This window comes from Plasmodium malariae, assembly GCF_900090045.1.
Source record: "Plasmodium malariae genome assembly, chromosome: 12".
NCBI lineage: Eukaryota > Apicomplexa > Aconoidasida > Haemosporida > Plasmodiidae > Plasmodium > Plasmodium malariae.
In genome coordinates, this window is record NC_041786.1 from 3179228 (window position 1) to 3323406 (window position 144179).

Genomic DNA, 144179 nt, shown 5'->3' on the forward strand with positions numbered 1-144179 from the left:
AATAAAAAAAAAAAATAAAATACTCGCATAAGTTAGGGTATATATAGGGGCTCATGTAAAGACACTAGAATATGTATAAGAATGCTCGTGGGGGCTTATATATGTGCATATGTTTATCGGCGTACACGATTATGTATGCATAGAATAGGTATATCATGTGAATGCAGTACGCAAAAGTAATACTCATATGAATACTTATACAAGAGAATAATTAGTATGGGGAATGTTCACATAATAAATATGAGAGATAAGTAATTATCACAAACGTAAAATAAGAAACGTTCAATGCAAAATTATTTCCCGCTGTGACAAAGATAAAAAAAAAAAAAAAAAAAGTATGGTGCACTAAAGAATATAAAATAGCACTCATAAATAACTGGTGCACTTTCCACTTGTCTCTAAACACTGTTTTCATGAAGCAATTTTCATATAAATTTTTTATAATTAGAATGAAATTATTTTTACAACGGTGCTGTAATATTTTTAATCTTACAACTTTTTGCTCTTATTATAGACAACATAAAAAAAAATTTAATTAAAATGAACAGATAATTTATTTTGGAATAAATAATAATAAAAAAAAAAATTAATATTAAATTAATATTTATTTTGAAATAATAAAATTAAATTTTAAATTATAAATTTGTAATAAATTTTGTGTAAATTTCAATAAAAAAATGTATGACAGAAAAAAACTCAAGTGTTTATTTCTTGTTTGGTTCATTTATGCAGGTTCTAGCACTATTTGGTGACACAACCACATGTAAATATACTTGATAAATAAGAGTGGTTGTATATAAGTGACATGATGTAAAAATTTATAAAAAAATTTTGCTATTAAATGTAGGATGTATTCAGAATAATTGTACCATTCTAAATATATAAAATGCATTTTTTTACGGCTATTTTAAGTAGATATTTTTTTTAATAGACACACTTTTTTTTAATGAATTTTTTTGTTTTTTGATTAATTACCGTGTTAGGAGTTACAGGAATTTATCTTCTTTTATATTCTCTTAATTTTTATAAAGTTTCGTTCTGTTCACCCTCAGGATCTGATCTACAACATCATAAATCTTCATTTTTTGTAGACATTCATAATGTAGAGTCCGTATGTATACTCTCCGTACATTTAGATCGATCTATAAGGTTTGGTTGCACAGAACTGGAAAGGAAACAAATATAATTTCTGTGAGTAATGCCCTTTATCTAAAGAGATGTATGCACAGCATGTAAACCCACTCATTTTAGAGAAATGATTGGAGAGAAAGGAAAAATGGAAAGGAAGGAAAAGGTGAAGAAGGGAAAAGAGAAGGGAAAAAAGAAAGGAAAAGGGAAAGGAAAAGAGAAGGGAAAAGAGAAGGGTAAAGAGAAGGGAAAAAAGAAGGGAAAAAAGAAGGGAAAAAAGAAGGGTAAAGAGAAGGGTAAAGAGAAGGGAAAAGAGAAGGGAAAAAAGAAGGGTAAAGAGAAGGGTAAAGAGAAGGGTAAAGAGAAGGGAAAATAGAAGGGAAAATAGAAGGGAAAATAGAAGGGAAAAGGGAAGGGAAAATAGAAGGGAAAATAGAAGGGAAAAGAGAAGGGAAAAGAGAAGGGAAAAGAGAAGGGAAAAGGGAAGGGAAAAGAGAAGGGAAAAAAGAAGGGAAAAAAGAAGGGAAAAGGGAAGGGAAAAGAGAAGGGAAAAAAAAATGGAAACAAAGAGGAAAAAATAAAAGAAAAGCAGAAGGAAAAGGAAATGAAAAGAATTATTCTTCTTCTACTAGAAGTGTTCTTCTATGGGAAAAAATAAAGAATTTACATTTATTTTCAGTATCCAGATGTGATGGAAAGGTAAAATCTTCTTAGTACAATGAAAGTATATGTACTACATAAAATTATATCACAGACAAGTATAAAAAAAGGGTCTTCTTTAAAATGTATAAAAGTGGTATAATAGAAATATTAGCATAGACATATATACACATATATTTTTATAAGGTATATAATTCCATAAAAAATAGGAAAATACATGTACGGTGGTTTACGCTTTAATTTTAAACACACTGAGAAATATAAATAAGGAATACAGTTTTTAGCGTCACAACATATACTCCAAGAAATAGTACATTTGAAATTTATTAATAATGAAGAGCATACTACAAATATATATTAGAAAAAATGTAATTAAAAAGATTATATAAAGATAGGAGAAAATTGGGTATTTTATAAATATTATATATTCATGGAGAAAAGGAATTTATGATGGAACTACTGTAGAAATGTTTAAAATAAAATAGACAGTTAAGCAAAAATTTGAATGTGGTACATAGAGATGTAAATTTGTATAATTTGAAAATTTGACATAGATATTAAAAAAAAAAAATGATTGAATGAAAATAAAACTCGAAGAACGGGTGAAAGAAATGGGTAAAGAATCAAAAAAAGGGAAAAAACTTGGAAATGAAAAAATAGAAAAATTGGGGAGTAAAAATAGAAAAATGTGGAAATAAAAATGGAAGAATATATATTTAAAAATGGAATAATATATATGTAGAAATGGAAAAATATATATGTAAAAATGGAAATATATATATGTAAAAATGGAAAACTATGTATGTAAAAATGGAAGAATATATATATTTAAAAATGGAAGAATATATATGTAAAAATGGAAAACTATATATGTAAAAATGGAAGACTATGTAAGTAAAAATGGAAGAATATATATGTAAAAATGGAAAACTATATATGTAAAAATGGAAGACTATGTAAGTAAAAATGGAAGAATATATATATTTAAAAATGGAAGAATATATATTTAAAAATGGAAGAATATATATTTAAAAATGGAAGAATGTATATGTAAAAATGGAAAAATATATATGTAAAATGGAAGACTATTTATGTAAAAATGGAAGAATATATATGTAAAAATGGAAGAATATATATGTAAAAATGGAAGAATTATATATGTAAAAATGGAAGAATATATATGTAAAAATGGAAGAATAAACATGGAAAAAATTAAGAATAAAAAAAGGAAATATTAGACAAATAATGTGGCTAATATATGGATAAAAAAAATAGAGAAACCGAAAAAAGAAAAATATGAAACTTGACAGCGAGAAAATTAAAAAATTAGAAAAAAGGGGTACTTTGCTAAAATTTTAAGAGTTACTTTGGTTATTACGTATATTATCCACATAATAAATAATTATAGTACTTTTTTTATCACTATGTTGTTAGGAATAGATATACACGGTCATGCACAAACACATATAAAGAATACGTAAGTTAACAATCGCTTATTCCAAAGAGTTATATATGAGAGACAAAAAACTACATTTCGCGATATAGAACTGGAACTTTATGCGGGAAATAAAAATATATATACTTTTACGTACTTATAGGAAAGAGGAAGAATAAAATTATATGGGTAATAAGAATTATTACAGATTAATGTAAATACAAATGAATATAATGCATTTAAGTAAATTATCAGCTGTAATTAAAATTTCTTTTTTCTCCTTCACTTTCTCTTTCTCTTTCTCTTTCACTTTCGCTTTCTTTTTCTATTTTCCTTTTTTTTTTTTTATAATTTATGAAAAAATGGGAACGACAGAGATTAAATTTTTACTCTAAAGCATAAACATCTTGAGACATATTATAAGAGGTAGATATTATAAACTTATTTTTCGTTAAAAGTTAGAGGAAAAAAAACATGTGTACTACTTAAAAACGCACTGATAATGTTTAGCATCCTACTATCTTGTAGGCATTTTACATATAGAAATGTAGAAATATTTTTTATTTTAGATGATTCCTTAAAAAATAAGAGTTATTTAGACCTAGGTTTGCGTGTTAAATCCCATATGTATATATATATATAATTCCAAAATGGAAAACAAGTTTTTGTATTTACATTATAATGCTGTTTTGCTTAAATAAAAAAAAATGTTCGAGACTAATAATCCTATGTTTGAGTATGCATGAATTCAAATAAATTTTAAAAAGGTATTATATAATAATTTCCTAGTTTTAGGAAGAAAAAAAAAAAAAAAAAAAAAAAGGGAAAAAAAAAAAAGTGCACGAATTATGCAAAAAAAAAAAAAAGGGAAAAATGAAAAAGTGCACGAATTATGCAAAAAAAAAAAAAAGTATTATATTAAAAAATACACATAATAATGTGCCCTTCAAGTATCTTATAAATTGTTGTAATCGATATACTTCGAACCTTCACTTATTCCTTTGTAAAAAAAATATAAAAATAAAAATAAAAAAGATAGACATACATATATAAAAATACATATATATATTTATATAAATTTTTGTTATTTTTAACGAATTAAGGAATAAGCACATGGTAATTTGATATTTGGCGAGTTTAGTAAAAATACATTATCCTCAAAATGTAGGCTAGAAAATATGGCAAGTTGCATGTATAAATTAGTACATATGTAAACATATGACAGCAAATTTCGTGTATATTTTACTTTTTCTCCTCTCCACGCATGATAAAAGGATGTTCTCAAGAAAGCTCTGTCGAAAGTAGTCTACATAAGGTTTTAAGGATGTTCTGAATTCTGCATCAACTATACAAAACAAAAAAATATAAAAATCGAATTAAGTTATAGTTTAAAAAATTTTTCTTCAAAGTATACTGATAAATTAAGTATAATTAATATAAAATGAAATTTAAATATTCAACTAATTCTAGAAAAAAAGAAAAAATTTTGTTCAAAAATAATACGATATGTTATACAAGTATAATATATATATAATTTTCAAATGCATCGTTTAGTTATATTTTTTTGATACGTACCATTAGCATTTTGAGGGTCATCAAATTGTGATCTCAGTAATTCTGATATGGAATGTTCACGTAAATGTGTTAGCAAACGTAAAAGTGAATTAACAAAAGGAACATACAAACACATGTAAGTACATATACACATACACATATATATATATATATCATAAAAATGACGTGAAAATAAATATTACTTAATGTGGGCACCGTCTGCGGGTTAAAGTTGTTTATATTTTTTATGTTCAAGGGTACACAAACTCGGCCTATTTTTATAAAAAAGTAATAAAAATATATAATGCATAATAGAATAAATTTTCCCAGAACGCATATATTTAATCTGTTTATTAAGGCTGCTAATTTTTTTTTTTCTGATTCCTTAGAAGGATTACCTGTGCCATTGTGAATGCAAAAAGGACTTTTGAGCAAGTGATTAATTTCCTTGCTACAGAAGAAACACATTGTATGTAATAAAAATATAAAATAAAGGACTAGATAATGAGACATTTAATTTAGCTATGTTGCAAATGTTATTATTACCTAACGTTTATATCAAGTCTCGGGTATGTGAAATGAAAAACTATCTCTTTAATGTATGAAGGTATAACAATATTTGGGTTAGTCTCTTTTTTTTTAAAGTAGTTGCTGGGGGTTAAAAAGCCATAAATGTTGCTTAGCTATTAGAACAATTCAAAATTGCATACATGTTTATGTGATTTGAGGCATGCACGCAAAAACATACAGATACACATACACCAATATATATATATATATATATATATATATATATATATACATATCTGCGCATACATATTCAACATATGTTTTTACTTATTCAAAAGATTCTACTTTTCGAACATAAATACTAAATCCACTGACACATTCTTAATTCTTATTATTAATTTTATTACCTTTTCGAAGAGTTCTTTTGAATTAAAATTGTTGTTTTCTATAAATTCTTTGAGTTCATTGATTTTCACACCTTTCAATGGGTCTACGTTCTTCGCGGATGCTGCAAAGACATTCACATTTACATGCATGCTTACATGTATACTTATATACGAAAATATATATCTATGCAAAATTCTAAGTTGCTTTTTTTATTTTGTATTTTTGTTTGCCTAGTATCTGTCAGACTGCATCGTTTTTACAAAATAAATTGACAGAAAAATAAATGACCATGTAAAGAGCTTTATTTATTTTTTTTTTTTACCGTAGGGCAAATAGTCAATTATTTTTTGAACATGAGAGGAGCCTTTTTTGAAAAAGTTCTGCTCTTCCATTAGTACATCAAAATATTTATAACAAATTTCAAATGCTCTCCTAAAAATGTGTAGAAAAAAATAAAATAATTGGACATACTTAGAGTTCACTTGTTCGATTTATATCAGTGCCAGCAGCTATATGCAGTTAAATAGTTATACATATGCACGTATACTTATGCATATTAAAACCTTTTCATTTGATACCATTTTTTTTTTTTTTTGGACTTACTCAATCATTGGGTATTTTTCCTTCCCCCATATGGAAACTTTTTTTTTTTTAGTGTCTGAACCCTGATGAAAAGGTTATAAAAAGAAGACCCAAAAAAAAAAAATAAAAATAAAATAAAATAAACAAATAAATAAATAAATATATATATATATATGTGTATATATGTAAATGCACTGTGTTCCATATTAAATTGCTATGTAAGGTCTTTCAGTTGGGTGCTGTTCGCATAAAAATAATAATGACAAGACAAGAAGTGTTTATTTACAATTTTTTCTTATCTTTTTTTTAATTACTGATAATATGTTTAAATAATCCGCCAGAGCAGCTCTAGCGTCGGTCGTGTAGTATCGGCATGACTCATCGCAAACCTGGAGAATGTATTATATCATATTCGGTAACGTACATACATGTATATATGTATATTTTATGCACGCGCATTTGTATATATACAAAGTAACACAATGAAGTATAAATTACATCTTCGAATACATAAAAAAATATGGATGTAAAATTAAAATGATAATCCACAGAAGGTGAATGAAGAGTAATTCTCAGAATTTTATATATAACTCTTTTGTCATTAATTTGAAAAAAGAAAAAGATCTATACCCAGCAATGTATTCCTCTTCTTCCTGAATAAACCCATAAAATATTTTGAAAAGCGAAGTCTTCTCTTAAGGAAGTGTCCAATAGGACTATTGCTACAGTGAGAAATTTCCTGCTCAGTTTAGTATTTCGAAAGGTAAAGATAAAAAGAATTTAAATCATCAATAAGCATAAGCAGATAATCAAGATAATCAAATGAATAGGGAATTTTCAAAGAAATAAAGAATTCCCAAATAAATAAAAATCTTCTTAATAATAACGGCAAGCACGCTTCAAAAAAATCATAATTTTATTGTTACCAGCACAACTTACAAACTTTCTTATCCATACAACACGTTCTTATATCATCATAGTCGTTCATATCAATATCGAATATTAATTCCTACATTAAAATGATGAGAAAAAATAAGAAAAGAAAAAAAAAAGGGATAACGAAAATAAATAAAGAATAAAGGAACAAACGAATAAAGGAGCACTGAATAAAGAATAATGAAAAAGAGTAGAACTTTTAAAGACTTCTTACTTTTTGAACAGGATGAAATAAATCGCCTTTCTGATCTTTTTGGGATACAGGATAATTATAAATTGCTCCTATATCAAATTTAATTGGCACAAAATTTGATAGAAGTTTGTCCTTAAATTCTTCGGCATTGTTGAAAGACTAAAATATATAGAACATGGAAAGTTAAATATACCGAAAAATAAGCCAAAAATAAAGAAAAAATGAATAAAATAAAATAAAATAAAAAAAAGATAAAATTTGCTATTATGAAACTTCTACAAAGCATCTAACGATCAAGAAGTATATTATGATATTTAAAACAAATATAAAACGAGGGGGAATTTTTTGTGTAACTTATGTTATTTTTAATTTATTTTTATTTTATTGTTTTTTTTCTTTTTACCAGCCATCTCATGTAAATTTCTTCTTTTCCTTGATCGCCTTTTTTACATGTAAAGGAGAATTCTCGTTTCGAAAAAAAGTGAGGATCATTTAATCGTGTGTGTTTTCCCTTATTGTCTATATTTTTATAGAGAAAAGATGAAATGCGTGTAAGAGTATAATGGCTTTGGTGGCTTCACAGTGGTGTTATATAATAACATAAAATATGGAGATATTTAAGGTGCTCAAAAATTTAGAGTATTGCGCTTGCTTTATATTTTTACATCATTCTTGTCAGTTCGTAAGTATACATATATATGAGTATACAAAAATGAGTTTTTTTTTTTTTTTTTTTTTTTGGAATACATTTTATCATTTATATATGTATATCCATATCGTAAAATTGAAAACAGCGGATATAGGAAAATTTAAACAAAATACTATGAAGAATTGCTGAGATTTAATGCACAAATTTGAAAATTTATAAATAATTTATATTTTCCCATGAAATGGGACTTGTTTCCTATTTATTATATTACCATTTTTATAATTTAGCCAGTTATATAAGTCACTTATTGGGCACAAGCTTCCTGTTATAAAGATATATATATGTGTTTGCATACGACTTTATTGTATAATACAAGGAAAAGCCTTGTAATACACATAAATGGGTACACACTGCATATTTATGTAAATAATTCTGTCGTTCCTTTTTTTTTTTTTTTTAAATTTTCGTCAATTTTTCTATCCCATTTTTTATAACATGAGTTCATTATGTCACTAACTATAATAAAAAATTAAATCCGTTTCGTTAACTGTGGAGTCCTTGATTTCATCAACAATTTCCATCTTAAATAATAATCTTCATTCAGTTTTATTGAAAAAAAGAGAAGATCAAAAAGCGAAAAATGAATAGTTAAAAACAAAAAAAAAGAAAAGAAAAAATAAAAAAGAGGCTCTTTTTAACTCTCAAATTTTTAAGTTTCTGTTAAACATTACTCATATAAAAGCATATACAAACAAGAGCATTTATATACATGTGTACGTACATGCACATATATATATAAGTATATATATCCATGCGTGAAGAAGGAATAACAAAATTAATTAGAAGCAAAACAAATGGATAATAAAAATTTTGATTTGAAAAAATTCAAGAGACTAATGTAAATTTTAGGACAAAATTTTTTTTGTTTATAATATTATTATGATTCTATGAGAAAATAGACATTCATAATAAAAAAAAAAAAAAAAGATTACTTGAAATTACTTTTTTTTTTTTTTTTTTTTGTACTCTGTAATTTTATCTGTATTTTTTCCCCTATTGCCTTGTATTTTTTAAGCATTCTTTCATTTAATAAATCATTGAAAAGGAAGTTAAATAATAATATCCTCTTCCCAAATGAACAGCCTTTTGTTGCGCCTACAAGTCATCTGTAAGTGAATATATATATATATATATATATATAAATATACCTATTTAATCATATGTACATATATACACGTTAAACATGAACATAGAGAAATAAGAAGAATCAAGAACAAAAAAGATAAATAACTCGCATATTACTAATTTAGGAATACATTAATAGCACAGTACATCATTTTTATAAAATTTTATTAAACAAGTGCTGAATGAAAAAAAAAAAAAAAAAAGGTGTAAAAAAATGTATTTCTTTGGGTATGCATATATATATATATATATATATATATGTACGTCCAAACGTGTATATTATATAAAACAAATAAAAAGTGTGTTTTAATGTTCAATTAAGAGTAATATGCTATATTTTCAACCTTTGCCCTTTTTATTTATTCACCATAAAAGTGTAAAACACAGTAATTATGTTAAAATACCTTAATTTTTGTTAAGTTCAGAATGACATCAAAAATTGAAACTGTTATATGGCAATAATTTTACAAAAGGGTATGCATTTATTGTAGCAATTTTTAATTTTACACAAAGAAAAAAATAGAAAAAAAAAAAAAAATATATATATTTATATAAATATATACATGTACAAGTATACATATACAAGCATAATAACAAAATTTATCCTTTTGAAAAACATAAAATTAAATTATGATGGTATTAAAATTTTTTTCATATGTTTTTATATGTGAAATAAATATACGTAATGAAAAGGTGCCTGGGCTTCTTGCAGTGCGTAGCAAGTGTTAATCCAAAAGGGTAGCTTACAACGTCAAATAATGTTACTACATGTACATATTTCCCCTTTCTAGGAAAAAAGATAAGATCTTTTTTTTATTAATATGTCATAAATACCACAGAATAATAATAGCAAAGGTGAAAATACCTTATTATATTATTGCCTGTCATCAAAGGGAATTAATAGAGAGTACAAGCAGATAACATTTGAAGCACTTTTTTACTTCATTTAATTTTTATTAACTGTTTACAATTTTGTTTTATTTTTCTAATTTATGGTTATAATAAGTAGTATACACATTTAGCATATATATGTGTTCCCTCAATCCTTACTTTTTGCAGAAAACGTATATATATCTCTGTTATTTGTCTGTTCACGAAAATACGCTTTGTAACATGCTAAAAAGATTGACCCTCTTTTTATTAAAAATAGCAGCATCAATTATGTCCGTATATTTTTTAAATTCAGGATCATAACTTAATATTAGTCTATACCTATATTTAACGTCGTCATATAAAGCTTCACTATTGTATATACATGAACAAGTAATTAAATAAGCTACCTGAACAGGCAAGGGAACATCTTGCCTATTTAGGTTTGTTTCAAATTTATTTATAAGATCTAACGCTTGTCGAAACTTATCTAAAACAATTAAACATAAAGTTGTTCTTAAAACAAAAAAATCAAATTCACTGGGATAACCTTCTTTTCTCCACATAGTAATTACATTATATAAAATTTCATTGTCATCTAGGTAAATATAATGATTATGTGCTAAAGCAAATTTTTTATCATCAACGTAAGAATTACCAATAGCTTTATGGAAACCTGCATATCCAAAAATGTGATCATCATTTGTTGACCAAGTTATTGATTTGTTCATAAATTTATATTTCTCATCAGTTGAATTAGGAGGACACTTCTCAAAAATTTCTATTATTTTATTTGCAAAATCCATATTAAACGGTAGTTCATTTTGTATTAGAATGATACAGCACTGATACATTAAATCGCATAATAAAACATACTGTTCTGCTTTGGCAAATTTAGGACAAAAATAAAATATAACATGTATACAACCAGTAAAGTCTTTTTTAAGCAATTTTTTGTTTATAATTGACTTGATTAATTGATGTGCTTCATAATGTTCTCCCTTTTCTATTTTCTCCTTGGCAAGTTTTTCCCGCATTGATTTTCCCATTTTCATCGTTTTTTGTGTGTGTAGGAGAGGGGAATAATATATAAATTGTATGTACGTGCTTACGTATATGTATTATGTATATATAACTGTGTAGTTATTCAGCGTATATGTGCTTAAACCCTCTGTGCGTTTTTTTTTTTACTATATATTGCTCACTTTTAAAATGCCCTTTTTTTTAAACAGCTGGATAACTACTATAATTCTTAATAAGGGGAGATCTTACAGTTTCCTTAACTTTCTTTTTTTACTTTCTTCTTTTCAGTAATATATATAACTTTATTCTTATTATCCCTATTTTTCTTTCTAATTTATATGTTAGTACAGCATTGGACAAATATATATCGCTCCTTTATATAACTTCAAATATTAAACAATGAATAAGCAAAACGTATATTTTTTTTTCCTTTGCTATCTAAATATTTTCGTTCGCAATAGAAGCTGTATTGTTTCATTCAGAATAAAACACTCGAATGCTATATGCTTGGAAATTAAAATGGTACATGAATGCTAAAACAAATGCCATATATGAATATACGTCCAAATACATGCATATATATATATATATATGTACATATACGCGTAATCATACACTACATTGTGCTCCTTAAACAACTGATGCTCCTCTTTTTTTGTATATTATAACATCAGCTGTATGGCAAAAATTCAACAATGAAACATCCTATGAAATTGGTCAATTATGTTTTAAAAAAAAAAAATATATCAGATATAACAATTTTCCTAATTTTTTCATTTATAATTTATTGCAAACATGTAAAAAAAATTAAAAAAAGCACATATGTAAGAAATGCTCTCTCTTTTTAATCGAGCCTGCATAATTTACTTTGCTCCTTGAACATGTTTTTCAATGTTTTCTAAATAATTTTTAAGAAAAAAATTAATAACTTGCATAATAATATATAAAAACATGTGAAGTTGAATTATTTTAAAAAAAATATATAAATTTAAAAAACAAAAGTGCATTTTTTTTTTTTTTATTTATATATTTTTTTCATTGAAAGATTTGCATTGTGAATTTTAAACTTTTTCATATATATGAAGATTCAATATATGAAAAAAGGCCAAATTTTCGTAGTTGCTATACTGCTACATTAATACATATATATATATATGTATATATGTATGCACCTGTATGTACGTTTGTATAGCGCTTGTAACATATGAAAAAGAAAAGAAATAAAAGTCACCCTTTATATTTATTGAGAAAGACGTTTCCTAAAATTTCATAGGATTAAGTGTTACAGAAGTTGAGATAAATTAATCTAGCCATAAAAGGGAAAAATTACGAATGAAAACAAAATTAAATTGTGCTAAATGAGACATGAGATTTGAATAACGTTACGAACCATCTTTTCATTTTTTTTGGAAAAGCGAAAGTATAGGTAGAAGCAGAAGTAGCAGAGAGGTTAAAAATGGAACATGCTGGATTAGCAAAAAGGAGAAAAAAATATTTGCACAAAGGATTCACATGTTTATATATATATATACATATTTATTATGTGAGAGTTGCACGTACTTTTGTATATTAAAATTGACGGATTACTACAGCAGGATAATGTAACTGTTTCTACATTATTAAGGACAGTTGCATAGTTATAATAATGTATAGGATATTATATATATATATATGTACTTATTTATTTATTTTTTATTTTATTTATATATGTGCATAACTCAATCGTATTTAGGGGAAGACAAACGTGCCTTGTGTACGCAGCTAATTTTAGTTAATCCCTGCATATGTGATACGTAATAAAAAAGGCATGTAACCAATGTTTCTTTTTTTTTTTTTTTCCTCATCATTCTGATCACTCTTTGTGTTGTTTTCTGTTATGTTTAAAAAGAAAAAAGAAAAAGAGTAAGCACAAAACAGAAAGCACGAAAGAGAAAAAGTGCAACATGAACAACATAAACGTCGTATGCTTAGGAGGGGCGAGTGAAGTAGGACGATCATGCGTAATTATCGAAAGTGAGAATACATCAATTATGTTAGACTGCGGAATACACCCTGCCTTTATGGGAATTGGATGTTTACCCATTTATGATGCATATGACATTTCAAAGATAGACTTTTGCCTTATAACACATTTTCATATGGATCATAGTGGGGCCTTGCCATATTTAATTAATAGGACCCGATTTAAAGGAAGGATTTTCATGACTGAGGCAACTAAGAGTATTTGTTATTTACTATGGAAGGATTATTCTCGTATTGAGAAATGCATGAATCTTATTAATAAGAATAAAAGTAGTAAAAATAAAAAAGATCAGGATGATGAAAATACATCTGTTGAATTTGAGAGCGATATAAATATGAACGCGTTATATTCGAGTGATGATAATATAGATGATGAATATTTTAATAAAGTTGATTTATTATATGAAAGTTACAATGGTGATGATAATAGTAACAATGTTTTATATGAGGAAGATGATATAGATAGAACAATGGAATTAATTGAAACAATAAATTTTCATCAAAATTTAGAATTTCCAAATGTGAAATTTACAGCATATAGGGCAGGACATGTTATTGGGGCATGTATGTTTTTAGTTGAGATAAATAATGTGCGTTTTTTATATACAGGTGATTATAGTAGAGAAATAGATAGGCATATACCTATTGCAGAAATCCCCAATATTGATGTTCATGTATTAATATGTGAAGGAACATATGGTATAAAAGTTCATGATAATAGAAAGAAAAGAGAAATTCGTTTTTTAAACATGTTAACAAATATATTAAATAATAAAGGTAAGGTACTTTTACCTGTTTTTGCCTTAGGTAGAGCACAAGAATTATTATTAATATTAGAAGAACATTGGGAGAGTAACAGGTATTTGCAAAAAATTCCTATTTTTTATATCTCTTCTATGGCTACAAAATCGTTGAGTATATATGAAACTTTTATAAATTTATGTGGTGATTTTGTGAAAAATGTAGTTAATGAAGGTAAGAATCCATTCAATTTTAAATATGTCAAATATGCAAAATCTCTTGATTCTATATTAAGCTATTTATATCAAGATAATAATCCTTGCGTTATAATGGCAGCACCTGGTATGTTACAAAATGGGGTATCAAGAAATATTTTCAATATTATAGCATCTGATAATAAAAGTGGAGTGATATTAACAGGATATACAGTTAAAGGAACTTTAGCAGATGAACTAAAAACAGAACCAGAATATGTTACAATTAATGATAAAATTGTTAAAAGGAAATGTCGTTTTGAGCAAATATCTTTTAGTGCTCATTCAGACTTTAATCAAACGAAAACATTTATTGAAAAGTTAAAATGTCCAAATATTATCCTAGTACATGGTTATAGAAATGAACTAAACAGGTTAAGAGATAAATTAATTGAAGAGAAGAAGTATCTATCCGTTTTTACTCCTGAACTATTGCAAAAAGTTTCTTTTCATTTTGAGCATAACGACCATCTCATTTCTTTAGGAAAACTCTCCACGCACATTAAAAAGATCAACAAAAAAATGATAAAATATACTAAATTAAAAAGAGCAAAGGATGGTGAAACTGTGGAGGAGGCAAATGAAGATATAGATGCGGCAGTTGCGCAAGATGCAAAAGCGGAGGGTAATGAAGTAGGAGAAACTGAAAGGTTTCAACAAGTTGGAAATATTACAGAAGAAGAAAACAAAATAAATTCTGTTAAAGTGAGTAGTATTTCAAAAATGGAGGGGAAAAACAATTTAATAACTGCACTTAGTAGCAATGATGCAGAAGGGAAAGGAAAATGTGATAAAGTCAAAGCTTCAAACATAATTTCTGAGGATATAGAAGCAGTTATAATAACAGAACTGAAAACAGTACCAATAATTATTTATCCCAATGATATTAATAAATATACAAATTTAAAAACTGCTTTAATTGATCAGATAATTAATATAAAGTACCCATATAGATTCGATTTGTTATATGATCTTTTGAGTAATGTATATGAAGAAACCCTTATAGATGATAATGTAATATACGTGAAAGATATAAAAATTATTTATTGCAAAGAAGAGAAAATGATAAAAATAAATTGGTTTTCAAGTCCGATTAATGATCTAGTTGCTGATAGTATTAATTTTTTAGTACTTGAATTTTTGGATACGATGGCATCTAATAAAAATTTACCTATTTATGACGATGTGACAGATCAGCATATATATGAAATGATAATCTCGTTTGTTGAGGAAAACTATGCAAACGTTGAAAGGATATCTAAAATAGAAATAAAAAATTTTTTAATGCATAATGGTAACAAGGATGAAATAGAGGGTAAGGAAAGAAAGGACTCATCATTTAATGATAAAAGGAATAATAATAATAATAATAATAGTAATAATGATAATAGTAATAATGATAATAGTAATAATAGTAAAAACAGTAATTATGATAATTCTGAAAGAAGTAAAAATTATGACGAAGAGAGGAGAAATATTGGGCATTGTGAAAATTATGATTGTACTGCTATTAATCAAAGCAAAAGCATGGATAGCTCTTATTTAAGCAACAAGGAACATTTAAAATTTGGAAAAAATTTTAACAGTAGTACTAGAAATTTTCATGCGTATGATAAAGTACTCTTAGATTATATTGCAAAGCATGCTAATTTAGAGCTAAAAAATGATGAAGAAATTGAGGAAATACTGAAATTTGATGTAAAAGATAACTATAACAACGATGTTCAGGTTTTTGTTGATATAGATAATAGGGAAGTCATTTGTAAGGAAGAAAGCATTTTAATAAAAATTAAAGAAATTTTAAGAAACATAGAAGAAGCACTGCTACCCATGTGCTTTTAAATATTCAAAAATCAACATGCGCAAAGATGCAGTTCAGTACGCACATATGTTTATACGTAAACATGTACATATATAGGTATAAATATGCATGTGTGTAGGTACGCTAAAAAAAAAAATTTCATTCTTTCATTTTTTCGTTTTTTCATATATTTTATTTTTCCGTTTTTCTATTTTTCTTTTTTTTTTTTTGTGTTAAAACTTTTTTAAAAACAATACAAAATCGACATGCATAAACTTCTAGGAACTACTATACAACTTTTTTAAAAACATTTCGAAATCGTTTAACACATCTATATAATTTATGGCACAACATTTTGTGGCAATGTACTCATTAAGTAAAGCTTACAAACATATATATATATATATATATATATATCATTATACAAGCATACATAAACATATATTTACATGTATATGTATATGTATATATACAAGTTTATAACACGTAAAAGCATGCAATGTAAATATATATAGCTACATAAACACTTTTTATTTTTCCGCTAGAGAAAAAACAAAAATCGGAAGTATGTAATGTTACATCAACAGAAGTTCTAGTATTTTCAGTTCATAAATAAAAATTATTTTTTCTATTTTTGATAACAAAATGAAGTGGCATCAATTTCCATTTTTGGTTTTTTTTATAATATATTAAATATGTTTAATTCCACCAACATAAAAATTTATTTTCTCAAGATGTAAATGAATTAAAACGAACCTGTAGTAGTAGTTATTCTAATATGCTGCATATACGTGCAAGTGCATCTACATGCAAACATTGCATCGTTTTTTATACGCTCCTTTTACCATTAGCTTAAACATGTGTAAACATTATGGAGAAGAATATGGCATAATTTGTTGTAACTGTTTTTAAAACTTAAAGAATACGTGTAAAAACGAAAACAAAAAAACAAAAAAACAAAAAATCAAAAAAACGAAAAAAGGGTAGTTGTTTAAATTACAAAAATTGATAAGGAATAAATGTCTCAAAAAAAAAAAAAAAAAAAAAAAGCCAAATAAGAATAAGAATAAATGAATAAGTTCGTTGTTAAAAAATTGCAAATAAAGAATATGGGACAGAAAACTAAAAAAACATGATAATTAAAATTTTTGTTTTCTTTTTAATAATCTCTTGCGTGAAATTATTAAGAATATATACAAATATACACATATTTATAAATGTGCGTGTATACATATAAATGTACATACTCATTTAAATCATAATACAAAAAATCGTAAAACGGATGATAATAAAACAAAAGAAAGACTATAACTAATAATGAAAACAAACTTACAAGCAAACTTCTTTTACATAAAAAAGAAAAGGCTTCATGGCGTTAAGAAACGCATTTAATACTCAAATCAATAATACCAATTATATTTTTCTAAAAGGATAAAAAAAAGAAAATATGGTGTGTTTATATTTGTGTGTGTATATATATATGCTTTTATATCTATGAGAATGGGTTAGCTCTTGTGAAAACAATTACAAGGATTTAGTTAAAAACGAAAGAATGATGAATATAATGGGTTGTACAAAATAACGCAACAAAAGTTTAATATTATAATATATAAAAGGTGGTATAATTTGTACTTTTTTTTTTTTTTTTTAATTTTAAATTACTTTTTCATCCATTAAGGAAAACTTTCCATTTGTGTTTCTGCACAAAAATAAAATACATGTACATATATGTAAAATTCAACATTTATTTTGTATTTACGCAGTCATATATATATAGGTACATGCCACATATATAAATGTGCATTTCAAGTTTTGAATTGCAAATGTATACTCTATTCTAAAGACACTTCTTGCAACGAAATAATTTTTCTTCTTTTTTTTAAACAACTCCACGTAAATTTTTGCTTTTTCCTATATATAAAAAAAAATAATTATATTTAAACAAAAGTTACATTTTTTTTTTTATGCATTTATGGTAAGTAATGTGAATTCTTGTTTATTCTTATTTCAATCCTACTACATCGGACAGATTCAATATAACGTATTCTAAAAAAAATATTTTGTCTCTGACAATTTTTTGCATTTTTGTATTGTTTCTCCTAAGGTCAATTAAAAAAAAAAAAAAAAACACACAATCATAATAAGAAGCATGATCAAAGGGACAAAAATATATATATATATATATATATATATATAATTATAAACACAGTTTTGCATATACAAATAAATGAAAATTTCCCTTTAGTTCGAAGAATTACCTAACATAAAGGATATTAATATTCTTGGTTTTAATAAAACAACTTACAAAATATTCAACTGAAAGGTCTATTTTCATAGACGTATAAAATTTTATATCTTTTATGAAAATTAGCAAGCATCTTTTTACGAAATTCTTTTGTATATTTTTTTCTTTAAAATTGTAAATATCTTTCATATATTCATTTAAACTGTTCAATCTTAAAGAAGGTTTCCACAATGGTTCCTCTAGCTTCATTTTTTTATTTAAAAAAAGACTTTCATGCGATAAAAATTTTATATCATCAGGAGAATGTTCATTTAAAAAGGATAGTTTAAATTTAATATACTTTATTTTGTACTCCTTCTTTATATTAACTAGTAATTTGGAAGCAACCACAAATAAGTCATGATAGGAAAAATCTTTTTTTAATAATTCGATTGCCTTACCTACGCAGTATGTTAGTAAACCTGTGAAGAGGGAAGTACGCAAAAAAAAAGGGGAAAATAGCATTGGTTTTCTATTCGCGAAATGGAGATCATGCATATAAATTTGTAAACATACGCACATATATATACCCATACGTACGGGAACATGCAAGCCTGCAGAAATATACATACTTATTTATATATTCCTGTATATGTCCATGAAAAATGTCTTACCTCTGACGTTATTTTTTATTAAAAATTCAAAATCATTTCTATCTCTGGTATCAGGGGAAAAGAAAAAGATTGAGGGGACTAATGTATTCTTCACTCTTTTGCTTCCCTCCTCTGGTTTGTATAATTCGTGAATTGAGGGTCTTTTAACATTCTCCAGATAAACAGGTTCAACATGCCTATCTCTGACCTTTCCAAAAGTTCTCAACGAATACTTATATTTTTTATTTGTAGGTTGTAAATAGTTACTTTTCGATATTTCCGTCGTATTTATATTTTTATTATACGTAATAGATGTACTTGTAGGAACAAAATATGATGTGTACGTAGTATCAAAAACAATGCATAGCTGTTTCCCTCCTTCTAACTTTTTTATTATATTATATATTTCATTAGAATATATATACTTATTTTTTGAATAATCCTGTGGTAGTAAAGCAAAATTATGGTTTTCTGAAAATTTTGAATCGATAATTTTAATGGAATAACCGCAAAAATAGAAAAATAAAATATCTCCATTATTAGACTTGGTAATAAAATCATATAAATTATTTATTATATTTCTCTTATTAGCTTTTCGTGTTACGAAATTTCTGTAACATAAATTACAATCGTTTAATAATGTTAATTCATTAAATTTAAATGTTCCCATTAAATGATCGCACATATGTATAGTATCATTTTTACATCCTTCTAACAACCCATTATAAATTAATGTAACAACTAAGGCTTTTTTTTTTCCTATATATGGAGATTCTGCTTCGTTAGAGGAACATTTACCCTGCATATTTATTTTATGTTCATTTTCTTTTTTGTTCTTCCCGTAGTTTGTATTTGTTCCTGTATGATACATATTCTTATTATCATATAAATTAAAATGGACACTATCTTTTTTTTTCCTGTGTGCTTTTACATTTTCTTCGAAGTATACATAATCTTTTTGAACCATATTAGTGTTTCTACTATCATTACAATAGTCATTATTATATTCTGACGGGTAAATTATGTTTTTACAGCCATCCACATCCGCTTGGTGAATCATATGAACAATATTACTAGTATTTTTTGAGAAGAAATTTTCTGTTGGTATAGTGTTATCATCCTTATTATACAAAATATCAGCAGTTTTATTTTCATTACATTGCATGGAAGAAATGTATGAATTTTTCATTGTATAATACGACTCTGCTTTATCCGAATAGCTTTTTTCTGATACATCTTCTATATCTTCAATGTCTCCCATGTGTTCTAAATCCTCTTTTTCAGCAAGTTTACGTTTATATTTTTTTAACTGTTCAAATAACTCTTTGTTTTTTGTTAAATTGTTTAAACATTTTAGACAGGTGTTTAGTTCTTTAGAAACCTGAGATTTTAATAATAATATTTCATCAACATCATAGTGTACCTTTTGCAATCTTTCTTCTTTTTTATCATTGTTATATGAATTAATACACATATCCTTTTTATTTTCTATTTTGTTTTTCCTTATCTTATCTATCTCTTTATTACCTGAAATTATGTTCCCATTCTGAAATTTACTATTATTCATAAAATTGTTATTCAAAATAATGTTTTCGTTTATATTATTAAGGAAAACATTATTTTCGTTATTATTACAAACTGGAATATCTTGAAAATTTCTTTTTACATTTAATAAATTATCTTTATCTGCAACTGATATGACAGACTGCATATACCCATTTTGGTTGATATTTAAATTATCCATGTTATATGGATTATTTTTCAATTCATTTTTTAGTAAATTACCAAAAGAAAAGGATTTACCATTATTGCTTGTTTTGTTGTTATATAACATTCCTTCTTTCATTTGTTCCTCCACTCCTTCATTCACTCCTTCATTCACTCCTTCATTAACTCCTTCATATTTGCTTATATTACATAAACTATTTAACTTAAGCATAGAGTCCTTGTATTCTGTATGAACATCTTTCATATTATTTTTTGTTATTAATTTAATTATCGGATTATTGTTCGTGCATTTATTTATAATTGTAGAATCACACTCCTTATTCGCATATAACAACTCATGTGTACCATATTTCTGTTCAAGTGGTTCAATATGAGATTTTAATTTTTGTTTTTTTTCATACAAAAATTTATTTAGGGTACAATGTTTCATTAAACTTTTTGTGTTCTCGTTCATTCCATTTACACTACTATGTAGGTATATATTTGTTGGAGAATTTAGTACTCCATGCTCTTTTTCTAATACATGTAAACGCTTTGCATCGTTAATTAAAATATCATCGGTTCGTACCTCGGGAACATTGGAATGATACACACTAACACTACGAAGATGTGGTTTATATATGTTATTCCTATTTTGTATATTGCCATTCGTATTTAATTCCTTATCTATATTGTTATTACTATTATCATTGTGAATATCAATTTTTTCATAGTTATTAATAAATATATCTTCCTTATTGCTATCTTCAGAATTATTGTTTGTTTTAAAAATATTATTTATGTATTTATTTACATTAATAAACGCTAAATTTGCTTCATTTCTGTTTTGCACACTGTTATCACTTTTCGTATTTAATAAAATTTTGGACATTTTTTCTGAATTGTTAATAAAATTATTTTGTATTATTGTGCTATAATTATAAACATTTTGCTTAATATTATTCTTATCGCTGTCATTTAATATATTTATGGAGTTCTTATAAGTGAGTTGTTTCTTGTGCAAATTCGAATCACACTGAAATGTATTTTGTTTTGGTGTTGGATTATTCATTGTATTCAAATATTCGTTGTCAATTTTTTCCGATTCTCTCATATCCTTTAATTTCTTTTGATTCTTTAATGCATTTTCGTCGTTAAAATTGTCCTTGTTGCTGGTGTTATTTGTATGATCGTGTTCAATCAGTCCATTATATTTCGTATTACATCCTTTGTTAAGGTTGATGCCTTTATTTTCACTCATTGCAGGAACGTGCACATTTTGCACATTTTTCTTTTGTGATGCAGAATCTAATTTAATATTTTGACCATTTAGATCGTGAACACCTTTGTTGTTCGACTTGTCATTATATGTAATTTTGTTTTCCACTTTTATACTATTCTCCATTTTTGAATTATTTTTAAGGTTACATTGCTTGTGCGAGGCACCTCCAGTAAACTGATAAACGTTGGTAATAACTTTTTCATGATATTTATGTTTATCGTTAAAAAATAAATTTTTTGACGACACAGCTGTATTTTGAATATTATTATTTTTTGCAGGGGAGACATATTTGCAAAATGGCATATTTGCACTACTCTGTTTTACATTAAAAGTAGCATTACCTCTCACTTGATTCTGGTTCATATAGTCTTTATAACTTTTATGGTAAACATTAGAATGATTCATAGGTTTGTTACAACAACTACCACTACTATTCCTGATGACGTTGTTGAGGTGAAGATAGTTACAATTATTACTGATATCAAAACGTTTTCCTAATTTTATATTACTATCTGTACGATAAATAGCGCTGTTTTTATGAATCGATCTATTGGAATCTTTTTTGAAAATGTATTTGTTTGTTTCGTTTCTTTCTTTGATCTTATTTTGTGCCTTCTTTATATTTTGTGGGAAAATAAAATTATATATTTTATTAAGAGTGTTATTTCCATCACTTTTTGTGTTGGAAGGGTTATAACTATTTATTTTTTTCCCATACGAATTGGAACTTACTATACTTTTATTTATGGATGTATTTCTTATTTCATTTTCAATATTTGGCAAATATTCATATGAATTGAAAGAATTCATCATATTTTTATTTGTTTCTTTTTTTCTATTAAAAAATTTAATTATATTTTTTGTGAATCCTTCCTCCTTATTTTGTACAGATTTTAATAAATGCAACGTGCCATATTTCTGAGTATTGTTTGGTGTAATAAACGATACATTTGGTGAGCCATTCGGATAAGGCAAATGCTTTTTTAATTTAATGTTATCATTACTATAAAAACCGATAGATGGTGTGTTTGCATTAAAATGGAAGGAGTTACTATTACTGTTATTATTATATGAGTAAATGTTATCATACGATGAATTCCTATAATTTTTAAAGTTATTATTATAATTATCTAATGGTATTCGGCTATAATGGTTAAACATGTTATTATTATTATTATTATTATCATTATCAGGAAATATGTTTCTATTCCCATTTGCATCTTGAATGTTGTAGGACGAAAAATTATTTGCATAATTTTTGTTTAGTCCATTTACAATGTAAGAAGAACCTTTATTGTTATTGCAACCGTTTAATAATAATTTCTCCTTAACATTTTCCGTATTGTAATTGTTATGATTTCTATAATTGTTATTATTATAATAATAGGAATTATTTTTATCATTATTATTATTATTATTACTATTATTGCTACATTCTTTTTTGACACAATATTGAGTACTATTTAAATGATTAGTATTTTTTAACCTAAGATAGTTGTTATAACTTATGGCATTAATCGCGTTCAAATACTTCTTCGTAGGTACATTGCTATCATTAATTACATTTCTGCCCTTACAAACATTCCTAATAATAGGTGATTCCTCTTTGATTTCATTGTTAAGAAAAACGTTTTGCCTTTCATATTTACTTCTATTTTTAATTTCAGACTTATTAAACACTTCATTCTTATTTGCTGTGTTTTTTTTATCATTTTCAATATCTACAGAAATGTAAAAGAAATAAACAAAGGTCTTTATTTGTAATAATTGTATTTGTGTGCAGTTGTATATTTACATAATATATGCATCGGGAGGGAGTGTTAAAAAAAAAAAATAGGATACATGTAAAATTGACATATTTCCGTAAGTTAATAGACGTCATAGTATTCGAAATCTTTATATAGTTATAAAAAAGGGTTGTAAATAAAACAGTATGATTGTTCAATATGACGAGCTTTAAATTTTTGGTCAAGAAAAAATGATTATGAAAAAATGTTTAAAAAAAAAAGGAAAATAGATACATATCTTCTGGGAGAATAGTTGTCTTCCCATTTTTAGGAGAATATGTCACTCATAAAATACATATATGTATATATGTTGCATCTGTGCACGATTATATGTTCTTATACAAATATGCATTCATATTTATGTACATATAAATTATTACATTTTATGAATTATTATGCTTCAAAAAAAAAAAAAAAAAATTAAATTAAATTAAATTAAATTAAATTACTGCATTAAACTATTCAAAATGTGGACACATTCATACGAAAACAAAAAGTTCACTAAGAGAAAAAGAAATACAAATTTCATGATATGGAAATACTCTCCAAAAAAAAAAAAAAAAAAGCTTAAGTTTGCATAATCTTATATACAAAACGTACACATTGTTTACACAAAATTTTTAACACATAAGAACAATTTTATAAATAAATGAAAAAAGAAAATCTTTATGGATACATATTCCTTGCAAATTTATTAATCATATTTGCTAATTATGTGTTAAGTTACAAAATAAAAAAAAGGAAACTAATGCTCTCCATGTGTAAATAGATACATGTGCGCGTATACATATACATACATATGAATACTTTTAGTAGCAAGTATGATCAGCAAAGCGCAAAAAATAAATTTACATTTCATGAGAAAATGTAACTAGTGTAAAGAGTAAAAAAAAAGGGTAAAAAAAAGGTAAAAAAAAAAAAAGTAAAAAAAAAGGATAAAAAATGAGTAAAATTTATAAATATTGTAAAAATTGTAAAAAAATGTAAATCATTACACTACCGGATATGTACGTGCATAGAGTAGTGCACTTTAGAAACACAAATCAAAAGTTACACATCCGACAAATTCTCCAATTTCGTTTATATGAGTACATGTACATATACTTACATATGCATATAAAAGCCCACAGATATATTTTACAGAATCATTTTAAAGCTGTACCTTTTATTAATATTCTCCCCTTCGAATCGCACGATATGTTAGCAGTAGATGTTCCACAGTCTTCTTCATTAAATTTTTTGTTTTGGTTGTATATGTTTATATTTTCATAAGATGTGTATAACGGGGAGTACATATTTATATTATTCATTTTAATTTTCATTTTCATTTTTGGAATTTCATACAAACAAATATATGGGTATTTCAATTTTGAAACGGCCAAACATTTTCAACGGTACTATATTTTTACAAAAACAATATGTAAGTACATTTGTTGGAATGCATTTTTCCTCATTTGGTATAAATTTATTTGATACAAATACGTTAATGCAATTTATTTATTTGTTTTTTATTTTATTTTATTTTTTTTAACATATATGAATTTAAATAAGTTCAACAGCGCTTTCGTTTAAATGTAACTGTTTTCTGCAAATTGTTTTAAAAGAGAATATAAATATATAACACAAAAAAAAAAAATAAAAATGAATAAATATATAAAGAAAAAAAATGTGTAGTATGTTTTATTATATGTATAAAAGTGATTTTTTTATATGTAAAAAAATAGTAATAAAAAATTTACTGTTTTGTGACACGTACATAAATACATATATATTCATGAATATATATACACAAAAAATATTTATATATATATTTAAATGGTTAACTCAAATTATCTTACTAAAATTTTATTTTGTTAAAACATGACAAACTTTAAAATTTTTGCACTTTGAAATTTTCCAAAAATACACGATTCTGAAAATAACAACGTAATATGAAAAAGGATAAGAATAAAAGTGAAAAAAAAAAGAAGGAACATAAAAATTAGCATCTATGTGTGCACATAAATGAAGTTATATTTTATAAATTTTTATTTTACATAAAAAATAGTACTTTATGGTTATATTTATGATAAACAGAAAATAATGTAGTAGTGTGCACGGATATTATAAGTTTTAAAAAAAATAAGTTATTACGATAAAGCAAAAATATTTTAACCTTATAATACGAATTTACTGAATTTCAAAAATGCATTATTACACAATCACACAGTTACACAATTACGCAGATACGTTACTTCATTATTAAGTAATTTTACAATTATGTATTTATAGAACTACTTAAATACACAATTACAAAATTTCAAAAATATGTAAATGTTTAATTACGAATTTTTTTTTTTTTTTTTTTTTTTGCACACAAATAATCCTTATTCTTTTAAAATAAAATTTAATATATTTTTTACCGTTACTTTGTTGAATAACTAATTTTAGATGTATGCATGGAATGCATATAATTATGTTAGTATATGATAGTACCTGCACCCCCCCACCTATATATACGTTAAACATAAATATGTCGTCTTTGGACAATATGCTGATATTTTTATTAATCATTCCTTCAGTTATTTTAGGTGTATCAAATCATTTTTTTTTTTACGTTTTTATTTATCAGTAAAGCATTTTATATTTTCAGTAGGAATGATATATTTTATATATCGCTGTTGTTCGGAAAACGTGGAATTAAAATATGGAAATTATTCATGAATTGTTAATTATTTTTTAAAGGTATATTTTTTCAAATTATTGTAAAGCTGCAACAATTAAGAAAATTAAAAATATCATATGAAAGAAAAATTTATAATCTATTATTTTCCACTTACGTTTTAAACTATGCGAGAATAATACACCTATAGTTTATATTTATGAATAAAATACATTACTGAACTGTGAACAGTGTTTTATACAAGTACGACGTCCTATATTAGGTGAAAAAGATGTTAAATTAATCCTTTTTTGCTTGCACACATTTAACAGGACAAGCGTTTACTCTACCAGAAAAAAAAAGTAAAAATGTTTTACAAAATATTTCCATATATAAATAAATACTATTTATACATCATTTTGTGTATTCATAGTTTCATGAAAATAAGAGAGGACCTTTTTCAGCTATCGTGGGTGTTGCTTTCATAAAACAGATATTAGTCAAAAAGCTCGTAATTTTTTGTTTTTTTTTATGTCTTCTTTTTGTTCATTCATTTTTGAATTTTTCCTTAACTAAATGATTTTTTGGAAGTTGTATTTTTTTCTTTTTTTTTGGTATAAAAAAAGAAAGGAGGACATTATTTTTCTAAAAAATACAGGACATTGGGAACATAAAATACCACCAGTTCGAAGATATATTCATTTCACCTTTTTTATTTAACTTTTATCTTTCTACACGCTAATATGAATTAAGAGCAATTATCAAGCAAAATGAAAAAAATAGAATTAACTTTTAATTCCTAAATTTTTGATCGCAGTACTTTTATTACCTTCTGCAAATACGTAAACAGGTACAAATGTGCGTATACATAGTTACCGTTTTTTTTAAGAGGTGTTTAATTTAAATCTGCTTGAAGCGAAAAAAAGTGTAAAAGAATAAAATTTACAGAAAGGCAAAAACTTTTTCATTGTAAGGGTTCATTTTTATCGTTTTTTTGATCGTTCCTTTATCGCTCTCTTGTTGTTCTTATTTTTTTTATATACATGGCGAATCGTTAAACATTAATGAGTACCTCCAACCTTGCCATGGCTAATGTGTAATATAGAAAAAAAAAGAAATAAAAGAAATTAGGAATAAAACAGTTAAATTTTAAAATAATTTTCATTTTCTACTATATACGTAAAAAGTTTATAAAAGCCAACTAATTTATATTAATTACACAATAAACAGGAACGGAAAAAATTGTTCAATATAAAAATGGTGGAGCAATAATTTATTATACTATTTAGCAATACTTAAACAAAAAAAGCTTTTAAAATGTATAAAATAAAATATTATGCAATATTTAGCAATTGTTCTTTTTAATATATAAAAGATATTTATATATCTTTAATGAAAAAAAGAAAAAAAAACAGCCCAATGGTAGAAGACTACCGATGGGCCAGAAGACTTTGTCGGCTAAGCCTGTGGGGTGGCAAGCTTAGCCCTTTTGGGTAATGTGAGGTTCGAACTCACGACCTCGGGATTATGAGACCCGCGCGCTAACCGACTGCGCCAATTACCCTTAAATATATATTTTTTTTTTTTAATTAATATCATAAAATAAAAATGCTTATGTCAGCTTTTAAAATAATTCATATATTACGCATATAATATATTTATATACATTTATTTTTATAAATTTAAGCATATATTAACAGTTTTTTTTAAATAAATTTTTATAAGTCCTAACTAATCCTCTTTCTTATATATGTAAAGTATGTTTTTCCTATTTATAACTATATTTAAATTAGGTATTTATTGTATACATTTATGTACATCATATTTTAAGCTCACTCTTGTAAAATTAAAAAAAAAAGGGCATTTTCATACACATATTTTTTTAATATCAATTATTAAATTATTAAAAAATTTCTAGTATTTTTTATGTGAAAAGAATAAAAAAATTTTCTTTTCAAATTTCTGTTATGCTTAATTAACCAAAATATTTATTTAGAACTTGAAAGAGGGGCTACATATAACTGTTTATTTTCTTCTTTAAATATTGCTTTACAATATTTAAGAAAAAATAAAAAAAAAATAAAAAAAAACTTATATTTTATATATAGTAGATTTATAAAAATGGAAGGAGCCAATAAATATAAAAACACTCAAAGGATAAACGTAATTGAAATATTTCGTTTAAATATCTACATTTTCAAAATTACATTGGATGAGAAAAGAACACACATAAAAAAACAAATTCTTATAAAAAAATCATTAAAGATATTATATTATACATTTATTTTACATTTAATAAAGAAAAAAAATAAAAATAAAAATAAAGAAAATAAAATAAAAGAATATTATTTTTACCTCGTACATATTTTGCCTTTCTAGAAAAAACCCTAAAATATATATACATATTTATGTATGATTCAAAGAATGACATTCTTTTTACGTATACGCTCTACTTTCAATCTGAATAAAGTATAATATATAATTAATATATTCCTTATACAAAATTATGAATGCATTTAATATTTATATTACTTAACCTATTCTCCCTTTTTAAATCTTACCTTTACATTTTTTGTGCCATGTGTACTTTGTAAGCTTACATGTAATTCATTTCTACATAGTATTGAACAATTTATATTTAAGATTTGATAAAAAGCACAGTTATATTTATAAAACTTTTCTCTGCTTCTTTCACTGCACCCATTAATTTTTTTTTTTTTGGGTTAATAACCACTTAAATACTGCTTATTAAGTCACATATAATTTATTCTCTAGAATATCAGTTGTGATTTTTTTTTTTTTTAGTTTTAATTTTTTTTTTATATATGTATCACTTCATATTAGAATTAATAAAATTGCACCGATGAGTTAGCATGGTTGCTAAGTGTGACTTCAAATCATTTGGCGTAAGTTCTTTGCGCAGAGGTTCGATTCCTCCTTCGGTGCGTATTGATATATAAACAATGATTTGTGTAAAAATGTAGTAATACGTGTACATAATTTTGTATGTTTATTTAATAAAAATGCTCTCATTAATCTTTAAATAAATTTAAATAAATATATGTATAACATGGGGAATTATGATTTTCTATCAAATTAGCGTTAATTTATTTGGCACAAGCACAGACATATAAACGTAGAGAAAATAATGCAAAGGATAACGAGTATTGTAGTAAAAAGAAAACATAGGAAAATTACATTTTTAATAAATATTACATACTTCCTAATTACACTACTGTAATAATGGGATAGAGGCCTACATATATTCTTAAAAAAAGGAATTAATAGTGATACAAACGGTACAAGTGTAGTGATTATTATACGCACACACATATATGTTCACATGCAGACGCATCTACACCCCACATTCTTATATTTATGCATATATATATGTATCGTGATAGATAAAAACACCCTTCTTTATTAACATTTTATTCACATTGATATCTTTTTGTTCCTATAGAATTACAATAAATTACAAATATGTGCGGTTTCATTTTACCTATGATTTTTTTTATTTTTTATTTCGAAAAAAATTAGCTTTTATGAAAAGTAACATGAAATTTATTTTTTAAAGAATGTCTAACATCATCATAATTACAGATAATAGAACCGATAGCAAACTTATATGTGTATTTATGCTTTATATTTAAAAAAAAGGCTTTTGAAATTTATTTTTTTTTTGATCCAGGACAAATGTGAAATGTTTTGCATTATGACATGAATGATCCACATTTTAATTTAAATAGATATAGGAATATTATTTTAGTGGAACGAGGAGTAGTCAGTGTGTTACCTATATATATATAGACAGATAGATAAATAGTTACATACATACGGACTAAAAACTTTTTGAAATAATAAAAATATATATGTGCCTTTAAGCCATATATTTTATTAAGAAAAATTGAACAAGTTATACTGGTTAGATAGTTGGGAAAAAAAATGCATAATTTGGAAATCATTCATAAATAGGAATTTTAAAATATTATCCTTTGAATGGCACCAATTATTTTACTAACAAAAAATATAAAAATGTATAAATAATTGGTGAGAACTTAAAAAAGGAGTAACAAAAAAAAAAAAAAAAAAATTTTTTTTTATGATCAAGTTATATCTTCCTATTAGGTTTTATTTCTTAGCAACGGAAAAAGTGGTTTATAATAATAAAAAATCTATAACATTATAAAACTGTTTTTCTCTGAGTTCTAAGTATAGTTCTGCGTAGAGTAGTAATATGTATTTATGTGAAGTATACATACATATATATATATGCATATGAATTTTATTTTATTGTTCTCCTTTTTTTTAGAGGCACCACTAAAGCTACAATTAATATGTCTATGATTTATCAACAATTTTAAAAACTTGCGACTTATGGTCTTTGGTACATTAATATTCTTTTTATTTTTTTTAAAGAAGTATTTATCATATCTGTGCTATATACGGTAGTTCTTTCTTTTTTCTAAAAAATTTTACGTGAATGTTTACACACTAATATTTTTTTTATTTTATTATTATATGTTTTTTGTTTTTTTTAAATAAATTTATTAACTTATATTTCTACATTTTAAATATTTATAATAACCTTTTCAGTTTTATTGTAAGTTTTTCACCTTTACTTTATCAAAGTTTTTTCTTTACACAATATCTAACTTAATGTCGTCCATGAAGAATTATTTTTGCTTATAATGCAAGTATATTATTATTAGTTTCCTTTCTTGTGTACCTATTGCCTCTTATGGTAAAAGAAATCAATTGTACATAACTTTCTTCCATCTATTCATCGTTGAACTGGTATAAACTTCATAAGTATGATATGTATATATATAACATTATTTACGAATTTTTCTAAATATTTATGAATGCGTATTATTAAAAAAAAATAAGTAAATAGTAAAGAACAGATATGACCTAGGCCAAAGGATAAACATAACTTAAATATAGACATGCATATAATCTTCGTACAAGCAGAAATACAACTTAAACAACAGAAATGCAACTTGAAAAAAAAAAACGATCTAAACGGAAGCACCAATATGATCTAATTAAAAAAATGAAATTAGTTGCACAATGTGATAATGACTTTTTCGAGGAAATTTATTATATTATATATATTTTTTCATATTGTTCCACATCTGAATTATTATATTGCATGTTTCTATTTCTCCTAAGTTTTAAAGAACATAAAAAGATAAAAATTGATATGTGCATAAAAAATATATGAAATAAATATAGTACATAAAAATAAATTAAAAATGTTGTAAAAAATAGTAGTATATGGTAAATACAGTAATAAAAATTAAAAAAATTTATTATTTAAAATGTTATTAAATAAAAACATTAAAATACAGATAATAATAAAGAACAAAATGGTAAACAAAACAATAATGAAGCAAAAAGAAATATTATTAATAGTGAACACGCAATAAACACACTTCACTAAAATGAAAAATAAAATAAAAAACAAGAAAAAAAAAAAAATTTAAATTTAAATAAATAAATAAATACATATATATATATATATTTATTTATATATATATAATTTTATATTTACTTACTAATATATATATACATATATATATTTATATATATATATATAATTTTATATTTACTTACTAATATATATATACATATATATATATATATATATATATATATATATATATATATAATTTTATATTTACTTACTAATATATATATACATATATATATTTATATACTTTTATTTATACATATTTTTATTTATACATATTTGTACTTTTATATATATAAATATATATATTTACGAGAGGAAAACAATATAAAGAAAAGGAAATAAAAAAAGGATAAAGTACAATAAATAATTAATAGCATAAAATTAAAAAAAAAATTATCTAAGAAATTTACAAAATAATAATAGAAATAGTAATAATAACACAGAAATAAATAGAAAACTGCTAACGCACAGACTGGAACATACGAGAAAAATATAATGATATTATTGTACAAAAATAGTTTTCTATATTAAAGAAAATATAATTTTTTTTTTCATTAATGTTTTTGTTTTTCTACTAATTTAGGAAAAGATGAGCGGAACAGAGGTAAAAATGCATCTTTTTAATGAATTCAGCATTTCATATTATAAAACATATACTTGTTTATACATAATGGGTTTACACATTTAGATTCCATGAAGTCGATTTAATGTTTTTATATGATTATTATGCAAGTATAGTTATCGGTTATTTTATTTTCCTTTAATTTTTTTTTTTTTTTTTTTTTTTTATGTTTGATATGTATATAATCACTTAACATCTTTGGTTTTCCTTTTTGCTAGTTGTTTAAAAAATTTAAAACATGAATAATAAAGAAGAAACAACAAAATTAATAATTAGGAGAAATATTCGTTGGTGCATACGTATATCTGTGAATATATATGTGTATATGTGTATTTGTGTGCGTGATATATATATATATATATATATATGAATACCTATGTAAGAACACATATGGACGTCTACTCACTTGAATTTGCAGGAATTAAATCCTGATATGCTTGGAGTGTTGAAGTGCGCCTTCGAGGAAGGAGTCAAGGTAAAGAGCGCAGCAGAAGTAGGAAAAAGAGCAGTAGAATATTTTAGAGGAGATGATTTTGTGCATTTTTTAAGCACGAAGAAAGATATGTTAAAGAAAAAGTTTCCAAATTTATTTATTGGGAGAAGTTTAGATGAGATGAAAGATATAGAAGAATTTGCTGAATTATTTATACAACAAGGATATATATATAAAGCTCAATATAAACCAATTAAAGGAATAAATGAAAAGGATGAAAATGGAGTATATAAGAGGCCCAAATGGCCAAAGAGATTAATTATGACTTCAAAACAAAATTTTGATAAAACAAGTTTTTATATTTTAGTGCATGAAAGGAATAAGAAATTACAATATTTTATGTTAGTAATCTTAATATCGATTGTTTTATTATGTTGTATGTTTCCTGTTTGGCCTTTGAAATTAAAATTGGCATTATGGCATTTGTCTGTTGCATTTATAGCTTTAATATCAGTTATAATAGTAGGAAGATTATGTACTTTTATTTTCTTCTGGTTTTTTGGAGTTGATTATTGGATATTTCCAAATTTATTTGATGAAGAATGTAATGTTGTTGAATCGTTTACACCATTTCATTCATGGGTATATAGAAATGATACTTGGATTCTTGTAATTGCTAGAATGTTTACTGCTGTTTTGTTAGCTATAGGTATACATCAACTGGGAAAAACACACTCAATATCAGATATTAGGGATTTTGCAACTCAGTCCTTTATTGATATAATAGAATGGGGAAATAAGAAATTAAGCGATTCTCCTGAAAATGTTTCCATGTATAAATCCATTGGTGCAAAATCAGCATTCGAAAATCAGGCAGAAGATGAGGAAGAAATAGTTTATGATGAGAATGAAGAAAATTATGACTGTCTTAGGAAATGTGGATTTCAAACGTTCGAAGAATTAGTCAGGAAGTGCTTTTTAAAATGTGAATGCATGGAGGTAAGGGCTCATTATATTAATGAAATAATAAATAAAAAAATTGTCGTAATGAATGATGAAATTATGAAAAAGCAACAATATTTATGAAAATATTGCTCCTACTGTTGTAGATTACGAGTTGTCCTATTTTTCAATATGATTATTTTGTTTTACTTTTTAACATTGTTAATTTATTTTTATTATTTTTTTTTTTTTTTAGAAAATTATTAACTCAGATTGTTACAAGAATAAATGTTCCAGAGTAACTAAGGAGGTTTTATATGAGGCATATAAGGAAGTTTGTTTTGGAAAAAAGGAGAATAAAGATTAAGAAAAAATTTTTTGTTTAACTTTTGTGCAATATTTATATTTTGAATACTTCCCATGTTTTCCTAGAAAACTGGGGAAGTAATGTACACACACAAAATAACCGTTTGAATCGATTAAATGTCCATTGATTTTGTTTTTTTCCATTTTTGATTATATATAATCAAATTTATATATTTTCTTTATTAAGAATTAATATGTTATTATATTTGTTTCATTTTATTGTGTTTTGTCATATTTTCTCCATTTTTTTTTTTTTTTTTTATTCCCTTTATCCCTTTATATTCTGTGCATTTCTTTTCTTTTTTTCTTTGCTGCTATTCTACTAAATTCTTTACAAATATATGTAAAGGATTTTTATATACATATGTTAATTTTTTGTATTTTGAAATACAATATGTAAAAATAAACAAGAGTATTTTTTATGGTATTTGTTTTTTTAAATAATTCTTTTAAAGGTTTTTATAACACCGTGATTACTTTGTATCCTTTGAGCATGTTGAAATGCAACTCATTTAATTTTAAAATTATTTCGTCATTGTAAATTTTGTTAATTTTTTCTTATTAAAGGGTGTTACATATATATATATAATATATATATGTACATATGTATTTGCATAAAATATACATGAATTAATGAACAAAATCAACAGAACGAACATGAATTAAAATTATTAAGGGTGTATAAGCCAAGAGAAACAAAAAATATAAGGTAAAAAAAAAAAAAAAAAGCATTTATGAACGCATAAGCGAAGCAATAAATAATAGAATAAACAGTAGAAAAAATGCAACGATAACAATTTTTTTTTGCACATTGAATAAAGCGAGCATATACATATATATATATATATATATGTGTGTAAGATAAAAAACATAAGAAAAAGTAATATTAGAAAACTCCATAACTATTTTTAATAGTTTATGGTACGTAATGTATACTAAAAAAAAAAACGCAGGAGAGGAAAATGAAATTACCAAGAGAAGTAGTTTTTCAAGTAGCAAAAGGTTTTCGAGGGAGAAGCAAAGGATGCTTTAAAATTGCTAGAAGCAGAGCAATGAAGGCATTGCTCTATTCGTATATCATGCGGCGTCAAAGATATAGGCGACTAAGGGTAATTTTAGCTCTTTGTAGGGAAAAATAATAAATATGCATATATATATATATATATATATATATATATATATATACGTGCATACAATTATTTGTATATATGCAGTTGCGTGTGTATATATATAGAGTTACATGTTCATGTATATCGTAATTATGTGCATATATAAAAATTTTTAACTCATGAAGTGTTAAAATTGTTTACTTGTAAGGTTCACTGGATAGCTAGCATAAACAGAGCGTGTAGGGAATGGAAGTTTACCTATTCTCATTTTATGTATAGTTTATTAAATAATAACATTCTTCTAAATAGAAAGAGTTTGTACACCCTATGCTACACAGAACCAGTAAGTTTCAAATGCTTGATAGACGAATCAAAATATATTTTTTTCCAAAGAAAACTCAAGTTTAGAGACATATCACAGCTTTAGCGGGATTTATCAGTTTTTTTTGGGATATTAAATACACATTACCCTATTCAGTCCTTCTGCAGTTATTAATTTTGTACAAAAATATGTATATACATAGATATATATGTATAAGTATTGATATATATCTACACATTTAAGTAAATTCTTAAAATTAGGCAAGTATCTGAAAATGATCCATTAAAATATGAGAAGATAGGTGTTATTACTATTTGAAGAAGGTAAAATTACATGGTATTCGAATTCGTCAAACTTTTTTTAATAAAAATGAATGAATTAATAGAGAGAGTTTTATAAATAATAAAGTTTATCTCCATTTATGCAGAAACATTATATTACACATTTTGAATTTTGCACTTCGCGTTTTTCGTTTTACTTTTTTCAGGAGGCGTTAAAAAAGTTTATTGCATAATTGATGCTGTCAAAAATGTAATCAGTGTAGATTTTAATTTGTTCGCTATTATATTGTGAGTAATTTGTATAATTCCGATTCTGTTCTTGAAAAGATGAAGAAAAAAATTTTCTGAGAGAAAAATGAAATTCATTTTGAAGTATTGAGGAACATAGGTTATTTACTTGATAATTATAATTTTTAGGTGTGTTAAAAAAAAAGTAAAAGCAAAGTTTTTCCTTGTGTAAGTCATCCCACTTTTGTAGCGTAATTTTTTTTTTTTTTCGCTCAAACTCAGAGTGAAGAAAATTTGGATTGTCTTTTTTTTTGTTTTTATTAAGAAACATGTCGGCATTTTTTTCAGTGGAAATGGTTTCTGTGATAGCATCAGTGCTAAAGGAACCACTTGCTTCCTTTTGTTGACTTGTATCAATATTGAGTAGTTTCGCTTTTTTTTTATTTTTAATTAACCGTACATAATTTACAAGAAATACATCATACTTAAAAAATGTTTTATGAAAAAAATAGAATTCCTTTATATAAATGCATAAATAGAATTTATGTAATATGTGTATATTAATCATTAAAGGGTGTAGAAATATGGTGTACTTTATTAATTTTATTAGTTGTTCCAAATGCTTCAACTCGTTTTTTATTTTTTTGTACAAGTTTTTAAATTGTACCGATAAATTATCCTTCTCCTTATTATGGTGAAGTGTTATATATTTATTTACGTCATTCGTATTTAGTATTTTAATAATATCTGTAACTATTACTAACAATTCAGCATACAAGTAGAAATATTTTTTTGTGTGTCTATTTTCGTTTTCATTTTCATTTTTGTTCTTTTCCAATTTATTTAATGTTATATTACTTTTGATACTTTCTTCATTATTGAAACTTTTAAAGTGTTCATATATTTCGTTGAGTACATAAATAAATACGAAATAAATATTTATATCGCTAGATATGCACAATATACACCTTTTAAAGGAATTTTTGTTTTTTAGTAGTAATAAATACAAATGTAAAATAGAGAATTTTATTAGTATTAAAACTTCTTTATTTTTTTTTGTTTTATTACTCGACATAAATATTAAGTTAAACCATATGTTATCATTCTTATCAAAATTAAATAATAAGCTTATTAGTCTTTCATCAAAAAAGGAGTTGAGAAAACAAGAATTAAAAAAAATAATTATATAGTAGATAAGTAAAAGACACGTATCTTTTTTTTTTAGATATTTAATTAGTGTGGTTGCTAATTTTAATATTTCGTTTTTATTATTATCTATAAATATTACTTGATAACTCAGTAATTGTAATATTAATATAATTACGTGATTTTTTCTTTCAATTTCCAATTTTCCTTTATTCACGTTGTTGTCTAAATTATCTATAATATAGTTAATCAGAAAACTTAAAAATTTGCTTTTATTAAATTGTTCACTTAATTTTTTAACACACTCAAAATAGGTAATTCCTTCTTTTTGTTCCTTTTTATTATTACATTTTAAATTACTAATAACATACTGTTTTAAACTTCCCCCGTCTTTTGTAATTTCACCTTCTTCTATCAGATGGAGTGTATTTTGATATAATGAAAAATCAAAGAAGTATGAATTCAAAATGCTTAAATAAAAGTTTAAAATAGTTATACAAATGTATGAGCCTTTTTTATTATTAATTAATTCTTTGAAATATGTGTTAAGTATATCTAAACAATTAAGGGTATTAGAGCAAAATTTATAAAAAGTTAAAACGTCATATAATATAAAACAGCATATGAAATTAAAGAAATAATCTATGTAAATATATGAGAAGTAACCAATTTCTTTACCAAAATTAGTTAAAGATTTTTCATCAAAAAAGTTGATTTTACCTTTAAAATAATTGTTTATGTAAAAATTGAATGCACTGTAAATGCATTCGACAATATTTTTGTTCGTAAAATAGGAAAACTTTTGTAAAAGGACTGAAATATATTTATATTTAAAAATTAATGAAGAAATATTGTTACATGTTTGTATTATTCTGAAGCAATTTATAGTATACAGAAATAGCAATTTCTTATACCGCTTGATTTTTTCAATTAAATTTGTTATTACATATAGGTTCATTTCTGTTATGTCCGTACTTTCCTTATTTATACCGTTCGGTTCGATATTACATGCAGCGGAAATACTGTTTGGATTGAGACTTTGTTCTTCGCCTTCTTCAGCTTCGGAGTTTGCTTTCCCCTTCATTTCAGTCCCCTTTTTTTCTGTATCTTTTTTTTCTACTATTTTTATACATGCCTTTCCAATAGAAGTTTTGTCTGTCCACTTCTTCCCCTTTATCGCTGCTTCACGCTTCCTTTTCCCTTCTTCTCTTATCTTTGATAGAGCTTCTTCTGCACGTGAGTACTTGGAATTTTTGATAGGAGTGAATTTGCTTTTTTTTGTATTAATATTTTCAGTGAGCTCATTTTTATCATTTTGTGGAACAACATACTGTAAAGGATTGTCTCCTGGTAACTTTCGTAAAAATCGATTTAACCCATTTTTCGACCGAACGACTGATAACTTTTTTTTTTTTAAATTATTATTCTTCATGAATTCAGAATATATCATCTGAATGTTTAAAAAATCCGATGTAAATAAGATTGTAAAATGTTCCAGAATATGTCTAACTATTTGCATTAAAATATTTTCTTTTATTTCATAGTTGGATGAGTAATAATCATAAAAAAATAAGAGAAAAAATAATAAAATATTGGTTGTTATTTTGTTTAGAAATAATTTATTATTGTTCTTGTGATCCAAATGAAAATTTTCTATGCTATAATTCGTTTTTATCGCCTCTTCATAATCATTTACTGTATGAGGAAAAGAGCTATTTTTTTTTTTATTTTCCTTTTTAAGATTATATTTATTATTATTTATTATGTATAAAATAAGTAAATAAATATTATTGTTATGAAAAATATTATGAACTACAGTGCTTTTAATATCTTGATCTACATAATATTCTAAATTTTTATTCCAGTTTTGTTTTTTCATATTTATTAGCGTGTCATAATAAACACCTATAGACGTATCATCTATATATAGGGTATTTTCCTCGTAAAACGTATCTTTACTTGTGTTACTAATATATATAATGTTTTGAAAAAAGGATGGAAATGCAAGTACATTTTTTATTTGCGTAAAAAATATATTATAAAGATCATTTAAGTATATATAAATATGGGAAACGAATATATACAACAAATTATGGATCATCATTTCATTTTTTTTTTTCTTTCTGTTTACTTGTTGTTTATTTTTTAAAACATACTTTAAGTATTCCTGTATCATTTCATTAAATTCGTTATAAAATTTTTCATTTTTTGTAAGAATAAGTGATAAGAAGTTTTTGTCTTTAAAACACATGCTAACAATTAGTATGTAATAATAGATCTTATCGTATATACACTCCAAATTTTTTTTTCTTCTTTTTTCTATTAAAAAACAGTTAAGGAAATTGTTCAAATAGAAGTGATTGTCTTGTGTCATATTTTTCATAAAAATGGAATTTTTGTTTGTGCTATATGTTATAGCAAAATTATCATCATCCTTGTTATATCTTCTTCTCATGGAGAGTACTTTTTTTTCTTCTTCTGTCATCATGTAATCATTATTGCATTCTTTTTTTATGATGATGCACTTTTCTTGTCCATCAATAGTTGAATTGTACATGTTGCTATTAAAGCTTTTCGAATGGTTACTTTGGCTATTATCAAAATTATTACAATAGGTCCCATGTTCCTTCCTAACACCTGCATTTTTGCACTCGCTATTTTCAATATACGTTGAATCTGTTTGATGCTTATAAGCATATATTTCATACTTTTGCAAATTATTCATACCTTCACTTTCATTACAAAATAATAATTTTATAAATATTTTTATAAAATACTTTTCTAATAGCTTGGCTTCTTTCAAAATGGAGAAGTTAATGTATATATTTTTTTTACTCAAGAAATAGAAAATACGTTCACATAAAATAATAATATTGTCCTTTTCCTTCCTTTCACAACTTTTTTCTTTTTTAGAGACTCTGTTATCGCAATTATTTAGTGAAAAGAAAAAGGGGAAATTGTCTAAGGTAAAGCTTAAAAATAGTATAATTGATAAAAACAAAATTTTTGTTTCTTCGCAGTTCGGGCAATACAGGTCTATCATATATACGTAATTCGAGTTTAACACACTGTTATTATTGCTGAAGTTGTAGCTGTGGCTGCTTACACTGCTTCGATCGCATTCATGAGGATTTGCACTTTCGTCCTCCTCTGCGCATGTATCTGCCTTGCATCTTTTGAACTTATTTATTGTGTATTCATAAAATAGTTTACAATAATTTTTATAAATATCCTCTTCTTTTAAAATATAGTTGTGTTTATTTATATCATTTTTTATCTCTTTATTTGTACAATCATTTTTTTCAATATTCCCCTGTATATTATTTATATGTACGGTACTAGTATCCTCTTTTGACATTTGTATGTTCTGCATATATATTGTATATTTTAGTATGATAAAATAAATCCTTTTTAAAAATTTGCATATTTCCTTATCCGCCTTGTAGTATTTAAAAAAGTACACTAAAATTGGCTGCTTAGAGTGATACAAATTCCTTATATTTTCTTTCGAATTTTCTTTGGAAATTTCAAATTTTAGAACTTGGAGAATGTATTTGAAAAGAAATAGTAACAGCTGAATATACAAACATTCAACAATTATATCGTTATATATATTACAGAAACTTGTTAATATTTTCATATATCTATTTAAAAAGATGTGTTTAAACATATATAATGTTTTTACATTATTATTATCTGAGATACCCATGATTTGGGTATTTTCTAATTCTATATTTATAACACGACTGTTGCTGTTATCACTGCTTCTACTACTAGTCCTATTCATTTTTTTTTTTTCTTTTTTGACGTTTTTTTCTGCAGATGTATGCTCATCCTTTTCTTGGATCTTCCTCCGTTCATCAGCTTCTTTCTTAATGTTATCAGTGAAAAGTTTATAATCATAATGTGTTAGTATATTAAAATTTATATTTGAAATATGGTTATTTATTGTGTACAAGTTCATAAAGCAGCCTTTTTTCATAATTACATGTAACATGCACATAACATTTTTTAAAAAATATATATCTAATTTAAGATATTCTTTCTCGTGATTTTGAAAAGTAACATTTTCTATATTTATGGTTTTTTCAAATTCATATACATTTACTATGTTAGAATAAATGCCGCTATTTTTGTTTATTTGATTCTTCTTTTTTTTGATTATTCTTTTCGTATATTTAGAAATTATGAAGAAGAGAAAATTAATCAAGGTAGATAAGTTTTTATTTTTGTCTTTTAGTTTTCTATTTTTCTGCTCCTCTTCCTTTAGCATGATAGGGTTTTTGCTTTCTTCCGATTCGTTCAGGTTAAAATTTATATCCTGATCATAATTTACACTTTTATAAAAATTCACATCCTGGTCATAATTGGCACCATTAGAAAAATTCATATCTTTGTTATAATATACACCTTTAGAAAATTGCATGTCCTGGTCATAATTATTATAACAGCTGTACTTCATTTTGAGGTAATAATTATCTAGTTTTATAAAATTATATATGAGGTTCAAGCAAAAGCTAGAAATTTTGTTTTTTAAAGTAGATGTAGCAACTGAAATGTATAGAAGCTTGTAAATAAATAGAGACAAGTCTATATCCTTGTTTAATTCACTAATTTTATACTTAACACATTCGTTTTTTTGCAATATTAAATCAATATATAAACATATATCAATCACGTTTAGAAAATGCTCTAGTAATATTAGGTTTTTGTGAATTTTGGTATGTTCATTATTTGCACTGTTTTCTTGCTTGGAACTTAGCATTAATTGATTGTACGTAAAAAATAGTAACTTATGAACATAGGAAAAAATAGTATTATAAACAAAGTTTATTATATACACTATTTCATTGTAATCATTTTCAAAAAGGCAATAAATTTGCTTGGCTTGATGGTCCTCTCTATTGAAAATAACATTATTGTGTATTCTTTTTTTTTCTTTTCTTCTATCATAATTTTTATCCCTTTTTTGCGAATGTTTTTTCTCAGTACTTATATAATTAGAATGATCTGCATTTTGATCTTCTTCCTTATTGCTTTGAGAACTATTTTCTGTATACAAGAACTGCATATAACAATTATTTAGGAAGGAAAATAGATTATTCAAATTATAGATGTACGTGAAATTCATTTCGTCATCTAGACAATCATTTATAGGTGGTAGCTGTTTTAATTGCAATAACAAATTAGTAATATAGGGGGAATAATCTGTTTGTGATATGCTCTTTCTGTCAACTTTTATATTTAAGAAAAGAAAAGAATATATATTTGTAGTTGTGAAAAAAGGAGTATCTAAATTTTCTTTGCATTTATTTCTTCCTTTTAAAATAATGGGAAGATTAATGTGATAAGATATGCTTCCATTATTTAGTGACGTATAATTCAAATTTTTTGTTAAATAGTAATATTTATTAATGAACAGAAAGAAAGACCTAAATATGTTACTGTTATTATAATTTCCAAAAAAGCACATCTGTTTTTCTTTATTATTCACATTTGAATCATGAAATGTGTGCAAATAAGAATATTTTGTAGAAAAAAAAAAGAAAGATCTTAATTTTTTGATATTTAATAAAAAATTATTTGGTTGCAGTGTTTTATATAACCAAAAAGGAATAAAATATATTATTTTATGTTCTATATGAAATGATATTTTATTTAAATTATCAAACGAATTTTCTGTATCATGTTCTATATATTTATTTTTATTCCTGTGTAAATTAAAAAAATTAGTACTATACTTTTTCAGCGCCCAATGTGTTTTCATATAATTATCATTACTAAAATTATTTGTAGTATTTTCTTCTTTGTTATCTATATAATACTTTTTCATATGTTCTATCTTTATTTCATCAATTATAGAATATTCTAAACTAATTGAACTAGGATTTTGCTCAGAATCCATATTTCGATTTAACAAAAATGAGGTATCTTCTTCTGTGTTTTCTTTTTTCTTTCTCTTTTTTCTACTTATTTTATGTTCTAATAGTAGATATGGTTCTAAAAATATTCTGTATTTATTTAGCAGTAATATGTTCTGGTCAAATATTAGGTAAAAGCTTAAGCTAATAGCTAATGCTTTAACAATTTCATTCTCATAGAAAAAAAAACAATACAAATGCGATAGGAAGAAGTATTTTTCCTTGTATATCCTTTTACATATTTTGCTATTTCTATAATTTGTAATGAGAAGTAGAATAATTATTTTTAACACGTAAGCAAATGAATCGATATTACTTAACTTCGTTTGTTCTTTAATTAGAATCTCTTTTATCAATTTTAAGTATAAATGGAAAATTTTCTCATAAATGGAAAAGATTATACTATTCTTCATTTCTTCCTCTTTTCTTCCTTCTTTCACTTCTTTCACTTCTTTCACTTCTTTTTCTTTTTCTTTTTCTTCTTCTTCGTCTTCGTCTTCGCCTTCGCCTTCCACTTCTTTTCCTTCTGCTTCCTCTCTTTTTTCTTCCCCTTGTGAGGTTCTATATTTGCTGTATTGAACATTTCTTCTTAAAATTACGGATATAATACGATTAAAAAGTTGTGAAGGAAATTCCTCCTTATTAATATCTATATTTGTTAATGACGTTAACAAAACTGTTTCATCGTTCACAACTTGATTAAGCAAAAAGTCGCTTATATAAAGATTTATAATATTTGTGTTAAAGTTCAAGTCACTTGAATATTTAAATGTATTATAAGTTTTACTGTGACTGTCTGTCGTATCCTGTACTTTCCTATTTATATCGCTTTTATAGGTTTGTTCTGGTAGCTTACTACTTATATGTCCTTTATCTCTTAAAAGGTCATGCCCCTTTTTGCAATTATCAATTTCTGTATTCCCGGTAGAACGTAATGTTACAGATTTATTTGATTCATCCTTTAACTTTATTTTGCTGAATTTTATTTTGAATTGGTGATACATTTTCCACATAATTTTAAGCGAAAATGTTCTGCTTTTCTTTTTTCGCTGAAATAGGAAAAAGTATAAATTATGCACATTTAAGAAAACGTTTTGATAAAAATAGATGTTATTAATGACTTGTTCCGTAGTATATTCGTTTTTCTCATTAGTTTGGTTAAAAAATGGGGAAAAATAATTTTCATACAAAAAACTGAAAGAACTGTAAACTGTTTGTTCAAATATTATTATGTATTTCTTCTTGATGAAATGTAAAAGAAGTAACACCTTTGTAAATATTTTAATATTTGATAAGAGGACTTTTTTCTCATTGATATCTTTATGTTTTAATAATTCAAACATGGTAGATATTTTTTTTTTTATATTTTCTAATATAAAAAATGTATAATAATCTCTTAATTCCTTTTTACTATATATACATATTTCATATATCACGTCAACAAATTCGCTTAACTGAAAGGGGGATATGAACTTGTCTGAGGGGTAATTTTTTGTTTCATTAATATTACGATATGATTCGTTGAACATAAGAATGGAATTATTTGAATTAATTCTTTTCCTTGGATGTATTTTATTATTAGAACTATTTAAATCATTGTTTGCGCTATATTCATTATATTTGATAGTTGGGTTGCAATTTGTCCATTTCATCTCATCATGGTTATCAAATTGTACCTCTTCTTCTTTACAATTCTGATGATACTTATTAGTATGTTCTGTTTCTATATTGGTAAAGGCATTTTTCCTAAAATGCTCTTCTCTTCTTTTGATGAAACTTTTTTCATTAAAGAGTAAGGCATCTTGTGTAGTCTCTACATAAGGTGTAAGTAATTCAAGTGGGACCTCACCATCGTGGTCCCCCATTTTACACTTGTAATTATTACCATGACTATATTCTTTTCTTCCATTATTTTCAACAAGCTTTTCATTTATGCCATTGTTATTCATGGTTGTATAAGCATAGCAAGTACTACTATAGTTAATCGTTTTTTCCGTATTTTCTTTTCTCTTTGTATTCATAGAACCGATTGTGTTCTCAGTAATCTTGTCGTAAAGGTGAGTCGGACTTTTCTTTTCTTTGCACAAATTCACTTCGTTATTATATGTGGTCATGTGATTAAAACTTTTTGGATAGCTATTACATAATTTATTATCTTCTTCCTTAAGAAAAATCGTTCTTTCATGATTTATGTTAAAAACAAAATTAAAAAAAAAATATATTATTTCATTATTGTAACTATATATTACGGAAATAATATTATGCAATAGGAGAAGAAAATTTTTAAATAATTCAATAAATTCTGAATTTTTTACTACGTTCTTCTTATTTTCCGAAGGGTAATCAAATGTTAATATGTTCATCTTATTATTGCAATGTTTTAGTTTATCAACAATAAATTGATACATAGAATTGTCTTGCTTATATGGAGTTATATAACTGGAGAAATTATTATATTCAGAAGATATCAAAAGAAAGCTATTAAATAACATATTTAAGTTATTTTCAATTATCACATTTGTTATACTCTGAATAAAGTTGAAGCAAAAATTGACATTCTTCTTTTGCTTCTCATTATGTTTAAAAGATTCATCCATTTGAAAAGTGCTCCATTGTTTGTTGTCGTTTCCTATTTTTTGCAGTAGTACGGGCCAAAATTTTTTTATACTGTCTTCTTTAAAACTTTTATTTCTGTGTTCAACATTTATTGATTGTAATCTATTTAGAGAGTTGTAACATTTAAGAGTCTCATGTGCTTCTGCTTCTTTCAATGATTCAGCAAAGGCAGAACTTGAGTTGTTATTACTGAATGATCCATCACTGTCGTAGGAACAGCTGTTGGCACACATCATGCATGAAGAATAATATTTTTCTAAAAACGTATTTAGTGTTGAATAGCTAGTTGATAAGAAAAAAAAAAAATGGAAAATATTGTTGCTAGTGTTTATGAAGGTGAAAATGTCTAATTGGTTGTTACTGCTTAGTTTGTTGTTGCTTGGAATGTTACTGCTTAGTTTGTTGTTGCTTGGAGTGTTACTGATTAGTTTGTTGTTGCTTGGATTGTTACTGCTTAGTTTGTTGTTGCTTAGCTCGTTACTTCTTAGGTTGTGCTGATTTTCATCTTCATAGTCTGAATTAGTGTTATAAATGAAAAAGAGATTCGACAATGAATAGTAATATAACAGGAAATCATTGTACTCTTTGTAAATTTGATGATCATAAAAAAAAAAGAAAATTTTGAAAAAATACAAAATTTCTATATAGTGCGTATTTAAGTGAATATCAAACAGAAAAAATTTAAACATATTAACTAATTTAATTTTTATTTTTTTCATTAGAATAAATGAAACAGGAGTGTAATTAATATAAAGACAAGTTATTTTTAATATTTCTATTTGTTTTGAGTTGTATTTATAGGTATATCTATGAGAATCACTGAGAAAAATATCAATACTTTCAAATTGATTTTTCTTTAAATCAATGGATAAGAATGAAGAGGAAGAAGAGATATTATTCACATCGTCTATTGCTATGTTTGAAGCAATATAACTACTGCCTGCTTTATCATCTTTTTTTGTTTTTTTATTAAGACAAACATTAAAATTACTCTCTTCAATGAAGTCAATCATAATTTTTAAATGATCATCAATAATTTTTTCTGTTTCATTAAAATAGTGAATTATTATGTTATGCAGAAAATCATATATAACTGTGAAGTTTTCTATGTGAAAATTGAGAGTAGAGCAGTTTTGATTTATTCTATTAATTTTCAAATAGGAAATCTTCAATATTTCTAACATAAAAAGAATTAGGACTTTGAAAAAATATATGCAATTATTTTTCGTTATGAATAAATAATGATACATATCATTTTGGTTTAGTTCTAAAATTGCGTTTTTTCCTGTTGCGTTGAGTAACTTCTTCACATTTTTATTATAATAAAATGAATTTATGTTGTTTATTAATTGAATATTATTTTGTTTTCTTTTACTGGGAAATTCGTGCTTGTCTTGTACATGCATGGGATGATTAATAACCGCAGTTATAGCATTTGATTCATTATTATTTTTATTTTTGCAGAGAAAAAGTAAATAGAAAAGATTTTGATTTAGCTGGAAAAAATAATTATTTATATATATATTGCATATGCTATTACAAAGGCATGCTCCTCTTTTATTTAAATTTATATATAGACTATATATCATGATAAATATAATATACGACAAATTGTTCAGAATATTGTTTATATGATTAAAGTCATTTTCTATTTGTTTATTCTCCATATAAGTTGTATAGATATAATGAATATTATAACTGAGAGTATATAAAAATTTATAATTAAACAACAATATATCTTTATTAAAAATGTATATATACTCATTCAAAATTTTGTTAACCTCTTTATTCATGTATATTAGGTCATCTACACTAATTTTTTTTTTTATTATGTTTATTCCTAGCAATTCAAAATAGTTGAACTTCATCTGCATATAGAAATGTAGTAGTTTCGTTTTGTTAATATAATTGGCGATTTTGTACGATATGTTTTTGTTATATATGTAATTTCTATTTAGATACTCTGAATAACAATCTAACGTATTTGCTTTTTCTTCGTTTTTTTCATCATATTTTTTGGAGGATTTGTGCTCACTTTTGTTTGGTTGTTGCTCTCCAACTTTGAGCTTCGATTTTTCACATAACTCTCCTGTTCCTCTTATATCATTTATATCATTAAAATTTTTTTTGAACACATCAAAACAGTCGAAGAAATTATATAAATAAAAAAATGTGTAATTATTTAATAGTTGTAAATAGTTACTTCCCCTACTATCAGCTTCATCAATAAGAAGAGAAGGTATAGATGATGGTTTATAGTTAAGGCAGTCATATTCTTCTTTTATTTTATTAGCTTTATGTCTTTTATAATTTAATAACAGATAGATGGATTTTTCATTTACTTTATTTTTAACAAAATATAAGGAGTTATAATATGCAAAATCATCGCTTTTTAAATAATTATTTTTCGTAAAAATATTTATATAGTTGTTCTTTTTCATTATTTGATTTATATTTAACAGATCTTTTTCACAAATTTTGTTGTATGTGCTAGTACAAGATGATGTTGTTCTACTGTTACTTAGGTTCTCTTTTTCTTTTTCAGGGAATAAATAGTTTGTGGATTGAAAATTTTGTGCTTCCTCCAACATGGACTCCTTTGTTGAACTAGCATTTTTATTTTCCTCATCTTTTATATTCAAATTGTTTTCACAAATAAGGTTTTTATTTGAATTATTTGTTTTTTTCTTATATTTGTTGTTGTTCTTTTCATTAATTTTACTAAGCACAACTTTTTCATTTGACAAGTTTTTTTTTTTGTTACTTAAATTTTTATAATTTGCACCTGCATCATTTTCGTAAGCAAGTGTATTATTTTCTACATTTATTTTGGATATGTGTCCATTACTATTATATTTTAAAATATCATCATTTTTGTCACAAGAATATAAACGAATTAACTCGTTAAGAATTTTAATAACTTCATTGAATTCGTTGATGTTATTTTCTGCTATAGATTTTTCATAATTTTGGGGGCATAAGTCATCACCTTTTATAACGTTTAACGTTTTTGAACTGCTGCTGGATTTGTATTTTTCTTCATTATTTTTGAAATGAGCTAAAAACTCTTTGAGGAATTTATATATATCTAACTCTTCAAATTTTACTTTTATTTCGTCGTCTTTCTACGTTTTGGCGTTAGCATATATAAGGGGTGGAAATAAAATCACGTGAAGATTGTGTGGCATTAATGCGTGTACAAAGGAGTATGCATTTATATGTATATGCTCATGTATGCATGTATGTATATATGTTTACACGAATTTATGTATGTATGTATGTATGTATGTATGTATGCTTGCATGAATATATGTAGGTATATCTATTTATATGAACATTTTAAATCAGTTAAAAAGTACAAGAATAATGCAGTGAGGTGGTAAACGTTATGCCTACATAAGTTAGATTAAATGAATGGAATAGAGGAGATTGAAATTATAACATAGATATAATATATGGACCTTATATGTGTACCAAAGCATGAAAAATATTGTAAATAAAAGAAATAATTAGTATGAATTTCATAAAAAAAAAAATAAATTATAATAGTCATTAATTAATATAAAACTTCTCAACAATTAGGATTATGCATATATATAAATATATGTCCATATGCACATGTGTATTTTTTTTTATCTATTACTTTTGTAATGTTGAGAACAAATGATAGTACGTCTATTAAATTTTTGAGAGGAATTAACGAATTTCTATCGTTAATATAGTGAAGAATTATATAAAAAAAAAAATTTCTTTTTTTAAAATCTGTTTCATCTATTAAATTTTTTTGGTATTTTTGCATTAACATTATTACTGATCTGTCTCTAATGTCACCTATATGATGCCCTAAAAAAAAAACAATCCAAAAAATTATTGTTATATTTTCGTTTTGTATGGAGTATTATAATTTTTCAATGAAATAGCTTTAAGTAAAGAACTTTAATAATTAGTTTAATCATTTGTTTACTTTTTTTCTTTTTTTTTTTTTTTTTAATTTTAGCATCTTTCCCCACTCTCATTTTTTGTTATTTTACTATGTTCTATTTTTGTCTTAAAATTAAGAAGGTTTTAATATAATACCTATTTTCTGTATGAGGTTGCTTAGGTTCTCATCATTCATTTTTTAAACTTATGCATTATAATCATAAGAGAATAGTATAAATGTAATGAAATAATAGTACGCATGCATATATAAAGTTGTATACGATATGTGCAGTTGCAGTGGTAATGACTAAAATTGTTAGACAAAGAAAAGAAAAAAAGAAAATTGGAAAATTATCATTATTAAGCATGTATCTTTTTTATCGGACAAAAGCTTTAAAAACATGAAATATAATGTTCCTCAAAATATTAGAACTCTTCAGTTAGGAGAAAATTATTTCCCATGTCCATAAATTTATTTCAATTTTGCATTTGCCGGAAAATGTATAATAAATACGAATTAAAAAGTACTATACTGAATTTTGTCATAGAATTACAGAAACATTAAGTCGTCAGTTAAAAAGCATTCAGAATTTTAAATCATAAATGGAAAGAGTGCGATTTTCCCCATCCTATTATTCGCAATTTTCATTATTATTTCATTTCGTTTAATTTCATTTTCTTCTTTTTTTTTTTTTTTTTTTGATGCGTATAAATTTTGCGAAAATAATTTTACATCTTATATGTTATGTAAAAAAAAAAAAAAAAAAAGAATACATTAACTCTTTACTATTATTACAAAAGCCTGAAGCTTAAAAAGTAACTTCAACACTGTTTTCAAAAGTATATGAAAATTAAATAAGTTCGCAAGAAGAAAATTACTTCTTTAATTAATGAGAGTAATTACGTTATTGTCTAAAATATATACAATATGATGATATAAAATAATAACAATGATAATATATGTTCCCATTTTGGATGTAAGACATAATGTTAAAACTATTTAATATATAATTTATTGAAGTCTTCAATAACATTCTCACAAATTTTGACTAAATCTTAATTATTTTTATCAAAAACTAGGTATATTTAATGTGTTCCACATTTTAATAGTAAATGTCCGGTTCGTATATCCTGAACGGGCATTCATATTTGAGATTAACATGGTGTTCATGGGGGTTTCAAGAAATGTGTATAGATGTATACTGGTGTATATGTTTATTTTTATTTATTTATCTCAAAAGGTAGAATAATGGAAATTGTGAAACGTTTGCACTCATGAGATAATTTCAAACGATGCAAATTGTATATCTTAAAAAAAAGAAAATATATATATTAACAAAAGTTGGGTAAAACGAACGTTCATATAATTATAAAACTTTTTTAATAAAACATTTTGGAAAAATAAGCGGTTCGCACTTATGTCGTTACTATGATTTATCGTTTGCTGTATTTTTTCAACCAGCTCAAATAATTGCTCATGCGCTCATATAGATATATATTTTTGTATGTATGTAATTTACATCCTTTACTACGTTACTGCGAATTCTTAAAATGATATTTTTTTTTTTGAACCCTTCTTTTTGAGTTATATAAAATTATATTGATCTATAAGGGAATACATTTATTGTCCAAATCGTCAACAGTATATTTAATGATATTTGGGCAGAAAAACTTCGTAAAAATAAAAGTGCGCCTATTATTATTGGGTAATTGAGGTGCCTTATAAACAGATATATATATATATATATATATATATAATTACATCATTACATTTGATCTACTTTTACAAAATGGTAACAGTAGGAACCATTTTACCCTCAATTACCTAAGGTGAAAAAATTAAATAGGTAAAAATCCAAAAAAAGTAGGATGCTAATAATTTTTTTTCTTCTTATCTATTGATATAAATACATGTCTGAGTAAACGAAAAAACAATAATTTAATTGTACATGCTTAAATGATGTTAGAATATGTTATAAAATATGGATTATAACAAAGATTTAAACATTTTTTTTTTTTTTTTTTGGGGGCTTGTACATTTTTATATAATTAATAACATACCGATTTACAAACATAATAATTTTGTGTTTATGTAATTTTTTGTAATAGCGATATGTTTTAATTTTGTAATATTCTTTTAATAAAAATGGTGTTATACTTAACATGATAATATACATCAATACAAATAATTAATTTAGTTCGACTTCGAGGAAGGATGTAAAATATATAATGCCCTTCAAATTGTGGAATTATATTGGAGCATGGGTTTAGATGTAAAATAAAATAAAAATAAATTAAAAAAAAAAAATAAAGATTGTAAGATAATAAAGTAAAATAGAGAGAATGATTGAAGATGACATACATATAATTCAAAACGATCCTTTAATTATAGTAGATAAATTTCCTTATACCAAAAAAAAGGACGCTGACACAGGTATAGTAAGAAATATACTACAAATGTATATATGTATATATATATGTATGTACATTTTATGTATACTATTTAGAAAAGAAAATGTATAAAAGTGAAATAACTGAATTTAAGTTAATGAATATTAGTATATAAATTCAAAGGTATATTTTAATATTATTTCAACAAATTACGAGGTTTTAATTGTAGTAATGAGGAAGAAATTCCTTTGTTATAGACTTTTTCAACTTTATTTGTGTAAAGAGAGAATATCATAAAATAGGCATGTGCAAATGTACACCTAGATACGTGCATATATGCATGTATATGTACCCAAATTTATAAATATATTCCATATGAAGCAAAATTTTTGAAAAAATATCGTAGCATTTCGTTGTTCCTTTAAGCATACTATGTAACGCATATACTGTTGTATATATCTAAACATTTTTCCTTTTATCTGTTTCCTTTAGACAAAAAAGTAAAGAAGAAAGAAATTACGAAGATATATTTCTTAACTCATTTTCATGCTGATCATTATATGAATATTAATAAATATTTTAATGAGAACGTTTTTTCCTCAACTATAACAAAAAAATTATTAACAAATATAATAGGAGTTAATGAAAAATATGTACACAATTTAAAGATTAATAGGAATTACTATCTATTCAATTTTGAAATTGTTTTCATTGATGCTAATCATTGCCCTGGTTCAGTAATTATTTATTTTGAATTTGCTAATGGCACGAAAATTATACACACAGGTGACTTTCGTTATTCGAATGTTCATAGTTTTTTGATAAAAAAGTTGCTATATTACGATACAGCTAATGGAGGAAATGAAGATGATAATAAAGAAAAACCGAATGATATAAAATTAGCGGAACCTAGGAATCATATGTTGTTAACAGAAAGTGCAAGCAAAGAATGTGTATATTGGAATAATAAAAAATATAGTGTTTGTTACGTGAGTGAAAATTTTAATATTTATAATAGTAATACATATATTGTAGATATTGAAGAATTCAGAATAACATATTTAAAGAGTATTGAAGATTTATTAGTGAAACTTGAAAATATGGAGGAAGCTTTTTATTTATATGATTCTATAGAACAAGAAAATTATTTTAATTATTTCATTTTTATAGAATTGTCATTGTATTTTAATCAAAATGAATTAGATATTTTACTGTTATATGACAATGATATGAAACTAAATGATAGTGTAATTATAAATAAGGAAAACATAAAAAACATTCAATTTGTTTCGGGATATCAGAAAAAAGAAGAGTTGTTAAATAATGAAAATTCTAGGAGTATTACCTTTTTAGTGAAAAAGGAATTGATAAAATGCAAGGATAATAACGAAATGCATGATTCTATGTTCAAGAAAGGGATTAAGATTGATAATATAAACCATGAATACATAGTAATGAAAAGTGAAAAAGATAATAATATAAATGAAACTCAACAGTGTGAAAGTGTGCATACATGTCAACTAGAAAAGATGACAAAAAAGAAGAAAAGAAAATGTATGAATGATACCACTGAAGAGGAAAAAAATGAAATTAGGTCAAATATAGACAAAAAATTTTATCTGAACGAAAAGAAAGAAAATTCTAATTATATAAGGACTATTTACCTTGATACAACATATGCACTGTCTAAAAATAATTTATTTGCTCCACAAATGTATTTGATTAATTTCATTATTTATCTGTGTAGAGACAAAATAAAACGAGATTCTTGTGTTATGGGAACAGAGGAAAACAATAAATCCCGCCTTGCGAGATTAAGAAAAAGGATAAAAGGTACTCAAAAAATTATGGAAGACCTAGAGGGAGAGAATAAGTGCATAATGTACGATGGTGTAGAGAAGAGGGCAGGAAAAGTGGCATCAAAAAATGAAATAGGTCAGAAGAGAGATGAAAAGAAAAATATGTCCTTAAATCATATAAAGTCAAAGGGGAAAAAAACATTATTTTTGTTTGGGACGTATAATTTGGGAAAGGAAAAAATATACTTAAGTGTTTCCGAAGCGTGCAACATGAAAATATATTACAAGAATGAAAAGAAAAGAACGATAATCGAATCCTTCTTAAGTAATAAGAATATTTTAAATAGAATAACAGATAATAAGTTAGAAGCGCAGATTCATATAGTTGATATTAGTTACTCTTTTATATTTCCCAAAATTGAGAATAGTAAATTTAGAAATTTAATAGATGAAGATATTGAAAAAGAATATGACTTTTTTTATTATATCATTCCTACAGGGTGGGTTAAAAAATATTCTTTTTATCGCAAAAATAACATTTCCATCTTTTTAATACCATATAGTGAACATTCAAATTTATCTGAATTAAAAGATTTTGTAAAATCTATTAAACCATGTAATATATTCCCCACTGTGTTTTCTAACCCCAAAGAAAAGATGAAAATATTAAATATCTTTAATCCATATCTTAATTTAAAGAAGGAAGTATACCATTTTTTAAAATTAAATGATGAAAGTTATATAGTCAAAAATAAAAAAATATCAAAAAAAAGTGATAATGGGGAAGAAAAAGAAAAAAAAAATGTAATATGCAAAACGAAGGCTGAAAAAATACTCGTTGATAGAAATCAGCAGAAGTTAACTTTGTATTTTCCCATTACAAAAAGGGAGATAATTAAAAAGGAAAAATAAGTTTTGCATATTTTTTGTTTTTTCGCCTATGGACACATACTTTTTATATTAAACTTATTCTAACAAGGAGCTAAATTTGTGATCAAAATTTCTGTGTTTTGTGCTTTTCAATGTACAAACGTGGATATTTATGTTCATGGATTTATATATATATATATTCATAAACAGGGAAGCGTTTTTTATTTTAAACATTTCGAGTTTTGGTAACCCCCCATTGTATATAAAACCTCTACAAATGAATGCATAACGCGTCATTTTGAATATTATCTTACAGTCGCTTTGGGGGTGACAAGCATTTCTCATTTTTAGTTATCGCAATTTTTTTTTTTTTTGTTTTAATTTGCATTATTTTGATTAACATAATTTTATTTTATTTTTTACTCCTTTTATATTATCTTTTTTATTTTTGTGCAATAATTTTCCTGTGCTAAGAATAGTTTTAAATACGAGCAAATTTTTTGAAAATAAAGCCTAAAAATAAGAAAAAAAACCATGCTTAATATAAAATTGGTATATAAGAAGCACATCTTTGAGTATTTAAATTATGTACCTAATACTTGAGAACTTATGAATTTATTTGTATATGTGTATATATTTAGATATTATAAAAGGGAAAATTTTCAATTTTCAGCTTCAGGAACATAAAAAAGACATCGATATATAAAACATGGAAAAGAAGAAAAAGATAAAAAAAGATAAGTCATCAAAGAAAGATTCAGGAAAAATTAATAAAGTTAATGAAGAATTAAACAAGGAATTTATAAAGACGCCAGAATCAAATGCCAGTAGTAGAACTACATATTTCCAGAATAATGGAGATAACAGTATAACTGACAAAACGACATTAACAGTTATAGATTTTGAAGGCGAAAAAAATGTTACGAAGGATACAAAATGTAAAATAAGTAAATTTCAAAGCGTTAAAAATAAAACAAATAATGCAATTATTTAAATAGCGCTTTGAGAGGATAATCATAAAACGCTAGAAAAAAAATATACGCATATATATGCATATGTATATATATATGGATATGCTTATGCGCATAATATATACCCATATGCATGAATTTATACATGTTATTCTTAATTAAATGTAGATAACTTAAGTAACAAAGTAATGTGCCACGATGGTGAACAGGAAGAGTGCGCAGATTGGAACATAGATGATAGAGATGCCTTGTTTCCTTCTAGTGTATATAATTTAACAAATGTAAAAAATAGTGAAATATTTGAGAGGAATATGCCATTTACGAAGGATGAAAAATCTTGTGAAAAAAGTACATCTTCTACATATCAACATGATAAAGATTACAGTCTAAAAGAGTTCAATAAAAGTAAGCAATTTATAGAAGATATGGAAACATTTAAAAAGAAGAAGAAGAAAATGGATGAAATTATTATGAATATAGGAAATAAAAATGAAAAACATTCAAAAGAAGTAGATACCAACTTAAATATTGAAAAAAAACAAGAAATGAAATCTCCCCTTAGTATAGAAGTAATAGGATATTTATACATTTATAAGCAAGAATTATGTACTATTAGTAATTTTCATAGTATAGGATGTTACATTAAAAAACGTATGTATTACATTCTGTATCAATATGAGACTGCAATTTCCACTTGTGAAATAAGTTGCAAAAAAAGTACTTTGCAAATTTAGTTCTACTCGTTCGTTTTATTTTATTTCTTGTATATTTTTAGTATGCATAATTTTATTTTGTTATATTTTATTTCATTTGCCATATTTAACTAACTTTTTTTTTTTTTTTTTATTATTTTCAATTTTCCCATTTCTGAATTATCATGTTTTAGGAAAAAGAAACATTTTCGTATATATTAAAGAAGCAAAAAAAAATTGAAAAATAGTAATTTTAAAAAGCACATTTAAGCATTAAAGAATAAATATATAAGCTTGTAGTGATATGGGGTGATTTTTATAATTCCTTAATTTTTTTTTTTTTTTTTTTTTTTTGGAAAATCAGCAATTTAAGTAATGAAGAAAAAGATAAGTACATGAAGAAGTATATGCTTAAGCTGGAAGAAAAATATAAAAAAAAGAAAGAAGAAGATTTAAGAAAAGAAATAGATGAGAATAAGGAAGAGATAAAAAAGTTTCATGAGAAGGAAAATATGTTCCTTAATTATTTAAAAAACCCAAGATTGAATTTATCAAGAAATGAAGATTTAAATGATTATTTGTCTATTTCTCCGACAACCATAGTAAACTAAAATAAAACCATATTTATGTGTAGCTGGAGTTATACAATAACAGAGAAAAAGGATTGAACAAAGATATTATAATTTGTGCATATGTATATATATGTACACAAGTATACATGCACACTCAAAGACATGCACATACATATAATACCTATGTTGAATTCCATTAAGCATTTTACAGATATAACAAAAGACGAAACACTAACGAAAGATTTATTAATTACCAACAAGAGCAGTACTCTACTGCACATTATTATAATACCCCCAGCATCAAAACATTTTTACATAAAAGATATAATTAATGTGTTTAATAAGAATGAGGAGAATTCTAAAAATAATTTAAATAATCTAATAGCTCCTGGACATTCCTTAAAGGTAAAAGGGGGAGAATTACATATCAACTAAGTAAATTGCATCACTGAACAAATTAAATACATAACTTTTATTATTTTTATTTTTTTTTTGTTAATTTGTTTTATTTTACGTATTATTTATTTTGAACTTCTAAGATTAAAGTATGCTTTAATGTTTTCACCCTCAACCAACAAGAAGATCAAATAAAATTACTATCGGAAGCAGGATATAAAACAGTAGATGTACAGATAATGAAAAAAGATAAAATAAAAAAAATAATAAAATAATAAAAATAATAATTAAAATAAACTAATTAAAATGAGCAATTTTAATATTATATAATTATAATGCAGTCATATAGGAACTGTGTCTTGCGTGCAGTATGAATATATAGCTCTTACATTTATAAAGGGACACGTACTCACGCGCATCATCGAACAACTTTTTTATAGATAAAAGCGTTTCAATCAATGCCAAAAATTAAATTTGATAAAGTTTTAAATTTTGGCCCTACTCGACCCAATGAGAGGAAAAAAAAATCGTAACAAACTTATTTTAATAAAAGAAAAAAAAAACAATAGAAAGAAGCTTTTCGGGTTGTTCTTCCGTTTTTTATTTGTCCACGTGTCTAATAGTTCAATTGTTCTTTGGTTTAATTGTTCATACTCCTATTTTTTCATACGCATATTTGTTCTGTTATTTTTATCTTTCCCCTCTTCGAAGACTTTTAATTAAAAATGAAGGCAAGGAAGTCAACATTTTAATATTACCTAAGAAGCTATTTAGATTTTATGAAGAAAAGGAAAAAATAGAGAAAGAAGAAAATATTATAAATTTGCTGATAAAGAAAACAGAAGATTCACAAGAAATAAAGGAAATAAAAGAAAATGAAGACACTTACCATACATATAATAATGTAAAAAGCTACTCATATAATTTCCTCTTCATATACAAAAAAATAGTTAACAATTTTGAGAACTTATATTTCGAAAATGTACTACAAGATTCTTATTATTTTAAATTGAAAAATTCAGAAGAACAAAATGTCTCTTTTGCGTTCAAGTAAAAATGAGAATATACAATGCATGCATTCTTCGTATCTTTGTTGTCGTAGCGCATATATATATGTGTATATACTCATACCATGTTCACGTATTTTCGTTCACCATAGAAGCAACAAAATAGGTATATATGAGAAAGACTACATTATCGTAACAGACATCGAATGCAATTTCGACGAATTAGAAGATAAAGGAAAATACGATTTCATTAACTGTGGAAAACTAAACGTTTTTCAATTTTGTATTAAAGCTATGGTTGAGCCTCTATTGTTAAATTTACTACACATAAATAAAGATATAGCAGGTATTTTTGCATAAAATTTTTTTATTTGATTTTTTTAGAAAAAAAAAAATAGTAAATTAGTAAAATAATAAAATACATGCTTTTACTTCAATTTATTTAGAGAACCTTTATGAGTATAAATTATTAGAATATATAAAGAATAAAAAAAAGGACAAACTAAGTTATTTTTTTTATAGCAATTCGTTGAATTCTTTTAAATATCCTGATATTCAAGTATGAATTTGTTCTTTTTTTTATACTCTGAATGTAGAAATTTCTTTTATCTTCTTGATTTTGTTATTGTTTGTTCAATGGAATGTCTTCTCAATTGATTTTTTTTTTTTTTAATTATACCCTTTTCCCTTTATATTATTTTTGTTTTCTCCCCCCTATTCCTTTTTAAGGTTAACAGTGGATACAGCTTCGCCGAAATAGAGATTATAAACAATGGACTAATTGAGGTAGAAATATCCTGTGACATATACATAAAAGAAAATGATGTTAAGGAGGGAAAGCAATTTGTTTTAGATAAAGAAAATAAAGGATCATACAACTACGATGAATTGTTTGATGTGACTTTTCCATGTTGTTTATATGATAATATGTCCAAAGGAACTTGCGAGGTGAAAGAATCAAGGAATGACGAAGGAAAGAACAAGGGAAACAAGGGAAACAAGAAAAAGATGAAGAAGAAAGGAAAATATACATGTCCAATATATGTATATCCTCGAAGTTTTGTATTATCCTATAAAAAGAGAAAAAGAATATATGTTATTTTTAAGCCACAAGAAAAACATGAAAATTATAAAAATTATTATTTTATTTTAATTCTAAAAAATTTAACCAAGGGATCAGATGTAGATATAGAAGATTTGTTAGAAATACATAAAAACAGGAAAGAAATAAATGGTGGCTTTCCTCTAGTTTGTATTAATGAGAATAAATTGATAAAAAATAAAAAATGGAACAAATTATTTGGAAATAATATTTCTAATTATGAAAATACATCTTCATCATATAGTGATGCCTATTCAAGTTATTCTGAACTAAGTGAAGAAAGTCTAAAAAAAAAACAAAAAAAAAAAAAAAGTTATTTTAACAAGAAAAATAAGAAAAGAAAATTTATAAGTCTATACATGAATTTATACGCTAATATAATTAAACCAAGTATTTATTTAAAGATGAAAAAGTTATCAGAATGTTTTTTGTTGAACCCCCTTCATTTGTATAAAACTAGTTTTACTATAAAAAATCAGAATAACTTTTATGTTAATTACTACTTTGAGAATTTAATTAATTTGAATGATTCATCAAACTGCGATAAAGACATTTTACTATATCAAAATGAGACAAAAAATTTTAAAGAAGAGAATAAGAAAAGGATGTTGAAAAATATGGAAGAAAAAACTTCTCTTCCTGCAAATGAAATAGATCAGAATGATGAAAATAATGATAATGACATAACAAGTAAAAAAAAAAAGCTTAACGACCTTTCGAATGACATAAAAGAGGATTGTATATGTTATTATGATTATTTTAGTTTATTAAATGATATAAAATTAATGAAAAATGAAAGAAAAAGTAATAACAACAAAGGAAAAGAAAACGTTAACGAAGGTGGACCGAATAGTAGTACATATAACACTGAAGTAGAAAAAAACAAGGTAAATTATAAAAAAAGTATGGTAGCTATAGGAGTAGACCCAGTAGTAGATAAGAAGAACTTGAAATTTGGGAGAAATAAAGAAGAAATAAATGTACCTGTGGAAAATGAATGTTATTATAATTTAAACAAAAAACTCATAAAATATTTTTATGAAAAAGGAAATAGTGATAGTGTTAGAGTATATGTGATGGTGAAAAACTCTGTCAATAAGGAGCTAAAAAAAGGGACATTGAAAAATGTGAAAAATGAAAGAAATGAAAAAAATTTAGAAATTGCAGCAAATTTGCAAAATGCACAAAATGAACGAAGAGAAAAGGACCAAAATAGGAATGAAAAGGTTGATGGAAGACATAAGGGAATTCTCAAAATTGAAAAAGGGGAATACTGCTTGAAACCACAGGAGAAAAAAAAAATTACTTTGTATTTTTTAGTAAACAAATATGGCTATCACGAAATAAAAATGAACATAATTTTTTATATGGGTAATTATAAAATAAAAAAGAAAGTAAAAGGAAGCATATTAACTAAATGCAAAGGGGTGAATATTGATAAAGAAAGTCTTGTCTTCAAAAATAGTTATTCGCATTATTGTTTTTATAATGTAATAAAGATAAACAATTTAGATAAAGATTTAAAATTAATAAACATTAGTGATTTTGGTAATAACAAATATGGTTTTATATCTTTATATATTCTTTATTTGTATGCCTTTAAGTATAAGGGGAAAAAACAGAATAACATAATAAAGTGTACAGACCTACTAAATAACTTCAAAACAAATTTTTACAACTTTTTGGAAAATGAATTAGATAAGAACCACATTAAAAAAAAGAATAATTTGTATAATTGTATTATTTGTAAATGTTTTTTTAAATACGATAGTTGCATTGATTGTTTTAAAAGTATGTTTTCGAATTGCAATGATAGGAAACCTCATTTCTATTATTTCAACAAAGAAAAATATATAGTACAAGATTTGGAAAAATTTAATAATATAGAACAAGAATCATTTAATGAAGTTCATTTTAATAAATATTTTAAAAACATTTATAAATATCACAGAAATAAAAATGTGTATATACATAATAGCGATATAGAATATAAGACTCATTTTGTTGTATACCCTTCGAGCCTACTATTGCTCCCATTGAGAGAAACCTTTTTCCTCTTTTTTTTCTTTTTCTCTCATGTAGGAAGTATAAGCCTACATCTTAACGTAATGACATACGAAATAGGCAATATGTAATATGCAACATGTAGCACTAAGCACGTATCGCGTATCATATATAGCGCTATAAATAATAAAATAATAGGAATAAGAATTTAACATATAGCAAAATGCACAAATGAATAAAAAGGAAACACAGTCAAAAATGAAGCTGTAAAATGTTAAGGCAATACTAGTACATCATTTTGACAAAATCCAACTAATTCTTAATCGTGTTGGTGTGGATGCAATTTTTATTGTTATTTTATTTTTTTTTTTTCTATTTTTAATTTCCTTTTAGGTGAACTGGAATGCATTTAAGAAAAATATTTTAATAGAAGGAGAAAGCAAAAACCAGAATATAATAATAAAGTGTGAAAAGAAAGGTCATGGTGAAAAGTCTGATATGAAAAAAGAGAAGAAGAGAAAGAAAGAAATTGACGAAAAGGGGGAAGAATATTATATCGGAATATGTAGTGATGTTTTATACTTAAATGTGGAGAATTTAAATGAACTTGAAATTTCTTATCACTTTTGTGAAGAGGAAAACAATACATTTGAGTACAATTATCATAAAAAGAAATATGTATTAATTAATAATTGTGACCCGGAATTGACATACTACTACAAAGATTTTGATTCCTTTATGAAAATTAATAGTATAAAAAATGTTTCATTAGAGTATTGTTCAGGAGGTAAAAGAAGAACATATGATAAAAAATGTTATCAGACTAATCAAAAGAGTAAAGCAGAAGTTGTTCAGAATGATAGTTATGTAAACGAAGAAGGTAGTAAAAAAAATGTAATTCATGGATGCATTATCATGTCTGATCCTAATATAAATAAAATAAAGGGAAAAGAAAGTAAAAAACACGAATTTAGGTTATTGATATTTCATGACGATGATGTTACTAAAAACAAAAATTTCATAAAATTAAAGTTCTCCATAAATTTAAAATATTTTGAATATCGTGAAATTATAAAAGTGAATTCACGCTTTTATGTACATACATTTGACTTTATTTTAATAAATGAAAACAATTTATTGTTATCTTTATTTAACTATATGAAAAAGGCTATGTGCGACTCGAAATCTAGGGAAATGGGAAACACATGTGCTGATGATGAAAAAAACATATATTTAAGAGAAATAGCGGAAAAAGTGGGAGAAGTAGAAAGTAAAGACATTTCTGAATCATTTGTGAATGAAATGATGGAAGAATTAAATTTTATAAAAGTGGTAGATGATAAGAATATATCTAGTAGTAGTAATAAAACGATAACAGAAAATTTTAAAGAAATAAACAAATTTTTTAACATTAATTTGGATGAAAATATTTTAAAAAAATTTGGAAGTTTTATTAACCAAATGAGGTCAGAATTCGCTGAAAATATGGAATTCTGTAAAAAAATAAAAACAAATAGGGAACGCAACTTAAGTAATGAAATTGAAAACTTTGGAGGAGATACAAATGACAGAGTAACGGAATATAAAAGTTATGGTTGCGAAGTGACTATTGATGAGTCAGCTTTTATTGTTAATGACAATAGTGGTGGTAATAATAATGAGAGTGATACAGAAAAATTGATAAATCAAAAGATATCAAAACTTATATGGGTACACACCCTCCTACAGCGCTTAAGCAATAACATAGGTTGTGATTTTATCGATTTCGTAAAGAGGAATAAATGCGAACTGCACTACAACTATGAAAAAGGGGACGCTATAATCGAAGAAGCAGAAGCAGAAGTGGAAGTGGAAGTGGAAGAAGAAGAAGAAGAAGAAGTGAAAGATATAGATGCAGTTAAAAATGAAAAGGGAAAAAAAAAAGTAAAGGAAAAGGGGAAGAAAAAGAAAAAAGAAAAAGAGAAGGAAAAGGAAAAGGTAGCGGGAAAAGGTACACACAGTGGTACCATAAATTTGTATAAAAACTACTATTACGACGTAAAAAACGAAAGTGACATCATATATATAATTATAAGTAACAAAAATAAATATAATTTAAACTTGAGTTTGAGTTCTAATAATTACATAAACGATACTATAAACGAAATATTTCATTACAGCATAAACAGTTTAATTACAAATAAGGAATGGAATGGAATTTCTGATTTTATCAATGATTATAAGTTAAATAAAAAAGAGTGTATAAGTTGTAAGAACATAAACTTGGAGAAATTAAATTATGAGAATTACAATAAACTAAAGCACATAATTGCTAAATATAAAGACAAAAACGAAGACTATTATTATAATTACTTGAACAAAATATTAAATGAAAAGAATGAATATTGTTTAAACTTAAAAAATAATTTCTCCTTAGATTTTTTCCCCTTTGATAGTATTGTAAATTCTATGAAAAGTTCATTTATAAAACTTTATATACACACGGACAACATTAATTTATACACGGATAAAATAACATTGAACTTAAGCAAACGTGAAAGCATTTGTAAAATATCCATTATTTCACAGATAAAATCATTACATTTATTAAGTCATCATAAAATTACAAAAAGAGGTGATGCATGTATATTTATTAACTCTATTTTCGTAAATAAGGAAATTTTAAAAAAATATGAGGAATTAAGCAAACATGAAAGAAGTGAAGAAGTAGAAAAAATATGTAAATGTTTTTATGAAATATTAAAACCATTTGAAATTACAATATTTAATTCGTGCAATTTGAGGAAAAGCATTACATGGAACTTTAATAAAATTTCCTACTTTTGCAATAAAAAGAATAGAAGCGTAAAACAGGACACAGGAGTTGCGGAAGTTGAAGAATTTGAAGGAGCTGAAGAAGTTAATCAGGTTAAACTAGGAAAAGTCGCACGAAAAGAATACAAGAAAGGAGGGGGAAGCAACATAAGTCCTAATGGAAAATACACAAATATAAATAGTGATGTAACTAGGGAAAACATGTCCTGTTCTTCTGAAAGCACGGATATTACTGATGAGAATTGTGAAATAAGAATTGAGAATTCGAGTAACTATATGAATAAAAAGGAGAAAAAAAAAGTGAAAATACATTTGGAAAATATATTACATAAAGAAGGGAATCATTTGTATAGAGTCATCTGTAGTTACAATTATCTTCATCATATTGACACAAATAATGAAATTAAAAATAAGTCATCTTGTAATATTTTAAATGAAGGTTTAAGAGGGCAATTATCTCTTCATTTTTATTTATCTATAAATATTGAGAAACCTAGAATAATGCTATTATGCAACAGTAAAATGTAATGAAAAAAGAAAAATTTAATAAATATAGGAACGTATAAGTGAAGGATGTACATATAAAAAGGGCAAATAAATAAATAAATTAATATATATATATATATATATGTATGTATGTACATGTACATGTAGATAGGAGAATAAACCAACAGACAAAGAATAAGCAGCGATAAGCTCAAAAGAATAATTAGCAGTTTTACAAAATAGTTATGCAAAGAAAGTAATCCTTACAAGTGAATTGTATATATTATCGTTATTTCATATTTTTTTTCTCTTTACTATTTTTTTGTTTCTGCGCAGTTCTCATGATAAAAGAGTAAAATTTGATTTCAATTATTTCAACAAAAAGGCTTACAAAAGAATTGACAAAATGTATAAAAATCAGGCTATTAATGACATATTATATGAAGATGTTAACAAAATAAATGCATATTTTGATCAAACATTTTTGAAAAACAAAAAATTGAGTTTATATTTTATAAATCAACAAGATATACATCTTTATACGTACATATACATGAAAAAATTTTTTGAGATAAAAAATATTTATATAGATTTTGAAGAATTTGATCATTCAAATACTAGAATAGTAAGATATATACTTGTAATTATGAATGACTATTTGCTTTATATATAGCATATACGATTTTATCTGACATAGCTAGCGGTTCTTATTTTACATTTATAATTTTTTTTGTTTATCTAGGGGTTTAGAATGTCGTAACGTGCATACACACATACGTAAACATGAACATATATATATATATATATATATATATTTGTATATATGTATACACATCTGCAGAATTCAGCAAGTGATTGCACTTTATCATTATTATTATATATATTTTTTTTCCAGTATCACATAAAAAGTAAAAGCCGAGTGTGCATAAACTTAGAAATAAATGAATTGAAGTTTAAAAATGAGATAAAAAATAACACTAATCATAATATGTCCTTGACAAATAAATTAGATAAGAAATACATATACGAGGATTTTTTAACATTTCAGTATTTAACAAGTAAAAATCAGCAAATGTTTTGTATTGAGTGTCATTACAATGTATCCTTTTTAATTATGAAGGAGAATATGCACATATTTCAAGAATTTAATTACTTAAATAGAAAAAACCAAAAAATGGAACACTGTAAAGAGCTAAATGAGATTGAGAATAATATTTGCGATAAAATAAAAAGGGGAAGAATGATATATAATGAAATTGAAATGAGAAACAATGTATACTTTGTTTATTTTAGATTTCATGAATTAAAAATGTATAAATTTTGTCTGTTTTTATTTAACACGACAAAAATTCCTGCCATCTGGGCTGTAAAAGAGGAGGATTCTTCGAGTGATGTATTATTTAGAAAAAAGAAAAAAAGAAAGGAAAATTAAACAAAAACAAAAAGAAAAATACAACAAAAAAAGAAACATTTTCTTTTTTCAAATCACCATGAAAAATCATTATGAACAAATCTGTTCTAACTATGAATTACTGCACTAGCATTTTTATAAAGGAAATAAAGAACAATGAACTTTTTTTTCTTTTTTTTTTCCCCTGCAATACAGAGTTCTTGCGTACTCAAAAAAGAAGATGACAACATATTTCGTTTCAGCAAAACGAAAGATATTTTATTTGGAAAAACATATGACGTCGATAATACTAGCTCTGGAAAAGACGAAGAAAGAAAAAATCCCTTCCTATTTCCTGATTATATAATAGTAACGTTTACGTAAGTCAGCTTTTCTTTTTTCCTTTTTTTTTTTGCATCATGCACTTATTTTATGCCTACATTTCTAAATTTTTGAATACAGGCCAATAAATAAAGGCGATGTAACTAAAAAATACAGCATTCACGTTGCAGATAGTGAAAAGATAGATTTTTATTTAAAAGGAGTTTATATAAAAAAAAATGATGAACAAATTGAAAATTGTTAAAGTTTCATAGGACAAAAAAATTAATGTATATAAATAATGTAATTAAAACTGGAATAAAAAAAAGAATAATAAATAACAAAATAAAACGTCAGGCAAAAATTAAAGGGTAAGTGTTTATTTAAAATGGAAAATAAACAGGTAATATACGCAGAATGAACAAGATTAATCAAAAATATTAAATAAACCAAATGAACAAAACAGTTTTTTTATTATTTCACGAAATTTCAAAAAACTTCGCATGCAATAAAAAAAAATAAAAGAGCGCATGTATAACATGAATATGGATATTTTTTTTTTTCTGTTTCCCTTCACATACAAATATTATAAAAATTACCTTTTTTTTATTCAAATTTTGCAGAAAAGAGATTATTTCATTAATGACTATTAACTTTTAGTTATAATAATTTTTTGGTGGTCAATTTATCTGTTAAGCTACGTGATATATTAATTCTTAATTTCTTCTTTGCTTTTTATTTTTTTGAATATTCCCTTCTTTTTTTCCTTTATCATCATTTTGAGGATAATGCGCCATGGATGGTCCTGGCAAAATTTTGTTGTAAATATTATGAATATAGCTGTAGACATCTTCATTTTTATTACTGTTTGCATTTTTAGTGTTTTTTTTATTTTCATTTGATGTATGTTCATTAATTTCTTCGTCAATAGATCCAAAAAGATCTGGTCTGTTAATAACAAAAAGAGATAAATTTCCTTCAATATCCTCAAGAGGTGTGAAAGACGCTTCCTTCTTTGCCCTCTCATATAATTTGTCTTTTTGTTCTTTCCACTGTGGGTCCAATAATAATGTTTTCAGATGTTTCGTCATATCATTTATATCAATTGGTTGATTTGTTATTGGGCATAAATGCATATTTTCATTATTTATTCTATGTTTCTTGGATTTTTCGTAATTCTTTACGACAATAATTTTTTCTTCATTTTCATCATCATCATCAACAACTTGAATATTATCATCTTTAATTTCTTCCTTATTCAGTGATTCATTATCATTATCTTCTTTATTTTTGTCCAATTTATCAAGTTTGTGTCCTTTTTGTTGTTCTTTGATATCCTTTTTACTAGTAATAATATTATCATCCTTTTCTGAGGAACTTTCTTTCGATTCTTCTGCTGCATCATGCGTATATTTATTTCTTAGTTTAGTTATCTCTGTATCTTCTTCTTCCTCTACTTCCCCTTTATCTGTATCGTGTTTATCTTCTTCTTCCACTCCTTCCATATCTTCTCCTTCATCTATTACTTTACTTACATTATTCGCGTGATAATAAATATTATCTATTTTTTCCAAATTAGTATATTTTTTATCCGTATCGAATAATTGATTTAATACATAATTTTCGACATTATTAAAATCGATTGACTGTGGCAAATATTCAATATTTTCGTCAAAGTTAATTGTTTCTACAACGGAGAAACTTACCCAATCATAAAATGTGTCACATTTTGTTTTTTCTTCAATTTTTCTTTCTTCTTCTTCTTTTTTTTTCATATTATGGTTATAAATACTATAAGAATAATTTAGAATATCACTTTTGTTGTTTGAATATTTTTTTATTTTATCTATTATATCTGTATTTGGAAGTAAGCACTTTACATAGATGTCAATAAGTTTAGAAAAGAAATTAAAGTACAAATTATTTGCTCTTAAAAAATCATACTGATTATTATTTTTTTCTCTTTCTATAAGTTCATTTAGGAATTTATTTCCGTTTCTTGCAACAAACAATGCTGTTGTTTTAATTAAATCAACATCTACTGAACTGATAAATGGAGATATAATTGTATATATGTCTTCCTTTATTTCTATTTTTTCTTCTTGGTTTTGTATTCCTTCTTCTTCTGCTTGATCATCTATTGAGTAGATAATTTTATTTTTCTCTTTTTTATTGTCTTCTTTTACAAAATCACATATCTTTAAAATGTGTTCATTATTAGTAGATTTATTTAAGTCTTCTCTTTTTTTTATCTCCATAATAGCCTTAGGAATTATCTTCCTTTCTTCTGCACCTAGAAATAACTCATGTAACTTATATTGATAATAAAAAAAATAAGGATGCGTAGGGTTTATAAAGCCAAACTGTTTTTCTTTTTCTTTATATATTTTCTGTTCGAATATTCTTCCATTTTTTTTAACAAAAGCAGCTGTTTTATCAATAACACCTTTCATACTACTTGGTGGCAGAATCATTTCGCTCTCTAAAAATTCTAGCCTTTTGGTCATAATTTCTTGATCCTTAACATTTACATTTTCATCAAATATGCTTCCCTTAACTATAACTTTAGCCATTTCTCCTTGTATTACTATGCAGTAAGAGTATTTCTTGCTTTACTTTGATTTGCGTTTAATTTTCATTTATTCTATTCTCTATACTCTTTTTTAAATTATTTATATGATTTCACAATATAAGTAATATTTATTACTACATAATATTAAAAAAAATTATCAATTTTTCTACTTTTCTAAGTTCAATTAATTTTTTTCTACACAATTTGTTAATTAATCCTTCTCTGTTACTTTTGTATTTTTAAATAGAAAATACATTCATCAAATTCTATTTTTAAAGCAAGATCATTCTGATTAATATTTGCATATATATATATGTGCAAATTATATATTATATGTTTTTTATACGATTATTCTTTTTTTTTCTTTTTGAAGGTTTTCCCAATTTGCTTTTCATTTAATTACACAGTAATTTTTCTACATTTAAATTAGTTTAAATTCTTTTTTTCTATTTATATATACTAAGAGATCGCCTCGGGATATTGATAAAATTTCACTAAATGAAATCTATGATTTTACTAATTTTAAAAGGAGCACGTCGGTAACTAACATACTGCTTAAACATAATACATATAAAATAATTTTAAAGGTATTCTTATGTAAAGGAGATTTTAGGTAAAAATAAAAATAAAAAAAAATTAAGTATAAATTCACATTTTGGACATGTACGTAACTTAATTTTAATAATTCCAAATGTTCATATGATTTTATTTTTTATCCATTAACAAAACACGTCAATAGTTAAATACATGTACGAAGTATTTTATTACTGGTATAATACATATACTTAATATACATATGCTCCTAAATTAAACAGAAAAATATGAATTACCAAAAATTGTAAATTTTATTTTTATTGACCATTTAAAAAATAGATGATCAGAAAAAAACTTTTTCATTAAAATGTATAGTAAAATACGAAAAAATTAAATGATATTAATATATACCCCCATAATACATTTAATGCGAAAAGAACAAAACAAGGAGAAAATGGAATACGCATATAACTTAATTTATGTACATTTATGAATACATAATATTATTGTATGCATATATTTGTGTTTAATGTTTTTCTTTTTTTCTTTTTTTGCGGAGTTTTTTTAAGAATTTAAAAAAAAAGAGAAAGCAATAATATATTTTTATTCCATGAGAATATTCATTTTGCAAAATTTTTTGTAAAATATTTACGTTATTGTTTTATAGTCATTTTTAATTTTATGACATTAACATATATATTTATTAAGGATAATTGATTGTTCACATATATATATAAATATATATGTATGTATGTATATATGCATGTATATATGTATATATGTATGTATATATGTATGTATATATGTATGTATATATATATTTATAAATATATATATATTACATTTTAGGAGGAAGTATGTAAGAATAATAAGTGAATATTTTTTATGTTCATCTCTTTTTCCATTCATCTGTAAACATTTATTTCCGATGTAAATAAGTATATATATATATAATTATGTACTAAATTTTTCAATATAGATATTTTTTTTAATTACGCAGTTTTTGCTAACAAATATAATTGTATCCACACATTTGTTATGGTATTACATTGTGTTGATTTTTTAATTTATCAAAAGAAATAGTAATAAAAATAATATATTTTACACGCAGCATAAGGAACATAAAAGCACAAGTTTACATAATGTGACATTTTTTTTTATTTTTTTTAGCAACATATTTTTAAAAAGGAAAAGTATTTTAAAAATAAATAAAAGAAAGATATATATATATTTATTTATTTTTGTTTTAGTAAATGAATTTTTTTTATTTCCTTATTTAATTTTTTTTTTAATATTAATACATGTATATATAAGATTTATAAATAAGGATGGATTTGTATGAAGCTAAAAAAAGGGAGTTGTATTTAAAGAGGAAAGATATAAATTTATATTACCACCCTATCAAGACTATTACTCTTTTTTTTTTAGAATTGAAAAATATAATTTTGAATATATACCAAAAACATAAAAAATACAATAAAATAATACTGTTGATTATAATAGTTATATTGCTTTTATTTAAAATAAGACATAAATATGAGTACTTAAATGATTTTATAATATATGTAGAAGTTGTAATATGGTGGCTTGCTTTAGGAATATTAAGTAGCGTAGGTTTAGGATGCGGTATGCATTCAGGGGTATTGTTTTTGTTTCCACACATTTATTTTATTTGTTCAACGTCTGAATATTGCAATTCATTGGATTTTGACTCAAGGGTAAATATGTGGAGATCGTTGCTAACTTCCGGAAATCATTTTGAAGTGAAATTAAAAAAAAAAACAAAATAACAAAATAAAATATTTCATTAAAAGTAGTTTGAATTGTTATATACGTTTGAAAAGATGTATATGTACATTTGCTTAAGTAACACATTCGCATAAATAAATAAATATATATATATATACATACATAAATTTATATCTGCTTGCACGTACCGTAGTAGATATTACCAGGAATGTAAATTATTATTTCATTTTTGATATTCGTAGTATGTTATTAAAGTTAGTTGTTACAAAGACTATATAATTAGTAATGCATTATGTAAATAGAAGTTAAATATATATATTTTTTTTCACCTAAAGTGCAAAAGTAGAAACGACGGGAACATAACTTTATCAAGATTATTTTTTAAAGTATATCCATATTGTTTTATATGGGGAATGGGAACGGCATTTGGTGAACTACCTCCTTATCTGACGTCATATTATGCGTCAAAGGTAATATGAAAAAGATTAGGAAATGACAATTAACGGAAGAATGGAAAAAATGGAAAAGTTTTTACCAAAGTGCACATATTTTATAGAAATGGCATTATTTTATGAAAAATAAAAATAATAAAATGAAATAAATTTGAAAGTGTCTTTTTATTTATAAATTATTTTTAAATGTATGTATGTTTTTTTTTTTTTTTTATAATAGTCCAAGTTATATGATGATGATTATGAAAATTTTGAAAAAGATATAATAGAAGGAAAACAGAATATGATTACGTCTATGAAAATATGGATGATAAATTTTATTAAAAAACATGGATCCCTTTCTGTTTTTCTTTTGTCATGTTGGCCTAATGGTAATATACATATCCATGGACTTAAGTTTATATTATGCTTTCAGTATGCTTGTGTTCTATGTGTATTTATTATACGTATATTATTCTACTACTTTTTATTCACCCCTTTATTTTAGTTATTTATTTTATTTTTTCTATCTCTGCAGTAATGTTTGATTTGTGTGGAATTTGTTGTGGGCATTTTCTTATGCCATTTAGAACATTTTTTATTCCACTTATTTTGGGAAAAGGTATTGTAAAAACCCTTGCTCAGTCCTTGTTCTTAATCTTTGTATTTTCAAACAAGTATAGAGGAATGCAAATAAAAATTCTACAGAAAGTAATATCGCTTTTCCCTTTACTCGGACTTTCTAATAATTTCGATCCGTCATATATTGAAAATTTTCTGGACGAAAAAATCTCAATTTTAAAATATGGGAAAAAATCTAACTCCAAAATGAATTTTATGTTTTTATTTAATATATTTTTTTTTGTAGTAATTATTTATTTTTTTATTTCCTGTATAAATCAGATAGCCCAAAAATATCAAAAGGTTATATATTTAAAAATATAAAGAAATAATATAGAAGATTGTTATGCTTATAATAATTTAACAAAATAATTCAAAAGTGTGTTCTACTTTCAAAAAGGGTTTAATTGCGATATATGTTTAATTTTATTATTATTATTATTATTATTATTATTATTATTATTATTATTATTATTATTATTATTATTATTATTATTATTATTATTATTATTATTATTATTATTATTATTATTATTATTTTTATTTTTTTTTGTAGAATATTGACGAAGATGAATTAAAAAGATATAAAAATGGGAAAGATGAAGTAATAACGAAGAAAATTAAGGAATGATGATATGTAATTTAGAATAAATGGAATATTTATAAATACATTTTAATAATACCTTTAGTTATTTGTAATAAGTTAGAAGTTAAAATACATATGTATGTATGCATATAGTGTATATATGTATTTTATGAAGTACATACTATTTAAAAAGAAAGGAAAAAAGTAATTTATTTGGTCAAATATGAGATTATGCAAATGTGGATTACCTTAAGTCCTTTTTTTTTCACATATATTTATATATACGAATTTGTGTTCATATGTCTGCATAAGTATGCATATATAGGAATTGTTCACTCAAACTTTGAAAACCATATATGTCTTTTTATTTTTTTGAATTGCATTCTTTTGTCAGGATTGTTATTTAGCAGATTTCTATAAAATATAAAAACTTAAAACAATTTTAAAGTTAAAAATATATTAATTTAATACATTTTTATTTTATATTTTATTTAAAAGTTGTATGTATACCTTAATAAGTGTTTTAAATTTATGTCAATTTTTCGGTATTTTGGAAAAACCAACTTTCCGTTTTTCATGTTCCTATAAATTTCAAATATATTATCCCCACTAAAGAATTAAGAAAATATGAAAATGAAAATATTTTATAACATAATGTTAGGAAGAATATGTTAAAATTTTCGATGTTATATTTATAAGCAAGAATGAAAGGGTTCTGATTACCAAATATTATGTAAGGGATGTGCATGTGTGCATATAAGGGTGGGCACATGTGAGTATGCATGTATTTGTATGTATATATATGCATGGGTATGCATGAATAATAGTGAATAATTACTAGTAAGGAGTTTTTCCGAACAGAAATGTATACAGAACAGATCCAAAGTTATATGACAACTTTTTCGAAAGCTGGGCAACTTTATTATTAACATTGAATAAATATTCAAAGGAATTAAAAATATCCGTTGCTTGAATATGTGTACTAAAATTTTTTAGAATGAAAGAACATGTGTCAAAATCTATTAACTTCATCAAATTCATATTATTAATTTCACTTTCTGAAAAACAGAATTGTTTATTGTCTTGTTTCTGTAATTCCCCCTTTTCACTGTTTTCGCTGTTTATTATATTTGAATTTTCAGTATTTTCACTATTGTGTTGCTTCTTCGATTCTTGGTTTTTATTCATTTTGCTCTTATTATGTCTTTTAAGTTCTTGTTTTCCAAATAGGTCTAGTATATTATTATTTGTGTTTATACCTTCATAAAAATATTTATTTATAAAATGTATATCCAGATAAATTAAAAAATCCTTATTCACGTTTTCTATTTTATCTTGGTTAAAATATAACCAATAAAATTTTAAAAAACTAACAGAATTGTTCTCCATGTATTTAAAAATAGATAAGTTTTTTATTTTGTTTATTTGACATCTCTTAGTAGGTGGTTTAATTGAATTAATTGTGGTGTTTTTATACTTTTTACAAACAATACCCTTTTTCGGTTCTAAAAAATTTGATTCTTCTGTTTTCTTTCTTTGAATAAATGTTTGTATATATACAGCAGCTTCATCTGCTGAAAAAAATATATTGCTTAACTTGTTTTCTATAAAGAAAATCCTTTTTACATTATTATTATATTCGAAACATTGTGACAAATTAATATTATATAAGTATTTTATTTTTTTATTTTTCAGTTTTTCTGTGTTTAATTTTTTATAAAGACAATAAGAATGACCCCCTTTTATTTCATTCGTCCGTTTTTTTTTTCTGCTTAAGAATATTTTCTTATTAAAGGAGCTTGCATCACCGTCGTCTTTTTTATATTCTATTTTTGATGATTTAATTAATTTTTTCTTAATATTTGTTTCTATACTTGCCAAATCTAAACACTTTGTTAAAGCACAAGTTTTTGTAATTTTTTTTTTTTTAACATGAACAATGTAAGAAGCAATTTCCTCTTTATTTCTCTTTGTTAGGAGTATATTATCAGGTTTTAGGTCTACGTATGCTACACTTTTTTGTAACAAATAAATGAGGGTATTGTAAATGTTTAAAAATAGGTGTCCAAGGAAATTTTCTGAATATAAATTTATTTGTACATGTTTCTTGTCAATACAAACAGTTTTATTATATATTGAATATATCCCATATTTTTTTTTATAATACATTGATTGATATTTTACGTATGGAAAAATAGCAAATAGGATTTTTTTCTTTTCATCAAAAAATATCTTTTCAATATGAATTATGTTTTTATTCTCCAAATAATTTAAGAAAAAAATTTCATTTAAAATTTTGCAAAAGTGGTTAGTTAAATACACTTGGTCGTTAATATAATAGGGACAATTTTCTTTTAAACATAATCCCAAATAAAAAATTTTTAAACAATAATTTTTGTTTTCTATAACGTCTCTACAATAGTATACATTTCCAAATTCTCCTGTGTATATGCATTTTATTATAAGGTATTGATTCATAAAATAAGAAGTATTTTTTCTTTTTATTTTATATACATTATTCATAATTTGTTCGTACTTCTTTTCAACACCAATACTATTGTTTTTTCTGCATCTTTTTAGTAAAACACTATAAATAATATGGTATTTTACATCATAACATAATTTCAATTTTTTATTAATTTTTAAAATATCTAAAAGTAATTTCTCATTACAATTCTCAATAAATTCGTTACTCAGTTTTATGCGGCTATTTCTATAACCTTGTTTTGTACCTGAAAACTTTTCATTTGCGATTATGATACCGCTTTTTATATGCTCATTTAATTTTTCGTCTAATTTTTTTCTAAACTCTAGGTGGATTTTTGTTTTTTCAAATATATTGTTTAAAAAATGCATGTCTTTTGTTGTATTCTTTTCTTTTCATTAAATAAAATAAATTATTCTTAAGCTCTCTTGTGAAATGTATAAGATATTTTTTGAAGTATATTAGTATGAGGGAAAATGGGATTAACAATCAGTTAAAGACAAAAAAAAAAAAAAAAAAAAGGAAGCGAATCTTATAAAGTGCCATATACAAACGCTTATACGAATGTGCAACCACGTGAACATGTATAAGTATACGAACACATGTATCTATGCATATAAATATATGAATGATGAGCAAATCTTTTAACCTATATTTGACAAGAATTGCAAATTGAAGAACAGACGAAAAAAAATAATGCTTACCTTTACTGTGCAATGTATTCAACAATACACATCTGTAACACTAAAAAAATATAAACCAAGGGAGCATTGAACTATATACAAATTCTAATACATTCCCATATGTATATTTAATTATTTACACATGTGCTTTTTTAATTTCATAAAAGACTTGTTTGAAAATATCTTCGCGTAAATAAAAGCAGCTTGCATGAAAAAACATTTTTAAAAAATTTATGTACGAACATATATGCGTAAACGTGAAAATACCCAGAATTATATGAAGCGTTAACCTTTTTTTTTTTTAAGTAAATTAATCTATTTATAAGACTGAATGATATCAAACTATTAAAAATATTATTTCTTTTTCTTTTTTTTTTTTTTTAAAAAAGTCATTTAAAATTGGATATATACTGAAACAAATTTTGCCACACTATTATTTTTAAGTGTCAAAATGAGGAAATAGCTTAATATGCAAAATGAAATGAAAAAAAATTAAAAAAAAAAATTTTAACATATGTGTCAAAGTGAATATATTGTTCGGGCTGTAAAGATTATAATAAAAAGTGCAATAATTTTTGAATTATATACATATATATATATAGCGAGTTTTAAAAAATTTTAAATTTCTCTACAAATTGCATCGCTATATGAGTTTATAGTATAGTAGTATATTCTTCCTTAAATACCTAATATTTAATGCACATATTTGTACTTATACGTGTGAAACCTTACTGAAATGAGCCTAGTAACTTGAATATCTGCGGGGTTTTATAAAACAGTTCTTATTGTAAAAAAAAAATAAAAAAAAATGACAATATAAAAAGAAAAAAAACATAAAATTTATGATGTATAACAAACAAATAACAGTATGGCAATTTTATGCACAGGGAGAACAAATAATATGTTACAATAAAACATGAACCATCTTTTAATAAATAAATTTACATTTCTTAGGGGATAGAAAGTTTTATGAAAAAATTGTAATTTGTTTTGTTAAATGTTATGAAAACTATTTATAAGTAAATCATTTTCTTTTTCCATTTTTTACGTTGACCTTTTAATTTACATACGTATATTTTAAAAAGCATTTTTCCATAAAAAATTAGTATATAACAAAAATATAATAACACAAAAAAGAAAAAGAAAACGAAAAAGAAAAGCAGGGGAAAATCATTAGGGAAAAGGAACATACGTAAAGAGAACCACAATCCAATAAATCAATAAAATGTACCGAAACTTATATGACACAGACAATATTATTTATTCTCCTGAAGGTATTATATCAAATTAGTTGGCATGAGAAAAGATAAAGTAGTGCATATTTTAATATACCATACATAGATATATATGTATTTATGTATGTGAATAATTATACATATATGTACGTACAAATGTATGTAAACCTTTTTAGGGAGGCTATATCAAATAGAATATGCAAATGAAGCAATAAAACAGGGAACTTGTGCTGTGGCAGTGAAGTCCAAGGATTTTGTGGTTAAAAAGGAAAAAATAAATATATATATATTTTTTTTTTTTTTTTTTTTGAAATTTATAATATGTTTTCCAATTTGAGGGGTTACATCGTTAATGAAAATTTGGAAATATAGGAAGAGGAAGAAATAGAAATGAAAAACAAAGAAGTGCATTCTTTTAAATATGTTCCTACCCTTTTGAGAAAATTTTTTACTTTTGCAATGTATATATATATATAATTAATTATTTATTTTTTATTTCTTTTTTTTGGTTCCTTTTTTTTCCCATTCGTAGGTAGTGTGTGGCTTAAAAAAATCTATTAGCAAATTATCATTTCATCAGGAAAAATTATTCAAAATCGATGATCATATAGGTGCCACAATGAGTGGTATAACATCCGATGCTAAGGTATTAACAAAATTTATGAGAAATGAATGTTTGACGCATAAGTTTTTGTTTGATGAAAATATAAATATAGAAAAATTAGTTAGAAAAGTAGCAGATAAATATCAAAAAAACACTCAAAAAAGTAGTAGAAGGGCTTTTGGCGTAGGTTTAATAATAGCGGGGTATTTTAAGGAACCTTATATTTTTGAAACTAAACCAAATGGTTCATATTTTGAATATATTGCCTTATCATTCGGTGCAAGATCTCACGCATCAAAAACTTATTTAGAAAAAAATGCTCATCTATTTGAAGAATCATCGTTAGAGGATTTAACTATACATTGTTTAAAAGCATTGAGATGCTCCCTCTCAAATGAAAATGAATTAACTGTTGATAATACATCGCTAGCTGTTGTTGGTAAAGATAAACCCTGGGAAGAAATATCTTCCTTAGAATTAGTTGAATATTTAGCTAAGGTAAATATAGAACAGAGAAATGAACCAAATCAGGAAGAAGGAATAAATGAAAAACATCAAACAAATACTCAACATGAAGAAAATGAACCAAGTGTGCAAAACGAATAATATAGCACAAAATATAGTTTGTACCATGTATATAATAAATAATACATATGAATTTCACCCATCCGTGCAAGCAAAATATATGTAATACCTATTACATAATGAGCAAAGAATATATAGTGATTTTTTATATATAAAAGTTAAAATGATATATAGAATTTTTTAAGGAATTTTTTTTTTTTTTTCGATACCTTTTCAATATATATAAGAAAAAAATTGAAAAAAAAAACTTTTCTTCAATTATAACAAGTTTTTAATAAAAGTGCATGTTTATTTCTATTTTTATTTTCATTTTTACATAGTTTATCTTAAAAAATATTTTAAAAAAGAATAGCTCCTTAGGTAAAAAGCAATTTTTTTTTAAATATTTTTTAATTTACTTATAATATTGTCTTTTTAACTCCTCAAAAATTTGAGTATGTGTCTATACAACAAGATTTAACGCATTCGAGAAGATAATACTGAAATAGTAACCCCCTTGACATTTGTTTAGCAATATGTGTGTTCCATTCGTACATATATGTATAATATGGCATATACATCATTAATTTCCCTCCACACTTATAAAATTAGTAGTTGTCTACTTCTTTGAGTTAATTAGTCCATATTCTTCATAACGAATATGAAAAAGTTCACAAGAAAATCTTTACGTCAGGCACATTAAAAAATGAAATGTAGTAAACGAAAGATAAAAAATATTAACGTAACGTATATTTAAGGGTTTATATAAAACACCAGAAATGGTAAATGTGAATATTTATTGTTTATTCAAAATGAGTTGCTTGGTGACACATTTTTCACAAGTGGAACAATTTTTTAGTTTTTGTTAATACAAACGAAACTAATTTACATGTAGCATTTTTAAGAGTTATAATTTACACTTATAAAATAGCTACAAAAATGAAATTTACATACTCTTATGAGCAAATTGTATATATTTGTGTGTACATATATATATATATATATGTACACACAAATATATACAATTTGCTCATGAAATGTGCATAATATAATGCCCACTGAAAAAACATATAAACAACGCGTTTTTAAAAAATAGTGTAATATGAAAGAATTAACAGTAAAAGTGTTCACTAACAATTAAAATCATTTCTGAGTTATAAAAAAAAAAATTAAGGGATCAGAATGATATTTCAGTTAAAATATTTTTTTTTGTTTTTATTTTTTTAAAAATTTACGAAAACTTTAAAAACAAATCTTATAAACATAATAAGATATATTTTCATACATGGTTCTTCTTTTATACAAGTGAATAGGGTGAATTTTTTTTTGTATGTACATTAATTATTTTTTTTTTTTTTTAGTAGGTATACATTATCTGTAAGCGTAAAATTATATTTTTTTTTTGCATTTTAATTTGAATATTTGAAAGATGATAAAAGCTACTAGTGCATTTATATATTTATATATAAGTACACCTATTCTTTCTTTTTTTTTTTGTTTTAATTTTAAAAATAATTTAAATTTGTATAATTTTTATTTTTCATGAATGTGTGCATATATAAATTTAGTCGCTCATTTAAAATTAGTCGTCTAAAAAAATGTGAAATTACATAAATCCCATTTGCATTTTGTTTATTTAGACTTGAAATACTAGCAAGAACTGTGTGGATAAATTATGTACATGTAAAAAATACATTTCCTACATTTATGTATGTAGCCGTATATTTTGTTCCTACGTATTCAAACTCTTATGTGTTTATATGTATATACTAATAATTGGATGTGTGGGTGTATGCTTCTGTTGATATGTACAATAAATTTAAGGAAGAATTTTATACAGAGAAGGTAGACATACTGCTTATAATACGAATGTGTAGTTTATATCATTTTTCAGTTGTTTTTTCATTATTTCATTTTATTATTTATTTTAATCAGAGATAAACTAGAAGCGAGATTTTTCTTTATTATCTAAAACTTACATATAAATGTTTATGTATATTAATATGTAAATATATACTAATGTTTTAGATTCACTACAAGATTGTAATATACATGTAATAGAACTTATAAAACATAAAATTATATTTATTTTTTTTTTTAACTAATTGCATATGAAGACGTATATGGATCAGAATTTTTATTTATATAAACGTATTAATTTTTGCACGGGTTTTTGATAAATACAATTCATTATTTACCATAATTTTATATTAAAACAAAAAACATATATTGGGCTATATATAAGAAAAAGATAGATGTAAAAACATAATTTAAAGTATATATGTATCTCGGAGTTTGTTGTGTTGTTTCTTTTAAAGTCAAAGTTTGATATTTTTAAATTGTCTTTAATTTTTTTTTTTTTTTTTTTTTCATGTTAAAAGATGTTTTTGCATGTATTTTTGTGATAATAATTTCAATTTCTATTTCAATTTAATGCTTGAGCAAAATAACATTAAATATTTCTTTATTTGTATATATATATATATATATATTTGAAACTTCTACAAAATTTATGAAACAATAGATATTATACTGTTATGTCGGTTCATATTAAATGACATAAGCAAATACATTTATATATAATTAACCTTTTAATATAATAATTAAATTAATATTTTTTTTATTATTTAATTTTTTTTTTTTTTATTATTCATATTTCAAATCATATACTACAAAAAATTAGCAATTTAGGAGTATCATGAAAAAATAATATGAGCATTTCATCCCCTTCAACGTAAATCAATTGCTATGTATGTGTACTCTTTTGTTTGTATATATATATATAAATGCATGTGTATGTATTTGCATATACATATACTTATAGATGTATGTGTACTTCTTCATATACATGTTTTTTCAAAATTATAACATAAAAATATTTTTTATGTTTATAGAAAAAATTTTAAGTAATATATCATTTTATTATTTTTTATAATTTCTATTTTTTTTTTTTAATTTTAATTACATTAAAGATTTTAAAATATATTTCAAGTAGAAGAATAATAAATGGGATTTAAATTTAAATTACTTTTAGAATACGTCTATAAAGAACTTTTTACAGCTAACATAAAAAGAAAGTGTTAATATTTCATTTTTACTTATTAATTTTTCAAAAGATAAAATCAAAGGTAGTTTATTCTTGCGCTTATAAAATCACTGTAGGGTAAAATTAAAGATTTTATCATCATACACTTTTTTTATCTTATATTAATAAACAGTAAATCATTTATTATTTATTCTATTTCATTTTCCTTCATATATATTTTTTCTCTTCTTTGTTTTTCATCTTATTTCTTTTTTTTTCTGATGTAATTTTGGTGTTTTAGATCATTACATATATTATTTAAGCTGGGCCATCGTCAAATCCATAGTGTAATTTTTCTCCTTCCTTTTTTTATTATGTAATGCGACATATTATATTTATTTAATTTCTTTGGATTATATATTTTACTCTTTATATTATATTTTTTTTATATAACATTTTAATTTTTTCCATTTTTTCACTTACATGTTCTTTTTACACTTCTATATCTTTCGTAAAGTAAAAAAATACATTTTTAGTAGATGATATAGAACTTCAATTTAAAGATTTTCCCTTTTTCATTTTATGGGGTTTTTTATTGTACTTACAAATGCACATATGTACTTCTATGTACTCACATACATTTGCCTATTCTTGTAGATGTGCTAAAACATATATATTAAACGTATACGTATTTATAATTTTATATATACAGTATTTATGTAAATGCTTTTATACTGTAGCACATATATATACAGGCATATATATTAAAGCATGCATATTAAAGCTTGAACGTAAAAGAATATGTACTAAAGCATACTTATTAATACATATTGAAACGTATATATTAAAACATACACATTAAGGAGTATATATTAAAGCATATATATTAAAGAGAATATATTAAAGTCAATATATTAATGGAAATATATTAAAACGATATATTAATGAGAATATATTAAAGCGTGTATATTAAGGAGAATATATTAAAGTTGTATATATTAAAGAGAATTTATTTAAGTGTATATATTAAAAAGAATATATTAAAGTGTTTATATTGAGGAATTCATTTAATGTGCGTACTTTTTCATTATACTAGCATATAGGTATTTATATGTAAAAATACATATTACCACCTTTATATATATACATGTGTATTAACACATATACTATTACGTATTGATTTAAAGAGAGAGAAAAAAAAAAAATGTCTTCCGTATCAACTTTGCCATATATAGGAAGTAAAATTTCGTTAATTTCCAATTCTGAGATAAGGTATGAGGGTATTCTGTACACGATAAATACGCATGAATCGACTGTTGCATTACAAAATGTTAGATCATTTGGAACAGAAGGAAGAAGACAACCAGATATCCCTCCATCAAACGAAGTTTATGACTTTATAATATTCCGAGGGAAGGATATAAAAGATGTAACAGTTAGTGAAGCTGCTAAAACTATACCGGATGACCCAGCAATAGTGTCAATGAACGTAGCACCATCGACTAAAAATAGTTTAACGGAAAATATAAATTATAACAATAACATGAATATGAATAAGACATTAAAAATCCCTAATAATATGGTGCAGTCAAATGATAGAAATATGAACGTAAATAATAGAAGATACTTTAATAGACCGAATTATTATACCCATTATAATAGTAATAATAATGGTAGTAGAAATTTTAATAGTTATAGATTTAAAAATTTTAGAAAATATGAAAGACCTAGTTATGTTATCGGAGAGTTGGAATCACAGCCAAACCCTGCACTAAAAAGTAAGTTCAGCCCAGATTTTGATTTTAGTACAAATAATTTAAAATTCGACAAATGCAATGTATTAGATGAAAAGAGTAAGGACACTTTGTCAATGAACAATAGTCTTCAAGTAGGTGGTTATGACAAAAATTCCAGTTTCTTTGATAACATTAGTTGTGAAACATTAGACAAACAACAAGGAAAAGATGAAAAGGTTGACAGAGAAAGGTTACGAATGTTAGACGTTGACACCTTTGGAATAGCAGCAGCACACTATAGAGCAAATGTGCATAACAGAAATAAATTAAGAAATAACAGAAATAATAAAATGATGGGGAACTTTAATTACATTAATTATAATAAAAATCAAAATCCATTTAATAGATATTCAGCCTTTTAATTTATATATATATATATATATATATATATAATATTTATATATTTATATTTATATTACATACTATATTTTATTATTATTCCCACATTTTAATTAATGTACGTGCTTTTACAAGAGTAACAAGTCACTTAATTCATTTTAAAATTATTTCAATGGGAAATTATGTATATTTATGCATGTTTCCGTACATAATAATTTATCGGGAAAACGTTCTTAAAACCAGGTTAAACGCGCAGAGTGGCAAAAATGTAGGCACATATTTATACATATTAGCTTGCTCATATTATTTACAAATGAAAAAGAAGTAAAAAAAAAAAAAAAAAATATATATATATATATACAAAAAAGAAATTTTTAAGTATTCAATGTAGTCTTTTTTTTTTTTGAAGTTAAACTTATATTTTGTTCCACATTAATGTTTACATATATATATAAATGTATATGTATATGTCTTCTTTTTTTTTTTTTTTCCTTAAGAATTTTTCATATAAATTTAAAAATTGCAACAAAAAGTGCAAACATAACTTAATATAAAAAAATATTAAGGAGTGAATAAGAATAAGAATAGCATAAAACCCAACTAATATTTCGTTCCCTTTTGGAATGATCTTTGCGATTCCCGTGTTACATTTTTAATTTGTGCTGTATTTATATCAATTTATACAAGCGAATAAATAAATATATATATGTATATATAATACAAATATGTTCAATTTATTTATAAAGTTCCTATAATTAAACAATAAACAGCTGAAAATAATCTTTTCGAAGAAATCAAAATGTTTTTTGGAATAATCTACGGGGAAAATGTTATGAAGCATCTGTTGATACATAGTTCCTATGTATTTTTACTTGTACAATTCGTTCTGTAAGAATAATACTGTTCTGGAAAGTAAGAAAAAAGTTTATGTTTATGCGTATATACACAAAAGTATAAATTTATTATGTATTTCCGAATTGTTTTGAGAGATAAAAACAAAACGGTAAATATCGTACAGCTAGTTTTTTCTTCCTGTACAATTTAAGTTGCTTAAAAGGCATTTTTTCAGAATTTGATTTCACCAAATATATTATTTATATATATGTACATATTTTACGAAATAAACGAAAAAGAACATATAATCAATTTAATAAAACGGACATATGCTAAAAAGTATCTTTGGAACATGCCTTTTCATGATTCCAAACCTAATGAAATTTTAGGTGGAAAAACGGCAATAAATATATATATGATGGCGTAGCAATTGTATTAGTAGGGATAAATAATTTTTAGGATTATATATACCAATACATATATATATATATTTGTTTACGCATAAGGGTATGTAAACATTGCATGTTAAATCACACAATTTAGTATTTTTTCTGATTTAGGGTGAATGCGTTAAACATAGAAAAAAGAGAACGATATAATAGAACCTATGATAAGAATAAATACTCTATGGTTAATCTTCAATCTAGTATTTGTATTATTTTAAAATATGGAGTTAATTTTATCCGTCTGTTTCTTCCCCATTATGCTTCTTATATTTTGCTACATGAACAAAGGTTCTGCTAAATATAACTTCAGCTGTTCACATAATAAAAAATTTATTTTTAAAATTCAAAAACAAAAAAAAAAAAAATATTCAGTTTTATTCATTTGTAAAGGTGAACATAGTGAAATATTAATTAATATATAACTTTTCTTTTTTATATTTCTAAAAATATAAAGGGCCTGCTTTGTGGGAAGAAATTCATTTATATTTCACAAATGGTTAGTGAGGTTTTATGAATATATATATATGTGTAAGCTCAAAAATTACAAATAAAAACAGATTAAAGTCATATTTTAAAGCTTAATTAATTCCTTTTTGGTGCACATATATGTTTGAATATGTAATGGCACTTGCATATGTGGTATGTTGATTCTTTTGCATATATATATAATTCCATTTATGTATTTTCTTTGTTGTAATTCCTTTGCTGTAGTTCCTATGTTGTAATTCTCTTGTTGTAATTCCCTTTTCGTAAAATGGAAAACGATAAGCTAAAAGAAATAAACGAAGAAGATAATAAAAGAGTATTAATTTTACACAGAAATTATAGAGAGGGTTTATTTGAAAATAGGTTAAGATTTGAGTGTGAATTGGAGTTTGTACAATCGTTGAGTAATATGGACTACATAAAACATCTGTATGATAATAAATACTTTAATGATAAAAATTTTTTGAATTATTTAAAATATTTAAATTATTGGAGAAGTAAGCCATATATTTTTTATATTCGTTTTCCCATTTGTTTATACGTTTTAGAAATATTAAATGACAGTAAAATAAATGAATATCTCAAGAACTCAAATTCATTTAGCAATTTTATATATTATTTAAAATTACACTGGTTATTTTTCAACTACCAAACTTAGGACACATAATAGGAAATGAAGAATCCATCTGTACTTCTTCCTCTTCATCTATTTTTTTTTTCAGTTTTTGTTTAAGATATTTAAAAATGTAAAAAGAATTCACTTAAATTTCAACTTCAAATTTATTTAGTAGTGTAAAATTAAAAAATAGAAAAGAAAAATAGGAAAAAGAAAAAAAGATGGAAAGGCTCTTTGGAATGGGCAATCATACGTAATATTCTTTTTTTTTTTTCTTCCACTTCCACTTTTTCTACTTCGTCCATTCATTTTTTGATATCCCGTTTAAATGTAGAAATGAAAATAAGAAAGAACATTTTTTCAAAAGCGTGTTACAGTTCTTGTATTCATAATAAGAATCAAAAAAATCTTAAGTTAAAAAAAGTTGGTTCACCTAAGGATAAATTGTTAGAAAACCTAAATTATTACTCAAGAAATGAAAAAAAAGACATATTAAAAAAAATTTTTGAAAATATTACTTTGAAAAGATGTAAGGTGAAAGAAGAACTCTTAAGATTTTATTTAAAAGATAAAGATATAAAAGGAATTTTAGAAGAAGAAAAGATTTTTGAGGAAAGTAGTAAATTATTTAGAATTGTTCAAGTGCAAAGTAATGAAGAGATGTTAATTAATAAATTTAATAGTTTCTATGATTTATTACTTTTTTCTATAGAAAATTTAAAGAGAAAAAGTATTTTATCAATGAACCAAAAGGTATTTAAATTTAGTGACTGTTCAAAGTGTCCGAGTAATAATAACACACTTGAAAAATATGAATTTGATGTTAACAATTTAGATATAATAAAAAAATTTATGGTTATTATTGACAAAAATTTAACTACATATGATAATACTTCCTCTACTTTTAAAAGATTTTTCTGTCTTCATAAATTTATAATTTATTTTTTTAATTATTCCTTTCCTTTTATTGAAATATTTGATTATAAGTTTTTGCTGAAATATACCTATTTATATATAAAGTTAAGCCTTTTAGAAAGTACTCAGTTTTTTTATGAGCAAAAAAAAAAGTCAGAAAATTTTTTTTCAGTAAATATATCAGATGAGGATCTCTCATATTTGTCAAAGAATAATAATAAAAATACTTTAAATTTATTGCTGCTGTTAAATAATCAAGTAGATCATTGTGATTTACTGAAATTGTCTGAGTTGTATTCGCTTTATTTTAAGAAAATAAAAATAGACGAGTTGATAAAAAATGTTAACAACGATAGTTTTGAATATGTAAAGAATATTAATGAAGAAAAAAAAGATAAAAGCGCATTTGAAAAACAGCATAATAATTATGGTTCCATTTTAGCTGTAGAGCACATTCCTTATGAAGTAACTGCAAATGAAAAGAATTACAAAGTAAATGATATGCCACATTATCATTATGGTTATTTCATTTGTGTCTACTTTAATTTTTTATTTTTACTGAATAAAATAGTTAGTAATTGTATTATATTCTTACCAAATATAGACAAAAATATATTTCACGTATTAGATTGCATAGGAATACTGTGTGAGCGCATTTTTGAAGAACATAATAATGTAGGTGAGAGAAAAATTAAAAATTTAAATTTATTTTTAAATAACAATGATATAGAAAACTACATAATAAAAGAAATAATTAAAGGACGGACAATGGGTAACCATTTTATAGGGAACAAAATCGAAGAGAAAAAAAAAAACAACTTATTGGCTAGTAGGAGAGTAGATGAAGAGAATTATTTATTAAAAGAGGGAACCGACTATGTAGAAAATACTGAAAATGTATTAGAACAGAGTGAGAATACATATACCAACAATTTTTCACATGATCTTAAAAGGGATATCCTTTTTAGAAGTAATAATGACGCACGAAATGGCAGAGAAAAGTTTAAGTATATATATGAAGGTGATGAAATTAATTTCTGCAATGGTTTAAGAATATATAATGGGAAATCGGTGAACGATGATGTAAGCTTCAATAGTGAAGAAGAGCAACTTCTAAAACTGGACCTTTTTTATGAAGAATGTTTTTTAAACTTATACAGGAGTACCAAAAATTATGTGAAGTTACTCTTTGAAAGTATGACGGATTACTTCATTTTATACGATTGTGATAGTATTCTTAAATTCCTTCAAATAATATATATAACTAGATATATGAATATGCATAACATTAATGTTTTGTTCTACAGCATAAGGTTGAATTCAGAATTTTTAAAGATATATCAAATTAAAAACATTTTGTTTTTTCTCGCATTATTTAAAAGTAGCTTCATAATTAAGGGTATAAATTTGCAGAAATCAATTTACAGTTGGTACAATAAACGATTAATATTTTTTTTAAGAAAAAAGTTAGAATTATACTTTGAAAGTAGTTCGTTAGAAAGTAGTATTAAAAGTATATTTCTTTTGTGTGACTTATTAAACTACAATAAAGTTATAAAAAAAATTTTACTAAAGAAATTAGTTTTATTAAATTTCAATAACATATATCCAGAGCTTTTCTGTCAGATATTTTTTTTATTAAATAAATTAAGATTTGATGCGAGTAACAAATTATTTTCTGAATTGTTCTTAAAACATTATAAAAGGATAATTCCATCTCTAACATGTGCAGAAACTCTCGATTTAATTAAAAACACCGAATATTTAATAAATAAGAAGAAAAGAAAAATATTTGTTATTCAGATTTTATACTTTTTTAGAAAGTTAGAGCAAAGTAGCATTCTACGTGATGATAATACCCCAGTTAGTTTATATTGTATATTTAAATTAATTAATATTATAAATAAATTTAAATTATATGAATATTGTAGGAAAGACTATTTTTACCCAATTTATCAATTTATTTTTACCGCAAATGGAGTGCAAAATGGTTTAAACAAAGAAAGGAAGCATCATTTGTTGAGTGATAACAATAGAGACATTTCAAAGTGTAACAATAATCCCTCAATTTTAGTAAAAAATAACGAGATATTATTATTAGATGAAAATGAAATAGATAGAGAAGATAAAAGGAGTGATGTTCTTTTCTCAGAAAAAAACGAAAGCAGCATATCCCCTCGTACAGTTTATGGAAATGGGACATTTGTTAGGAAGGAGTGTGAGGGAAGTATAAAAATAAAATTGGAATTATTAACAATTAATCAAATATTAGATTTAATTTACTTTTGCATTAATACGAATAGAAATATATACTCTATAAGTGAACTATATACAGATCTATTTTATAGATTAATTCGAAGCACTTATTTTTCAAAAAATCAACTGAATCTCACTTTTAGAAGTATATGGATGTCGAGAGTTTTTCACGCACATTTTTTTAAAGCTTTAGTAGATATTATAATAAATAATAAAAAAATTGTTGATAGTTCCATTTTTTCATTAGATATATTACTATGTTTATGCTCCTATAAACATGATAAAATATATGAATCTTTAATTATTTCCATGTTTGATATATGTTTTAATGATATAGATAAAATTTTAAAAAATATAAATACGCAGATACTTTTTTACTATTGTTTTATTTTTTTGGAAGTATATTATCCATTGCTATATTTAAAAGTTACGAAAAAAAGGAGAAATTCTTTCGTGAAAAGTGAAATTATCAAAGGCAAATTACAAAATGATGGGACAGATAAAAATAAAAAATTAATTAGAAAGAAGGATAATTTTGAAACGAATGAAGAAAAGGAAGCAAGTAGCAACATTATTGATTACAACTTGGAACAATATAGAATTAATATGAACTTCAAAATGATTGGAAAAACTAAAAAAATGTCTAATAATCTTCGTGAAAGTAATCAGAAGAATCGTATAAATGAAGATAAAATAGTAACAAGCAGAATAAATGCTATATATGTGGAAGATAGTATAGATACTGCTACCACTGTTGATATATTAAAATATTTAAAACAACTTTTTTTTCTCCAGCAAAAAAAGCATGCTTATGGTTATGACTTAATTAAGTTTTACGAAATACTCCATAAATTAAATATAACAAAAATGAAGCTTAATAATGCACCGAATATTTTTTTTAAAAATCAAGAAATTAATGATTTATTTGTTCTGAATGCATATTTTCCTCTTCTAAAATTTTCCATATTATTTATAAAAAAGGAGAGAGTCTCGAAAAATGTGATAAAAATATCAGATATATGGAGGATGGATAAAGGTACCAAAAAGTGTGGCACAATTACTATTGATGATGCAAGTTTATTGGAAGTAAAAAATGAATCTTCGGAACGAAATATGGGGAAGAAAAATATCTGCGGAAGTGCAAATGTTTGGAGCAATGTAAATTGTGAGTACTACCTAAATAATGAAAATAAAGACTCTGAAATAGTGTCTAACTCCCTTTTTAATGATTACTGTGAGAACCAAATTGACATATTGGCACAAAAACTTTATTTGTATAAAAATTATAGAATAAATGTTATGGTTATACCTATTGAAAAGGTTTATATGTTTTTTAAAATACACGATAGGGAAGAACAGAATTCTATTATAAATGAATCAAATATTATATTTGACAGGGTGTATAAAGAAATTATGAATAGTAATAAAGGTCAAATTTTTGCAGATGTTGATATCTTATCATCGCTTATGAAGAAGCAATTACAATATATTTTTCGTTTAAATTAGTACTAAATGGAATAGATAAAATTGATTAATATTAAAGGTAAAATGATAGCACATGATAATATGCATATCTTTGAAGTGTCCTAAAAAGGTGTTTATGTTTTTAATGATTTGCATATTTCGCACTTTAAGTGTTATGGAAATTGTGCAGTAAAAAATAAGGATTTTTTTTTTTTTTGATTTTTTTATATCTACAAATAGTAATACTCAAGGGAAAAGGAAAAAGAAAAAAAATAACGTAATTTGTTCCTATAGTTAATTATACTATATACATAATAAAATTGAATTAATTCTTAATGTTTCTGGGAAATTTTTTTCACAAGATCTCAGTACATTCTTAATGGAACATCCTCACCCCTACCTTTTGTGAAATGTTATATTTTGTTCATTTGCATGAATGTTAAAATTAGTTAATTTGTAATTTATCAATTTGTTAATATGTCAACTTGTTAATATGTTAACTTGTTAATATGTTAAATTGTTAATATGTTAAATTGTTAATATGTTAAATTGCTAATATGTTAATTTAATGTTTTATAATTTTTTATTGCAGAAATGATGAATCCATCATTTGAAATCTTCAAAAATGAAAAGATGTATTTGGCATAAAAATGCACAGTAAAAAAGCTAATTAAAATATGCTTAAATCGTGCCTGTGAACTCAGGTGTTCATATTCATAATATCTGGGAATTACCAATCATCTTTTTCAAATGCTAAGAAAAGATATTGAAAAAAGAATGCTTTAGGCATATAAAAAAATGATGAAATAAAATGTGATAATGTAAAATGACTAACAAAAAGTATTAAACGCATTATACTAAAAGAGTTGTATATTTTGCATTATATAGCATATATATATGTATATATATATTTTCCATATACATATATTTTTTCTCCTTTAAACATGAGAAACTACGTGATATTCAATAGAGATGAAAAGAAATTACTGTTTGAAAAGTTTGAAAGTGAAATTTTAAATTTATTAAAAATACATAATGTTTTCCTCATCGCTGGTAGACTGGGTTTTGACGAATTAATAAAACTAGTTCTAATTTTATATGAAAAGAAATTTCATGCATTAAATGAAACTAGCAAATTATGCTTAGTATTTTCTGAAAAAATTTTTACCAATTGTTATCACCTAATTGAAGATGACTCAAGAGATTTTTTTTCCTTTTTAAATGATTATGACAACAGAAATGTAGATACCAAAGGAAGTAACAAAATTTTAGTTCTTGATGAATCAAAGCTACTTCAAAAAATATTATTTGACCCGCTACTAATTGAGTTTAATATAGTAATTTTAACAAACATTCACAAAAGACTAACAAAAACAGATTTAATTCTATCACTGTTAAAGAAGATTCTTGTAAAAAGAAACGACTTATTCATTTTTATCTTTTCTGATTTTTTTGTTGAAAATGTTCTTAACTTTTTTGATTCATATAATAGTAAACTCAATTTTAACCTAACAGCGTCGTCAACAAGTAGAAGTATAGAACATGAACGAATAGATCTGCAAGATGCTGCTGAAAATAATGCTCCGATATTGGAAGAAGGAGAAAAAAGTGAAAATGCACATAAGAAAAGTGAAGATAGTATAATATTATTCCATCATTTAAAAAAGGAAAACCGGGATGACATTGCAAGAAGGGAAAAATATAGAGAAATCAAACGAGAAAAAAAAGAACGCAAAAAATATAAAAAAGGTAGTAAAAGTAGTAGTAGTTATGAACGCATGAAAATCCTTAATTATGAAAAAAAACATAATATTTTAAAGAATGAAAAAGAAAAAATCATAGGGAAATTAAAAAGACAATGGGGTACACCTTTAGAAGATCACATTTATATAAAGAAGCATGCTCGTAAAAACAGCGATGGAGATAATGAACAACAGGGAAATAAAAAAAGTTCGTCCATAAAAAGTAAGAAATTGAAGGATTTATTAAATAATAAAAAAAAATACTTTTCAAGGAGTAGAAGTAACAGCCTACTAAAAGATAAAGAGATAGATAAAGTTTTATTCTTAAATAATTGTGAAAATTCTATTTTTTCCGATTCCGATATGGAAGATCAGAAAAAATTGAAATTCAAAGGAGAGAAAGGCAAAGGAGACACACTTAAAAAAAAAAAAAATGCGTTAAATTGCTTCTTTGTAAACTCAGCTAAGCACTCTTTAGTTCCTGATGATTATAAAGATGAAATCGATGATTTTCAGATCATAGACAGAAAACATGTAAATAATGCAAACTACGAAATTAATAAAAAATTAGAAGAATGGAAAGATGTTGTAGAAAAGTTAGAAAAAATTAATAACGTCATTAGCATATTCATTTTTAATATTTTGAATTATAGTAGTTTCAATAATTATGAGGCGAAACAAAGGCGGACAAAGGAGTTTCAGCATAACCAAATTTATTACCTGAAAGAAAGATGTTCCAATTACTTAGAAATGAGCATCACGCTGATTAAAAAATTATATGAGGATAAGAAAAGAACTGATCAGAATATTCTTATTTATTTAAATAATGAATATGAAATAGATGTAGTTAAAAAGGGTTTGCGAAATAAAAATATTGAAAGCACGCATATAGAAATAATATATGATGCGTATAGAGATGATATAGATTTATATGAATTAAAGAACAAAATTATAATTGTAAAAGATATAGTGTTTTACTTTTATAACAAGTTCAAAAATGTGAAATACATGATAGATACATGCTTTATGAAAGACAAAATTTATGATTATGATTTAAATGTAACAAATGAATTTACTGTATTATGTAGTAAAAGCATATGTGAAGAAAGAAGACTTGCTTGCAACAGTTCTATTTGTTTTCGACTAATAACCTTGAATGATTATATGGATTTATTGGATGAATTTCCCATTCCTGAAATATTAAAAAAGGATATTTTTTATAATATATATTTTTTAAAAACTATAGGAATAAAAAATATTTGTTCTTTTGACTTTGTTACAGCTCCGATGTTAAAATCATTAAAAAGATGTTTTGAGCTATTTTATATATTAAAATTGATGGATATTGATGGAAATTTAATTGATAAAAAGCTAAGTTTATTAATTTGTTATTTACCCTTAAAATTTAAATATAGCATATTTTTATTAAATAGTATAAGGTACAAATGTGTTGGAGAAGTCTCCATAATAATTAGTATGTTAATTAATGAACCTATATTTTTATATAACAATAAGAATGTGAACAGATTAAAAACAATGAGGTTATCCTTAATGGCAGAAGAAAGTGATATTTTAAGTTATTATAATATATTTCAAAATTTTGAAATGGCAAAGAATAAAAAGAGCTTTTGTAATGATAACTTTTTAGTTTATAGATCCATTAAAAAGGCTACGAAATTTTTTATTAAATTAAAAAGGATACTACATGATTTTGGAATAGATATGGAGAGGTCAAATAATATAGAATTCATTTTTAAAGCAAAAATATCTGCTTTCTTTTACAATGTTTCAAAAGTAGTGAAAGATAATAAATATGAATTATTAAATAAGAGAAGTGGACCTAGGCTATTTCACCTTGATTCTTTATCTGTTTTAAACGAAAGGGAAGAGGTTAAGAGAAAATTTATTGTATACACAGATGCATATTCAAATAATGAATCTAGAATTTTTATTAGACATGCATCTATTATTGACCCATCTTGGCTGACTAATGTATGTCCTTCCTATTTCTCCAACCAACACGAACAAAAATTTGAGGAAGTACAAACATGAAGTGATGTACCCATATGCGTGCTTGTATGTGTATTTATTTAGGTATGTATATATATTTACACGAATAAACAACTTATTGAAATTCGTTTTCCTGTTTTACATAATGTGAAAAAATTGAAAAAAGTTTAAATAATTTTACAGTATTTTATTTTTTTTTTTTTAATCCATAAATTAATATCCACATGTGACTATTAAAAGTTTTTCCTATGTACCCCTAACAGTCCCCTTACATAAAAATTTTTATATGTTGTTCAAGGGGTTTCAATAAATCGAATTAGCATTGAATTATATTAAGTTAATGTTTTTAAAGCACATCCATTAATTCGGGAGCTCTATAAATTTAACGTGCCATTACTAATTATTTTATAAAAAAAGTTTTTTTTTGTTAATTATATTTTCCTGTTTGCTTGTTTGTTTTTGTAAAATTTGGCTTGTTTATTGTTTCATTTTTAACGAGTCCCATATTTGCTTATACTACATTTTTCTAATTCGTGAGCCGTCAAAGTTAAATTATTAACTTCAGCATTTTGATATATGTATATATATGTATGTACGTATACATGTATGCATACACATATATTCATATAAACACATAGATAATAATATGAGGTTCCCCCAGTTGTGTGACTACTTCAGAATCATATTCAATTCAAAAAGGGAAATAAGAAAAAAATTGATAATTTTTACTTATGAGATTTTATTTTTTTCTATAGAAAAGTTTATATAATTTTCAGAATTTGAAAAAACGTTTTTCGATTTTTAGTATTCTTTTAAAATATAACTTTTATAATATTTTTTGTGCAAGAAAATGGTTAAAGGTTTAAGTAATTTTCTTGTAAATGAAATACAAAGTTCATAGTTACATACGGAATATGTGATATTTTTTTTTTTTTTTTTTATGCTGTTATTAATTGAAGAAAAAGTTAATTTTATAACGTTATGTAAAGAAATATTTAAGTTAATTTTTCCTTTTTAAAGAGTTGAAAAATTTTGCAAAAATGAAATGTAACGGTGTATTAACAAAAAAAGTACATTTTCCCTTTTTTCCCCTGCTTTCATTTCAACTATTTATTAGTGAATAATGAAGATTATGGAAAAATGAGTGTAATCAAAATTTTTTTTAGTATATTAAGCAGTAGAAGAAGAAATAAGTTGAAGAATAATATGTTAGTAATAGAAAAGAAAGAAAAAATAGAAACTCCTTATATATATTTATCCATATCTGCATTTATGTTTGGTTTATCCTTTGCTTTTGTTCCATTGTATCAACTTATTTGCCAGTCAACTGGATATGGAGGAGAAATACGAAAAAAATTAGATATTAGTAGTTTAATGAATAAAAAAGTAAATAATAAGAATAGATTAATTGAAGTTAACTTTACAAGCCAGTCTAATATGCCATGGGTATTCGAACCAGAGCAAAAAAGTATTATTGTGAAACCTGGTGAAACAGTATTAGCATTTTATAAAGCTAAAAATCTGCTAAACAAACCTATAATAGGAATAGCACTATATCATGTACTGCCGGACGAAGCAGGCTTATATTTTAATAAAATTCAATGCTTTTGTTTTGAAGAACAAATGTTAAATGCAAATGAAGAAATTGATTTACCTGTTCTATTTTTTATTGATCCTGATATTTTAAATGATTCTAGATTAAAAAATTTAGAAAAAATTACGTTATCATATATATTTTTTGAGTCTGATTCAGAAATTCCAGAGGAATATCAACATCTTTCAAGAGTAATTGCAACAAAGAAAAAAGCAGATTTTCAAGTTATGTGAAGTTTCTATAATTTGAATGATGAAATATAAATAATAGAAAATATGGTGAATTACAAAAGAGAAAATATTTCCAAAGGAAAAGTGAGATACATCTTTTTTATAAAATCGAATATTCACATTTTTTAAGGAACAAAAGAAAATTAGACGTACTTTAGAAAAAATGGTTTAATTTTTATATTATATTTGTTAATGTTTCTTTAAAATGAATTTATTCGCAATTTATAAATAATACAAAAAAAAAAATTTAACATAAAAAAGAATACCTTTTAAGTGTTTGATATTAAACATTTATTATTGTACCCTTAAGTGTGTAGGTGTACAAGTGAAGGCGATCCATTGTCACAACATGGAAACCAAAAAAAAAAAGATATATGTTGTACATAAATATATATATATATATATATATATATATAACAAAAATTATTAAGAAATGTTAAGTTACATAGAAAAATATTAGAATAGAAGTACATATATATAGGAGGAAAATAGAGTAGGTAAAGAATGCTGGATTATACAAAGGTCGGCGAAATAAGTACACTAAACAAAATATGTACAGTGAACAAAATATGCATACTAAACAAAATACGTATATTGAACAAAATATATGTAATGCCCAAAATATGTACAATGAACAAAATATGAACACTGAACAAAATGGATTTTTCGCAATGGCAAATTATTACATTTAGTTTATAAGCAAAAACTAGTGCAATCATTTTTGTGCTACTCCTTTTTTGAATGATTCAATTTATATGTACCTTCATTTTGTAAAAGAGAGAATATGTAATTAATATCATCGTCCACATTTCCCCCACTTCCATTTTTTCCCCTCGAAGCTGCTAACATGTTTCTTATATATTGTGACCTATTGTTTGCTTCAATACATTCTTCTAAACTACTAATTTTGCATAATAACTCTTCTTCCAGTTTTCTTCTTTTATTTAATTCTTCTTTATAGTAATAATATTTTTGAACTCTCATTTTTTCAGTAGTATCTCCCTTATTTATTTCATTATCAATTTCTTCTATTTCTAACTTTATTTCGTCTCTTAATTTATTAATATAAAAGATAAGACTTTTTTCAAATTTTATATATTTTTCATGGTAAAGCTCATATAATTTAAAAAACACACTCAAATCCATTGCTCTTAAAGTCTTCATAGCTATGTACAATTCAAATAGTGAAATTAGGATATTAAAAGAATCTTGATTAAACATTTCTGACGTAAAAACATCCAATGAATAATTAAAAATGCTTTCCAAATTGTCAAAACACTCTTTTTCCTTAACTTGATGAGAATTTTCTTTCCCAATATTTTCATATTTTTTTTTTTCCTTTTTTTTAACCTTTTTTTTTTTTTTTCCTTTTTTTTTAAATAGTTTAAAACGTCCATTTCTACATTTTCGGCACTATTTTTCTTAGTATTATTTACTTCACATTTAGGAAAATTGGATGAGTTACTATCATTTCCAGAAGATATGTCTCTTCTTAGGTCTTCATTCTTAACTACTTTTTTTTCATCTGCGTGTATTCTATTTTTTAAACTCCCCATATTTTTATATGATCCATAGCTACGGCTAATTTTTATTTCTGTATTTTCAAAACTATTTTTTTTTTCAAGCATTTCAATAGATCCTTCATTTGTGTAATTATTCTGGTTGTGTTCTTTGGAAAGATCACGTTTCCTCTTTGCCTGAACGAATTGATCACATTTGTAAAATAACGGAATAAATATAAATTCGTCTACATTCATATATATTTGATCTATGCTATTTGGTAGAATTATATTTGTTCTATTAATTTTTTTAATCCATGATATATAAACGAAAGCAAACCTTATAGAAAAATCAAACCAGTTTTCATATATGGAGCATGAATTTGATGCGTCCAAAAATTTATCAATAATTTCTATTATTGCCAATACAAAATATTTAATATTTTTTTTTATTCGTTTATCTCTTACATAACTTGGAATTATATGACAAAAGTTTCTTTTTTGGTTTTTTGATTTATTACCATCAAAGTCAAAACAAAATTTATTTTCATAAGGCATTTGAAATAGCAAATCTTCATTTTGTTCATCATACCATATAAGTGCTCCCATTTGGGTATTTATGGGCAAATTGTTTTTTTTAATAAAGAACACTTCCTTTTTCTTATTTTCCTCCATTTCATTCTTTTGTTTTCTATCCTTCATTGTAGTTGTGTTTAAGTTAAGATTATACCTTTTTATAATATTCTCTATTGGCTCAAATTTCATATTTTCTTTAGACATATATTTTGAATTATTTTGAAAATCTCTATTACCTGTAAATTCTGATATTTTTTTTTTTTGATTTTTATTTAAAAAAAATTTTATTTTATTCATAATTTTGTAGTAAATTTTATAATTTTTATTTTTAATATTATTTGAGTCGTAACCAACAGTCTTTATATCAATTATTGTAATTGTACGTATAAAATGCCTAGACATTATTATTTCCCTTACTATATTGTAAAGCATATACAGGTGATAAGAAAGAATTATTAAAATAGGAAACAGAAAAAATTTTTCATAATTCCAATAAAAGCTACCCCAAATAATCAGTGATATGAAAATATTTAATACACTACCTACATGTAAGGATTTATTAAGAATATTGAAAGATCTTCCATCAAATGGATTTGAATGTATTTCTAAAATTGCAAATATAGTTAAAATTAAAGTAACTAGGACAATATAATAAATGTTGTAGTGAATATTAAAGGCTATAACACAAACTAAAATTATATTTTTCAGTAAGAATATGAACTCAAATATTTCCTTACCTTGTCTATAACCTGATAATAAATTTCTTAGTAAAATATTGAATATGTTAACATTCTTCCTATTAGAATATAAAAATAATAAAACTAACCATGTACTAATATAAAAAAATAAGACCAGGAAAAGTACAATATTACCTACAAGAAATGAATTAGAAGATATCTTGCATTCTTGAGTAGTCAAATAAGCTAAGTATGATTCTGTTTTTTGTGATTTGTATTTTATTGGTTTGCAATAAAAAAGTTGAATTGTTTCCAAGAGAACATAAGGTAAAGATAGTGCAACCATTAAGACATAACAAGGTAGTGTGTCCTTCAAAAATATTAAAAACTTTTTTCTTAACTTTTCATTTTTTCTATGAAAAAAATGCCATGGACCAAAAATTCTTTTATCATAAATATAATCAATAGTTTCATTTAAAAATATATTGTACATCTTATTATCTCTTTTTACGTACTTTAATTCATATTTAAAATCTTTCTCATTTTTTTCGCATCTATATAAAGAATTTTCATGAATTTCATCTCGGGCATATTTGAGTTCATTTTCCCCTGTAATATTGACGTTTTTTCTTTTCAAAAGATTCATATAATTTATATTCCTTTCCACAAAATTGTCATTTTGTTCTATGTTTTTTTCCTTATTATGATCACAATTTTTTTCTATATCATGGATTTGTGCTGCTTCATTAGAGAGCTGCTCCTCTTTATTTTTTTTTTGTATACTAAATATATATATTTTTTTTTTTTTTTTTTTTTTGGAATCTTTTTTTTATTTTGTTGATCATTTAGATGGTTTGCGTTGTATTTTCCTTTTAATTCTGGAATTTCAGGTAACAGTTGCTCGAACAGCTGTATTTTGTTTTTGTAGAAAAGTTTAAGTATTTGAATAATAACATATAGTAGAACAGTTATTAATAATGCATCAAAAAAAGGAGCAAAAATATTCATATATTTCTGAATGTACCATATTTTATTATAAGATATATCAATATTATAATAATCAAGAAAGCAACCGACCCTCACATAATACGAAAAAAACTTCAAATGACAAAGAAATACGGTCTTATATATATACCAATATTTTGTAATAAATGAACTTATATTTGGAGAAAAAAATCCATAGGCAATAAAGGTAAAAGAACAGTTAAACCAAATCTTCATTAAAGTTCCGCTAACATATAATTTATTAAAATGACAACTATAATTTAATGAAACTATAAGGATAACAATGATATAATATATAAGTTTTAATAGTATAATATGTATTATCTCATAAAATAAATTTCTACACCTGTAACAATTTGATTTAAAATAGTTCATGTCAAAATTTTTTGCACAATTATTACATTGATATCCAGTAGAACCTTCAGCGCATAAATTCGTTATGGTTCCTAGGCACCTATCCGGTATAGTACATGCGTGAATGTCAGGTAATCTTTCAAATTTATTGTTTTTTTTCTTTAATTCATTTGCCTCTTCTACATATTTATTAAACATTTCTTCTAATAAGTATTGAGTGTCGTTACTTAGATGGTTTCTAAGAATTTTACTGCTTTCTAAGAACGATGACGCTACATTTTGTGTAGTTTGTAAGGTAGATGAAAATTTGTTTTGTATATCTGAATGAATAATCTTTTTGAAATAATTTGTGGTTATTTCACCATTGCTCTTTTTTAAAATTTTATATGTATTTTCATTCTGAATAAAAGATAAGGCATCCCCTGGATTAAATAAAGTATTATGTGTTCCTTTTTTATTATTTATATTCGATTTCTTCTTAAGCGCATTTTTTTCGGTTATCTGTTCAATGAATTCTTTATTTAAATATAGTTTCTGACTCTTTTCGAAGAAAAAATAATTCTTGCTTTCAATATTTTTTTGAATAAATAAGAGTAAATTATAATATGGATATGTGTATTTGAAATCATTATTATCATCTAAAGGATTCCATTTTTTATTAGTATTTTTCTCCTTATAAACAGCGTAATATCCATGAATAGGATAAGGGTTTTCATGATCTAAAACATTTATATTATTATATGCTCTATCTTTTAATAGTTTCAAAAATAAGTAAACATTAAAACCTCTATTGCATATAGCTCCTTTGGGGCAAATTTTACAACTTTTTTTATATGCATTACTTCTGGTTTCTTCGTCTTCTGGAGTTACAAAATAATAATTATTTTTACAGAAACACTGATTTTCATATGATGAACCTACAAACGTTGTGGAAAAATGTGGGCATACTCCTGAACAACTATTATCATATTCATTTTCTTTAAAGGTATTAGGTGGACAAGGAAAACATTCTACTGTATTTTCCTTTGAAGTTCTTAAAATTTTTCCATGAATACATAAACAATTGCTTAATGAACTTCTCTGCTTAATTCCTTGGGGTATAACTAGCTCTTTGGGGCATTTTTTCGGTAACGTATGAAATTTACCCTCTAAAATAGTGTTGTTAAAAAGGATGTTCGATTCCAACCCCCCTTCACAATAATGATTATCGAGAGAGCATGGTCTACAAACTGCTATATCGCGATTTAATATTTTGTTAACAATGTTATCATCTTTTCCATTCACATTATTCAAACTAATTTTTGCTATTTCGGTAGTGTAATATATATTAGTATCTTTCTTTTTTGGAACAATAAAATATTGATCTTTAATATTTTTATAATTAATTTTCTCTGAATTAATAAAATTTTGTAAGGAATCAAAAGTAAGATAACTTCCTGGAGTACAAGAACAATCATTAATATTAGTAGAGCCCATATGAGTTGTTGAAAAGCTTAAGGGGCAATTTTCGCACTTAAAATTTCCTATTAAGTTTTTGAATGTACCTCTTTCACAAACTGAACATCTATGAGATACAATTCCTATATATGAATAGCCTTGTAAGCATAAGCATTTATCTACATTTGAAGCTAAACTTACTACTGTTGTAGAATTAGTTGGACAGGATATCAAATATGGGGTATTAATTCCTGGACAAAATTTTCCTATAAAACATCCAATTACTTGGTAGTATTTATAAAGTAAATACTTTCTGTCTCTATTGATTGAACATGTAAAAATAATGTTTTTTCCGTTTCTTAATATATAGTCTGTGTATGTTATGATATTTCTTATAATTATACTATTTTCCACATTTTCATTTAAAAATTTGTCTAAATTCGAAGATGTATAATCATATATATTTTGGTAATAAAACAGTTTGCACTTAAAATATCCAACAATTTTCTTCTGGTTGTTTTTTAAAAATACCTGTGTATATTCTACATTTTTCCTTGAAAATTCTACCCCGGTACAATATACATTTGTTTTGCAGTTATTTATACAGGATTCTAAATTGGGTTTATATGTAACTGTAAAGTTGGGATTTTTTTTTAAATGCATATTTATATGACAGGTAACGTTCAACATTCTATCAGATTCCCACTTATAGTTTTCTTCTATATTTTTAAGAAGTACAGTATACATATAAAATAAAGATGTTCGTTCTAAGAACCCAAGATTTCTTAGATTTTTCAATGTGTACTTATTATTCTGAGCATTTTGTTGATTGTTTCTAGTTTTATTATGCAAATTTCTATTTGATTTATTACCTACATTATCAGAAAATTTTTTAAAATTATGGTTTAAAAATAGATCATAAACGTCGTCATCAAAAGTCCCTTCATTATTCTCAAAATAACTATAAATTCTATTTTCAGAATTTACATCAAATTTATACCTTAAATATGCTATATCTATGTTTCTGAACATAAGGAGAAAATATCCTTCTTTTGGTAAACAATTAATTATCGACTGAGAACCTTCTGACAATGTATAGGTATCATTTGGACATGGTAAACAAAACTCATCCGATATGTTATGTTTAAAAAAATTCTTTGGGCAAACTTTGCAGATCAATTTTTTATGATACTCATTTCTTCTTTCGTTCAGAGATCCATATCCTCTCTTACACTGACAATCAAAAATAGAAGAAGCATTTTTTATATTTACAACAGAATTTTTTGGACAACCTTTTGGACCCTTTGAAAATCCTTCACAATATCTACTATTGCAGGGTATACATTTGTTCTTTTTAATATCAATAAAATACCCGCTTTCACAAAATAAACAATTAGTTGGATTGGGTGTATCAACTTCAATTGAAAAAATGTGTGTATTTTGACCATAATTATTATTTTTTAATACGTTTAAACTATCATTGTTAAGAGGTATAAAATTAATATAATTTCCTTCTGCGTTATTTTTATCATAATACGCATATTGCAATAATTTATCTTGTAAAACAAAGTCTTCATGATAACTATACATAGTGTTCGTTAAACCATAATTATGTTCATTTGCAATTGAAAAAATATTTTTATCCAAGTACTTCGGATTACATAAGGAGCAGTAAATAACATCGCCAGTAACCTTAGCAATAGATGCGCAATAAGAACAATTTCCATTATTATTATTGTATATAAAATTTTCTTTACACTTACAATCTATGGCAGATTTAGATCCTTCTGGCGATGTTTTATTTTTATCACACATTGTTGTTATTTCATTACCAGGACAATAATGATTTTTTAAGCATAAGATACATTTATCTTTTTTTCTATAATATCCTTCAATACATTTGCAAAGCATTTCTTCATAACTCTTAGCTCCATATGTAATACTTTCCTCATTGATAAGACATCCTTTGATACATACAAAATTTCCTGTAGATGTCTTGTAATATCCTGGCTTACATTGTTCACAACTTGAAGATTTTTCTGAATACTCATATCCAGGTGAACATAAACAGTCTGTTATTAATTTTGATCCACTCTTCAATGTAGATGTATTTTTTCTATATTTATCACATTTCTCACATTTTAGTTTCTCTCCATCCCAAAAGGTACCTATTGGACAGCTTTCACAAATACGTTTTTTTATATTAAACTCTTTACCTATATCACAGTAAGAATATAAATTTTTATATGTATTAATTTTATACTGAAAATGACTTTTTGCAAAAATTTTCAATTGGAAAATTCCAAAATAATTCAATTTTCCTGTTATGATTCCTGTATCATGTGAAATGTTTAAGTTAGTTAATTCATCTATATTTGTACATTTTCCTTTTGAATTAAGAAAACAAAAAAATATTATAGAATCACTGTATTTGTCAATTTCTGGTACGACATTTAAATTATCATTAGAATTGTAATTCTTCTGAAAGGTATAATTAAAAGACATATAAAAATATTGATCAAATGAATTAAAATGATAATGATAAAAGAGATTATTATCGTACACCTGCGATGTAATTATTATTAAATTTTGTTCAATGGCTTCTACCTTATTAATATTATTGTGTTTATATCCTTTCCTTAATTTTAATGCTTTAACTATTTTGTATTTCTTTTGATTTAAATCAATAATTTTGATTTCGTTACTTCTCATTTGTGTTACAAATGCTAAATAGTTCCTGTGTGTTGTATATTCAGTTCGTTGTTCATGATATAATGAGAAATTTAGCGGATTATTTAACATAAATTTATGAGAAGAAAAGTTATATTCTTCTAATTCTATAATTTCTTTATTTCGCAAGTTATAACTAAAAAAATTATGTTTTGTAGAATCCAAAATGTAAAGCAGATTCTCATGTAGATTCATATGCAACGGATATATTATATTTTTTATATCAAGAAAGTCTAGATTATTAGATAAATAATTCGGAGTTTGTACAACATTTATAAAATTTCTAATATTTGTTTGTATTATGTTATCGTAAATTGACTGATCCATAATTCCAGTAACACTTCTCTTTTTTCTCATATTTTTATCACTACTTTCTATAAGCATTACGTTGCTATCAATTAAACGTTCCGCCTGCTCATTTGTATTTTTAACGTTGCATGGAGATACTCTTTTTTGATAATTTTCTTCTTCATTCTTGTTATTTTTTCTGTTTTTGAAAAATTCTAGAAAGTTGTACAAAAATTTTCTTTTTTTTGATACTTTTCCTCCGTTTAATAGCTTACGCAGATATTGAGTTAGGCTGTTATTATATATATATTTTTGTAGATAATAATATAATTCTCTAAGGTTATTACTTATAAGGTTTTTCTTTTTGTTTATTAACGTACCAAGATTTTCTTTTAGTACATTATCATCTGATTGCATTTGTTCCTCTTGTGAATTACCATTCACTATTGTTTTTGTTCCTTTATTATGTTGTAAAGGAATTATATCAATTTTTTGGTTCTTTGTGTGACTGTTTAATGTGGATAAATTCAAGAAATTTGGATGGACATATTCATTATGATTGTTCTTATTTCCTTTATTGGTATTATTTAACATAACGGCTTCATTTTTAGGTGCGCTCTTATTAGGGAGTAATATTTTCTTAAGTTTTTCCGGCACTTCTGAATAATAATCACCATGAAATTTTGAGTTGACTGCTATATCTCTAATTCTGATATTATAATTATTATTTGTATGACCAGGTAGGGTATCCTTGATAATTGTTTTTTTTTTAAATATACCCATGTTACGCTGGTTTACATTTAATTCTTTATTGTTGATACTCCTCCTTGTTCTTGCTTTAATTATTATATTAACTGGAATACCATTAGACAAAATTTGTAATCGTGCTATTTTTTTTAAATATAAATCATTTATATATACAAAATTTTCATCAAAATCCACATCAACTGGAAAAAACAAATTGTGTTTCGTTGAAAATGAAAACTTATTATTTTGTGAGTAAAAGAATATATGACTTTTCGTTAAAATTATAGTTCCTTTCGACTTACTCTTACAAGATATGAGATGATGATTTTGTAATTCTGGAAATTTCTGATTTAATTTTTCACTTTTTTTTAAAAATATCATTTTTTCCATGTCTAATGTGAAACTAAAACTATCATTTCTTTTTATAATATATGCACTGTGTAATTTTGCATTTACACAGACATTTAGTATAATATTCATTTTTTCAATATTAGAAGGCAAATAGTTATCATCAAAGAATGAATCATTTACTACATAATAATTTGTAATATTTAAAATTCCTACTCCGTAATGCATATTTTGTGTCTTGTCCAATATACATATTTTATAATTATTCATTGTACTTATCTGAATTTTATTAAAAACGATGTAGTTGATTTTTTTATCGAAATGACTATTTTCTATATAGAATAAATTTTTATCTATGTTATAACAGCTGTTATTAAATTTTATTATGTATAAAGTATAATGATTATATGGTATGTCTTTTCCGTATATTTTTATTTCAAAAAAAGTATCTTTCAAATGTATGAGTACATGATTTTTATAAAAGCCTATTTCTTTACGGAATTCTATCATTAAATAATCGTTTCTATTAATTTTGTTCTGAATATTGCTGAACTGTTCCATTATTATATTTTGGCCTTTATTATCTTTTTCAAAATTAGGATGATAATTATTTAAAGATTCCAGTAATATTTTTACCTTAGGAACCCAATTGATATAATATTCATTATTATCATTATTTTGTACTTCGATATAATCCCCATTATGACAACATAAAACAATTTTCTTTTCATCGAAAAATATTATATTTTCTAAATTAAAGTTATTAAATATACCACCTTTACTTTTATAATATACTACTTCGTTTAGATTAATCCTTGGATCTTCACTAATTTTATCTAGAGAAGTTTTTAATTTTTCTATTATAGCTTTATTATAATTGGATTCAATATATTTATCATTTACTTTTGCATTGGGATTATCTTCATATTTGATATATAATTGTGAAAAAAAATAGTTATAGAAAATATTTTTTTCGAATTTAAAATTTTCTAGGGATAATAATAAATTCCTTTTCCTTCGCATGTTCAGATTCTTTGCATCTATATTCTTTATCTCTGAATCAAGTATAAACCCTGATTGACTTAATTCATAATTATAATTAATAGAATTTGAAATTTCAGGTATTTCATTAATTTCTATTCCTTTTAATAAGAACATGCTTTTACTTCCATAGTAAAATGATCTATAACATACAACGAAATTGAGCTCATTTTTGTAATGCTTCTTAAAAATATTTAATACTTTTGATATGAAAATGGAGTTATCAAAAACATTACTTTTGAAAAAAGGTACAATAATGGCACTTTGGTTATTCCTATCATTACAAATATTTCTATTGTAATCATTAAAAGAATTAAGTGCAACGAACTTTAAAGAATCTTTATTAAAATAATTCAAATTAGTTACTTGATCATTTTGATAGTTATTTTGTATAATTTTTTGATTTACGATATTGTTATACACTAAACCTATATATACATAATTTTTTGTATCTTTGCAATTTTCATTATTAAAATAAAAACAATAACATATTTTGATGTATTTTTCCTTATCATTGGTTATTTTGTAATTTTTAGAAACCCAAATAAAATTTTCATTTAGGTATTTTACTATTTTACGAGGTTTTCCATATATTTCTATACTTTGTTCCCAATTTATTTGATACTTATTATTATCTAAATGAATGGTATCGTCAAATAAATTTGTATTATTGTCATAGGTACATATGGAATTAGCATCAACAAATGTAACTCTATCATTTATATTTATTAACTCATTTAAAAACTCGAAGGAAAAGTATCCATTAATATCTGTGTGAACTTCTAAAAAGTGTGGACTATTTATTTTAAAGAAACCAACCTTGGTTAAATAATCACTATCCTCACATTTATCTTTTGAGCACCAGCATACTACAATTCCTTGAGATAAAAAATTAATAATTATGTTATACTTTTGGTCAAAATCGTCTACCTCTGCTTGGTATGTTAAAAAAAATTTCCTCTGATTTAATTCAATACATAATTTACTTAAATCTTCCATTATATCAACTGGAAAAATTCTTATTGATCCATTTAACACCTTAGTAGTTTCTAATTTAAGAGAGAAAGGCTTGAGAAATTTTAAGGTAGAATTAATTTTGGGTTCTCTTAATATAGCTGTGTGTACACGATATTTCTTAGTTTTAGCAGAATAGGAAATATCAGAATCACAGTATCCTTTCGATAGTTCATAACAAGAACACACAAATAAATTATGTGAGCCATCATTATTTTGATAAGAGGTCAAATAAGAATTACTGTCAGCATCTAGAATGACCATTAAATTTTTCCATTTATAACTTGTGATATCATCCTCTAATTGATCTTCTTCATGATGTTCTAATAATTTTTTAACTGAGTCAACAAGAAAAATCTTTTCACTGTAGCTATTGCTTTTACTGCATGTATCTGTATCTCCAAATTTTTCGTAAACGAAACGGATGAATAAATTATATTTTGAATAAAACTGCTTAATTTCAAAACTAAATGGCACACCAGAAATTATTTCGTTTTGCATATTTTCATTATATATTCCGTAGAATACAACATTGCCAACATTATAATAATATTTATCGTTATTCTTAAAGGATACACATATTTCATAACTTTTTGTTATGTCAGTAGGTACAACATTAACTCCCAAATTATAAACTGCGTCTATTAATTGATATTCTATAAATTCTATTTCTTGAGCAACAAGAATACTTCCTTTTTCACTTTCAAAAATTTTTTCATACTCATTCTTACACTCCTTAGTATCACTTAATGTAAAATAAACAGAGTTCGTATTTATTTTTGATATACTTTTGGTAGTGTTATGTGCTTCTTTACTTTGACCATTGCTTGTAGGCATTTGATTATTTTTATTATTATCAATCATTTCTTTTCTTTTAGCATTACTAGTAGATATATGTGACATATCAATTATACTTTTCATTTTTATTATTGTTCTACAAGATATTCCAGAAACGCAGATATATTCATTGTATTCTGTAGGGCCCGGGAAAAAAACAATAGCTGGAATGTTACCTTTTTTTAATTCATCTACAAAATCTAAACTAAAATTGAAATCTAATACTGGATTAATTCCTTTATTAAAATTATCTAAATTATAGCTTCCCACTACGTAATATTGTGTTTCATTCATTTTAATATTTAACCTTTTAAAATCTTCCTTTTTATCGCATGAAATATTTTCTTCTAACGTACATACACATAAATCATATTTTTTGGGAAATTTCAGTTTTTTATAAAAATCTATAATATGTTTTTCTTCATTTAATTTGGACTTTAAATTAAAATTTTTAATATCTGTACAGTCATCTTCTATTATAAAAACAAAATTATCAACATTATAATTTATAAGGTTAGAATATGATGATTTAGAAATTTGTATTAATGGATTTATAAAAGATTCAACAGGAGAAATTTTCGTTATTTCTTGTTTGAAGTTTTTTAAAGAATTACAAAATTCATCATGTATTTCATAGCACCAACATAGGTGAAATCTATTATTTACTGATTTTACATATTTACATACAAGTTTGTAATCATTATGGTACGTACATATTTGGATATCCTTTGAAACTTCATTCATTATAACATCATGGTTATTTGACTCTGATTTATCCTCTAAAAGTTGTTGGAAATTACATGTTTTATACCTTACTATTTTTATTTTATTATTTTCAATATTTTTAAAATACCCATCAAGAAAAAAATTGATTTCCTTTTCCCTAACAACATGGTGCTGTTGTATTAATGGTCCAATAAAATGAAATGTCCCAATATAATTTTCGTTAATTAAGTCGTTAATTTTTCTAGAGTAAATTATTTTGTACGGTCCTGGTTTTAGTTCTTTAGTGCTGATAGCAAAAACATTAAGAATAATTTCCGAAATTCTTATAGAATCATACGTGTTTGACTCCCCAGGCTTATCTTTCAGTATTTCTTGAAAGAATATCCGAATTCTTTTTGTTTCGCTAACTTCTATAAATAAAAAATAATGATACCATAATAAATAGAATTTTTCTTTATGTGAGCAATTAACATCCATAGAACAATAAAAATCTATTTCTTGAAATGGACCATCAAAAAATAGCACACTTGTAAGTGTATGATTATCTATTAATTTGTCTGAGCAGTTATATATATTTATATTTTTATTTGTAAATTTGTAATTCATTTTCCCTAATTTACGTTTCCCCCAGTATAATTGTGGGTTTTTAATAGTATTCTGAAAGATATATGTATCTTCCTCATAATTATAAGTTAAAATATCGTGACAATAATGACACTCCCTTATAAAGTATATTTCATTATTTTTTAACTTTTCATATTCTATTTTTAATTTAACTTTATTAATATTTGTTTTCTCATCAATTTCTATTTTTTTAGATAACTTTGTTTCACCATTATAATAGGAATATATAAAAAGAATTTTTCTATTATTGCATAAATTTAAATGTCCTATATTAATAATATCAAGTTCTCCATTAGGAACATTATTATATACCAAGAAAAAATCATTTTCTATAGAAAAATTAAAACTTTGTTCTCCGTAATTTCCACAAATAACTATATCTTTATTTAACAAACTAATATTCATCTGCTTAGCATGGTAGTATATATTAAAGTCAACAACCCTTTTATTTGATGTATAATCATTTAGTTCTTCATTAAGTTTGGAATTAACTTCGATATTTACTAATTCACTTGTATTACAAGACCTCCCATATTTGGGTACCCATCTGTCAGATACATACGTTGAATGGAAAGTTATCGTAAATGAACACTTAGAAAATAATTTACATACCATTTTTTTTTTTTCCAAAGGTGTTATATCATTATTTATGGAAATGTTAGTGTATGAATAATAATCCCTAAAGTTATTATTTTCTTTGCAATTTTCTTCTATAGAACACATGCATACATAATACCTAAATTTATCTAAATTTTCTATATGTGTTGCTTTATAGGTTGTTGCTTGATCTACAAGTATGTTTTTGTAAGAAATTTTCTTTGATAAATCATCCTTGGATTCGATAAAAAAACCATTATCTGAGTAACAATTTTCATTTTCTTTTATTGCAAATTTTAAAATTTTAGTATTATTATCTTCATTATATAATGACACAGAAGCAGTAAAATTTAAGGATTGCAGAGAAATTGTCTCAAAGTTTAGTAATCGCTCAATTTTCACAGAACCAATGTCATAATAGTTGAATTGTTTCAAACATAATCTCATAGTAATTGCATAATAATCCAGAACAAAATTTAATTCTTCATTTTTATATATAAATTTGTTATCATTATTGTCTTTTAAATTGCCGTTTTCATCTTTCACACTGTTGTTGTGAGAGCATTCATATTTTAAGTATGGCCCCAAGTAATTGTTATATTCAAAAAAGTGTAATTTATAGTTAATAATTTTATTGTTAATAATAGTATAATATATATTATATTCTGGTTTTTTCACCAAATCTACAGTGAATAAGGGGAGATATTTCCTCCCATAAATCTTTGAACACAAATTATTTTCATTTGTTAGAGGCTCATCACTAATAATGTATATATGTTCATCCTGTTCTTTTGTGTGTATATTTATTTCTTTATCGGCTTGGATTTTTTTGTCACAGATATTATCAGACCAAGAAAAAGTTGTACTTTCAATATCATTTATAATATAACTAATTTTTTCTTTTAAGGTATATAGTTTAATTACACATGGTGTACCTAAGAAACAGGTAATGGGTTTATATGCCTGTAGAAAAAAGATATGACCCACTTTTTTATATAGAATATTATCTATTATGCATACCTCCAGATAATAAGTATTATTATTATTAAAATTGAATGTGTAATATTCACCATCTAATTTATGATCATTTTTGATAGTGGAAACAACTGTGTTGTCATTACACCTCGGTTTAAGCAGTACAGTTTCGTCCGTAATATTTGGTATGTTATTAAATAAAGTGGTACTTATTCGGATTGAACAATTTGGGTTTTCAAAATCACAGTAAAATGTATTATGTATAATTGTTTTATCAATGGTGATTCTATTAAGTACTAATGATAAATTATTATTTATGAAACATATATAATAGGTGCCATTATTTAATTCATGAATATTTGTTATGCGTCCAATATTTCCGGTGCAATTGAATACTTCTGCGTTTTTAACAAACGCTGATTTTACTATTTTATCACATTTTTCGTTCTCTGAAATGACAATATTTTCTAAAAGATTAAAATAAAAGGTAAATTTATCAATATTCTTATCGTTACAATTTAGTATATCTCCTATTTTAATGAGTTCATTTTTTTGTTCAATTTTTTGAATGGAATACACAGATTTGTCAATGGGGGATATAAGCGAACTGAAAAAATAATCATTGTAAAAAAGAATTTTGTTTATTTTAAATTACTAAATGATGATAAATGTCATAGAAAAGCATCAAAAAAAAAAAAAAAAAAAAATGAATAAATTTTGGAAAAATCAAATGTATATATACGTGCGTATTTATGCATAAATATACGTATATAAGCTAAGAGATAAGAGTTTTAACTTTTATAGCAATGAATCAGTAATTGTAGCATATGAGAAAAAGCACGAAAAAATAGTAAATTCCGAAATTGAAAAAAATAATATTTATATGTGCAAACTTAAGAATTTTCGATGGGAACGAATAAATAATTTTATCCTTGGATATAAAACATAAATGAAAAAGGAAAATTTTTTGTAAAGTTTCACCGAAATGTATGAAGGTACATATATATATAGATATAAATATGCGTATACATATTAATGCTGCTGACTACATTTGTGTAAAATATATAAGCTTTATATATAATGAAATTACCATGAATTCTTTTTATCCTTAATATATATTTTTGCATCTCGCTTTTGAACGAATAGGAACGTATTCTGATATTTTTCTTTTGATATTACTTCCCCTAAATTATTATTAATTACATTACAATTATTTGTTTCGCTGATATCAGATATTAAATAGTCTTCATTAATTTCAAAGTCACTCTCACTTATACCATCACCTCGTGTATCTAATATAGATATGTACTCAGTTTCAAATAACTCTACATTAACGTTAGCACTCCCATTGTTATAAGTGAAGTTTGATATGCGTATACTAGCTTTTATATTTTTTAGGAATATTACAAAGAATATAATAAAAAAAGAGAGACTAAAAATTTTGAGGCTTTTTTTATATTTCATTTTTTATTAACATTCAACTGTACTCCTTTTTTTTAGTTACATTGGTGTAAGTATATATATCTATGTATCTATCTATATCTATCTATATCTATCTATATATCTATCTATCTATATATATATATATATATACATATATATATATATACATGTACAAATGAATATACCCATATATGTGCCCATTTACGCATGTTATTACGTGTGTTTAATCAATTGAGGATATAACATATAATATGATTTAATATTTTTACTGATGAAATAAATATATTCTAGACACGCTGTACACATCAATTATTTTTATTTTTTTTATTTTATATAAATAAAAAACAACATTTCCGTGCAAAAACTTGTTAGGTGGTGTGTACTTGTAAAACGAATTTTCATGCTTAAGAAAAAGTTGTGCAAATGGAGTAACATATTTTTATGTAATCGATACTATTAAGAGGCACAAGTAAATGAAAAAATAAATATATAAATATATATATACATACAACCTTAAAAATTAAGCAAAAATTTTTTAATTATAAAATAAGATTAATTTTTTTTGTTACAACAAAATTCAACAAGATAAAAAAATTCCTTGAACACTTGTTTTTTATCTTGTCTAAAATTATTTATGCCCATGCTTCATTCTGCTTAAAATAAAATTATCCTTTTTTATTTTACGTTATTGTACCCTATTGTACTTTATTTTACCCTACTTTATTTTAATTTATTTCATTTATTTATTTTTTTACAACTTTGATATGAATATTTGCTACCAGAAAATATTTGTTGCTTGAGTTTCTTCAAGCTACTGTTTTAAGATCACTCAAGTGCATGCGCACAGGAAGCTCAATTTTTTTTGCACGTTATTAGGAATAATTAACCTACGTTGTTATAAAAATATTCTATATATTTTTTATAATAACGAAAAAACGTAAAATTAATAAAAAACTTTAATTATCTCTTTTTTTAAGAAGGCGTTAATTTTTTTATTTAAATATTTCAAGAAATACAAAAGTGATATCAATAAGTACAAATGAGTTATTACAGATTCTGTATATGGTATATTTAATCTAAAAATGAAGGGTGAATATATATATCATGAAAAATAGACATCTTATATTTGTTCGAGTTCTATAGATTTTTCTATTCTTCCTTAGAAAACCTTTAAAAATGATAAGTTATTTTCTTTATTATTCCTTTTAAAATATTTGAAGATTTATTTTTATTATTTTTGTTTTGTTATAATATATACATATAGGATTATAATATTTATTTATTTATTTTTTTTTTCTTAAATATTGGATAACTCAATGTAGCTATAAAAATTTAATTTATGTATATTTATTTTTTATTTTTATTGTTCTTTGCGTTATATCAGAAGTTTGCGCTTCTTCAATGTAGTAAATTCTTTAGAAAAAATACAAATTAATTCTTACTTTTTTTCTGCATCGTGATTCGTTGTACATATTTTATATGTAACAAATATATATATATATATATATATATATATATATACACTGTAAATGTACTGAATGATAAGGCTGTCTAAAAACAAATATTTAAGAACTTGTTCACAATAATAGAGTTTTAATTTATTTTTTCCTTTTCATAATTCGAAAATATAGTATTTATTTATAATACTTTTTTTGAAAATTTTTTTTTGGACTTGAGTTTTTTTTTTTTTTTTTCATGTTCTGAAACCTATATATATTATACTAAATGTTTATTTGTTTTGTATAAATTTTTTTCACACTTTTTTGAGAGCTACCTTGAATTTACGGCTTCAGTTATTTTAGGTAGAATGATTATGAAATTCTTGTATGAATAAAAATTTCAGTTGATTTCACTTAATTTTCTATAAAATATGGGAAACTTTCACTATATTCCTTTTTTTTAAAAAGGTTAATTTTTTGAAACTAAATTGAATTAACACAAAAAGAATTTTTTTTTTTCCCCTGTGCCTAATTTTAAGGTGTACATACACAAAGGGACGAAAAAAAAAGAGGTCTTAAAAGGTGGACTAGATCATGTTCATAGTTATGCGCTTATTCATTAATATTCATTAATTTAATCTTATTTTATTGTCCATAACTTAAAAAAATAACGTTAAAATGTTTAATATTATTATTATGAAGTGTCATAATTATTATTCTGTGAACATATGTTATTTAACTGTCTGGGGAAAAATATCACAATATATTCTTTCATTTAAATAGAACAAATAATATTCATACATGTAAAAATAAAAATAATTAAATAAATTAAAAAGTAAGAAATGTATAATTAAGGGGAAATTAAATATTTTTAAAAAGTAATATATATATATATATATATATATATATATATATATATGTATGCGTGTTGTCGCCAACGGTTTTATCAATTTAAAAAGCAAGAAAAATTACCAAGTAGTTAGAACAAGGAATTGTGTTGTGTAATGATAAATGTTTTTAATTGGTATATAATTTATAGTTAACTTATACTTCTTTTTGTTCTCTCGCAAGTTGTAAAATTTTTCCATTTTTCTATTTTTTAGTAATAGTACTGATAAGTGATGTTTTTTTTTTTTGAAAAATAATATTTTCATTTGATATTAAATTACATATATGTATATGCGCTCACTTTCTAACTCACACATATATACATCTTTCGCAGGATTTGTCAGATTCATCAAAGTTTTAATTTTTTTTTTTTAGTCATTCTTTTTTTAGAGGAACGTGTCTATGTTATAGTATATGTCAGGTACATTTTTTTAATTGCCTTTTTTAATTTTAAAATTCCTTTCTAATAAAATTATAATTATTCATTTATTTTGTTTTTTTATTTTTTTCTATGTTGAACAAATTAGTAACTTCCGTGAACTATATTTTACCCTACCAATAACTGAGTAAATTTTCAGGTTTTCCATGATTCGATAAAAAAGTTGGATTAAATTATTTATAATACTTTTGTGTTTAATTTGTATTATTCCTTTTTTTTTTTTTTTTGCTGGTAACTTTTCGTGTAAATAGAAATGCATTATTTATTTCTCTTATTATGGTGCATTATTTTAAAATGTTATGTAAGAAGTCAAGAGTCTGCCACAAATTTCTATAAATTTATTGATTCCTTTGCATCGTCTACATATATATCGGAGGAATCTGGAAGTTCACTTTATGATGCTAAAAGGGCTATACAGAAAAACCCTAGTTATTGGTGCAGTTCTGGAAATCATTCAAAGGATGAAGAAATTACTTGGACTGGTTATTTAAATACAAAAGGGTTTATTAAAGGTGTGAAAATATCATGGGAATACAGCCCAGAATTAGTAAGCTTGTCTGTGTCTGCTGATGGAGAAAATTATAAGAACGTTATTCCTTATAGAAGAATTTCGGGAAATGAAGCATCTTTTGATGAGATATACTTTTTTAAAAAATTAGAAGAAGCTACATCAATAAAAATTGGACTAAAAAATGCTATTCACAAATATTTTGGAATAAGAGAAGTTAAGATTATTGGTGGAGGAAATCCACACTTTTTATTATTGTCAGGAATTACAAGTGAACATGAAATGTGTCTACAGGTAGAGGAAGGACTAATAAATAATGATAACACTTCAGTTATTTTAGATTCTTGTATTAACGCTTTAGCAGCCGGAGATGGTAGGGAATTATGGAAAACTAACTCCAATAATCAAATAATTAGCGCTTTTAGTGATCCTCCTAAGTGTTTATCTGTAATTAATTTAGATAATTTAGAAACTAATAAAATCGTTTTATATGACTGTTTAAGAGCTTTGGAAGATGGTGATGGAAAATCTAATTGGATATTTGAATCTAATTCACAGATTCGATTACAGAAAAGTGGTGAACCTTTGTGTATTTCTCAAAAAAATATTTACGGAAATGTACCTGGAATTCATGACATTCTTCTTAATATGGACGTGTCTGTTGATTCTAATTCCACCTTAGATGATGATCATAATCCTGATAATACTGTAGATGGAAACTTGAATAGTTATTGGGCTTCGGCAACTTTTGCAGATAATTATGAGCATTTGGTTTACTTTATCATAGACTTAAATAAATTTGCAGAGATATCCAGGATAAAAATTTATTGGGAATATCCACCTTTGCATTACAGTATTGCAGTTAGCACCGACAATCAAAATTATAAAATAGTTGTTGAAACTTTAGCTAATCCTAGTTTTGTAACAATAGATACTTTAAAAAATATAGAAACAAGGTATATTAAAATATCAATGATTAAACCTCATCCGAAACATGGAGAAATGGGTGATCAATTCTTATATGGAATAAGGTCTATAGAAGTACAGGCTAACAATTTAGAAACAATTTTAAGCTATTGCAGAGATTCCGCTAATTCAGACGACGCCAGAGATAAATATTTCGTTGAATATATTACTGAATTTGATCAAGATTTAACGAGGAAATTAATTAATCTTGAAGAAGATGTATCAAAAAATGTAAATTCTATCAGTGATAATTTGTCTAAGCTAGAAGAATTATTACCTAATATTGAAACATGCTTACAAGAAAAAAAAGGGTATGATGAAGAATTAAAAGAATCTAACGAGAAAGTAAATGAGTTAAATGACAAGCTTTCATCATTAACATCCGTAAATTTAATTCACGATAACGATATACTTAGATTAGGGTTACTTCCTGGTGACGCTTCATCCTATCCAGCTAACGATTGTTCAGTGATTAAAAATCTTCAAGAAACTCCACAGTCAGGATTTTATTGGATTAAACCAAAGTGTGCACCTGAGCCATTGAAAGTTTATTGTGACATGACTTCAAGTACTTCTATATATGTGTGGAATGGAAATCCTCCCAAGTCTCCTGATCATTTAATAACAAATATTATAAATTCAGTTGATGATATTAGACAACATTGCGCTGAAGTTGGTTTGGAGCCATTAATATTAAGATCTAAAGGTCAGTTGAACGCTTTAATTTTATCATTAAAAAAAATGGGATTCGCGCTAAATGGAAAAATTAATATTCCATTAGCTTATGATTATTCCTGTGATCATGGTAGTTGTAGTGGAAAGTTTCATGACTTGTTGAATGGTAATATCGATTTAACAACATTAATTTATTTAAAAGCATCTGAATCACCTGATAGCACAAAAATTAGACAAACTGCTGGGATATCCTATGATGATGGATCTTTCAAATTTTTTAATTTAGAGACATCAGATATATCTGCAATAGTTTGCTCTACTAATTCAACGGAAAATGATGCTGTATTACAATATCTGAGCATAACATGTGGTACAACAGCACTTGAAGATCATTTCAATTCAATTGTAAATACTAATATAGTTGTTCTATGTCCAATAGGATGTGATAATAAACAATTTCAAAAATCTGCAGTATATGGAAGCAAAGGAATATATTCAGACAATAGCTCTATTTGTAGGGCAGCAATTCATTCGGGTGTAATAGATAATAAAGGAGGCTTAGTTAACATTACCATTGAATCTGGGTTAGACCGATATGAAGGTTCAATAAATAATAATATAGAATCTATTTCATTAAATAAAGAACCCGATGGATTGTTTGATATAATTACTGATGAAAAAGAAGAAAAGGTTAAACAAGAAAGTAGTCCTTTTCATCATAGAACCATAAGAGTAAGTAGTATGTCTGATGATTGTCCTATGGATTTATTTCAGTACAAACAAACATCTTTTGTTCAGAAGGAAAATATGATAAGAGAACAAAATGAGGTGAAATACAATGAAGAAGAAAATACAGAAATTGTAAAATTTCATGAATTAATAGGTGAATTATTAAATAATATTGATGCTATTCATGGAGTTGACTCTTCTGTAATTTCAATCGTTCAAGATGAAACAACAAGAGTTATAGAAAAGTCTAAAAAGGAATTAAAACCAGCTGATATGTTATCAAAAAAGCAGATTGAAGATGCTATAAATTTGTACAATCTGACAGAAAATTTAGCATTATATTTATACGATTTATCGGAAAAATATATATATGATTTGGAAAAATTGAAAGAACACTTAGATGAATTAAAAAAAGACCAAAAAGTTGCTCATAATTTTGGTACATTCAAGTTGAATTATGAAACTATGAATTTTTCTTCTCATTTCCATGTTTTTGATTCAAAATTAATAAAAAATAAGCCTAGTACATGGGGATATGCTGATACAGATATTCTGGGACATAAAAATAGTATTGGTCAAATGAGTAGCATATCAAACACAGAAATAGGTGAAGGATATTATGCTAAATTAAAGGGGTTAAATTTTTATGACTTTGAAATAAAAGTAAGTATGTTGGGTAGAGGAAATGGGTGTTTGGGTATAGTATTTAGAGCTAAAGATGATTTTAATTTTTATTTATTTGATGTATGCGATAAAGAGGGAGTAAAAAGATTGTCAAAGGTAGAAAATGGTCAAGTAGACATTTTAAAGGAGAACCATGGAGATGTTTCCATAAATAATCAATGGAATAAATACAGAATTGTGGCAAGGCATGCAAATATTGATATTTATGAAGTAGACCATAATTCAAATGAAATTAAGATATTAAACTCTTTAGATGAAAGGTTTTTATCTGGTACTGTTGGCTTATATTCTCAGTTAGTTGGTCAGGGAACCTTTTTTGATGATCTTGAAATTATAGCCCTCCCATGCACAGAATTATCAAAAATGAAATGGAATAACAAGAATACAACATCTAATTGTCCTTATTATAAGGAAACTTATATAAATGAAACATTACCATATATTGTAATTAACGATATGTATTATAATTGGAACTTTGAAAAGGATGATGATAATAATTACTTATTATGTTCAAAAAATATAAAGGATGATAGTGCTTCGAACGTAGAAATGCATACTACTATAGCACTTTTAAAACAAAGAATGTGCTCTGATGGGAACTTTACTTTTGATATAAATTTCTCTGACGATAATAAAATTACGGATAATAGTAAATCATATGTATATGTACTTTTTCACTTTGAAGATGAACATAATTTTAATGCACTTGAAATTACAAAAGACAACCTTAGATTTATAAATTATAGGAACAATGAACCAACAGTATTATCTGAGTTCAAAGATAAAGAAAAATCAAAATATATAATAACAGAAAATGAATGGATTAAAGTCAGTTTACACTTTGATAAATTAAAGTTCAAGGCGATTATAAGTAATAACGACGATGAATTAGTACTAGATACAAATAAGGTTGATTTAGGTATGATTCGTCCAGGACAAGTTGGCTTCAAGATTCACAATTTTATTAAGGTAAAATTTGATTCCATACTTCTTTCATCTGCTGCATCAAACTTATATGAAAATTTTGTTCAAACTAAATCTAAAGCATGGGGCACATGTGAAGAAGCCATACATGTGTTAAATAGGAGGTCTTCATGCGAGACTGATATATATCCAAATGAGACAAAAGAAAAACATATTAAATGCATTACAAATTTCTGTGAAGAATGTTGTTTACATCATACACAACTATTAGACATCAATGAGAAAAAACAGTGTGAGAAACACTGTAAAAAGAATGACCATTTGGCAGCTAAAATGCAAACACTTTTTGAAAAGTTCTTAAATAAATGTGTTTCAATGGAAGAAAATAAAGATTATGAAAAGTGTGATAATAATGATACAGAGTGTAAGAATAAAATATGTGTACTTTGTTGCAAAAAAAATGATCCTACAACTTCTAAGGAATTAAAGGGTTTATCTTTACGTAAATCAAAAGATGTGCAACAAAAAGAGATAATTGAGTGCCAGTTTCAGTGTAACCAGGTTCATCCAACAAATGAATAAATGGTAAAAAAAACGAGTGTCAAAAAAAGTAAGGTAAAAAAAAAAAAAAATATGATAAAATAAAGCAAAATTTTTATTTTTACATTTAGATATAAGTCATCCTTTTCTTCATTTCTCCCCCCATCTCGTACATGAAATATATTTTATACTTAATGTTTTTTTCTTCTAATGAGGGCTTATCGTTGAGAGAAGAATAAATAAAAAAGAAACATTTACACCATGTTTAAATTAATCATTTCCTTATTTTTTATGCTGACTATTTACTAAACTGCAGTGTTTATATTTTATCTTGAATAATTTGAAATTATACAATTTAACAATTGCATGTTTATGTTTGTTGATAAATTAAATGGAAAAAAAAAAAAAAAAAATTGTTACATCATTTTACTTTTTGAACAGTTTATTCGCTATATATAGTGAACATTTTATTTTTTTACAGAAACATGTGAATTAGTTTTTGTAGTTTACACTTTTCTTCAATTTTAATTTCACCATTTTCTTTATGTTATGAAAACATTAAGAAATATATAGAAACACACTATGAAAGAAAATATTCACAGATAATAATACGGAGCGCTACGAACTATTTTTTGTAATCAAAAAATAATACAATTTCTTAATATTCAAATGTAGAAAAAGAAAACATAGGGTAAAAATTATAATAATTTATTTGAAGAAAAATTGGAAACCTGAAATTACATTGTTCCTCCAAATAATTTACAATTTATTTATTCATTATTATTTTTTCCTTTTTTTTTTTTGTATGTGCAACTTAAGAAATGAAGGGAAACACATAAAAATAAAATACGAATAAAAAAACCATTTTATATTAAAATTTTTTCAAATATATAAAAAAAAGTTGCATACACAGATGTATATTAATATATGAATGTATCATTTTTTAATAGTTATTTAAATTTTCCTTCTCTTATTTTCGGTTATTGAGAAAAGATGTATTTTTAAAAATTGTTGTCTATTTCATTAAATTTACGAACAGTTCTAAAATAAAGGTTTTGAAACATATAAAAAAAAAGTATAAAAAAAATATTTGTAATTACAAAAACAAGGTAACAAAATAGTTTCCTTAATAGTTAAATAATATGTTAATTGTTATTAGAATTGAAAATATTATTTTGTTATATGATAAAGTATATTATATTCATTTAAGAAATAACTATTTTATTCATTTTAAGGTAAACAAACACAATTGTATATAAATATATTTAGATTAATATAATATAAATATATCGGATATATATGTATTAAAAAATTGTCCAACTAAAATTAAAAAAAAATAAAATAAATAATTTACATATTTGACCTAGTACGCCCATTAAATATTTGTGTATGTTTCATTTGGCTTATTATTCACTATCTTCTGAATCTTTTTATTCTTTAAAAATTCTTTATGAAAAAAATTATATGTATTTAAAAATTTTCTTAGGTTCAAATTCTCCATATCAGATGATGATTCACTCGAAATATCTTCACCTATGGAGTTTGGTACATATATAGAATTTAATTCATTATGATGAAAATACAGATGATCACATGGCTTGCTTAATTTTTCATTAATTCTGCCTTTAGTATTATGTCCGAATGAATTATAATTCATTGAGATATTATTACTGTTATTAACGGATAATTCGGAGTTATTGATGAATCTAAAGTTTTGGTTATTCAGATCTTCATGTTTACTTTGCGTTTCAAATATAGAATTATTACCTATTTTATTCTGTTTATTTAAAAAGTAATTTTGCGTGTTTATATTTGCATGTTTATTTCTATCATTGCAATGGAAGCTATTTTCTCCGTATTTTTTATTTCCTAATAAATATGATTTTAACTTATCAGAAAATTGGGATTCGTTTTGATCATTATACATTATATTGGACAAATTCTTATCTAATGTTAGTATGTTTTTAATATGATGTCTTCCAACACCTAGTAAACAATTTTTGTCATAAGAAATATTTTTGTTAAAATCATCAAAATCTGCTACATCTAAACCGAACATCCTTAAATCATTAAAAGCAGAATAGTATAAATTACTTGAATCTGCGTTATCTAAAATGTTATAAATATTTGGAAATATGCTAATGAATGTGGGAAGATTTTCTTCTCCAATAAAATTTTTCACGCTCTCTTTATAATTTAAGAGTTTCATCGTTAATTCCTCCTTTTCAATGTTGCATGTTGTAACTTCTTTTGATTGTTTTTTTTTTTTTTTCAAGAATATCTTCATTTTCAGTTAAATCCCTATTTAATGAACCACCAGAATGATTTTCAAAAAATTGGCTTTTTTTTAGGATTTCATTATTAATATTTTTATTATATTTATTATAATGGTTGTTATTTGTTCTAAAAATATTGTCATTATTAATAAATGAAAAGGAATTAATGCAACCTCCAGCATTATCTTTATTACAGTTTTTATGTATTTTTCCACAATTATCATGTTGAATAGTATTCCCCGAATTATTAAAACAGTAATTATTACGTTTCTCTCGACTTAATAATTTACATTTTTCATTATATAAGTCTAAATTTTCATTTGCATCACATCTCTTTCTTTTTCTAATATATTCATATAACTTCTTGTAACTATCATTAATGTCTGTTAAGCAATCTTCATTAATTTTTTTTTGGGGCAAAAGAGATTTTTGAAAAAAAATATTATACAATGATTTACTAATATTTACATAGTTATATAAGTTGGGATGGTTATCTTTTTTATAAGATAACACTTTAATTAATGAATTAAAAATATCCTTTGATTTGTCATTACTATTCAATATAGTATCTATGATTGCGCTAAAGTTTTCCTGCTCTATCAAATTTTCTAGACTAGAACTTGTGTTATCATTTCCATTATTATTATTATTATTATTATTATTATTATTATTATTATTATTATTATTATTATTATTATTATTATTATAATTATTATAATTATTATTATTATTATTATTATTATTATTATTATTATTATTATTATTATTATTATTATTATTTATTATTATTATTATTATTATTATTATTATTATAATTATTATTATTTATAAGGTTGTTAAAAGATCCAAATTCATTGCAACGAGAAATATTAGGCACTTTTACATTTGATTTTTCTAATATTTTATTGTTACTTTTTTTTTTTTTCTTATTAAGAGAATTAATAGATATATCTGTGTTATCATTGAAGTTGTTTTTAACATCTACATTTACTTTACATGGTCTTCCTACCTTTCCATGTTTCTTTATCTTTACATTTCTTTTATTTTCTTTTATGGTACCCTTTTTTCCATCACTTATATCAGTGTTAAGTATAGCATTATTTACAATATTTTTATCCTCGTTATGATATAGGAGATGTATATTTAAATATTTCCTATGCATTTTAATGCTAATTTTATTGTAGTAGTTTTCTACATTTTCTGCTATTTTGTGGTATATTGTACTTCTATCATTATAAGTATAACAATTGTTGATAATTAAAAAAAAATCATTTTCGAACTGTTGAAAGCTGTTATATTTAAAATTTTGAATTTTTTGTTTCATCGTGGTAAAATCCATTGGTTCCTTTATTATGTTCAAATAATCAGGAACATACTGTACGTTCACGGGGTATAAAAATATCCTTTTTTTGTCAAAAGCTATTAGTTTATTTAACAAATTTGTTAATACTTCATTTTTCCTTCTTAGTTCCTCTAGTTCGTCATATTTAATTTTGTTTATACTCATTTTGAACTTATAACACACAAAAAAAATTCAAAAAAAAAAATAACAAAATGAAAATAAAAAATAAAATAAGTAACGATGTGCACTCATATACGTATATTACATATATATATGCGTTTGTAATATCTTTTATAAATGAAACATTTTTTTTTATAGCAAGAACGTTTTTCTATAATTTAAACTTCATAACTAAAAGCATGTTATTGTTAATTACATGTCAAAATATATATTATTCAAAATGTTAAAATATATTTCCTTCTTTAGGATCATATTTTATATTTAACCATCTCAGTAAATCTTGACAATATATTTATTTCAATATTTATTATGTTCATTATTATGAAGCCTTAATCAAGTCAGAAGAATTGTGAGAACAAATCATCATAAAATTATATGGAAAAAATAAAAATTATTTATATTTTAAAAAATTTTAACAAATAAGTTGTTTTTTTATTATTTTTATAAATTAACTTACAATATTTCTTATAAATATCTGTTCATATTGTTTTGTTTTGTAATTTATTCATGAATATATATAATACATGTATATATGTACATCCTTTTAATTTAAAGGAATTATAATATTTCACTTCGATAAACCTGTACTTGAAGTTTTGTTCAATATTAAGTTACATAAGAAAAAACAATTCTTTTTAATTTTTAAAGAAGTCACGTATGGTTCCTTAAATTCAGTAAAAGTGCAAAAACGATATAAAATGTATTAAAAGGAAAAACACTTATTTTAAAGAAAAAAAAAAAAATATATATATAAATATATATATATATATATATTTATATGTATATATAGTTTAATTATAAAAGTTGCAAAATAAAGTGCAGGATTTTTTATTACATATAATATAAAAAAATAAAATAAAACGAAATAAAACAGTTCTGTATATAAAAGAGTTTTGTTAGGATTTTTCTGTTTTTCATTTAAAATTTTTATTTACTCTATTTACATACTTCGTCGGGGATTAAAACATAATATTTATTATATGTAAATTAATAAAGAACAACCTTTATTTATTATAACATTTATAAAAAGTTACGTGCGACGTTTTTTTATAGAAGTTAAGAATTGAATACATAATACATAAAATTTTCGTGATATAATACATTTCCCAATAAATAATAAAAGTTTTGGTTATCCCTCAATATGTATAAGCTTCTTCGTTTTTATTGTAAAATAGGATTATAAATATTCTTTTAACAATGTAAAACATAATTTTTTGTAGTCCATAAATATATTTTATAATTTTTTTTTTTATTTATTTAAAATGTGGAATTATATTATATAATTGTAATAATTTAAGTAAAAACAAAGATAACTACCTTTAAAATTATTTAAATGAGAATAAATCCTGTCAGTTTCATTTTCCATGATGTTTTTCAATTCTTATGCCAATTTTTTTTAATATTTTCTTTGTAACATCTATATTTTGTTTGCTCTACTTTGCGTAAAATGAGAACCATTATTTGATGAGAAAATAAAAATTTGTAATTTGTTTTTTTTATATATTTTAGCAAATGTTGTTAAATGTTCATAAGAACACTCTAATTTAATAGATTTACATGCGTTTAAAACATTGTATGCATAATATATTCAACATAATTCAAGTTGTAAACTGTTCAAAAAAAAACATAAGTAGAATGTGAAGGTAAACTTTTTTGTTCTAAATGAAATTTTCATTAGAACATAAAAGTGTGCAATGAATAATAATACTAAAATATTATGTAATTTTACAATATTATGAATTTTTTTTTATTTTGATAGTTATATAATATGATTAATCTTCGATTAATTATGTTTTACAAAATAGAGGGAAATGATTCTTTATTGGTAATTAATTTTTAACTATTTTTTTCTGAGTCATGTAATTTACAAAAAAAAAAAAAAAAGTAGCGGAGTAATTCAAATAATAATGATAATGAATATTATAAATTGTTGAATATAAAAATTTGCTGTAATATATAATGCTGATAAAAGTTAAATATGTTTATTTTTTTTTTCTGGGACAGTGTAGGAATTATAACATATCAGCTAAAATACAATAAGTTCATATTTTAGAGTTTCGAAAAGTAGTCGGATGCATATTTTTTAACATAATTTTACTTTGAACTTTTTCAAGAAACTTTAATAAGAACAAAGAAAAATTATTTTCCATATATTATATTTTTTATGATTATACACTTTATAATCTCAAACTTAAGGAGTTATTAAATGCATTATCATTAGGAACGTCCTTTTTGCTTAATTAATTTAATGTGCCACTGCATATTCTAGCAGATACCACTTTCCACATAAGATGGAATTCTTCAGTATTCGCATATTACCTTATTTACATAATAATTTTTTATATTTATTTTATAAAACTTATAATATCTAGTTAATTATTTATTTTGTTTATTCTATTTATGTAATAAATACTTATAAATATTAAAAATATGATTTTTTACATAAAATTTCTTTTCCTATTAGAATTAGAAAAAAAGAAAAGATAAGTAAAATGTGAAGACATCATCTGATTTAAAGTAGTCCATAAATTTTTTTACTTTTTTCTATTTGAAGTATTTTGCGTGTAACCATGTTTAAGAGACTTACTAATTTTTTAAGGTATGTGTATTTGTTCTCTATAATATTTTTTAATTTTACTTAATTTTCAAAAGGCGAATTTCACAAAAAGTGGTATCATTTTTAGTTCCATTAATATTGTTATGTGTTTGAATCAAGGAATTTTTTTTAATTTTGTTGTCTTTTTGTCGTAATAATACATTTAAATTTTAAATCTTAAAAATTATTTAATGTTAACCTTATACTATATATTGATTACAGCATATAAATGTAAGCCACTTTCTTTTGTAAATAAGCTTCTCTTTTTTAAGGTAAAAAAAGTAGAGTAAAATGAGAATAAAAATTTCTTTTATATAAAAATTTTATGTATTTTCATATTTTTGAATTTAAAGAATGTTTGAATTCTTAAAAAAAGTTTTTTTTTTATACAAATAAAAGAAGTTTAATTATGTTTCTTATTACTAATTTTAAACAGTCCTTGGTAGACACGAAATTACGTCATTATATTTTCTATATTGTTTTTGTTAAATTTTTTTTATGTTGGAAAAGAAGTAATTTAAGTAATTATTAATTATATGCTACAAAATTATATTAATTTCTTAAATAAATATTTATGTTTAAGCTTTTATGGAGATATGTGAACTTTCGAAAAAGATGAAAATAAAAATGGGTGAATGTGCAAACATTTTTGTCTTCATGTATAGATGCGTTATGGGAAATTTTAATTTTGATTAAACAGTATAAGCATTTAAATGCTACTAACAAAATAAATAACACACCATATTATTCTCAAGAGATAAGGGGGAGGTTAATTGGGACATGAAAAGTGGAAAACAATTATATTTTCATGTATGACACATGAATAAAAGCAAACATACATAATTACATGAGAATACGAATGAATAAATAACGCATATGTAAAAAGGGTAAGGTAGTTGACTGGGTAAAAAAAAAAACAAAACGAATCAAACATGCGTATACGAGATATAAAATAGTTTATAAGAGTAAAAAAATAAAGAAAATAAGAAATCACTTTTAAACACAGATCCGCTAAAAGAAGATAAATTTATAAATAAAAATTTGATGAAAAAGAAGGGGAAAAAGTAATTATATCAATATAAGAGTCCATGGTACGCGAAATCATATTTTTACATGTTGGACAATGTGGCAATCAATTAGGTCATGAGTTTTGGTCTGTAGCAATTAAGGAACATTTGAATAAAAAAATTAACGAGAAAAGAGAATTGGTAGGAAAGCACAGTTTTATGAACGATTCTGCATCCTCCTTTTTTGAAAATGTGTATAAAAATTTTAATTTAAATCAAAAAGAAAGTTTAAAAGCCCGAGCCATATTAATAGATACAGAAACTGGAGTAGCAAATGAAATTATGAAAAGTTCCATTTCTCCATATTTTGATGAAAATAACATTTTTACGCAACATTCAGGGGCAGGAAATAATTGGTCACAAGGATACATGTACTATGGAAAGATGTACGAAACATTAATAGATAACATAATTAGAAAAAATGTAGAAAAATGTGATTCTTTACAATCTTTTTATATTACATCATCATTAGGAGGTGGAACTGGATCCGGCTTAGGTTCCTATATTTTAGAAATGTTATCTGATAATTATAAACAAATAAAATTTAGTAACTGTGTATTTCCATCAGCTTGTGACGATGTAATTACATCTCCGTATAACAGTTTTTTTGCCTTAACAAAAATTCATGAATTTTCAAATTGCGTTTTACCTGTTTCAAATGATGCATTACTAGACATTTTAAATAGTAAAAAATTGAAAGAAAAAAAAAATGATAAAAATGATTATTCAAAGATGAATAATATAGTAGCTAATGTAATTTTAAACTTAACTAGTTCTATGAGATTTGAGGGTTCATTAAATGTGGATATAAATGAAATATGTACGAATTTAATTCCATACCCCTTTTTTAACTTTATGTTGTCCTCTCTAAGCCCTTGCGTAGAAACGGAAAATATTAGAACTTTTGATCACTTGTTCAAAAATGTTTTAAATCGTAATAATCAAATGCTCATAGCCAACCCAAAGGATGGTCTTAGTTTATCCATGGCATTTTTAGTTCGGGGTAATATCAATATTTCAGATGTTACTAAGAATGTATTGTTAATAAAAAATAATTTGAATATCCTCCGTTACAACAAGGATGCTACAAAAATAGGGTTATGTAATGTATCCCCATTAAATCAGCCGTATAGTTTATTATGTTTGATTAACTCGTGTGAAATAAGAAACAGTTTTCTGCAAATATTAGAAAGATTTAATAAATTGTTCAAAAGAAAGGCACACTTGCATCATTACTTGGAATATTTAACTATGGATGATATTTTAGAATTTAAAGAAAAAATACAAAATTTAATTTTTGAGTATAGTTATATTCAAAAAAATTCATTCTGCTCACCAAAGTTTTTAAATAGAAATACTATAAATATATTAGGATACGATATATGCGAAGAAAATGATACACATGATAATAATTATATCAACTTAGAGAGTAGTAATCCGTATTATTTGAAGTCCAAAATAAAAAAGTGCGATAAAAGTATTAGCTGGTTTGATTTTAAAACAAAACCAATTATTTAATTTAATAATGCATTTTATCCTATCCCAGATGCTATATTTAGGTATGCATGTTTGTGATCGTGCCTTATGTATTTGTTTTATCTACAATAATGCTTTAAGTATTTTTATTATTTTTTATGTAAACTTTTTTTTAAAGTTATGTTTTTTAAGTAAGTTATTTTATATTATCTTATTACAGTTAACTTCTATTTTTGTAGTAATTTCGCTTTTTTAAAGAATAACACATAAGGAATTAATATGTAAAAATTTCACTTTACTGGAAATACCATATTCTCCTAATATATTAAGGATCACATGCTATATTTTATTAATTTATATTGTATTAATTTTTCAGCATCATAGTGTTAATATTAGTAAACTTTTTACCCTGTTCTGTAGCAATGTAACATAATAGAGCCATTGAAACGTGAAGTGACATTTAAACATTTAGAAGTTGATAATTATTCTGGTTGAATGTTAAGAAACAGATGAAAAATACATGCTAATGAATAAATATTATTTTCTTTTCCTTTCCTTTTTTTGTATTTTTAAATACCTCTGGAAGTTTTTACTATAAAGGGGTTACACTTACATGATTGAAGGGACAAAAATAGCATTAATTAAATGAACTTTAGAGAAATAACATATTCGTTGGAATAGTGTTAAATAATTTGTCATTAAACTTCATATCTTATCAAAGTTGACAATATGCAGAAGTATAGAGATATTACTCATTATAAAATAAACGTAGATGATCTGTAATTGTTAATAAAAAGGGTTACATTTTTGAATAGGCTATTCCATTACGATAAAAACCACAAAAATGTGAAAAATAATCAAATTTTGAATTATATAATGGTTAAGCAACTATATGGTTAAAAGGTGATTTTCATAAGAAAAATGTAAAAAAATAATAATGTTTATTAATTTTTTTTAGCTAAAATAGAAGAAGGGACATGTTTTTATGCATATATTCATACAAATGAATTATTTATCTTTGAAAATTATGCCATGAATTAACTTTTTTCAGTAAAAATTTGTTTATGAAAATGCGCTTTTATTATAATATATACATTATTATAAAAAAATATATTATGGATATGGTTAATATTAAATTTGGCGAAATTTTTTTTTTTTTTTTGATTAAAAATCTTAAGATGTTGCATGTAAAATTTTAATTTTTATGTATTACACTGTTGTATAAGAAGAAATAAATTTTATAAAAAAGCATAATTATCGAAAAATTTGTACTTTTCCACATAACATGAAGTGTTTATTTTATCTTAACACTGCATGTTAAGGGGTGCATAAAGGTTACAAAATAAATTCAGAAAAAAAACTAAAAAACATTAATAATTCATTAGATAATATGTGGAAGTTAATTTTGCATACTAATAGAAAACACCTTAATTTTATATATGTATGTATTATGTATAGGAAATGGAGTTAATTATAATTAATTAAAAGACCCTAGATGTTAATGAGTAAATTACTAAAAAAAAAATAGGCTATGCCCACAAAATAATCCACTTAAAAGAGTTAATTTATGCGTTAAATTATATCTAAAAACGAACTATTCTATTATATTGAAGAAAAATGAGCAAACATTAAAGAATACAACAATTATATAATAATAAATTAAGTATATATGTACATACTAAATATTACAATTTAAATGCTACAGATTAAAAATAATATTAAAGTAAAAAAATGAATATAATGAAGGAGAAAATTAATTTTTTCAGTTATATTATTCTTTGATAATTTTATATTTGTCTAAATCACATTATCAATATATATATTAATATATATTGAGCTAATTATATGAAACATTTAGCTTCTATGATTTCTTTATTTTTAAATGACCATTATTTTACGAAATATATATTGATATTCACGTATTTGTGGATTTTAGCTTAGTATGAATATTTTTTAGAGTAAAAATGCAAAATATTAAAGGAAAAAAAATGTATGCAAACGCTATATTCATATATTCTATTTTTTTTTTTTTTTTTTTGTCCTCATATTATTATATAAAAAAAGAAAATTTTTTATGTTTCTTTCATTTTAAAAATTAAAAGACTAAACATTATTTATATATATTTATCTTAAATGTTAATAGAGTTTACAAATGTTAATGCACATTAATCAAATAAAATTATAGGTTAGGAAGCACTGTGATTGTTAATAACATTTTTCAATAATTATAAGGATAGAACAGCGAAAGGGAAAGATCAATTTGTTTATGTATATAAATATTACAAACTAGGTAACACTGTTTTAATGCTTTTGTACTATCATTATTATAATATTTTTATAAATAAAAATTACAATCTTATTTAAGACTTCAAGAAGATAAATTCTAAGGGGTGCATAAATAAGTGGTGTAATATATATTGTTTCCTGCCCTTTTTTTTTTTTTTTTTTTTTTTATTATTATGTTCATACTAGGATATTTTGAACACTTAAAATTTATATTAAATGCATTATGCTTGTAACATTTAATAGAAGGCAATTATTTTAGTTTCGTTTTATAAATATATTAATAGAGCCTACTCAGAGGCACTTTTCTAACGTATATATATGATTCGAAAATTAAGTAATATAAAATATTTAACATTAATATGTTTCTTTAAAGAATTTTATGTTTTTTTATACGATTTTTATTTATATATTGCATTTTCTTTTTAATCAATGTGGTAATTTTATAGAAAAATAAACAATAAAGTCTCCTGGGTATAACACTTAACAACCTGTTCTGTGTATTTTGAAAATACACACTCAGATTTACTCTTTCTTGAGTAGTTCGATAAATACTACTTAAAGATATCAAGATAAAAGTATTTTAAGCAAATTTATTCCGAAGATATAGTTTTTATTTTATATAATAAAGGTCTTTATTAAATAATTTACCACGAGGATTAATGCCTCATTGTGTTTGTTAAAATAGTTTCGTATATTTAAATTGCCCATAATTTATTATAGTATTATAAAACATACTAAAAAAACGACTTAACAGATATCCGCCATTAAACCTTTTTTTTTATTTTATTTTTTTAAATATAAATTTAAGAATAAAACTGAAGAATATGGCTGAACCCAATTCAACTGTATCTTCACTTTTAAGTGGGAACTTAACTACCTTGATGCGAGATTTATCAAGTGCAACGGATAATAATACAGCTGTACCTACCCTTCTTAGCGAAGGTACAACTAATTTTAGCAGTTCATTATTATCTTCACAATTACATAATATTACAACTTCAGGAGGAGTAACTGATATTACAAATGTTACCACAGGGGCAATTACAAATTCGTTAGAAAGAGTAGTAAATACGACTGTGAGTACCATAAGAGATATAATTACTAATAATACTTCTAATACAACTTTAGGCCTAGACACTTCATATGGAACTAATACAAATACAACAGTTTCCTCGAGTTTTCAGAATAACGCTGTCGCAATTACGATACTTACCTTATTCCTTTTTGTGGTAGTGGCTTTATTGATATACATATATAATTTAGTAAGAAATTTTCCATATTTTAAAGAATTTATATTCCTTATATTCATATTTAATAATTTACCAATAATTTTATTCATATAAATATTCATTATTCCAAAATTTAATCCGTTATTTAGGAAAGAGAATATTTCATGGCATGGTTTTGTCCCAAATTAAAGAAGAAAAGGGATTTAAAAGAATTAGAAAACGCAATAAACGAACTAATGGAACTTGCACATCATACAGAAGACGATGAAGAAAAAGAGAGACTTAAAAAGAAAAGTAAAACAAGAAAAATGCTTTATTTAACTAGTGATGATGATGGTTATAATAATGATCAAACAAAACATAGAAGTAAAGATAATAGTGGTAGGGGTCCCGATATTTTGAGAGAAATACATTTAGATTAATGTAAAATGTGTTATAAATTATTCTATGTAATTCTTTTTTATTAATGGGGAACAATTATTTTTTATATTCGAAGATTATTAATATGGACAATTATTACTATTCAATATTTTAATTTTAATAATGTAACATGAACAAAAATAAAAAATAAAATGAGAATGAAATATTTTTTATATTAGTATTATATAATCTCCAATATATAAAAATTTTTTTATATTAGCCTTGTATAGTGATAATATTCATTCTTAACGTAAGTGTTTTAATTATAATTTTACATAAAGATTTCTCTATTTTGAATTGTCCTTAAGTATTACAAATTTCTTTTATTTTAGATTATACGTTAATACATTTTAAAAAAATAATTTTTCAATATTTAAATATTAATTCGTTTTTACAAAATAAAAAATAAATTAATTTTTTCATTAAAAGAATCTCTTAAAGGACTTTTTACAAAACGGGATTAATTCAAAATATTTAGCATAAAATAGAAAAGGAAATATATTATTTCTTTCTTTTCTATTTCTTAAGGAACAATTTTACCCTAATAATAGACATATATATAATAAAATTATTTTACATAACATTTTTTTATGGACATTTGTAAAGAATAAAAAGAAAAAACAAATAATATATGTTATGCATTTACTTAAATGAAAATATAAAATATTTTCTTATCGTAAAAACTTATTTATTATATAAAAAAATGAGTATATCTATTAGTATATTTTAAATATCTCATAAAATTTATAATGAGAGGAAATGTATTAATATGTGTGTAATTATGTTTACTTGATTTTTAATGGTATCATTCATATGAACTCCATTAAAAAAAATGTATGCATAAATATAATATTATTGAATGGATAGAATCTAGTCAATAAAATAGTCATATAAGGAAAACTTGATTCATATTTCTTTTAATAATTTTTTTTTAGGAATATAACATATATTTAGATAGAACGAAGAGAAAATATATCTAAGCTGTGTAATCTGTCTAAGCAGCACCAGAATTTTATAGAAATATCATATTAGTGATTTATTCTGTGACAGATAAATATATACATATAATTTTAAAAAATGCAAAAATAATAAGTTATTAGACTATTAAGTTATGCAAAATTATTCATTTCTTTGAATGAATAAATAATTTAACGAACCACTAGTTCAATTTATTCTGTCAATTCATTATAACACTAAAGAACTCACAAATTTTTCACGGATGAAAAACAAAACTGTGATCGATGAACTTATTTATGTAATACTGTTTTTATTTTTCCTTTTATGAATAAAATTTTTTATGCTTTACAATTGTGTAACATTAATACCTTTGTTTTTTTAATTCAGTTTTTGCAAAAGAGTGACAATACTTGTTCTTGAGAATTAAATAGTTGGAATTTTTAGTTACTTTGAGTAATATTTTCGAAAATATGTTTTCATTTATTTACTTTTATTTTTTATATTTTATTATTTGATCTTAGCATTAGTTATAAAATGATTATGAATATTTAAAAATAATAGATTAAAATTTTATATAATTAGTATATATTATCAAGTGTCTTGTTTCTCCCTCTCACATATTGCTGCACATACTGAAAATAATATGCACATCTAAAATAATAGTTTCTACAAATAAATAATTATTATTAAGGAAAATATATATTACAAGGCGCATTTATTTTTATAACAATATAAATATTGATAAGATGAAACATTATTTTATCTCTATATTTAGTAGTTAACTTTTTTTCTAGTAAAATATAGTCAAATATTTTTCATCTGGCATTTTATGTGAAGGAATATACATATATTTTCTCTTTGTTTCTTGTAAAAAAAAAAAAAAAAAAATATCACATTTTATTCGGAATCTAATAAAATAAATAAACATTATAATTTCATATATCATAAAAAAGTATAATATTAATAATTTTTTTTCTTCAATTTTAGTTCATATTAAAATTAGAAAAATTGAAATTGTATGGGAACATAAATTAGGTATTAAAAAAAACGTTAATATTTATAAATTATAAAATTAAAAATATTTTTGTTGATGGTTCATATCATACAAATTATTTAATTTTTAGTTGGAGAATAATCTTCTATTGTATAGTGGAAAAAATTATATGTAGATTAAATAGTGTTTTTTTTTTTTTTTTTTTTTTTCTATATAAGAACTATTCTGGAGGAAATACAAAGATATATTTACTGCATTATTGTTTATTTAAAAACATTGTAAATAACAGAAATGAATACATTAATACAAGTTCCACTAAAAAAAGAAAATGATTTTTACGTATTATTTAAATTTTTTTCTTAATGAAAAATATTATAAATTAGGCATAGATGTCTATTTAATGCCACATTTGTGAAGGCCTGCGAAAATTAATTCTTCTATGTGTAGAACAATTGAATTTAATTTTTGAATATATGGATGCATATGTTAATATAATTTAAATGTATATTTAATTTATGTATAGTTTAATGATACATATTCTACCGTATTATATATATAATTTTTTTTTTTTTTTTTTTTTCAAACTTAAGTCACTATGTAATTATAACTTTAATAGAAGTATTAACATAATTATGTTATAGAAAAATAAAATAAATAAAAAAGCATAACATGTTTTAAATGATGTATATTATACACATCGTCCTTAAGGTTATTTTATTCTTACATGCTTCAAGAAATCTATTTAGTTGCGCATAATTTAAAGGACTTCATATTGCTGAGTGTATTTTTTAAAATGACCTACAAATAATAACCACATAGAAAAACACTTATCAGACGTATTTAATTTGATACAGTATTAAAGAACTTAAATAAATGATATATATATATATATATATAAATATATATTTTTTTTTTTTTTTGTAATATATTTTAACTTTTTGTGACAGTTTAAATCAATTACTAGCAAACAACTACAAAATATAACAATTTATTAAAATGAGTAGTTTATTTTTAAAAAAAATTAAAAATTTTTAAAATTATAAAAAAAAAAAGGTTAAATTACAGATAAAAAGAATTAAATAGGGTTATATTGTGTATATCAAAAAATATTGAAGCCTCCAATGTGCAAAAGGAAAGTTATATATATATATATAATTATGACACATTAAAACGTTCTGTTAGAATAGTTCTACAAAAAAAAAAAAAAAAAAAAAGTACATATATATGGTGTAATTTTATTAAAGATCTTATATATTTACCATAAATTATACCCATTTTTTTAACCTATTATTTTTTTCTGGAAAATTATTGACTTTCATTTTTTATGTACTAATTATTCGCTTCCGCTTCTACTAATCTTATTTCACTGCTAAGAACTAAATATTTATTTAGATATATAACATATATAATACTTAGAAAAATTACCTAATTGTAATATTTAAGTTGTTATTAATATTAAAATATTATTTAATTTTCCTATAATTTTAAAAAATGAGATATTTATACAAGCTAACAATAGCCTTATTATGTATTTATAAATATTGCAAAATAAACAAAAGTATAAAAAAGATATTTTTAGCGGAAAAACAATTAGAACCTGAGTTAAAATCAGATGATGAGGAAAATGATTATAATGAAGAAACACTTACAAATGTTTTAAGGGTTTTGTCTATAGATGTTGAACAAGGAAAAGTGGAATATGAAGGGATGGAAAAAGATGATGAACTTAAGGAAACTGAAGCAGTGGAGGAATATACAGGAAGAGATGAAGAAGTAGAATTGGAGGAATTAGGAACATCGAAGGGATATATAGAAGGTTATGAGGATGAAGAAATGGAGAATTTGGGGGCAGTAGGTGGATACGTAGAAAGTGATACATACGTAGAATTTGAGGACTTAGAAGAAGTTGAAGAAATTGATAAAAATGATTCTGATTGTTTACCATATAGCACACGCAGAAAAATCAGAGAAAAAGAAATAGAAGTAAAAAGTAAAAGAAGACATCAGAAAAAGCTTCAAGAAAGCATAGGGAGGAAAGAAGAAATAAAAACACCTGAGAGTGAAGCTTATGGTATTACAATGATGACAAAATATTTGTCATATGTACAAGATATCAAAATAAATGATGAAGATGGAGAAGAGTTTCAACGAATAATTACAGAAAGTACCGCAATGAATTATGATTTGGACTTTACATTAATAGTTCGATATTTTAACGTAGGTATAAGTGGTGAAGAAAATATTTCTAAATTGAACAGGGAATATCCAATATACAAGGGTAAAAAAATTGATTTTGAAAATATTGATAAACCTTTTGGAGTTAGTCTGAAAAATTTAAAAAATGTGAGCAAAGAAGAATTATGTGGCACTTTATTCTTTGATGATTTCATCCATATTCCATTAAGTAATATTTTAAAAGAAGTAAAAGTGGGTAATTTAACTATTGAAAAAATTCTCTTTTTTTATAAAGTTCGAAATATTAATTTTATTGTATGCAATAGTAATATTTTGAGCTTTCTTAAATCACAATTTTCAGATTTAAATTTAGAAACGGTTGCTTCCTATAGTTATGGATTATATTCAAATAATGAAGAAAATGATATTTTCAATTTTTATGAATCAAAATTTTTTTCAATAAAAGAAAATAATAATAAACTTAAATCTATTTTAGATGATTTTAAAAAGAGTAAAGAACTTATGGAAGTTACAGAGGAACAACTAAATTGTTTAAGAAAAATTATTTTTAACTTAAATATGGACATTACATATATGAATATAATTATATTCTCTTTAAATATTAAAAAATCTCATATTGTGGATGATTTAAAACAAATTCATTCTTTGTTTCCTTTAAACAAAGAAAAATTAGAAAGGGATGAAATTATCTTTACAACTATGCATTATTCCCTAAGTTATTGTTTACACTTAATTAAACCATTATTTAGTAAATATAAGAATAATGAGATATTAAATTATGTTGAATTTTTTGGTGTTTCAAGTATCTTGAATGAAAATGTTGTTTTCATAGAATTTTTGCAGCATAACTCAGAGTTTTATAAAATATTCTGTAAACTTTATAACAGTGTTGATCAATATTTACCACGTATGAAATCGTATGATGATATAGAACCAATTTTAAATTTTATACTTATAAGACTTCACATTATTACTGTTATCTTTAATATGGTTAAACTCCTTTTAAATAGAGATCTATGCCATGGAATTTTAGGTAATTACGAAGAAGTCCAATTACCTATATATAAGGGTATATTACTAGACTCTGAAAATATATTAAAGACTGCCGAAGAAATGCTTGAATAAAAGTACTATACAGACATATTTCAGGATTTATACAAAAAATAAGAATAGAAGAAGTATATACTGTGTATATCATTTATATTATGTTTATTTTAAATTATGTTTTGTAATTTTTTTTAATCGCAATCCGTAGAAATATAATGAAATTATTTTTTATCTTTTTTTATATTTGTAAAGACAATTAAAGTAACATTTTTTTATTTTTTCCCTTTTTTATAATTTGTTCCTTTACCGATTTCTTAGCTTTTTAAAAATTTTCCCTGTTAGAATTTTCCGTCTTTAATTGTATAATTTAAATTTTACATCTTTTGTTGGATCTTTAAGTAGTTCACAAATATATCATAATATAACAATAAGCATTTATATAATTCTTTTAAGGAATAAAATACATGTGATAAGAGTATTCTGTTATAGTTAGAATAAAATGTAATATAATAAAAAGTTATTTAAAAGTTTTTTCCAAGAATGTCATTTCGAATGTGGGGAATGTATGTTTTCTGTATTTAGTATTTATAAAGTTTTATTTTTATATATTTTTGTGAGTATTTTAGAAGTAATACTTTATTTTTACGTGTATAATAAAGATGATATATTAATTCACATATGTATGTGATTTAATTAATCATAATATATGAATACCTTCATTGAAAAAGTAACATTTTACAAACAGAAGTTCAAACTAAAATTTATTTTTTACCTATATTTATGAAATCTAAATAGTGCATTAATACAATGTAACATTATTATATAGTATGATAAATAAAATTCTGTAGTTTCTATTATTAAAAAATATATATATATATATATATAAATTTTAGAGGTACGTTAATGAGCTATACTGTCTACATTTTTATTGTATATATTCCGCAGGTTTAAGAAGCTACAAAAAAATAAAAGAAAAATTGTAATATTGAGTAAATTTTTTAAGGTTAACGTAAATTGTATGATTATTGTGTTATCATAGTCCCGTTTATGCACATGTAAACATATATATATATATATAAAGCAAACGATATATCATGAAAAAAAAAATTTGGATGTAAACATTTTAAAGATTGCGATAAAAATTTATATTTATTTTTTATATATATTTTTAAAAAACATATAAAAAAAATATTTTTAACAATTTTTTTACTTATTATAAAGCAAAATGATGATTTTTTAAAGCAAATTTTTAAGTAGACTTAGAAAAGAACTACAAAAGATTTTATGAGCAACGAAGACCGTTTCATTAAAAAATTTAAAATACGCAAGATAAATAGTGTATAAGGTGAGTGAAATAAATTGTTTAACCAATGAAAACCTTCAAAAAAATTGAGGGTAAAAATTTTCACTATGTTTGTAATAAAAATATATAAATGAAAAAAGAATGGAAACATTTTTATTCGGTAGAGAAATAAATAAAAAAGGATATAATAAAAGCGGAAAATGAAATAACATATTATGAAGGATTTCAAAAATAACATAAATTGAAAGAAATAAACATACACTCCTTTGTTATGCTTATCTTTACACATAAGAGCAAGGCGATAATGCAATTCTTAAAAAGAATTTTTCTCATGAATATGGTGATATATTTAATACATTCACGAAAATTAATATTATTTTAACTACAGAAGAATGAATAATAAAAACTGGACGTTATTATGTGAAATATATAACGTGAACTGTTTCCTTTTTAAGGGTTAAAATTATACTAGTGTTGTATTAAAATATTTAATATCAGAGGGGCAGGTATAACATTTTTGAAACATTAAAAATTTTTGAATAGCTCTTTTTTCATTTAAGTAAAATTAATGGAAAACATTATGTATGGGTAAAAATTTTGACTTCAACATTTCGATAATTTTATATATAACAAAATTACAGTTAATGTAAGAAAAGTCATAAAAAAATATAAGTTAATTGGAAACTGGAAAATTTCATGGTGTAAGTTATATAATGTTTTGTTAAATGAATGAATTTTAAAATAAAGTTTTTAAAAAAAGCAGCTTTGTTATAAGAAATAACGTTCCCGGAAAATAAAAAAATAAGCAAATTATTTAGAAGTTTTCTTGCAAATGTAATGGAATTATAACTGAACACCTGGGATACACAATAATTAAAGAATTAGTGTTTACAAGTTCAAATATTTATTAATAATATTAAGCTTGTTTCATATAAAAAAGGGGGAAATGTAAAGGATTTATGTAAACGAAATTGTTAAAAATATTTTTTGAAAAAAATTAAGAATATATCATAAAATTTAAACCATTTAAATGAATATCACAAAACAAGGATTCGTTTTTTCTAACATTAAATATTAAATTATGTAAAATATAAAAAGGCGTCAATATTTTACCTTGCATTCCGAATATTTTTCATGAATATATTGTTTATGTGTTAATAATTTAAAAAAATGTATAACAATAATTACACTTATGGAATATAATAAGCATGTTAATTGACTTGGGGTAAGATTTATAATTTATTCGCAACTTTTTCAATTAGGATATAATCATTAACACTGAGAACTGTACACAAGTTTTACAAATAAGTTTATTTTAATGGATAATTAAATAAACAAAATAGCAACAATCACTTTTATATATTACCATTTGAAAGGGTTTGCGTAAAAACTGATACTCGTGGGTTAATATATATTTCATCAAATTAAACAGCCTTATCTTCACCATTTACGGATAGGAGACCCTCATTAATAACTATCTTCATTTTCCTCTGCATTTTCTTCTTGACATTTTACTGGTACTTTTTCTAATTCCTCATCATTGTTCTGTGAGGGTCCATTATATTCTTCATCTTTCTGTAATATAGAATTCTCTTCTTTTTTTTTTGATTCTTCTTCTTGTTTAACAGGAAGCTAAAATAAAAATAAAAATATACACATATTTTTTTTTAATTAATAAGTTATTTAGAGAAATTAAAATATCAAAATATTATTTAATTCTATGTATGGAAAATCTTATATCTTACCACAACAGAGATCATTAAACCTATGTAAATAACCAGAAGAGTTGTTGCCAGGACAAATAAAAGCTTAGAGTTTGCTTGTGCATTTTCAGTTGATACTAAATTATTTATTTGATTAGTAAATTCGGGTAAAGTGTTAGATTGCAAAGAATTAGGGTCAGACATTTTGTATATGTATACTTTTTATAAAACCCTCCAAAAAAATATATTAATAATTTTAGTAAGGTATTATTATTTTTATTACGTTAATTATATAAAAATTGTTGATAGTATGTAGATATATATATATATATTATTTGTGCAGTTTTTAGTTAAATATTTTGTTTCATAGGAGGAAAAAAACGTGTACTAAAAAGATTGTAATAACAGTTTTAGCTTAGTATTATAGAAGAAATATTTTTATCAGAAATTAAATTCAAATTTGTTTTGCGTAATGAACACAATTAACTGTTTTTTTAGAATTTTTGAGAATAAATGGTAAAATGGGTATTTAGAAAGAACAGTTTAAGATATATATAACAAATACTTTTTATATATTATATATATATAGTACTTAGGTGAAACGTGGTCCTGTGCTATTAAAATGGTATTAATTAAATTTTTTTCTATTAAAAGATTATTTTTATTTTTTTTTTTGTTTTATGATTATTCAGAGTATAAAGTTATCAAATGCTAAAACATATTACAACTGCTTAATATTAAAAAAATTAAATTTAGATATAATTATTTTTACTTGTAAGTTAAAATCATCTAAAATCATATATTAAAATGCTGACATAGATATATTATACGTAATATTTTATAACAAATAATTATTACATAAATTTTGAAGTTTTGTTATTGGTATTTTTTGCTTTCTTTATTTATGGTAAATATAAAGTTTTATTATTAATAAAATTTTTTTTAAAACAAAAATATGTATATATGCTGTAACAGCAAATAGATATTCTTAATTTATAATTTCAATTATAATCCTTGAAAACGGTGTGAGTTTTGGCAGTGTTTTTATTATCATATTGTTTCAAAAGTAAAATTTAGAATAAAAGAAATACTTAATAGAAGCATTAATTCTGAAGGTAGTAATAATAATAATTATTGTAATATTAAAAAAAATAAAAAATTTGATGCATGTATAAAAGACATGTTTAATTATAAATTAAGCGTTATTCACGCACAGCTATTTCTTCTTTTTTTTGTTTTAATTTCGATGAATCTTACTATGCTAAAAAAGCTAAAAGGCAAAAATATAATATCAGAATATTTAAATAAATAAATATATACATACATATATATATATATATATATATATATATATATAATGTGTGAATTGAACAATAGCAATTTTTGTTTGAGTACTGATGAAAAAAAAAAAAAAAATAGAATATTAAAAAAATAATTTTATCTTTAGCGAAGTGTGAAGGGAATCAAAACCAAACAATTATTAAAAATTACAAAAAAAAAAATAATAAATTTAAAGTTCAAATATATAATATGCATAAAAGAAAATTAATAAAAGAAATGTACATTTTTTTATGATAAGATGTTTTTATAATGTTATTTCATTTTCCACTGTAGTAATGGCTAGTATCAGTACTGTTTTGTTCTCATTTAACAAAATAGTGCTATTCTTTAAGTGTCATATGAATACACACAAATGCAACTTTTATAATTGTTCTAAGGTGCTATTAATGAAAACAAAAATTATTTAAAAGATGAAATATGACACATTGGTTAAGTAGTTAAATTAATTCGCATACGAAGTTATGAAATATAAATATTTAATAAAATATTTTATCGATTTTATAATAAAAATTATTAATAATTTACGTGTATAAAAATAAAAATATATTTGATGAATAAAAATATATATACTTGATTATTCACAGCGTTCGCATAGACTTTTGCTTAGTATATAAATCATATATAGTAAATTTAATCTTTATGAATCATTTATATATGATTATAGAAAAGACTTTTAAAAGATAAATGATTAAGTTTTATACAGATATTTAAATTAACATGTAACCCTTTTGTGATATTTAAGAAATATTAATAATTTTCATATTAATCTATGTTTCTGTGGTAGTATATATACTTCTATACATATATATATAGG

At 24.1% G+C, this 144179-nt stretch overlaps 25 protein-coding genes and 2 non-coding genes across 27 annotated transcripts; 17 read left to right on the forward strand and 10 right to left on the reverse strand.

Moving 5' to 3' along the window:
* Positions 1 to 4178: 4178 nt before the first annotated feature.
* Positions 4179 to 8615, reverse strand: PmUG01_12078300 (DNA primase small subunit, putative; the record flags this gene model as incomplete). The annotated part of the gene is made up of 16 exons (XM_029007031.1): positions 4179 to 4222; positions 4470 to 4568; positions 4799 to 4840; positions 4981 to 5049; positions 5176 to 5228; positions 5324 to 5460; positions 5695 to 5795; positions 5997 to 6106; positions 6278 to 6339; positions 6571 to 6645; positions 6887 to 6995; positions 7183 to 7265; positions 7407 to 7544; positions 7789 to 7904; positions 8306 to 8356; positions 8552 to 8615. 16 exons carry the CDS (start codon positions 8613 to 8615, stop codon positions 4179 to 4181), a joined length of 1353 nt encoding a protein of 450 aa, XP_028863461.1.
* A 1695-nt stretch (positions 8616 to 10310) lies between these two features.
* Positions 10311 to 11138, reverse strand: PmUG01_12078400 (conserved protein, unknown function; the record flags this gene model as incomplete). The annotated part of the gene is made up of 1 exon (XM_029007032.1): positions 10311 to 11138. One exon carries the CDS (start codon positions 11136 to 11138, stop codon positions 10311 to 10313), a length of 828 nt encoding a protein of 275 aa, XP_028863462.1.
* A 1917-nt stretch (positions 11139 to 13055) lies between these two features.
* CPSF3 (cleavage and polyadenylation specificity factor subunit 3, putative) lies at positions 13056 to 15971 on the forward strand (the record flags this gene model as incomplete). The annotated part of the gene is made up of 1 exon (XM_029007034.1): positions 13056 to 15971. The coding sequence occupies one exon, from the start codon at positions 13056 to 13058 to the stop codon at positions 15969 to 15971; it is 2916 nt and encodes a 971-aa protein (XP_028863463.1).
* A 1334-nt stretch (positions 15972 to 17305) lies between these two features.
* PmUG01_12078600 (metacaspase 2, putative) lies at positions 17306 to 24893 on the reverse strand (the record flags this gene model as incomplete). The annotated part of the gene is made up of 7 exons (XM_029007035.1): positions 17306 to 17353; positions 17593 to 17629; positions 17762 to 17841; positions 17951 to 18029; positions 18189 to 18636; positions 18829 to 23517; positions 24746 to 24893. The coding sequence occupies 7 exons, from the start codon at positions 24891 to 24893 to the stop codon at positions 17306 to 17308; spliced, it is 5529 nt and encodes a 1842-aa protein (XP_028863464.1).
* A 2821-nt stretch (positions 24894 to 27714) lies between these two features.
* PMUG01_12078700.1 lies at positions 27715 to 27788 on the reverse strand. Its single transcript has one exon. It is a non-coding gene (tRNA).
* A 1289-nt stretch (positions 27789 to 29077) lies between these two features.
* PMUG01_12078800.1 lies at positions 29078 to 29183 on the forward strand. Its single transcript has one exon. It is a non-coding gene (tRNA).
* Positions 29184 to 32292: 3109 nt separating this feature from the next.
* On the forward strand, positions 32293 to 34067 carry SEC62 (translocation protein sec62, putative; the record flags this gene model as incomplete). The annotated part of the gene is made up of 3 exons (XM_029007036.1): positions 32293 to 32307; positions 32744 to 33757; positions 33957 to 34067. 3 exons carry the CDS (start codon positions 32293 to 32295, stop codon positions 34065 to 34067), a joined length of 1140 nt encoding a protein of 379 aa, XP_028863465.1.
* A 961-nt stretch (positions 34068 to 35028) lies between these two features.
* Positions 35029 to 35602, forward strand: PmUG01_12079000 (50S ribosomal protein L20, putative; the record flags this gene model as incomplete). The annotated part of the gene is made up of 2 exons (XM_029007037.1): positions 35029 to 35175; positions 35384 to 35602. 2 exons carry the CDS (start codon positions 35029 to 35031, stop codon positions 35600 to 35602), a joined length of 366 nt encoding a protein of 121 aa, XP_028863466.1.
* A 378-nt stretch (positions 35603 to 35980) lies between these two features.
* PmUG01_12079100 (conserved Plasmodium protein, unknown function) lies at positions 35981 to 49806 on the reverse strand (the record flags this gene model as incomplete). Its single annotated transcript, XM_029007038.1, has 3 exons — positions 35981 to 48814; positions 49333 to 49532; positions 49767 to 49806. 3 exons carry the CDS (start codon positions 49804 to 49806, stop codon positions 35981 to 35983), a joined length of 13074 nt encoding a protein of 4357 aa, XP_028863467.1.
* A 2147-nt stretch (positions 49807 to 51953) lies between these two features.
* Positions 51954 to 54712, forward strand: PmUG01_12079200 (DNA repair metallo-beta-lactamase protein, putative; the record flags this gene model as incomplete). The annotated part of the gene is made up of 2 exons (XM_029007039.1): positions 51954 to 52044; positions 52494 to 54712. 2 exons carry the CDS (start codon positions 51954 to 51956, stop codon positions 54710 to 54712), a joined length of 2310 nt encoding a protein of 769 aa, XP_028863468.1.
* Positions 54713 to 55379: 667 nt separating this feature from the next.
* PmUG01_12079300 (conserved Plasmodium protein, unknown function) lies at positions 55380 to 66690 on the forward strand (the record flags this gene model as incomplete). Its single annotated transcript, XM_029007040.1, has 16 exons — positions 55380 to 55608; positions 55810 to 56210; positions 56528 to 56580; positions 56698 to 56935; positions 57107 to 57310; positions 57445 to 57531; positions 57742 to 57830; positions 58013 to 58351; positions 58461 to 58654; positions 58755 to 58867; positions 59038 to 61515; positions 61808 to 64752; positions 65051 to 65339; positions 65556 to 66107; positions 66321 to 66484; positions 66567 to 66690. The coding sequence occupies 16 exons, from the start codon at positions 55380 to 55382 to the stop codon at positions 66688 to 66690; spliced, it is 8499 nt and encodes a 2832-aa protein (XP_028863469.1).
* A 451-nt stretch (positions 66691 to 67141) lies between these two features.
* Positions 67142 to 68998, reverse strand: SF3A1 (splicing factor 3A subunit 1, putative; the record flags this gene model as incomplete). Its single annotated transcript, XM_029007041.1, has 1 exon — positions 67142 to 68998. One exon carries the CDS (start codon positions 68996 to 68998, stop codon positions 67142 to 67144), a length of 1857 nt encoding a protein of 618 aa, XP_028863470.1.
* Positions 68999 to 70859: 1861 nt separating this feature from the next.
* On the forward strand, positions 70860 to 72963 carry PmUG01_12079500 (conserved Plasmodium protein, unknown function; the record flags this gene model as incomplete). Its single annotated transcript, XM_029007042.1, has 5 exons — positions 70860 to 71294; positions 71616 to 71750; positions 71953 to 72103; positions 72250 to 72635; positions 72889 to 72963. 5 exons carry the CDS (start codon positions 70860 to 70862, stop codon positions 72961 to 72963), a joined length of 1182 nt encoding a protein of 393 aa, XP_028863471.1.
* Positions 72964 to 73250: 287 nt separating this feature from the next.
* On the reverse strand, positions 73251 to 75774 carry PmUG01_12079600 (protein kinase, putative; the record flags this gene model as incomplete). The annotated part of the gene is made up of 3 exons (XM_029007043.1): positions 73251 to 73332; positions 73429 to 73527; positions 73757 to 75774. The coding sequence occupies 3 exons, from the start codon at positions 75772 to 75774 to the stop codon at positions 73251 to 73253; spliced, it is 2199 nt and encodes a 732-aa protein (XP_028863472.1).
* Positions 75775 to 77311: 1537 nt separating this feature from the next.
* On the forward strand, positions 77312 to 78531 carry PmUG01_12079700 (proteasome subunit alpha type-1, putative; the record flags this gene model as incomplete). Its single annotated transcript, XM_029007045.1, has 3 exons — positions 77312 to 77360; positions 77498 to 77580; positions 77854 to 78531. The coding sequence occupies 3 exons, from the start codon at positions 77312 to 77314 to the stop codon at positions 78529 to 78531; spliced, it is 810 nt and encodes a 269-aa protein (XP_028863473.1).
* Positions 78532 to 82718: 4187 nt separating this feature from the next.
* On the forward strand, positions 82719 to 83672 carry CITH (trailer hitch homolog, putative; the record flags this gene model as incomplete). The annotated part of the gene is made up of 1 exon (XM_029007046.1): positions 82719 to 83672. The coding sequence occupies one exon, from the start codon at positions 82719 to 82721 to the stop codon at positions 83670 to 83672; it is 954 nt and encodes a 317-aa protein (XP_028863474.1).
* A 2011-nt stretch (positions 83673 to 85683) lies between these two features.
* Positions 85684 to 86073, forward strand: PmUG01_12079900 (mediator complex subunit 31, putative; the record flags this gene model as incomplete). The annotated part of the gene is made up of 1 exon (XM_029007047.1): positions 85684 to 86073. The coding sequence occupies one exon, from the start codon at positions 85684 to 85686 to the stop codon at positions 86071 to 86073; it is 390 nt and encodes a 129-aa protein (XP_028863475.1).
* A 294-nt stretch (positions 86074 to 86367) lies between these two features.
* Positions 86368 to 90708, forward strand: PmUG01_12080000 (conserved protein, unknown function; the record flags this gene model as incomplete). Its single annotated transcript, XM_029007048.1, has 1 exon — positions 86368 to 90708. The coding sequence occupies one exon, from the start codon at positions 86368 to 86370 to the stop codon at positions 90706 to 90708; it is 4341 nt and encodes a 1446-aa protein (XP_028863476.1).
* A 902-nt stretch (positions 90709 to 91610) lies between these two features.
* On the forward strand, positions 91611 to 94460 carry PmUG01_12080100 (conserved protein, unknown function; the record flags this gene model as incomplete). The annotated part of the gene is made up of 1 exon (XM_029007049.1): positions 91611 to 94460. The coding sequence occupies one exon, from the start codon at positions 91611 to 91613 to the stop codon at positions 94458 to 94460; it is 2850 nt and encodes a 949-aa protein (XP_028863477.1).
* A 1098-nt stretch (positions 94461 to 95558) lies between these two features.
* On the forward strand, positions 95559 to 96245 carry COX11 (cytochrome c oxidase assembly protein COX11, putative; the record flags this gene model as incomplete). Its single annotated transcript, XM_029007050.1, has 1 exon — positions 95559 to 96245. The coding sequence occupies one exon, from the start codon at positions 95559 to 95561 to the stop codon at positions 96243 to 96245; it is 687 nt and encodes a 228-aa protein (XP_028863478.1).
* Positions 96246 to 96968: 723 nt separating this feature from the next.
* CRMP4 (cysteine repeat modular protein 4, putative) lies at positions 96969 to 113181 on the reverse strand (the record flags this gene model as incomplete). Its single annotated transcript, XM_029007051.1, is given in 4 exon segments — positions 96969 to 97565; positions 97580 to 99796; positions 99811 to 112324; positions 112808 to 113181. The coding sequence occupies 4 exon segments, from the start codon at positions 113179 to 113181 to the stop codon at positions 96969 to 96971; spliced, it is 15702 nt and encodes a 5233-aa protein (XP_028863479.1).
* Positions 113182 to 116179: 2998 nt separating this feature from the next.
* Positions 116180 to 120994, forward strand: CCp1 (LCCL domain-containing protein, putative; the record flags this gene model as incomplete). The annotated part of the gene is made up of 1 exon (XM_029007052.1): positions 116180 to 120994. The coding sequence occupies one exon, from the start codon at positions 116180 to 116182 to the stop codon at positions 120992 to 120994; it is 4815 nt and encodes a 1604-aa protein (XP_028863480.1).
* A 1333-nt stretch (positions 120995 to 122327) lies between these two features.
* PmUG01_12080500 (bromodomain protein, putative) lies at positions 122328 to 124735 on the reverse strand (the record flags this gene model as incomplete). The annotated part of the gene is given in 3 exon segments (XM_029007053.1): positions 122328 to 123209; positions 123223 to 123999; positions 124013 to 124735. 3 exon segments carry the CDS (start codon positions 124733 to 124735, stop codon positions 122328 to 122330), a joined length of 2382 nt encoding a protein of 793 aa, XP_028863481.1.
* Positions 124736 to 128434: 3699 nt separating this feature from the next.
* On the forward strand, positions 128435 to 129931 carry PmUG01_12080600 (tubulin epsilon chain, putative; the record flags this gene model as incomplete). Its single annotated transcript, XM_029007054.1, has 1 exon — positions 128435 to 129931. One exon carries the CDS (start codon positions 128435 to 128437, stop codon positions 129929 to 129931), a length of 1497 nt encoding a protein of 498 aa, XP_028863482.1.
* A 3068-nt stretch (positions 129932 to 132999) lies between these two features.
* PmUG01_12080700 (conserved Plasmodium protein, unknown function) lies at positions 133000 to 133826 on the forward strand (the record flags this gene model as incomplete). Its single annotated transcript, XM_029007056.1, has 2 exons — positions 133000 to 133368; positions 133554 to 133826. 2 exons carry the CDS (start codon positions 133000 to 133002, stop codon positions 133824 to 133826), a joined length of 642 nt encoding a protein of 213 aa, XP_028863483.1.
* Positions 133827 to 137266: 3440 nt separating this feature from the next.
* Positions 137267 to 139096, forward strand: PmUG01_12080800 (conserved Plasmodium protein, unknown function; the record flags this gene model as incomplete). The annotated part of the gene is made up of 1 exon (XM_029007057.1): positions 137267 to 139096. One exon carries the CDS (start codon positions 137267 to 137269, stop codon positions 139094 to 139096), a length of 1830 nt encoding a protein of 609 aa, XP_028863484.1.
* Positions 139097 to 141788: 2692 nt separating this feature from the next.
* On the reverse strand, positions 141789 to 142228 carry PmUG01_12080900 (conserved Plasmodium protein, unknown function; the record flags this gene model as incomplete). The annotated part of the gene is made up of 2 exons (XM_029007058.1): positions 141789 to 141953; positions 142067 to 142228. The coding sequence occupies 2 exons, from the start codon at positions 142226 to 142228 to the stop codon at positions 141789 to 141791; spliced, it is 327 nt and encodes a 108-aa protein (XP_028863485.1).
* Between the last annotated feature and the right edge of the window lie 1951 nt (positions 142229 to 144179).